This window comes from Hyla sarda, chromosome 4, assembly GCF_029499605.1.
Source record: "Hyla sarda isolate aHylSar1 chromosome 4, aHylSar1.hap1, whole genome shotgun sequence".
NCBI lineage: Eukaryota > Metazoa > Chordata > Amphibia > Anura > Hylidae > Hyla > Hyla sarda.
In genome coordinates, this window is record NC_079192.1 from 407,496,513 (window position 1) to 407,609,177 (window position 112,665).

Genomic DNA, 112,665 nt, shown 5'->3' on the forward strand with positions numbered 1-112,665 from the left:
GTTCGGAGAACAGTTTATTTGCCCTGTGGAGATCAGCTGGCCTTCAATCTGTTGGCCAACTACTGCACCCTACCGAACGTAGATATCTCTCGTTTGCCGAAGTGAGTGCCCAATATGGTCTTGGTCCAGGTCAGCATCTGTCATACCGACAGGTTCTGTCCTTTCTAACACCAAGATTGGCTGACCTTTCTCGAATAAGCACAACTACCTCTTTTGATAGTCTGGTGACCTCAGCCAATCCATCTCACTCTCTCTCTACACTATACCGACATCTGACCAGAAAGGGGAGTGGGATTGCTTCTGCCTCTCTATTCAGATACTGGGAAACCACACTCGGGATCTCTGACTCCTCTGTGCCAATACTGGAGGGATGGGCTAAGGTACGCAAGGCTGTAATTAACGAAAATTGGAGGGAAACGCAATTTAAAATATTACACCACGCTACCTACGGATTCACCATACCCCGGACACCTGACAGACCTGACAGACTGACTGACTGCCCTAACTGTAATGCCCCCTTTACTGATTTATTGCACGGCTTAGTTACCTGCCCTAAGACTCAGGATTTCTGGACTGCTCTCTTCACGCTGATAGATAGGAAACTAAAAGTCGCTTTACCTTTGACCCCTTTACTTATAGTCCTACACATACCGCCGGAGGATGTCTCTCTGACATTATTGCACCACACGATTCTACTGGGAGCCAAGCGGTGTCTCCTAACTCATTGGCTGTCGGCTTACATGCCCTCGCCTATGGAAGTTATAGTGCAAGTGAAAAAATATCTGATGCTAGATCGCCTTGAAATTTTAAGAACAAGAGAGAAATCGGCTAAATGGTTTTTTAAGAAATGGAAAACGTTCATGCTGGCCTTTTATTCGAATGAGGAATTGATTTCTTTGATGCAACCATTTACAGACACGACCTGGTATCTTACTAGATCCATTTCCGGCTCGTTGGGCCGGCTTCGAGTTCCTGTTTGACATTGATTCGTATTTCTTTATTGGTTTCTGGGTATCCGATGCGAGGGGATCTCACCTATAGTTTCATGATACTCTCCTGAATGACTTACGCCGGTTGGCGTTCTGATTACCGATTAGGATGGGGTGGGGGAGGGGTACGGGATACTAGATTGATTTGATAATGCTGTATCGTAATATGTATTGTTGTTATAGTTAATATTTCTATACTACACCTTATTTCACAGGAATGCCCTGTGTACTAGTTTATAAAATTTGGAAAATTTTGAATAAAAATATGTTTAAAAAAAAAAAAAACCCTGTGCCCCCTTAAAAAAAATCACTTTCCATCTGCACCAAATAGAAACAAATCCAAATTCCCATCAATAAAATGAACAAATCCTGCACCCCACTTGATTACACCCCCTCCGTTCACATAGAATTATTTACTTACATTTTGATGATGCCTCCATCCGACCGCTGGTGATGGATTCTTTTGCCCCTTTAAAAGATCCATGAAGGCGGCATCAGTGTCGTGTGCGGTAGAGAATGGTGTCACCCTATACCTACCCCCCCCCCCCGCAAGGTAAGTTTTAAGCCTGTTGTGACAGACGCCACTGGTGTAGCTTATTGTGAAAAATTCCAGTATAATAATCAAATATACCAATTGCCACAGAATGGGAAAGCACTTAAGAAGTGTTCACCATTTAAAGCTACAGCTACTTCACTGGAAAACATTTTCTTTTAAATAAACTGCTGCCAGAAAGTTAAACAGATTTGTAAATTACTTTTTAAAAATCTAAATCCTTCCTGTACTTATTAGCTGCTGTATGCTCCACAGGAAGTTCTTTTCTTTTTGAATTTCCTTTCTAGTCTGACCACAGTGCTCTCTACTGACACCTCTGTCTTTGTCAGGAACTGTCCAGAGCAGGAGAGGTTTGCTATGGGGATTTGCTCCTACTATGGACAGCTCCTAAAATGGACAGAGGTGTCAGAAGAGAGCACTATGGTCAGACAAAATAAATTCAAAAATAAAAGAACTTCCTGTGGAGCATACAGCAGCTGATAAGTACTGAAAGGATTAAGATTTTTATATCTGTCTAAAGGGGTACTACCTTGCTGACAACTTATCCCTTATCTACCCGAACATCGCTCTGGGTCTGATGACTGCCGATCACGGGGCTGGAGTATCATGACATCACGGCTCCGCCCCATGTGACATCACACCCCGCCCCCTCAATGTATGTCTATGGCAGCTGTCTCGCCCATGCCATAGACTTGCATTGAGGGTCGGAGCGTGACGTCACACGGGGGTGGACCTGTGACGTCACGATCACCGGCCCCGTCATCAGACCCGGAGTGGATGTTCGCTCAGGGGCCTGATGAATGCGGGGTGCCGCGTGCGAGATCGCGGGGGTCCCCAGCGGCGGGACCCCGCCCGATCAGGCAACTTATCCCCTATCTTTTAGATAGGGGATAAGTTGTCAGCACGGTAGTACCCCTTTAACTTTCTGGCACCAGTTGATTAAAACATTTTTTTTTTCCAGTGGAGCACCACTTTAAGCAGTGGTGAGGTTATGCTGGGAGTTGTAGTTTCACTCATCATAACTGCAGAACTTACAAGTGACTACAGCTCTGATAGGACATAGAGAGGAGAATACACAATATACAATGATATCAGTGACTACAGGTGACGTCTTCTCTATAGTCTTTCCTTATCTAATTCAGATGGAACATACCGCCTGGTCCAGCTAAATATTCTCTCTGCAGAATGTGACGCCCAGATGGCTCCTCACTATGTCAGCGGATTCTGATCCTCTATATGAAAACAATTATTATTATTATAAACCTGCCAGACACTGTATCCTCTAAATATACTACTATATACTGCATTCTTTGAATATAAACCTTCCACAAACTGTACCCTCTGAATATAAATCTGCCACATACTGTACCTTCTCAATATAAATCTGCCACATACTGTACCCTCTAAATATAATACTGTCACACACCATACCCACTGAATATAACACAATCACACACTGTACCCACTAAATATAATACTATCACACACCGTACATTCTGAATATAATACTACCACACACTGTACCCACTGAATATGATACTATGACACACTGTACCCTCTGAATACTATGACATACTGTACATTCTGAATATAATACTACCACATACTGTACCCTCTACATATAATAGTCAAACACTGTACCCTCTAAATATAATACTGTCACACACCGTACCCTATGAATATAATACTATGATACACTGTACCCTCTGAATATAATACTGTGACACACTGTACATTCTGAATATAATACTACCACACACTGTACATTCTGAAAATAATACCAACACACACTGCACTCTCTGAATATAAACCTGCCACACACCATACCATCTAAATACAATACTACTATACACTGCGCTCTCTGAATATAATACTACCCCACACTGTACCCTCTGAATAAACTACCACACACTGCGCCCTCTGAATATAACCTTGCCATACAGTGCACCCTCTAAATACCACAACAGCAGTAGCACCCCTCATCATCCGTTAGCTGATGCTATCACCATGGGAGGGGGGGGGATTGGTGGTGTTGCTGATGGATGATGGGGGTGCAACTGCTGGGGGGAGGTGTTGCTGGTAGATGATGAGGGTGCTACTGCCCCCCCATGGCAGTAGCACCCCCATCATCCATCGGCAGGATCATCCTCCTGGCAGTAGCACCCTCATCATCCACCAACAGGATCTGCTGATGAAGGTGCTACTGCTGGGCTGGGGGGGAGTGTTGCTGGTGGATGATTAGGATGCTAGTGCCGGGGGGGAGGGGGCATTAGGTAGGCAGCAGTTCCCCCACATTAGGTAGAAGTTTCCCCACATTAGGTAGCAGGTTCCCCCCATTAGGTAGCAGATTCCCTACTTTATTTAGCATAGTTTTCCCATATTAGGTAGCAGTTTTCCCACATTAGGTAGCATAGTTTCCCCGCATTAGGTAGCATAGTTTTCCACATTAGGTAGCATAGTTTTCCCACACTAGGTAGCAGTTTCCCCACATTAGGAAGCATAGCACCCCCCCCCCCGACACACACACAGACACACACACACATAGACACACACACATAGACACACACACACTCACTCACAGACTTACCTGGCAGTGGTTCTTCTCTCCGGCAGCGGCCTGACGAGTGACGTCACTGACATCCTCCTGCGCGGGTCTGCGGAGGGATGTCACTTGCACGACGTCCCTCATCAGACCCGGGCCGTCCCCCAGCGCAGCTGCAAACGGGGGTCAGAGGTGCCGCAGAGGTAATGGGGTGGGAGCGAGCGCAGCTGAAGACGGGTGGGGCACCCCAGTCACTACGCCACTGGCAGCGCGGATGCAGCTGGGTGCAGCAGAAGACCGGGGGGGGGCATGGTGTCACCACAGCTGAAGACCAGGGGGAGCGCTGAGCGGCATGGTGTTGCCTTGTGCTGTCCGCACCCCAGCCGCTATGCCACTGCACTTCCTGTGCCGGGTGGAAAAAGCATGTGGATGGGGGGGGAGTGGCTCCGTCATGGCACCCCCCTTGTGAGTGGAACCCGCGGGCGGGCCGCCCCCCCCCCGCTCCCCCCTTGGTACGCCACTGAGCGACAGACTGTTTTGCAATAAAACCCCCTTCCTCTGGTCTCAGGAGTTGTTTTCTGTTTCCCTGTCCATGAGCATTTTTTTGTATGGAAGAATAAAGGCTACGTTTTAATGGTCAGTGCCCATGTTTTTTCTACATTGGCTATCGTTTACGACACAAAAAAGTGCTTTTTACTGTAAAAAAAAAAGTAGTAAAACATTAAAAACTTTATATATATAATGTCAGTAAGAAATATAACTTATCTTATAACATTAATAGAAAAATGATATTGTTTTCAGAATACAGTAATGAAAAGCAACAACAAAGAATCACTGTGTCATTAAAGGAATAAAGGGGTTAAGGGAATAGGTGTGACTACTACTCTGCTGGTTATCTGGAGTCAGACAAGTTGAGTTTCGTTTCTTCCTTCCTGTGTCAGCCATGGCGTCTGCTGATCTGAGAGACGAGCTGCTCTGCTCCATCTGTTTATCTGTATTTAAGGATCCTGTAATGCTGAGATGTGGACACAACTTCTGCCGGGTCTGTATTGATCGTGTGCTGGATACACAGGACCAGTCTGGACTTTATTCCTGTCCTGAATGTAGAGAAGAGTTTCAGGAGCGGCCGACACTGATGAGGAACTTATATCTCCATAATGTAGCAGAACGTTTCCTGGTTACTCATCCAGAACAAGAGGAGATCTCCGGGATCTTCTGCACTTACTGTGTGGACTCTCCTGTCCCTGCTGTGAAGTCCTGTCTGCACTGTGAGGCTTCTCTGTGTGATAAACATCTGAGAACTCACAACAAGTCACCAGAACACGTCTTATCTGAGCCCGGAACTTCTCTGGAGAAGAGGAAATGTTCTGTCCATAAAGAATTATTAAAGTATTTCTGCGCTGAGGACGCTGCTTGTATCTGTGTGTCCTGCAGTTTGTTTGGAGAACATCGGGGACACCAGGTGGAGATGATGGATGAGGCCTCTGAGAAGAAGAAGAAGAAACTGAGAAATGTTCTCCAGAAACTGATCACAAAGAGAGAGGAGACTGAGGAAAGAGTCCGGAGTCTGGAGGAACGCAGGAGAAAAGCTCAAGAGAAATCATCTGGAGAAGCGGAGAGAGTCACTGCCCTGTTTATAGACATGAGGAGACGGCTGGACGACCTGGAGAAGAAGGTCCTGAGTGAGATCTCCAGGCAGGAGAAGGAAGAGTCACTGTCACTGTCTGCTCTGATCCATCAGCTGGAAATAAAGAAGGACGAGCTGTCCACGAAGATGAGACACATTGAGGAGCTGTGTAACATGGCGGATCCACTGACTGTCTTACAGGAACCAGACACAGGTGACTTGTGTGATCCTGAGGAGGGGGGAGGGGATGAGGACACAGGGGGACATGATAAACAGCTCCGTGATGTAGATGATCTGGATGTGACTGAGATCTCGGACACATTCCGCACATTATGTGACGTAATATCAGGTATAAGGATCTATGGGGAGGGTCCTGCAGACATATTACTGGATGTAAACACGGCTCAGAACAATCTCCTTATATCAGACGACCTGAAAACTGCAACCGGGACAGAAGAGAAGCAGAAGCGTCCAGAAACAGCAGAGAGATTCCAGAATTATCCTCAGGTGATGAGCAGCCGGAGATTCTCCTCAGGACGACATTACTGGGATGCGGAGATTGGTAGATCTGGGAGATGGAGGGTGGGGATGTGTTATCCCAGTATAGACAGGAGGGGAGATCAGTCATGTATTGGATATAATAACAAGTCCTGGGGTTTGAGGAGGTGCAATAATACGTATTTAGTGATACATGACAGGAAAGAGATCCAGTTACCTCACAATATCCCCAGTAATAGATTCAGGATCTGTCTGGATTATGAGGCCGGGCGGCTGTCCTTTTATGAGCTGTGTGACCCCATCAGACACTTACACACCTTCACCACCACCTTCACCGAGCCCCTTCATGCTGTGTTTGGTGTTTATCAGGTAACTGGTGGATGCTATGTAGATAGCTGGTTGAGGATTAGAAGTTAAATGAAATTTATCATTAGAAAAAGTTTTTATGTTAAACTTATTTTAAAAGTGTTGTCCAGGATTGAAATTTTTTTTTTTCATTTAACTCTAATCCCTAAAGTTAGAGAACATTGTCATTTACTCACATTAACCATCTTGAATGCAAAGATGGCTTCTGCTTCACATTCGGTCAAACTGGAAGTCAAAAAGTTCTTTGAGTAGTGAGTGTCGACTCTGGTTGGTTATTCTTGTAGCAGCGGCCATCTTGTGGTCAACGTGTCACACTCGCAGCAGTGTTCGATAGTTTTGCCGCCCATCCTGTGCACAGATTCTCCCCAGCCCATGTAATGAATAGGAATATTCATCCTGCTGGCATCTGCTCAGCAGTGATTGACTGAGCAGCCTTTACTCCTCTTCATCTCTTTTAACCAATCACGGCCACTTCTCCAGCCTCTGCGACTACACTACTGGGACTTCTGTTTACCAACAAGCACTGCTCACACATGTGCAGTGGCCACCTATTCTTAAGGGAGACGCACGCATGGTCAGTGTCATTTTTCTTTTATTATAGTGGCGCCGGACAGTTTGTTTATGAGGAGCGTCTGCCCATTGTAAGATTTGATCAAAATAATTTGGATAGGGTCATGTAAATGTAAATTATTCCATACTTATGTTTTAAAAGCTGTTGCACGTAGAATAAAATATCATTGTACCTACTAAAAAAGCGATCTGTGTTCGTCGTCCTTATTGCTGGTAAAACTACCTATAAAAGGTACATTTTTAAAAACTAATGAAAAATCCTTGCACCAATCTTACTTAATAAAATGTGTTATCTTGCTAATGAAATAATTCAGTGATACATAGCTATACCTTCTTAAATGAGCCGACTATAGTAATTATATATATATTTTTTATGTAATTCAAAAATGTTGCAGATATATATAACATTTTTTGTTGTTTTTTTTTGGAGGGGGGGGGGAGGCTACTATTGCTTATATGTCCAATATAAGTGCAAAAAGCTAACAACAGCGACTGAAGCATGGTCATGGTGCGCTGTCTTTAGTGTCAATTTGCCCCATTCTGCCTGGCCGTAGCTGGCACTTGTGGTGCAGTGGGTCCACACTCATTGGACGGTACAGTAATAGAGCTTTCTTAGAAAATTTTTGGGAAATACCTTCTCACCTAGATGGTCTTACCAAAAACAACCTTCATGCTGGACTTTTCAGAAGGTGGACATCTTGGGCAGTTATTTAATAAATGAACATTGGCATTGTTCTCTTCGTTCTGTCAGGAGAGCCATTGCGGCGCATGTTCAACACTCTGTGCATCTTAAACGCACACTCAGGGTTGAAAGTTGCGGCCACTCAGGGATTCAGGACAGGTATCCCAGATCCCCTGGCGGTCTCCTCTTCACCTGCTGGCCTGGTTGCAGGGGGTGCGATGGGGCCCACAGTTGAGGGGTCCGGTTACCCCACGGCAGGAACCATGCCACCATGGTTCCTAGCATGGGAGTTACCAGCAGGGTGCAGCCATAGGGCTCTGGGCACCCTGGGGGGCCCGTGCACTTTACTGGGGTACCGGCTGTACTCCCATGATTGCGGCCTTGGGTTGCCACTGTAGGGTGGAAGCAAAGTCAGCTGGACACCAGAACCACTAGGGTGTGAATATGATGTAAAGGAGTCACAGGAATTGCTGGGACCTAGTGCAGCTGGTGCATAAGAAACTAAATCATCCATGCAAGCAGAAATTATGTCTTCTGAATAAAGCAGTGTGCGAAACATATATTGGGATTAGTATAACATGTTCTGGGTTGTGCAATACTTACTTGCAGATTATACTTTTATATAGTATATTTACTATCAGGGGCGGACTGACACCACTCAGGGCCCCTGGACCAAATAAAGCAAGGGCCCCCAGCAAGACTCCACCCCTTGCCCCACCTCTGCCCTGCCCCTTTCCCACCCCTATTCCCACCCAGTATGTATATGAATATTTGCCATAGAAAGGAATAGGGGGTGCAGTGAGCTTGAGGCTATAAAAATTCTTAATCCTTCCAGTACCTATTAGCTGCTGTATTCTACAGAGGAAATTCTCTTCTATTTGGGATTTCTTTTCTGTCACAACCACCGTGCTCTCTGCTGACACCTCTGTCCATTTTGGGAAATGTCCAGAGCAGCATATGTTTGCTATGGGGATTTTCTCCTGCTCTGAACAGTTCCTAAAATGGACTGAGGTATCAGCAGGGAGCACTGTGGTCGTGACAGAAAATAAATCCCAAATAGAAAAGAATTTGTTCTGTAGTATACAGCCGCTAATAAGTACTGGAAGGATTATAATATTTTAATAGAAGTAATTTACATATCTGTTTATCTTTCTGGCACCAGTTGATTTAAAAAAAAAAAAGTTTTCCACCTGAGTATCTGCCTTTCACTGCTCACTACATGATGGCACAGTCAGATACTGTATATAACTCATATCTCTGACTGTGACATCATATAATGAGCAGTGAAAGGCAGGTCAAAAATAGCAACTAGTCCATTTATAAGCCACACACTTTACCTTTTTTGCCCCCTGCGTGGGTGAGGCTGAGGCCTCTTAGATTTATTACAGAAATAGCACAGCAGCACAGAGTAATTCTGGAGGGAACTGCAGTGAGTCAGACTGTCTGCTTCAGTAAAGTTCCTGCCAGAAATACTCTGTGCTGCTGGGAAGCATACTCCATCTTCTACCTGCCTTTCACCTCCCCCTACATGACGGCACAGTTAGAGATATAAGTTATATTTCACATATAACTTATATCTCAGACTGTACCATCATATAGGGAGCGGTGAAAGGCACGTAGAAGATACATACAATTATACAATTCATAAGCAACCCACCTGGCCAGGCTAGCCTGTTTTTGGGTCCATGCAGATGCCGACTGAGAAAGCCGGATGAGAGATGGGAGGGAGGGGGGGGGGGGGGCTTCGGGAGGGCTCTGTTCACCGAGGACAAGCAGGGCTCTGTACATTGAGGACCACCCAGGCTCTGTACACTGAGGACAAGCAGGGCTCTGTACACTGAGGACAAGCAGGGCTCTGTACACTGAGGACAAGCAGGGCTCTGTACACTGAGGACAAGCAGGGCTCTGTACACTGAGGACAAGCAGGGCTCTGTACACTGAGGAGAAGCAGGGCTATGTACACTGAGGACCACCCGGGCTCTGTACACTGAGGACAAGCAGGGCTCTTTACACTGAGGACAAGCAGGGCTCTGTACACTGAGGAAAAGCAGGGCTCTGTACACTGAGGACCACCCGGGCTCTGTATACTGAGGACAAGCAGGGCTCTGTACACTGAGGACAAGCAGGGCTCTGTACACTGAGGACAAGCAGGGCTCTGTACACTGAGGACAAGCAGGGCTCTGTACACTGAGGAGAAGCAGGGCTATGTTCACTGAGGACCACCCGGGCTCTGTACACTGAGGACAAGCAGGGCTCCTTACACTGAGGACAAGCAGGGCTCTGTACACTGAGGACCACCCGGGCTCTGTATACTGAGGACAAGCAGGGCTCTGTACACTGAGGACAAGCAGGGCTCTGTACACTGAGGACAAACGGGGCTCTGTACATTGAGGACAAGCAGGGCTCTGTGCACTGAGGACAAGCTGGGCTCTGTACACTCAGGACAAGAAGGGCTCTGTACATTGAGGACCACCCGGGCTCTGTACACTGAATACAAGCAGGGCTCTGTACATTGAGGACCACCCGGTCTCTGTACACTTAGGACAAGCAGGGCTCTGTACACTGAGGACAAGCAGGGCTCTGTACACTGAGGACAAGCAGGGCTCTGTACACTGAGGAAAAGCAGGGCTCTGTACACTGAGGACAAGCAGGGCTCTGTACATTGAGGACCACTCGGGCTCTGTACACTGAGGACAAGCAGGGCTCTGTACACTGAGGACAAGCAGGGCTCTGTACATTGAGGACAAGCAGGGCTCGGTGCACTGAGGACAAGCAGGGCTCTCTACATTGAGGACAAGCAGGGCTCTGTACACTGAGGACAAGCAGGGCTCTGTACACTGAGGACAAGCAGGGCTCTGTACACTGAGGACAAGCGGGGCTCTGTACACTGAGGACAAGCGGAGCTCTGTACACTGAGGATAAGCAGGGCTCTGTACACTGAAGACAAGCAGGGCTCTGTGCACTGAGGACAAGCAGGGCTCTGTACACTGAGGACAAGCAGGGTTCTATACACTGAGGACAAGCAGGGTTCTGTACGTTGAGGACAAGCAGGGCTCTGTACACTGAGGACAAGCAGGGCTCTATACACTGACAACAAGCAGGGTTCTTTACATTGAGGACAAGCAGGGCTCCGTACACTGACAACAAGCAGGGCTCTTTACATTGAGGACAAGCAGGGCTCCGTACACTGATGACAAGCGGGGCTCTTTACACTGAGGACAAGCAGGGCTCTGTACACTGAGGACAAGCAGGGCTCTGTACACTGTGGACAAGCAGGGCTCTGTACACTGAGGAGAAGCAGGGCTATGTACACTGAGGACCACCCGGGCTCTGTACACTGAGGAAAAGCAGGGCTCTGTACACTGAGGACCACCCGGGCTCTGTATACTGAGGACAAGCAGGGCTCTGTACACTGAGGACAAGCAGGGCTCTGTACAATGAGGACTAACGGGGCTCTGTACATTGAGGACAAGCAGGGCTCTGTACACTCAGGACAAGAAGGGCTCTGTACATTGAGGACCACCCGGGCTCTGTACACTGAATACAAGCAGGGCTCTGTACATTGAGGACCACACGGTCTCTGTACACTTAGGACAAGCAGGGCTCTGTACACTGAGGACAAGCAGGGCTCTGTACACTGAGGACAAGCAGGGCTCTGTACACTGAGGAAAAGCAGGGCTCTGTACACTGAGGACAAGCAGGGCTCTGCACATTGAGGACCACTCGGGCTCTGTACACTGAGGACAAGCAGGGCTCTGTACATTGAGGACAAGCAGGGCTCGGTGCACTGAGGACAAGCAGGGCTCTGTACATTGAGGACAAGCAGGGCTCTGTACACTGAGGACAAGCAGGGCTCTGTACACTGAGGACAAGCAGGGCTCTGTACACTGAGGACAAGCGGGGCTCTGTACACTGAGGACAAGCGGAGCTCTGTACACTGAGGATAAGCAGGGCTCTGTACACTGAAGACAAGCAGGGCTCTGTGCACTGAGGACAAGCAGGGCTCTGTACACTGAGGACAAGCAGGGTTCTATACACTGAGGACAAGCAGGGCTCTGTACGCTGAGGACAAGCAGGGCTCTGTACACTGAGGACAAGCAGGGCTCTATACACTGACAACAAGCAGGGCTCTTTACATTGAGGACAAGCAGGGCTCCGTACACTGACAACAAGCAGGGCTCTTTACATTGAGGACAAGCAGGGCTCCGTACACTGATGACAAGCAGGGTTCTTTACACTGAGGACAAGCAGGGCTCTGTACACTGAGGACAAGCAGGGCTCTGTACACTGAGGACCACCCGGGCTCTGTACACTGAGGACAAGCAGGGCTCTGTACACTGAGGAGAAGCAGGGCTATGTACACTGAGGACCACCCAGGCTCTGTACACTGAGGACAAGCAGGGCTCTTTACACTGAGGACAAGCAGGGCTCTGTACACTGAGGACAAGCAGGGCTCTGTACACTGAGGAAAAGCAGGGCTCTGTACACTGAGGACCACCCGGGCTCTGTATACTGAGGACAAGCAGGGCTCTGTACACTGAGGACAAGGAGGGCTCTGTACACTGAGGACAAACGGGGCTCTGTACATTGAGGACAAGCAGGGCTCTGTGCACTGAGGACAAGCTGGGCTCTGTACACTCAGGACAAGAAGGGCTCTGTACATTGAGGACCACCCGGGCTCTGTACACTGAATACAAGCAGGGCTCTGTACATTGAGGACCACCCGGTCTCTGTACACTTAGGACAAGCATGGCTCTGTACACTGAGGACAAGCAGGGCTCTGTACACTGAGGACAAGCAGGGCTCTGTACACTGAGGACAAGCAGGGCTCTGTACATTGAGGACCACTCGGGCTCTGTACACTGAGGACAAGCAGGGCTCTGTACACTGAGGACAAGCAGGGCTCTGTACATTGAGGACAAGCAGGGCTCGGTGCACTGAGGACAAGCAGGGCTCTGTACACTGAGGACAAGCAGGGCTCTGTACACTGAGGACAAGCAGGGCTCTGTACACTGAGGACAAGCAGGGCTCTGTACACTGAGGACAAGCGGGGCTCTGTACACTGAGGACAAGCGGAGCTCTGTACACTGAGGATAAGCAGGGCTCTGTACACTGAAGACAAGCAGGGCTCTGTGCACTGAGGACAAGCAGGGCTCTGTACACTGAGGACAAGCAGGGTTCTATACACTGAGGACAAGCAGGGCTCTGTACGCTGAGGATAAGCAGGGCTCTGTACATTGAGGACAAGCAGGGCTCTATACACTGACAACAAGCAGGGCTCTTTACATTGAGGACAAGCAGGGCTCCGTACACTGACAACAAGCAGGGCTCTTTACATTGAGGACAAGCAGGGCTCTGTACACTGATGACAAGCGGGGCTCTTTACACTGAGGACAAGCAGGGCTCTGTACACTGAGGACAAGCAGGGCTCTGTACACTGAGGACAAGCAGGGCTCTGTACACTGAGGACAAGCGGGGCTCTGTACACTGAGGACAAGCGGGGCTCTGTACACTGAGGACAAGCGGGGCTCTGTACACTGAGGACAAGCAGGGCTCTGTACACTGAGGACAAGCAGGGCTCTGTACACTGAGGACAAGCAGGGCTCTGTACACTGAGTGGGCTCCATACACTGACAACAAGCAGGGCTCTTTACATTGAGGGCTAGCGGGGCTCCTTACACTGAGGACAAGCAGGACTCCCGTACACTGATGACAAGCAGGACTCCTGTACACTGATGACAAGTGGGGCTCGGTACACAAAGGACAAGGACTGGTCTTTGGTGGCAGCAGTAGTAAACTCCGGCACTGCCGGACGTGAAGTCCACGTGACCTAAGCGCCGCTCCAAGGCAGCCAGTGCGGTTCTCTTAAAGGGCCACCGCTACAGTGGCTGTCTGGGAGCGGAATAACTGTAACAGCTCCGGGCCCTTTCCCTGTGCCGGGCCCGGATATTTAAAAAAAAAAAAAAAAAATTATTTTATTTTATATGACAGGCGGCGAACAGCGGGCCCTTTTCCCGACGGGACCTTAGGACCACGGCCGAAAGGACCAGACGGTCAGTCCGCCCCTGTTTACTATTCTTTTCTTTTGTATCTTTGTTCTACTTGGAGTGCACAGTATGTGGAGTTACACAAGTAGATTTTTCTTTCTTGCACTTCAGACTACACTGTACTTGTTTCTATGTTTCCCACTTCTATTTGAATTTCATTTTTTTGCATTAATAAAACATGATTCTTTTTAATAGATTTTGTATTCCGTGTATATTTTTTGGGAGGGTTGGTAGTTAGTCTAAGTAAAAAGTATTGTTATTTAAATAAGTTTTCTAATAGGTTTTTAATTTGACATGCTGGGTGGCCCACTTTTTCACCTTCAAGAGTGGCCCATTAATAACTTGCCTGGCAGTTCCCCTCTTTTTGTCATATTTCTTCGTAGTGGTATATTATCTAGAGGAAATAAGAACTTGAAAGGCCAAGTCAGCTCTCCCAAAGGAAAGCTTACTTAAAGGGAACCAATTATCAGATTTTATCCTATATAATGCTTGGCAAGCGTTATATAGGGTTAAATCTTTATCCTCACCATCCCCGGGGGACGTTCTTGCCCCCAGGGATGGTGAGGATATGAACTTAAACTAGTCACCGCCAAGGCCGTAAGTAGTCCTCTGGGTGGGGAGTTTCTCTCACCTACTCTCGTTCTTCGGCCGGCAGCAACACCCCCTCTGTTTCATTGACGGGCCGCGTCGTCGCTCTGCTCTGTCTGTTCAGTGAGCAGAGCGATGACGCGGCCCATCAATCCTCATATCCTCATTCCCCCTGGGATGGTGAAGATAAAGATTTTACCCTATATAACGCTTTGCCAAGCTATAGCAATATAGGGTAAAATCTAATGATTGGTTCCCTTTAAGGACAATTTCCACAAGGAAGTCCAGAAATGTAATAAAATAGTCCAATATGTTGATCTTCCTGCTTTTAATCTCCAGCTTCAAACTTGCGATACTACAACTTGATCATCATAGTAGATTGGTCTTGATATCATGATACTGTTATTTGCTTGATCCTGGGCGATTCTCTCCATCAGGCAGAAGTACCAGTGAATATATTTTTAGGATAGAAAGAAGAGCATAGATTGTATTGAGGGGGCGGAACGTCACGAGCGGGCGGAGCCGTGACGTCACGATGCTCCGGCCTCTGTATCGCCCATCATTACGCACAAAGCGAGTTTGCTCTGTGCAGTGATGACAGCGGAGTGCTGCAGCCAAGATTGTGGGGGTCCCCAGCGGCGGGACCCCCGCGATCAGACATCTTATCCCCTATCCTTTGGTAAGGGGATAAGATGTCTAGGGCTGGAATACCCCTTTAAGGAACAGGCCAATTTTATTTTAGTGATTTTGTTTTTTCCTCCTTGCTTTTTAAAATCCATACCCTTTTATATTTTTATCCACAGACCCATGTGAGACCAATTGCCCTTTGTAGTGACATCACTCACTCAGCAGAGAACACTGTGGTCAGATAGAAAGGAAATTCAAAAAGAAATGAACTTCCTGTGAAGCATACAGCAACCATAAGTACTGGAAGATTTCTTATTGCTCTTTCTTTAGTGCTTCATATTCATAGTACAAAAATAGATCAAAAGATCTCCGTAGTATAATTAATTAATGAATACAAAAATAAAACATCATCCATAGTGCTCACCAGACACTCTGAACAGTCCTCAGCAGCCAGAGTAGCTTCACCCTTTCTCGGGCATCCTGTTGCTGACGTTCCTTCCTCTCACGAAGGGGTAGACATGTGAGTGGTTGCCAGACACTTATGACGTTTCGGAGGACACACCCCCTTTCTTACCCAGTCTTCCAGGAACCCAGATAGGCTAAATAAGGAGAGACAGTAGCCAACACTAATACTTAGACTCATTGGGGGAGATTTATCATTATTTGTCTATTGTAGACACAGTTCTACCCCTTTACACTGCTCATCTAATTTACACACTTGTTCAGAATTTACTAAGGTTGTGCACGTCCTTTGATAAATCTTGCGCAAAAATAGAAATGCCCCCCCTCACTCTACCGTACACTCCTTCTCTACCTCACAGGAAAAGTGGATGTAGGGATTTTGTTCTATTGCTTTGAGGCCAGGATTCCATTGAGGTTTTTTGTCCATCAGCAAAAACGCCAGTAAAACTGTCCCAGCTTTTTCCTGCGTTGTGTCAGTTTTTCTTGCAGGTGAGTTTTTGCTTGTGTGTGGAAACAGAAAAATTTACTAAACTTTTAGGTTTTTTTTTCTTCGAAATTTAGATTCGTGAATGCGGAGGACTATGTCAGATTTGGTGGATTGCGACGATGAACAGCGTTTTTTTTAAATGTCAATAAAAGGGTTAACGAGGGCTGTGGGGGAGTGTTTTTTTTAAATAAAACTTTTTTTTAATGTGTCATGTTTTTTATAATTGATTTTTCAGGCTTAGTAGTGGAAGGCGTCTTGCAGACAGAATCCATTACTAAGCTGGGGCTTAGAGTTGGCCTCCAAAACAGCTAGTGCTAACCCCCAATTATTACTCCGGTACCCACCGCCACAGGGGTTCTGGGAAGAGCCGGTTCCAACAGGCCCAGAGCGTCAAAAATGGCGCTCCTGGGCCTAGGGGTTAACAGGCTGGTGTTATTTATACTGGGGAGGGCCAGTAACAATTGTCCTCGCCCACCCTGGTAACGTCAGGCTGTTGCTGCTTGGTTGGTATCTGGCTGATACTGAAAAAATGAGGGAACCACACACTTTTTTGAAATTGATTTATTTATAAAAAATAAAAAAAAATGCATAGGGTCCCTATTTTCGGTATCAGCCAGATACCAACCAAGCAGCAACAGCCTGACGTTACCAGGGTGGGCAAGAACCATTGTTACTGGCCCTCCCCAGCCTAAATAACACCAGCCTGTTACCGACTAGGCCCAGGAGCACCATTTTTTACGCTCCGGGCCTGTTGGTACCGGCTCTTCCCGGCACCCCTGTGGTGGTGGGTACTGGGGTAATAATTGGAGGTTAGCGCTAGCTGATTTTTGGGCTAACGCTAAGCCCCGGCTTAGTAATGGATTCCGTCTATAAGACGGCTTCCACTACTAACCCTGAAAATTCAATTATAAAAAAACGACACTGAAAAAAAAAAGTTATTTAAAAAAAACACTCCCCACAGCCCTCGTTAAGCATTTTATTGAAATAAGAAAAACCGCTGGTCATTTTCGCAGTCCACCGAATCTGACGTAGTCCGCATTCACGTATCTGAAATGAGAAGAAAAGAAAAACAAGAAATATGGGTTAGTACATTTTTTGCCCTCTCCCCTGGGATGCATGATGCAACATAATGCAGCATGTTCCTAAACAGGGAGCCTCCAATTGTTTTTAAACTACAACTCCCATCATGGGGGCTGTAGTTAAGCAACAGCTGGAGTCACCCTGGTTGGGAACACACTGCTCTTTTCCCATTATGCAAAACGCATAATGGGAACAGAGCAGTGTGTTCCCAACCAGGGTGACTCCATAATGTGAACAGAGATCTGCCCCTCTGCCCTTGGACTACTACTCCTATCATGGGACAGAGTCTGTCCCATGATGGGAGTAGTTGTAGTACTGCAGCACTGCTGAGGGATGGCACTTGCACATCCCCCGGCTGCGGGACTTTCAGGACTACTACTTCCATCATGGACAGACTCTGCCCATGATGGGAGTTGTAGTCCATGGGCTGAGGTGCAGATCGCACCGGGTAATTCTGCAGAGACCCACTGCGATCCGCATTTAAGTTAACAAGCCGGCGGTACATGCGGCTACACTGCGCTGCCGCCGGCTTCTATATACACTGTCATAATTCATAATCCCCGCCGGGACAGGGGAGCTCTGATTGGTCAATAATTGTTCACCAATCAGAACTTCTGTGTTCCGGCGACGGCGATTATGAATTATGACAGTGTATATAGAACCCAGCGGCAGCGCAGTGGAGCCGCATGTACTGCAGACTTGTATAATTAATAAATGGGGATCGCAGCAGATCTCCAGAGAATGATCTGCTGCGATCCGCATTTAAGTTAAAAAGCCGGTGGTACATGCGTGTACACTGCGCTGCCGTCGGCTCCTATATACACTGTCATAATTCATAATTCCCGCTGCCGGAACACAGGAGCTCTGATTGGTGAACAACTATTGACCAATCAGAGCTCCCCTCTCCCGGCGGTGGGGATTATGAATTATGACAGTGTATATAGAAGCCGCGGGCAGCGCGATGTAGACGCATGTACCGCCGGCTTGTTAACTCAAATGTGGATCGCAGGGTCTCTGCAGAATGACCAAGTGCGATCTGCACCTCAGCCCCTGGACTACAACTCTCATCATGGGCACAGTCTGTCCATGATGGGAGTAGTAGTCCTATAAAGTCCCACAGCCAGGGGATGTGCAATTGCCATCCCTCAGCAGCGCTGCGATACTACAACTACAGACTCTGTCCCATGATAGGAGTAGTAGTCCAGGGGCAGATCGCAGCAGATCATTCTCTGGAGATCCACTGTGATCCGCATTTATTATCTATACAAGCCGGCGGCACATGCGGCTACACTGCGCTGGCCGTCGGCTCCTATATACAGTTCTTATAATTCATAATCCCCACCGGGAGATGGGAGCTCTGATTGGTTAATAGCTATTCACCAATCAGAGCTCCCGTGTTCCGGCGGCGGGGATGATGAATTATGACAGTGTATACAGGAGCTGGCGGCAGCGCAGTGTAGCCGCATGTACCGCCAGCTTTTACAGTTAATAAATACAGATCGCAGCGGGTCTCTGGATAATGATCTGCTGCGATCTGCACCTCAGCCCCTGGACTACAACTCCCATTATGGGCAGAGTCTCTCCATGATGGGAGTAGCAGTCCTTATTGTCCCAAAATAGACACTTTGGTACGTGTCCTCCGAGGTGGTGTATAATTCGATTCTACAGTAGAAAGTGCTCTATGGTAAACTTAACCGTAGACATGGCCATGAAAAATTCTATCAGATTTTGCGCAAAATAAATGCGCAAAAAAACTCTTGTGCCAATTTTTTCGTTAAAAAATACACCAAAAAAAACAAAAACCTCTATATACAATGATAAATTCCCCTCAGTGTCCCTATTGATATACTTGTTCTAAAATTTCATTCAGACCTTGAGGAATCAAAGTGTTTAGCCTGTACTGTAGTGAGCGCTACCAGACACCAGTCAGTGCATACACTTCAGTAAAGGACAAAAAAAAATGAAAGACAGGACTGGACTTTTGCTCTTTTTGCACTGAACAGCCCCCAAAATGGGTCGCACAACTGACTCCACCGGGTCACCACCGGGTCCCGACAGATCCCATAGACTTGAATGGGGTCCGTCGGGGATCTGGTATTTTACCTGAGTTTAGCGGAGAAATAAAAGTGTATGCACTATTTTTTACTCTGCTAAACTTGCGTCGTTTTGGCGGAGTTGCAGACGGAGCTCCAAATAGCAGAGCCCGATAGCCATGTGAAAGAGGCCTTACTTACTCACACGCACGAGCAGCTAGAAGATACACACTGAGCAGAGCAGCAATCCCTTGGATGATGACAGAAGAGCAGCAACCTTATGTCTAATGGCAGGGCCAGAAGAGCATCAATTATATGGCTGATGTCAGAGGGAGGAGAGCAGCAATCCTATGGGTCGTAGCAGGAGACCATAAACCCTATGGCTGATAGCAGCAATCCTATGACTAATGGCAGGAGGGAAACAATACTATGACTGATGGCAGAGGCAGGAGAGCAGCAACCCTATGTCTGGTAGCAGAGACAGGAGGGCAGAATTTCTATGTCTGGTAGCAGAGGCAGCTCTATGTACACTGCATTGAGCCTGTAATGATAGTCCTGCCCCCACTTTCTGCTCAATCTCTATGTTAGTAGAAACAGATTGAGACTAACAACAGCCAGTGAACAGTGAACCAGTTGTGTGAAAAGTAAGGGTATGGTCCCATGGAGCAAAATCCACTGTGCACTATTCCTCTGGTAGCTGACACACAGCTACCAGCAGCAGCCATAGATGTTCAGTGAGGTTTGGAGGCGGCCCACATGTTACAGTCACGGCGGCGCGCTGCCCTGCCTCCAAACCTCACTGAATGCACAGGGCTGCTGCTGGGATCCCTGTGTGTTTGCTGACAGGAGAATACGCAGTGGATTTTGCGTAGCGTGAAATACGCGGCATATACGCTATGTGGGACCGTACCCTTAGTGAGCATTTATGGAACTACACTCTATAAACACCCCTGAAGGTCCTTCAGCCCACTCAGAGCATCTACAACAGAAAATGGTGGCTGTGGCCCCTCCACACATTTCCACTACTGTATCTGTGCCTTTGGGCAGTGGTCTCAAACTTTGGCCCTCCAGATGTTGCAAAACTTCAACTCCCAGCATGCCTGGACAGCCAAACACCTGTCTGCCTCCTCCAGAGGATCCACACTGATCATAAAAAGTAAATCAAGGCTTTTGCAAAACTTCAACTCCCAGCATGCCCAGACAACCAAACACCTGTCTGACTCCTCCAGAGGATCCACACTGATCATGAAAGGTAAATCAAGGCTTCCTTCCCTTTTGCAAAACTTCAACTCCCAGCATGCCCGCACAGCCAAACACCTGTCTGCCTCCTCCAGAGGATCCACACTGATCATAAAAAGTAAATCAAGGCTTTTGCAAAACTTCAACTCCCAGCATGCCCAGACAACCAAACACCTGTCTGACTCCTCCAGAGGATCCACACTGATCATGAAAGGTAAATCAAGGCTTCCTTCCCTTTTCCAAAACTTCAACTCCCAGCATGCCTGGACAGCCAAACACCTTTCTGCCTCCTCCAGAGGATCCACACTGATCATGAAAGGTAAATCAAGGCTTCCTTCCCTTTTGCAAAACTTCAACTCCCAGCATGCCTGGACAGCCAAACACCTTTCTGCCTCCTCCAGAGGATCCACACTGATCATGAAAGGTAAATCAAGGCTTCCTTCCCTTTTGCAAAACTTCAACTCCCAGAATGACCGCACAGCCAAACACCTGTCTGCCTCCTCCAGAGGATCCACACTGATCATAAAAAGTAAATCAAGGCTTTTGCAAAACTTCAACTCCCAGCATGCCCAGACAACCAAACACCTGTCTGACTCCTCCAGAGGATCCACACTGATCATGAAAGGTAAATCAAGGCTTCCTTCCCTTTTGCAAAACTTCAACTCCCAGCATGCCTGGACAGCCAAACACCTTTCTGCCTCCTCCAGAGGATCCACACTGATCATGAAAGGTAAATCAAGGCTTCCTTCCCTTTTGCAAAACTTCAACTCCCAGCATAACTGGACAGCCAAACACCTTTCTGCCTCCTCCAGAGGATCCACACTGATCATGAAAGGTAAATCAAGGCTTCCTTCCCTTTTGCAAAACTTCAACTCCCAGCATGCCCGGACAGCCGTTGGCTGTCCGGGCATGCTGGGAGTTGAAGTTTTGCAACATCTGGAGGGCCACAGTTTGAGACCATTGCCCTAGGGACACAAGTTGAAAGTAGTGTCTGAAACATCACCTGATCTAAGGTCCACTGGGTTTATATCACTGCCCTATGAATAACTCTAAATTGCAAGCCCCTGGGTACTTACTAGTGGGGCCTGAGGAGGGGAGACCTGTCCACTTATGCAGCAGCTGCCCTATACGTTTTTTTTGTTTCATTAAAAACTATTTAAGTAGATTTCTGGTCTCCTGCTTCGCTGATTCCTCTCGATCCGATGTTATAATCCGGAGAAGCATGAGATGATTGTGAAGGTTCCTGCTACAATGACCCTTGATATGGCCTAATGCAGCAGCTGTGTTACGCCGAGCGCTCCGGGTCCCTGCTCCTCCCCGGAGCGCTCACGGCGTCTCTCTCCCTGCAGCGCCCCGGTCAGACCCGCTGACCGGGAGCGCTGCACTGACATTGCCGGCGGGGATGCGATTTGCATAGCGAAACGCGCCCGCTCGCAAATCGCATCCCAAGTCACTTACCCGTCCCGGTCCCCGGCTGTCATGTGCTGGCGCGCGCGGCTCCGCTCTCTAGGGCGCGCACGCGCCAGCTCTCTGAGACTTAAAGGGCCAGTGCACCAATGATTGGTGCCTGGCCCAATTAGCTTAATTAGCTTCCACCTGCTCCCTGGCTATATTACCTCACTTCCCCTGCACTTCCTTGCCGGATCTTGTTGCCTTGTGCAAGTGAAAGTGTTTAGTGTTGTCCAAAGCCAGTGTTACCTGATCTCCTGCTATCCATCTTGACTACGAACCTTGCCGCCTGCCCCGACCTTCTGCTACGTCTGACCTTGCCTCTGCCTAGTCCTTCTGTCCCACGCCTTCTCAGCAGTCAGCGAGGTTGAGCCGTTGCCGGTGGATACGACCTGGTTGCTACCGCCGCAGCAAGACCATCCCGCTTTGCGGCGGGCTCTGGTGAAAACCAGTAGCCTCTTAGAACTGGTCCACCTGCACGGTCCACGCCAATCCCTCGCTGACACAGAGGATCCACAACCAGCTAGCCGAATCGTGACAAGCTGCCTGTCTAGAAGACGTTTCCTCCAGCAATAACAACTGATCATCTGGGGTTACAAATTCGGTACTCAGCTAAATTCTGTAATGTAGCAACTTCCATTTAGAGAGAGGTTGGCTTCTTCAGATTAAAGGGGTACTCCGGGGGAAAACTTTTTTTTTTTTTTTATGAATCAACTTGTGCCAGAAAGTTAAATAGATTTGTTAATTACTTCTATTAAAAAAATCTTAATCCTTCCAGTACTTATTAGCTGCTTAATACTACAGAGGAACTTCTTTTTTTTTTTGGAACACAGAGCTCTCTGCTGACATTACGAGCACAGTGCTCTCTGCTGACACCTCTGTCCATTTTAAGAACTGTCCAGAGTAGGAGAAAATCCCCATAGAAAACGTGCTGCTCTGGACAGTTCCTAAAATGGACAGAGATGTCAGCAGAGAGCACTGTGCTCGTGATGTCAGCAGAGAGCTCTGTGTTCCAAAAAGAAAATAATTTCCTCTGTAGTATTCAGCAGCTAATAAGTACTGGAAGGTTTTAGATTTTTTAATAGAAGTAATTTACAAATCTGTTTAACTTTCTGGCACCAGTTGATAAAAGAAACAAAAACAAAACAAAAACAAAAAAGTTTTCCACCGGAGTACCCCTTTAACTCTATTCAAGGACAGTTTCATATATAGCTGTTTTAATTTTGATTATGTTAAAGGAGTTCTCTAAGCTAAAACTTTTAACCCCCGCTGTGCCCGGGCTGTAAAACTATACATAATAAACTTTCACTTACCTGCCTACGATCCCCCGTTGTTCCGATATCGCCGTCCCGTTCTCCGTCCCGGTCTCTTCCACTTCCTGCGGGTCGGTGACTTCACTCTACGCTCAGCCTATCAGCAGCCGCAGTAATGTCCCGTCGCGGCCGCTTATAGGCTGAGCGCAGAGTGAAGTTACCGACCCGCGGGAAGTGGAAGAGACCGGGACGGCGATATCGGAACAACGGGGGATCGTAGGCAGGTAAGTGAAAGTTTATTATGTATAGTTTTACAGCCCGGGCACAGAGGGGGATAAAAGATTTCAGTTGGAGAACTCCTTTAATACAAATCTCCATTATCATTTACCTATTTGTTGTTATTATTTGCTGTTATGATTTGCTGCTGACGGCCCTTATTACTTTTATTAGTACTTTGAGCACACAAAGGTTGAGTTTTCTGTGCATGATTTTGGGTCTATATTCTAACTAGCTAATAGTGTTGAGTGCGAATATTCGAAATGCAAATTTTTACCGCGAATATCGGCACTTCGCAATTTTGTGAATATTTTGAATATAATGATATATATTCGTTATGACAAATAGTTGTTTTTTTGTTCGTTTTTTGGCGAATATTAGCGAATATGGGAATATCGGCACTTCCAGGAGAGGACAGTGATCCCTCTCTTCTTTTAGGTGAAAGATAAAATTGCGCAAGCGCACTATGCAAATTCAATTACAACTCAATTCTCATCACTACTAGCTAACACCAGTGTCTGAATAACCAGTGATATATACAGCCAAGGCCGACCCAAAACATTGTACTGCCTGGGTCCAACAGTGAAATGCTGCCCTGCATGCTCGAAAAACAAATACACTCACACATTCTCAAAGGCACACACATAAACTATAAACAAATAAACACTTATTATATCTAACTGCACACACACTTACTGATACATACACTAACCTACTGTGATACAGAGTCCTCACATGGCTTCTCCCTCCATCCTGGGCAGCTGTGGTGGGGGTCAGGAGTTAGGACCTCGGACCTTAGAAATCTTGGTGATGGTAACGTCAAGTAGCCTCCTGCACTTTATCTGCTTTTTCTTCTCTACAGGCGGCCGTGCTCTGAGACTTCTCCCTCTCCTTCGGGACCTGAAAGCAGAAGGGAGCTCCCCCAGTCTGCTTAGGGTCTATTCACATGGCAGAATTTCGGCTTGTGCAATTCCGCATCAAAATAAAGCCCATAGACTTCTATGGGATTCCGCACTCCCATTCACACTTTGGAAATTCTGCCATGTGAATAGACCCTTACCCCCAGGAAATCAGCACGTGCTCAGGGTCAGCGGAGGCTGCCACTGCTTCTGTTCACTGCTGGGGTCTGGGGATGTAGCAGCGTCTGAGGCAGGGTCAGGGGCTTGGAGCGGACGTGCGTGCCTACATGGTGCACGTTGGCTCTCAGCAGCCCCTGACCTCTCCGCTCCGGCCCTGCGCTGATTTTTTTAAAGGGCCTACCCCTGTCTGTTAAAAATCTTGTCAGGCGGCAATTTTCCGCCCCTGTGAAGGTGCCGCCTGGGTCCAATGGGCCCAGCGAAACCCATTGTAGGGCTGGCCCTGTAAACAGCTACTATGTGGTGGAGGGGTTACTGGACCTACTTCCCTGTTGCCATATCACTGTCATAGCAGCCATAACTATATCATCTGAGACGTATGTGCGGTGTACAGATATTCAGAGCAAGTCAAATGATCAGGAAGAAAGAAGATAAGAAAGAACCCCTAAAAGTTCTGATATGTTGCTATGGCAGATGGTATGGTTTCCAGGCGGTACCAGTCAGTAAAAGTTTCATTGCATCAAAATGTCAAAAAATGTGACAAACAGCTGATACTATGAGGGAGATTTATCAAAACCGGTCCAGAGGTAAAGTTGCTGAGTTGCCCATAGCAACCAATCAGCTCTCTAATGATTACTATCAATAAATTGCTCAAGGTGCCATGATCACATACCTTTTTACAGTTTCTTCATCCTCCCTTTTGTCTGATAATTCAGGCAATAGTCAGATGGGTGGGAACTTAATTTTAATAAAGGGAGTGAATATAAAGTGATGGGTGGAATTATATAGTGGGGGGGGGGGGGGGGGATTAGGCATACATGCTCCTCAGTACAAACCCACCCCCTGACTGTATAATCCCACCCATCAATTGATATTCATTCCCATTATTAAAATTAAGTTTACGCCCATCTGACTATTCCCTGAATTGTCAGACAAATTATAAACCTTTTTATCTCAGTAACAGGAGGGCGTATCAAGAAACTGTAAAAAAGGTGTGTGATCCGGACATCCTAAAATATTTGACTGTACGACGGTTGGGGCCCCCTGTGATCTCCGTAATGGAACGTGGCTCAGAGTGAGGAGTGCGTTCGGTAGACGGCACATGCTCCATTGATTTCTATGGGAGCTCGAAAAGACGCGAGTCTTTTCGGCACTCCCATAGAAATCAATGAAGCGTGTGCCATCTACAACGCACTCCTCACTCTGAGCCGCGTCCCGTTCAAGAGAACGGGGAGGTGCCACAGCGGTCGAAAAAGAAAAAAATCGCTAAATACGAGATACAATAGTAAATACCATGGGAAAATACCTGCTGGAAACAAAAACCACAAAGAAAACTACAAAAGACATAAAAGAAAACTAAATGAGGCCCATTAGCTTCAATGGGAATTCCGCTGTCCCATTCACCCAACAGAATGTCCACCGTGGAAATTTCACATTCCAGATTCTGCAAAATTGTAAGACATGTCTTTAAATTTTGTGCAACTCCGTTTAGAGCCCCATTGAAGTTAATGGGACTCTGAATTTTTTCTATTTTAACCAAGCTCCAGCAACATATAATTAAAATAATAATGCCAGAATACACCTTTAATATACAAGTAGAAAGTACAATTTAAAAAATTTGCATAATGTAATCAATAAACTTTATAAGCTGTAATTTGCTTCTAATATGACTGGACCTTCATGTGTGTTATCCTGTAAAGGGGTACTCCGATGGAACATTTTTTTCAAATCAACTGATTCCAGAGAGTTCTACAGATTTGCAAATTACTTTTATATAAAAATTTTAATCCTTCCAGTACTTATCAGCTGCTGTATACTACAGAGGAAGTTGTGTAGTTATTTCCAGTCCGACCACAGTGCTCTCTGCTGCCACCTCTGTCTGTCTCAGGAACTGTCCAGAGTAGGAGCAAATTCCCATAGCAAACCTCTTCTGCTTCAGACGGTTCCTAACACAGACAGAGGTGGCAGCAAAGAGCACTGTGGTCAGACAGAAAAAGAACTATACAATTTCCTGTGGAGCATACAGCAGCTGATAAGTACTTGAAGGATTAAGATTTTTTAACAGAAGTAATTTACAAATCTGTATAACTTTCTGGCACCAGTTAATTTACCCCTTTAAAACAATACAAGCAGATGTCCTCATAGTGCAGGCCTTAAAGAACCATGGCGGATCGAAGAGCCTGCAGATTGTGCTCCTTAAGATATTGCTGTAAATCCTTGTCCTTCTGAGACTCCTGCTCGGCCTGTTGGTAGAATTCCTCCAGTCTCCTGGAGACTCTTTGCTTGGATCTCTCCTGCAGTTGCTGGTGTGTCCTCCGCTCCTGGAGATCTGCCTCTTGTTGCCTTTGTTGTGTGATCATCTGGTTGTAGACCTGCTCCTGGAACCACAAAGATGTTGCAAAAATGTATAGGAGAACTCCTTAAAATACAATTGCATAAATTATAAATACTATAGAGCCGCAGAGGAAATGTCTAATTTGTGCAGACCCTCTGTCATCTACCAAGGTCTGTGGACTACAAATGGTCACACTGAACAGTTGAAAAAGGACACTCAGCCCCACCATGGGGAACTGATGAAAAGTTGTCCCATAGTCATAATATGTACACACTGTCACATAGGTCAGGGAAAGAGTGCAGCCCTGAACACGTCCACTCCCTCTGTCCCTGCCTACTTGCGTATCCGCCCTAGGCAGCGGGTCCACAACCATGGTGCCGGTTCCTTCCTATATAAGTGATGGGAGTCAGTAGTCAAAACAATAAACTACAAAAAACTGACAAAGGTTGGGAACAGCTGGAGGCACACAAACTAACAAAAATAAACCTAAACACGCACACACACACAAATACGCAGTCAACGAGCCGAGTCCTAGCTAGGAGGGAATGAAGTACAATAACACAGTGTCAAAGGGTAGTCAAAAGCCGAGCCAAGAGTAAAAAAAAAAAAATGAATAAACAATACAAGTACAGAGGATGCTGTCAGGATCCGGATAGGTATGCAGCGAGGACACTGGTGGTGGATCCTCTGTGTCAGTGGGGTGATGACGTGGGCCGTACCAGGGGAACGGAGTCTAAGAGGTTACTGGTTTTCACCAGAGCCCACCGCAAAGCCGGATGGACTTGCAGCGGCAGGTAACCCCCAGGTTGTTCCACCCGATAGCGACTCAACCCCAGCTGACAGCTGAGACAGGCGCGGTACAGAAGGACAAGGCAAGAGCAAGGTCGGACGTAGCAGAAGGTTAGGGCAGGCAGCAAGGGTCGTAGTCAGGGGCAACAGCAGAAGGTCTGGAACACAGGCTTGGGAACACAGAAAACGCTTTCACTGGGCACTAGGCAACAAGATCCGGCGATGACAGGAAGGGGAAGGGTTTTTTTATAAGGAGGGTACAGGTGCAGGTACTGATTGGGCCAGGCGCCAATCAATGGCGCACTGGCCCTTTAAATCTCAGAGAGCCAGCGCGCGTGCGCCCTAGGGAGCGAGGCCGCGTGCGCAGGGACTGAGCAGACGGAGGACAGGGCAGGTGAGGAGATTGGGATGCAAGCCACGGGCGGGCGCGTCCCGCTACGCGGATCGCATCCCCGCCGGTGACACTAGTGCAGCGCTCCCGGTCAGCGGGTCTGACCGGGGCGCTGCATGGAGGTGAACGCCGTGAGCACTCCAGGGAGGAGCAGGGACCCGGAGCGCTCGGCGTAACAGATGCTAGGTCAGTTACAAGAACTTTCACAGGCAAGGAATGACTGGGAAAGACCTCCTTATATATGCCTGTGCAACTAACAGGAGGACTCTAACTGGCCGCAAACTAAACCACACCCAAGGCACAGAGGCGTAGTCCCAGCAACCAAGGAAAACAAAAACTCTCAGGGCAAATTAACCCTACGGGTTCTGACACACACCTTATGTTTCTCTTCTTTCTCCTGCTGTCTTTGGATCTTCTCCAGATCTAGATTCTCTCGCTGCTGACGAAGATCACTCCAGAACTGAAGTTTCTGATCCTCTTTCCTCCATTCCTTCCTCAGGTCGTCATCTTTTTTGCGGCTCCTCTTTTCAGTTGCAGCTCTGCGAGATTCTGCCTGCTGGACCCCCAATCCCTCCTGATCTTGTTTCCTCTCCAAGTCGAACAAAATTCTTTGCTGTGACCGGAGTCTGCAACATGTGAACGATTATAGTAGTTCTTGTCAATAGGGGGCAGTATTATAGCAGTTATATTCTTGTATATAGGAGCAGTATTATAGTTGTTATATACTTATACATAGGAGGCAGTATTATAGTAGTTATATTCTTGTATATAGGAGAAGTATTATAGGAGTTATATTCTTGTATATAGGAGGCAGTATTATAGTAGTTATATTCTTGTATATAGGAGGCAGTATTATAGTAGTTATATTCTTGTATATAGGAGCAGTATTATAGCAGTTATATTCTTGTATATAGGAGCAGTATTATAGTTGTTATATACTTATACATAGGAGGCAGTATTATAGTAGTTATATTCTTGTATATAGGAGAAGTATTATAGTAGTTATATTCTTGTATATAGGAGGCAGTATTATGTTAGTTATATTCTTGTCAATAGGGGGCAGTATTATAGCAGTTATATTCTTGTATATAGGAGCAGTATTATAGTTGTTATATACTTATACATAGGAGGCAGTATTATAGTAGTTATATTCTTGTATATAGGAGGCAGTATTATAGTAGTTATATTCTTGTATGTAGGAGGCAGTATTATAGTAGTTATATTCTTGTATATAGGAGCAGTATTATAGTAGTTATATTCTTGTATATAGGGGCAGTATTATAGTAGTTATATTCTTGTATATAGGAGGCAGTATTATAGTAGTTATATTCTTGTATATAGGGAGCAGTATTATAGTAGTTATATTCTTGTATATAGGGGCAGTATTATAGTAGTTATATTCTTGTATATAGGAACAGTATTATAGTAGTTATATTCTTGTATATAGGAGCAGTATTATAGAAGTTATAATCTTGTACATAGGGGCAGTATTATAGTAGTTATATTATTGTATATAGAAGCAGTATTATAGAAGTTATATTCTGGTATATAGGAGGCAGTATTTTAGTTGTTATATTCTTGTATATAGGAGCAGTATAATAGTTGTTATATACTTGTTCATAGGAAGCAGTATTATAGTAGTTATATTCTTGTATATAGGTGGCAGTATTATAGTAGTTATATTCTAGTATATTGGAGCAGTATTATAGTAGTTATACTCTTGTATATAGGAGCAGTATTATAGTAGTTATATTCTTGTACATACAGTGGGGATCAAAAGTTTGGGCACCCCAGGTAAAAATTTGTATTAATGTACATAAAGATGCTAAGGAAAGATGGAAAAATCTCCAAAAGGCATCACATTACAGATTAGTTGTTCTTATAATATGTCAACAAAAGTTAGATTTTATTTCCATCATTTACACTTTCAAAATAACAGAAAACAAAAAAATGGCATCTGCAAAAGTTTGGGCACCCTGCAGACTTATTATCTTGTACTGCCCCCTTTGGCAAGTATCACAGCTTGTAAACTCTTTTTGTAGCCAGCAAAGAGTCTTTCACTTCTTGTTTGAGGTATCTTTGCCCATTCTTCCTTACAAAAGTCTTCCAGTTCTTTGAGATTTCCGGGCTGTCTGTCACGCTCTGCTCTTTTAAGGTCTATCCATAGATTTTCAATTATGTTGGGTTCAGGAGATTGTGAAGGCCATGGCAAAACCTTCAGTTTATGCTTCTTGATGTAATCCCCCATGTATTTCGAGGTGTGTTTAGGATCATTATCCATTTGTAGAAGCCATCCTCTCTTTAACTTCAGCTTTTTCACAGATGGCATCAAGTTAGCATCCAAAATTTGCTGAAATTTTATTGAATCAATTTTTGCTTCTACTCGTGAGACTTTCCCTGTGCCACTGGATGAAATACAACCTCAAAGCATGATCGATCCACCCCCCCATGCTTAACAGTTGGACAGAGGTTCTTTTCATTAAATTCTGTTCCCCTTCTTCTCCAAACGTACCTCTGCTCATTCCGGCCAAAAAGTTCAATTTTAACCTCATCGGTCCACAGAACTTGTTTCCAAAATGCATCAGGCTTGTCTATATGTTCATTTGCAAAGTTCAAATGCTGATTTTTGTGGTGAGGACGTAGAAGAGGTTTTCTTCTGATGACTCTTCCATGAAGACCATATTTGTACAGGTATCTCTTTATAGTGGAATGGTGTACCACAACTCCAGTGTCTGCCAGATCTTTCTGGAGGGATTGTGCAGTCAAACGTGGGTTTTGAATTGTTTTTCTCACAATCATGTGAGCTGTCCTGTCTGATAGTTTTCTTGGTCTTCCAGATCTTGCTTTAACTTCCACTGTTCCTGATGACTACCATTTCTTAATTACATACTGAACAGAGGATATTGACATCTGAAAACGTTTTGCTATCTTCTTATAGCCTTCTCCAGCTTTGTGAGCGTCAACTATTTTCAGTTTCAGATTTCTAGACAACTGCTTAGAAGAACCCATGGTGCTGATTGTTGGGGCAAGGTCAGATGAGTCTGGGCATTTAAAACCTTTGAGATTGACATCACCTGGTCTTCCCAGATGATGATTGAGAACAATCCATGACACTGGCAGGTCTCAGCTTTGCAAAGGGGGCAGTACAAGATATTAACTCTGCAGGGTGCCCAAACATTTGCAGACGTCAATATTTTGTTTTCTGTTATTTTGAAAGTGTAAATGATGGAAATAAAATCTAACTTTTGTTGACATATTATACGAATGTCTAATCTGTAATTTGATGCCTTTTGGAGATTTTTCCATCTTTCCTTGGCTTCTTTATGCACATTAATACAAATTTTTATCTGGGGTGCCCAAACTTTTGATCCCCACTGTAGGAGCAGTATTATAGTAGTTATATTCTTGTATATAGGAGCAGTATTATAGTAGTTATATTCTTGTATATAGGGGCAGTATTATAGTAGTTGTATTCTTGTATATAGGAGCAGTATTATAGTAGTTATATTCTTGTACACAGGGAGCAGTATTATAGTAGTTATATTCTTGTATATAGGAGCAGTATTATAGTAGTTATATTCTTGAAAATAGGAGCAGTATTATAGAAGTTATATTCTTGCATATAGGAGCAGTATTATAGTAGTTATATTCTTGTATATATGAGCAGTATTATAGTAGTTATATTCTTGTATATAGGAGCAGTATTATAGTAGTTATATTCTTGTATATAGGAGGCAGTATTATAGTAGTCATATTCTTGTGTATAGGAGCAGTATTATAGTAGTTATATTCTTGTATATAGGAGGCAGTATTATAGTAGTTATATTCTTGTATATAGGAGCAGTATTATAGTAGTTATATTCTTATATATAGGAGCAGTATTATCGTAGTTATATTCTTGTACATAGGAGCAGTATTATAATAGTTATATTCTTGTATATAGGAGCAGTATTATAGTAGTTATATTCTTGTTCATAGGAGGCAGTATTATAGTAGTTATATTCTTGTACATAGGAGCAGTATTATAGTAGTTATATTCTTGTATATAGGAGCAATATTATAGTAGTTATATTCTTGTACATAGGGGCAGTATTATAGTAGTTATATTCTTGTATATAGGAGCAGTATTATAATAGTTATATTCTTGTATATAGGAGCAGTATTATAGTAGTTATATTCTTGTATATAGGAGGCAGTATTATAGTAGTTATATTCTTGTATATAGGAGCAGTATTATAATAGTTATATTCTTGTATATAGGAGCAGTATTATAGTAGTTATATTCTTGTGTATAGGAGCAGTATTATAGTAGTTATATTCTTGTACATAGGGGCAGTATTATAGTAGTTATATTCTTGTATATAGGAGACATTATTATAGTAGTTATATTCTTGTATATAGGAGCAGTATTATAGAAGTTATATTCTTGTATATTGGAGCAGTATTATTGTAGTTATATTCTTGTATATAGGAGCAGTATTATAGTAGTTATATTCTTGTATATAGGAGCAGTATTATAGTAGTTATATTCTTGTACATAGGAGCAGTATTATAATAGTTATATTCTTGTATATAGGAGCAGTATTATAGTAGTTATATTCTTGTTCATAGGAGGCAGTATTATAGTAGTTATATTCTTGTACATAGGGGCAGTATTATAATATTCTATCATTCTGAAAATATGAACAATTGAGAGAATTGAGATTAACCATTTATAATAAATTATTGATACTATACATATCCTTTACCGTCTGTTATCCTGAAGCATCAGTTCCCTCTGGTCCAGTTCCCAGTTCTTCTCTTCCTTTCTCATCTGTCTCTCCTCTAGTCGCATCCTCTGCAGTTCTACCGCTGCCGCCTCCTTCTGTTCTCTCAGCTCCTGATTGCTTCTGATTTTAGCTTCATAATTCTGTTCAGAGGAAACATTTTCAGCGCTGACATTTAAAGGGCTGGGTGAATCCCAACCCCAATTTTTTCTCCTAGGCTATGTTCACACAATAGAATTTCTGTGTGGAATGCCACATTGGATGCCAAAAGAATGCAGAATTCTGCTAAAATGAATGCGGACGCGGAATTGATGAAGACATGCGGAAATTCTGCTGTGGTTCCGATCAGCTCTGATGAGCTGCCGGAACTATTTTTTTATTTTTATTTTAAACGTCTAAGGGGTTAATGCCGGGCATCACCGCGATCTGTGATCTCGGCCACGGCACCCCAGGCTCGTGACGTCATGGCCGCGCCCCGCTCGTGACGTCACGGCCATGCCCCCTCAATGCAGGTCTATGGGAGGGGGCGTGATGGCCGTCACGCCCCCTCCCATAGACTTGTATTGAGGGGGAGCGGCCGAGATGTCACGAGCAGGGAGCAGCCGGGACGTCACGAGCCTCCGGCGCTGCACCCGACGCTCTAAACAATCGCCGGGTACAGCAGGGAGATCGCGGGGGTCCCCAGCGGCGGGACCCCCATGATCCTACATCTTATCCCCTATCCTTTGGATAGGGGATAAGATGTCCAGGGGTGGAGTACCCCTTTAAGGTGTTAAAACATGTGATTAAAAATATTTATGTGTCTTCATGGCTACAGACTACAAACAAACCTGTGTAGGTAACGTGTGGGAAGAGAATGCAGAGGGGTAGCTGACGCCAGAACCCATTTTAGGCAACATGTACATGCGCTTTGCCTTCAGTGCATCTGTCAAAACTTACTAGTTTCAGTGGAGCAGAACGTGGCCTCCACTCCAGAATTATAGACTCCATAGCTGTGCGATCTTCTTTCATTGCCTTTTCTATGCGCTGCAAAGTTTTTTGTAGATGAGTCATGTTGCCAAGGCTTGAAGCTGAAGGTTTATCTGATGAAACCGTTGCATCACCTATGGCGTATAATAAAACTTTATATATTGGATAATATTTTTCTATTTTCCCTTTATTAGCATATTCTTAGATGGAAGTAATTTATCATTTGGTTCCTCCATAAGTTGCCTGAAGAAGCCAGCATGTCTACGCATTACATGGACAACCTATTGACTACAAAGTGCACCATGTAATGCTTTTTTTCCCCCTCTGGTGGCGCTGCTGGAAAAAGGAAAACTTACTCCAAAGTCCTTTCACACATCTGATCTCTACTGATCTTAGTGTCAAACACCCTGTGGTCGATTTATATTTAGGCTAACAAAATGGGGGGAAAAAAACCTGTAACCAACTGAGGTACAGGGCAATGAGAAGACATGCAGTTAGTTTATTTGAATTCTATGCATTACGGTGGTCACCACTTCTCTTTGTTATGTTTAATTTATCAGTATGATGCTTTGTTTTTGCGGGATAAATTGTACTTTATTCAGGTGCCCTGTTTTGGTACATAACAATTCTTTTTTTATTATTTTATTAAAGGAGATATGTCGTGCTGTAAAACTTATCCCCATTTCCTGCGCATAGGGGATACGTTTTAGATCATGGGGGTCCGACAGCTGGGACCCCCGCAATCTCCTGTAGGGGGCCCAAAAATGCAACACCACAACCCCTGAATGAAGTGGCAGCCAACACGCCCCTCCATATATCTCTATGGGAGAGCTGAAGATAGCAGAATGGCTCTCCATAGATATATATGGAGGGGTCGTGGCGGTCCCGAGGTCACTGCGTTCCCGGGGAGAGCTGAGGCCCCATACAGGAGCCCCCAGCTGTCGGACCCCCCCTCAAACTAAAACTTATCCCCTACCCCCTATCCTGCAAATGGGATACGTTTTTAGGCATGACACTTCTCCTTTAATAGGTAGTGTCGCAAAAAAAATACACTTTTAATATGTCATAGAGACATATCAAATGTTTTCACACCCAGAACGATTGGTGGAACGAGCCAAGAAAAACGCACTTAGCAGGTTCTCTCGTATCTCTGTGTTAAGTGACAGTGAAGGAAGCATAATGTAAGTCTATGGAACATTTTGGCAATTATTTGCTACTTTAAAAGTGACCAGGTGGGTATAAATTTTTTTTAAAAGCTCACCTGCCATACCATTCCAACAGTGTCTGGTCCCCGCTGCTCCTCACTTCCTGGTCCCTGTCTCGACACAAGGAAGTGCCTGCTGAGCCAATCACTGCCCGCGATGGTGACCCCCCTCAAGCAGTGACTGGCTGAGCGCTGGCACTTCCTTTTATCCATATAAGGAACAGGAAGTATGGAGCACTGGGGACCGGGCTTGGCTGGAATAGCAGCAGCAGGGTATCATGGCAGGTGAGTACTAATTCTTTTAAATTTTTTATTTTTTTTTACAAAAAAAAGAAAAATATTGGGCAAAGACTAAAGGTAGTAAAGTAGAAATTCAAGATTACCTTCTCCTTTGGTGAATTTTTCCGCCTGAGTTTCTCGACTACGGGTGAGAGGTTCTTTCTGAAACAAAGGGGAGAATTCATAGTCACAGCCAAAGCAAAAGGTTTGCTTTACTACTTTCTGCTAAATATTCTCGATTTTCAGACTCACCATAGTCATAGACCCTCCACGTCACAGAGTAACAAATCAATCCCCAAGAGCTCATCTGTGGGGGGGGGGGGGGGGGGGTTAAATTATAAAAGCAAGAATCTCCCTGAAAATTTTTATATAGATCCTCAATTGAAAATGGCTTCAGTCTACATGTACAGTACGTTGTTACCCTTGAGGTTGCCCATAGCAACCAATCAGATCTCTTCTTTCATTTTTGAAAGGCCTCTGAAAAATTAAAGAAGCCATCTTTGCTATGGGCAAGGAGTCAACTTTTCTTCTCCACAGGTTTTGATAAATCTACCCCAATATCTTCAACAGGGATTCCACAGTCCCATTCACACAGCGAAATTTTGCGGAATTCTGTTCTGAGCCCCACTGAGGTTAATGGGAATCTGTGTTTTCTAAAGCAAAAAAATTATGCTCAAATTTAGCAAAATTGCTAAAAATCTATAGTCTGCTTTTCTGAGTGGAATTTGAGCGAAATGGCAGAATTTTCTCATGTGGATTTCCATACAGATTTTGCATGCGGATTCCACCTCAAATTAAAGCCCAAAACACTTCTATGGGATTCCGCACTCCCATTCACACTTCTCAATTTCCTCATGCGGATTCCGCACCAAATCCGCACAAGCCAGAAACCACCCACATGAGTGCGGAAGCGGAATTGGTGCAGATTTACGGAAATTCTGCCTTGTGAATAGACCCTTGGGTGAGAATACATAGAACAGGAAGCATACTGGATACTAAAATATACAACTCAAATTACAATGACCTGCTCAGAGAAGCGTTTTTAGGTACCATGGAGCCCATGGCTCAATACAATATCTGAAATTGTCAATCTGAGGGATTAATGGTGGACATCAGAGTGACTGCTGATGTCTGCCATTACTGGCAGGTCCTTGGCTGCTCGCATCATGTATAGGACGTAAATGTACGTTCTGGTGCGCTAAGTCCCAGTGCGTCAGGATGTACATTTACGTCCTATGTCCTTAAGGGGCTAAAGGGGATATCAAGGAATCGAAAAACAGTGCTAATTTCTTTCAAGGACAGCTCCCCGTCTTTCTCCAGGTTGTGTGTGATAGTACAACTTGGCTATATTCACATCAATGGAACCAAGCTGCAGAGCCACACCCAACCTGGAAACAGACAGGGAGCGGTCTTTGAAGGAAATTAGCTCTGTTTTTCAATTCCTGGAAAACACCTTTAAAATTACCTTATTTTGACCATCTGTAACTTAAATTTTTTTCTGTATACGGCGTTGTAGGAGTGCACTTTTTCATTGTGATCTGCAATTTTTATCTGTACCACATTTGTGTATATGTAACCTTTTATTTATGTTTACTCCGTTCACCGTACAGGATAATTAACATTATATTTTGATAGTTTGGACCAGTGTTTCTCAAGTGTGGTCCTCAAGACCCCCTAAGAGGTCATGTTTTCTGGATTTCCATTGTCTTTTACTGGTGATATAATTATGGTCAGGCATCACCACAGTTATATAATCTGTGAAAGACTATGGAAATCCTGAAAACGACCTATTGGGGGGTCTTGAGGACCGTGCTTGAGAAAAACTGGTTTGGACATTTACGCACGCGGCAATACCAAATATGTTTATTAATTTAATTATTTTTTTCAAAATGTTTTGTGTAAAATGGAAAAAGGGGCCATTTAAATTGTTATTTTTAACTTTTTTTTTAAAGATTTGTTATGTCCCCATAGGAGACTATTTACAGAATATAATCATTAGACTGCTAATACTGTTCAGTTTTATGCATAGGCATAGCACGGATCAGTATTATCAGCGATCTTCTTCTCTGGTCTGATATAAGGCAGACCAGAGAAGATGACCCCGAGAGCAGCGGAGGCAGGTAGAGAGACCTCTGGCTGCCATCTTGGCTAATCCTATTCCCGCGGTTGTGCTGTGCGTGGCCGTTAAAAACGCCACATTGCCCCACATGACGTAATCAGTATTGATCACAGCATCTGGCAGACATCAGCGCGATCCCTAATGTCCGCCATTACCGGAGGGTCTCTGGCTGATGATAGCAGCCGGGACCTGCTGTGCATGATATGAGCCCAGTTCCTGTGCTCGCTTCATGTACAGGGCATAAATGTACGTCCTGGAGCGTTAAGTACCAGGGCACCAGGATGTACATATACGTCCTATGTCATTAAGGGGTTAATCCAATAAATTAAACATACATGTGTGCTAGTCTGGTGGTCTTCTTGGTCTCGTATGCTTCTCTTCTGAGGTTTGTGTTTCTCCTTGCCAGTTTCTACATCATTTCTTGGCGTCTTCTCCACCTTTTTGGAAGCTTTGTCTTCACTTGCTGTGATTCGGTTGATGTGGTTCAGTGAATTCCTCAGGGCCACCCATAACTCCTCGGGCACCCGACATTTTTGGCAGACACCAGTATTGGGTCCACAATATAAACACGTATGAGACTCAGGGGTATTACATTTTACTTCTTTCTGGTATTCTTGATTTCTATCGCTTATATCCATAAAGGGGAAACTGGTGCAGGATTCTATCAGCTTCTTCCGGGATTCTGGAGGAATATAGAGCTCCAAGGTGATGCGGTCACTTAAGCTGTGAGGGATCCATATGGCCAGTCCAGGAGGAACTTGTTTAGTCTTCCCATTCCAAAATGTTACCAGGACTCCAGTGCTGTCAAAAGCTAATAAAGGAGATATCAATATTTCATGTATAGATAAGCAAACAATGATAATAATTGATGAGATGCTACTAAAGACCTGCACCACATATCCGATATTACCCCACAAGATATGCAAGCACTGTCATGATCCTGCGTTATATCCTGTATTATACTCCAGAGCTGTACTCACTATTCTGCTGGTGCGGTCACTGTGTACATACATTACATTACTTATCCTGTACTGATCCTGAGTTATATCCTGTATTATACCCCAGAGCTGTACTCACTATTCTGCTGGTGGAGTCACTGTGTACATACATTACATTACTTATCCTGTACTGATCCTGAGTTATATCCTGTATTATACCCCAGAGCTGTACTCACTATTCTGCTGGTGGGGTCACTGTGTACATACATTACATTACTTATCCTGTACTGATCCTGAGTTATATCCTGTATTATACCCCAGAGCTGTACTCACTATTCTGCTGGTGGGATCATTGTGTACATACATTACATTACTTATCCTGTACTGATCCTGAGTTATATCCTGTATTATACTCCAGAGCTGTACTCACTATTCTGCTGGTGAGGTCACTGTGTACATACATTACATTACTTATCCTGTACTGATCCTGAGTTATATCCTGTATTAAACCCCAGAGCTGTACTCACTATTCTGCTGGTGAGGTCACTGTGTACATACATTACATTACTTATCTTGTACTGATCCTGAGTTATATCCTGTATTATACCCCAGAGCTGTACTCACTATTCTGCTGGTGGGATCATTGTGTACATACATTACATTACTTATCCTGTACTGATCCTGAGTTATATCCTGTATTATACTCCAGAGCTGTACTCACTATTCTGCTGGTGGGGTCACTGTGTACATACATTACATTACTTATCCTGTACTGATCCTGAGTTATATCCTGTATTATACTCCAGAGCTGTACTCACTATTCTGCTGGTGAGGTCACTGTGTACATACATTACATTACTTATCATGTAATGATCGTAAGTTATATTCTGTATGAATTTCATGTTACAGCCTATATAAGCAGAATAGCGAGTGCAGCTCTGGAATATAAAACAGGATGTATGTTAAAGGGGTACTCCGCTGGAAAACATATATATATATATATATTTTTTTTTTTAATCAACTGGTGCCAGAAAGTTAAACAGATTTGTAAATTACTTCTATTTAAACAACGTAATCCTTCCTGTACTTATCAGCTGCTGTATGTTCCAGAGGAAGGTCTTTTATTTTTGAATTTCCTTTCTGCTTGACCTCAGTGCTCTCTGCTGACACCTCTGTCCATTTTAGGAACTGTCCAGAGTAGAAACAAATCCTCATTGCAATCCTATCCTGCTCTGGACAGTTCCTGACACAGACAGGGGTGTCAGCAGAGAGCACTGTGGACAAGACAGAAAAGAAATTAAAAAAGAAAAGAAATTCCTCTGTAGTATACAGCAGCTGATAAGTACTGGAAGGATTAAGATTTTTAAATAGAAGTAATTTACAAATCTGTTTAACTCATGCCATAGCTCCACAGGCTTGTGAATACCTCCTTATACAACAACCACTAGTGATCTTCTAGCAACTATATGATTTACTAATACTGGCCCGTCGCAGCACGGAACCAAGGACTCTTCATACGGTGAGAAAACCATTCATTTGTGCAAAAGACTATGGGCAATATTTTTTAACCTCCGCAAAGACTTTAATACTCTTAAATTTCAATTGTCGGATTATCAGATCCCTCCGGATTACCGGCATTTTTTACAACAAACACAATTGCGGACTGTTGTAATATCGTCAGTACTACATATATGTATATTTTTTTACATTTTTTGCCATTAGGGCCCAATGGCATAAGAATTGTATTTTGGTTTATGCTCATGAATATGATATAATTTATGCTTTTTTTTTAGGTAATTTTTAATTTAATTTTAATAAATATTCCACATTTTTTCAAAAAACTGTTTCCATTTATCTTTCATTGTGTGTCCGGTAGGGCAGTATCCTGGAGGTGCGGTACCCCTTTCAGGCAGTATTTTCTGCTCCACCTCCCTGCTGTTGGCTGCTCTGCTCTTTCCTTCTCTACCCACTCTATTATTGTTTCCCCCATGGCCTCAGTTCCTGGTCTGTCCTCTAGGGGCTGCAAGAATCCATTGGCTGTATAAAGATGCTCAGACAGTCACCGATCACATGGGCGTTCTGTCTCAGTCTGTGATTGGCTGAGCGGGCCATCACTGGCAAGACACGTACCCTGTGTGGTATACAACACAGCGGGTCCACACCCACTGGATCAGTACAAGTAACTAATTATATGTAGATTAGATCTGTAAATAGGTGTTTATATATTATGGTCATATATTAGTAAGACTGTACCTAAGCCACGCGCTCGGTTTTCCGTTCCTTGCAGAACAGTACCAGGTCCATAGTGCTCCATCTTTGCATCTAATGGTGCTAAAACATGGTCTCCCGGAACTAGGGGTCTCCACCTCGCATCCTCATAGTGGATGATATCACAGACAGGTGTTTCCTGCATACGGAACTGACTTTTGCCTTTCAATGAGCGACATTTCTCGAATTCCACAAGGAAGCGTTCACTGGTACCCTGACGGAATGATACAGTAAGACACAATCACTGGATTAGTAGACAACCTAGAAATGGTTGTAAAGTGTGCACCATCTTCAAAGGGGTACTCTGCTGCTCAGCATTTAGAACAAAATGTTCCGAAAGCTTAGAGCCGGCGCCGGGAGCTTGTGATGTCATAGCCCCGCCCCTCATGTCATGCCCCGCCCCTCAATGCAAATCTATGGGAGGGGGCGTGACAGCTGTCACGCCTCCTCCCATAGACTTGTATTGAGGGGGCGGGCATGACATCATGAGGGGAGGGGTTATGAGGCCACGAGCTCCCGGGGCCGGTTATAAGCATTCGGAATATTTTGTTCCAAACGCTGAGCAGCGGAGTATCCCTTTAAGACACAGGGTCTAGCTGGAAGACCACCCTACTGCTACTTACCTCCACCTCACGGGCTATGTGCCCCATGTAGTAAAGTCCATCTGTATCTCTACGGGCCAGTACCCTTGCCCCTCTCAACAGACACAATGCTTCTGGTGCCAATTGCACAGGGCTTGCACTTAATGGAGGAGGTTCTTTTTGATGACCACAACATCTGATGGGTTCCAGCCTAAGAACGGAGAATCAAAGGGAAATCTGATGGTGATACATCTAAACTGGGCCACTAGCTGGACATATCGGGCCCAAACCCAACATTCCATCATGGGATCAATTCAATCAAGACATTACCTGCTATACACAAAATCTACTTCTTACGAATCATGAGAACTGTTACCATACAGGTCTATACATTAGTTAGTGGCTGTATACAGTATCGTAGTTTGTCCCATTTGCTTTCATGGGACAATTCATAATACCTGGTACAACAGCTACTAAATATATGGAGCTGTGTCTAATAGGGAGTGAACAGGCCACAGCTCTTACATAATCGCAGTGACCCTCCAGTCAAATGATGGGTGGGGGTACTAAACTGATAATTATGACCAATTCTAGGGATAAAACACCAACAAAAAGTATATGGCCACCTTTTGAAAGTGATGGTTGAGGGCTTATGTATTACATAGGATTGTAACATTGGTGCACATTGGTGCATTTCACGCTTTTAATACTTTTACATTGGTGCATTTCACGCTTTTACTACATAGTACCCTATGTTACCCATATCCCTAACTGCAGACTCTCTGTAAACGTACACAAACCATCTCAGTTATAAAACATCCATATAGACTATTACAGTAAATGAGGGAGGAGGGGGATGTAGCTGCAGTTTCTCTCCGTGACACAGCATGATGTGATAGGAAAGGGGGAGCAGTGTTATCAGTTATATCAGCCAAAGAATTAATATAAATGTACAAAAGTACAGTAGATGTTTGGAATTCCTAGACACAGTCGCTGGTCATCTGTGTTTGCCATTGCTCCATTTTTTAAGGTAAATGTGGTGAACTCTAATTCAGTGCACATATAACTAGAAAAACATACATAGGATAATACTGCTATAGGAGTGATACTTACTGAGGCTCAGAGGAGACTACTGTAGAAAATGTGCAGGATGAGGATGATGATGATGGATAATAATAACTAGGTCTCTGATAACCATTAACCATGGTCTACAAAAAGAAAATGTATAGAATTCAAAATATTGCATATTACAGAGGATATGTCGTCTCTACTGTGTGGTGTAGTATAGAGGATCTCTCCTGTGTGGTGTAGTATAGAGGATCTGTCCTGTGTGGTGTAGTATAGAGGATCTCTCCTGTGTGGTGTAGTATAGAGGATCTCTCCTGTGTGGTGTAGTATAGAGGATCTCTCCTGTGTGGTGTAGTATAGAGGATCTCTCCTGTGTGGTGTAGTATAGAGGATCTCTCCTGTGTGGTGTAGTATAGAGGATCTCTCCTGTGTGGTGTAGTATAGAGGATCTCTCCTGTGTGGTGTAGTATAGAGGATCTCTCCTGTGTGGTGTAGTATAGAGGATCTCTCCTGTGTGGTGTAGTATAGAGGATCTCTCCTGTGTGGTGTAGTATAGAGGATTTGTCCTGTGTGGTGTAGTATAGAGGGATCTCTCCTGTGTGGTGTAGTATAGAGTATCTCTCCTGTGTGGTGCAGTATAGAGGATCTGTCCTGTGTGGTGTAGTATAGAGGTTCTCTCCTGTGCGGTGTAGTATAGAGGATCTGTCCTGTGCGGTGTAGTATAGAGGATCTCTCCTGTGTGGTGTAGTATAGAGGATCTGTCCTGTGCGGTGTAGTATAGAGGATCTGTCCTGTGCGGTGTAGTATAGAGGATCTGTCCTGTGTGGTGTAGTATAGAGGATCTGTCCTGTGTGGTGTAATATAGAGGATCTCTCCTGTGTGGTGTAGTATAGAGGATCTGTCCTGTGTGGTGTAGTATAGAGGATCTGTCCTGTGTGATGTAGTATAGAGGATCAATCCTGTGTGGTGTAGTATAGAGGATCTCTTCTGTGTGGTGTAGTATAGAGGATCTCTCCTGTGTGGTGTAGTATAGAGGATCTCTCCCGTGTGGTGTAGTATAGAGGATCTCTCCCGTGTGGTGTAGTATAGAGGATCTCTCCCGTGTGGTGTAGTATAGAGGATCTCTCCCGTGTGGTGTAGTATAGAGGATCTCTCCCGTGTGGTGTAGTATAGAGGATCTCTCCCGTGTGGTGTAGTATAGAGGATCTGTCCTGTGTGGTGTAGTATAGAGGATCTGTCCTGTGTGGTGTAGTATAGAGGATCTCTCCTGTGTGGTGTAGTATAGAGGATCTCTCCTGTGTGGTGTAGTATAGAGGATCTGTCCTGTGTGGTGTAGTATAGGGGATCTCTCCTGTGTGGTGCAGTATAGAGGATCTCTCCTGTGTGGTGTAGTATAGAGGATCTCTCCTGTGTGGTGTAGTATAGAGGATGTGTCCTGTGTGGTGTAGTATATAGGATCTGTCCTGTGTGGTGTAGTATAGAGGATCTCTCCTGTGTGGTGTAGTATAGAGGATCTCTCCTGTGTGGTGTAGTATAGAGGATCTGTCCTGTGTGGTGTAGTATAGAGGATCTGTCCTGTGTGGTGTAGTATAGAGGATCTCTCCTGTTTGGTGTAGTATAGAGGATCTCTCCTGTGTGGTGTAGTATAGAGGATCTGTCCTGTGTGGTGTAGTATAGAGGATTTGTCCTGTGTGGTGTAGTATGGAGGATCTCTCCTGTGTGGTGTAGTATAGAGGATCTCTCCTGTGTGGTGTAGTATAGAGGATCTCTCCTGTGTGGTGTAGTATAGAGGATCTCTCCTGTGTGGTGTAGTATAGAGGATCTCTCCTGTGTGGTGTAGTATAGAGGATCTCTCCTGTGTGGTGTAGTATAGAGGATCTCTCCTGTGTGGTGTAGTATAGAGGATCTCTCCTGTGTGGTGTAGTATAGAGGATCTCTCCTGTGTGGTGTAGTATAGAGGATCTCTGCTGTGTGGTGTAGTATAGAGGATCTGTCCTGTGTGGTGTAGTATAGAGGATCTCTCCTGTGTGGTGTAGTATAGAGGATCTCTCCTGTGTGGTGTAGTATAGAGGATCTCTGCTGTGTGGTGTAGTATAGAGGATCTGTCCTGTGTGGTGTAGTATAGAGGATCTCTCCTGTGTGGTGTAGTATAGAGGATCTCTCCTGTGTGGTGTAGTATAGAGGATCTGTCCTGTGTGGTGTAGTATAGAGGATCTCTCCTGTGTGGAGTAGTATAGAGGATCTCTCCTGTGTGGTGTAGTATAGAGGATCTGTCCTGTGTGGTGTAGTATATAGGATCTCTCCTGTGTGGTGTAGTATAGAGGATCTCTCCTGTGTGGTGTAGTATAGAGGATCTGTCCTGTGTGGTGTAGTATAAAGGATCTCTCCTGTGTGGTGTAGTATAGAGGATCTCTCCTGTGTGGTGTAGTATAGAGGATCTGTCCTGTGTGGTGTAGTATAGAGGATCTGTCCTGTGTGGTGCAGTATAGAGGATCTGTCCTGTGTGGTGTAGTATAGAGGATCTCTCCTGTGTGGTGTAGTATAGAGGATCTCTCCTGTGTGGTGTAGTATAGAGGATCTGTCCTGTGTGGTGTAGTATAGAGGATCTGTCCTGTGTGGTGTAGTATAGAGGATCTCTCCTGTGTGGTATAGTATAGAGGATCTCTCCTGTGTGGTGTAGTATAGAGGATCTGTCCTGTGTGGTGTAGTATAGAGGATCTCTCCTGTGTGGTGTAGTATAGAGGATCTCTCCTGTGTGGTGTAGTATAGAGGATCTCTCCTGTGCGGTGTAGTATAGAGGATCTCTCCTGTGCGGTGTAGTATAGAGGATCTGTCCTGTGCGGTGTAGTATAGAGGATCTGTCCTGTGTGGTGTAGTATAGAGGATCTCTCCTGTGTGGTGCAGTATAGAGGATCTCTCCTGTGTGGTGTAGTATAGAGGATCTCTCCTGTGTGGTGTAGTATAGAGGATCTGTCCTGTGTGGTGTAGTATATAGGATCTCTCCTGTGTGGTGTAGTATATAGGATCTGTCCTGTGTGGTGTAGTATAGAGGATCTCTCCTGTGTGGTGTAGTATAGAGGATCTCTCCTGTGTGGTGTAGTATAGAGGATCTCTCCTGTGTGGTGTAGTATAGAGGATCTGTCCTGTGTGGTGTAGTATAGAGGATCTGTCCTGTGTGGTGTAGTATAGAGGATCTGTCCTGTGTGGTGTAGTATAGAGGATCTGTCCTGTGTGGTGTAGTATAGAGGATCTGTCCTGTGTGGTGTAGTATAGAGGATCTGTCCTGTGTGGTGTAGTATAGAGGATCTCTCCTGTGTGGTGTAGTATAGAGGATCTCTCCTGTGTGGTGTAGTATAGAGGATCTCTCCTGTGTGGTGTAGTATAGAGGATCTCTCCTGTGTGGTGTAGTATAGAGGATCTGTCCTGTGTGGTGTAGTATAGAGGATGTGTCCTGTGTGGTGTAGTATAGAGGATCTCTCCTGTGTGGTGTAGTATAGAGGATCTGTCCTGTGTGATGTAGTATAGAGGATCTCTCCTGTGTGGTGTAGTATAGAGGATCTCTCCTGTGTGGTGTAGTATAGAGGATCTCTCCTGTGTGGTGTAGTATAGAGGATGTGTCCTGTGTGGTATAGTATAGAGGATGTGTCCTGTGTGGTGTAGTATAGAGGATCTGTCCTGTGTGGTGTAGTATAGAGGATCTGTCCTGTGTGGTGGAGTATAGAGGATCTGTCCTGTGTGGTGTAGTATAGAGGATCTGTCCTGTGTGGTGTAGTATAGAGGATCTGTCCTGTGTGGTGTAGTATAGAGGATCTGTCCTGTGTGGTGTAGTATAGAGGATCTCTGCTGTGTGGTGTAGTATAGAGGATCTCTCCTGTGTGGTGTAGTATAGAGGATCTCTCCTGTGTGGTGTAGTATAGAGGATCTCGCCTGTGTGGTGTAGTATAGAATATCTCTCCTGTGTGGTGTAGTATAGAGGATCTGTCCTGTGTGGTGTAGTATAGAGGATCTGTCCTGTGTGGTGTAGTATAGAGGATCTCTCCTGTGTGGTGTAGTATAGAGGATCTCTCCTGTGTGGTGTAGTATAGAGGATCTCTCCTGTGTGATGTAGTATAGAGGATCTGTCCTGTGTGGTGTAGTATAGAGGATCTGTCCTGTGTGGTGTAGTATAGAGGATCTCTCCTGTGTGGTGTAGTATAGAGGATCTCTCCTGTGTGGTGTAGTATAGAGGATCTCTCCTGTGTGGTGTAGTATAGAGGATCTGTCCTGTGTGATGTAGTATAGAGGATCTGTCCTGTGTGGTGTAGTATAGAGGATCTGTCCTGTGTGGTGTAGTATAGAGGATCTGTCCTGTGTGGTGTAGTATAGAGGATCTCTCCTGTGTCGTGTAGTATAGAGGATCTCTCCTGTGTCGTGTAGTATAGAGGATCTCTCCTGTGTGGTGTAGTATAGAGGATCTCTCCTGTGTGGTGTAGTATAGAGGATCTGTCCTGTGTGGTGTAGTATAGAGGATCTGTCCTGTGTGGTGTAGTATAGAGGATCTGTCCTGTGTGGTGTAGTATAGAGGATCTCTCCTGTGTGGTGTAGTATAGAGGATCTGTCCTGTGTGGTGTAGTATAGAGGATCTGTCCTGTGTGGTGTAGTATAGAGGATCTGTCCTGTGTGGTGTAGTATAGAGGATCTCTCCTGTGTGGTGTAGTATAGAGGATCTCTCCTGTGTGGTGTAGTATAGAGGATCTGTCCTGTGTGGTGTAGTATAGAGGATCTGTCCTGTGTGGTGTAGTATAGAGGATCTGTCCTGTGTGGTGTAGTATAGAGGATCTGTCCTGTGTGGTGTAGTATAGAGGATCTGTCCTGTGTGGTGTAGTATAGAGGATCTGTCCTGTGTGGTGTAGTATAGAGGATCTGTCCTGTGTGGTGTAGTATAGAGGATCTGTCCTGTGTGGTGTAGTATAGAGGATCTGTCCTGTGTGGTGTAGTATAGAGGATCTCTCCTGTGTGGTGTAGTATAGAGGATCTCTCCTGTGTGGTGTAGTATAGAGGATCTCTCCTGTGTGGTGTAGTATAGAGGATCTGTCCTGTGTGGTGTAGTATAGAGGATCTCTCCTGTGTGGTGTAGTATAGAGGATCTGTCCTGTGTGGTGTAGTATAGAGGATCTGTCCTGTGTGGTGTAGTATAGAGGATCTGTCCTGTGTGGTGTAGTATAGAGGATCTGTCCTGTATATAGTACTCACCTTATGTGAAGATCTGAGGGGCTTTAGATTGATGGTCCTGAATGTCCCCTCTCTCCTCCGATCCTGCGGCCCCTCCAGTAGGTACACCACATTCACAGAGCAGGGGTTCTCATCTCTGGACAGGAAGTCGTATATATCCTGTAGAGTCCGGGGTGGCAGAGCGTCCATCACCAAGTACACGGCCCCACATGACGGGTCCTCGAAGGCCGCAGCCAAGGCTTTAGTAGGGTCGGCACCAGCATCACAGCCAAGTGTCCGTATCCAGGATATGGCCTGACTGGCGGTCTCTGGGGTCCACGTCACCGAGCGGTCACACCACTTAGAAATCTATAAATCACAGTTTAGATAGGTTTAGACACTCACCTGGATTCTATCGGCCATGACGGCTGCATTGACCATCACCAAAAAACTGATATAACCAAATAATTGCCGAAGGGAGGTGACAGAATGATGAAAGGAGAAGACAACCCAAGGAAGGATTTACTGCTTGATGTCTCTCGTACCTCCTCAGAGAAGCAGATGACATTGAACGATGACGCTCTGAAGCTGTGGACCAAGTTGTATAGAGCGTCTGAGACGTAATCCTTCAGGAGGTTTAATTTCACCGGATCTCCATCCAATGTGCCCACCACGAATGCCACAGCGCCAGGATGGTTACCAGGACAACGAGAGCAGAAACAGCTGGGGTGGTGGAGACTGGACATGGTTGAGTCCGGAGGAGATCACATAGGAGAAGGTCCTGTATCTCCGGGCACAGCCGATAATGTCACCTACATGTAACCAAGACGGTGATGAAAACAGCAACACACAACGAGCGGCTAATGAATGGGGCCATGATACTAGTGTAGATATTTACATTCAGTATCCTGGACACGATATGACAGGACCAATGCGTCTGCACTGATCTACGTCGCCCTATAGTGTTGGGAAATGAAACTGCAAGACTAAAAGGGGTTGTCCCGGAATAGAAAGACAGAGCTAATTTCTTTCAAAAGCAGCACTACCCCTGTCCTCAGGTCAATGCTTCCCAACCAGGTGTTGCAAAACTACAACTCCCAGCAACGGCTGTCCGGGAATGCTAGGAGTTGTAGTTTTGCAACAGCTGGAGGCATTCTGGTTGGGAAGCACGGCCTCAGGTTGTGTGCGGTATTACAACTTACATTTACTTTAATGGATCTGAGCTGCAATACCACACACAACCTGAAGACGGGTGGTGCTGATTATTATAAAAAATTTTTTTTTTTGAAGAAATCAGTTCTTTAGGATAGGTTCCTACTTGTTTTTACTTTGCAAAAATACACCAAAAAACACCACACATTTTTCAATTGAAAATTTTTTAAATAAATGTTGCAGTCAGATGTTAGCTGAAGGTCAGTGGAGAATTATGAAACACCAAAACCTTTGCCGTTTTCATCTTGTGCGTTTCATTTATGTATATTTCTATGTTTCTCTGTTTACTATTGTTTATTTCTATGTTTACTATTGTATATTTCTATGTTTATGTATATTTCTATGTTTCTATGCTTACTTATGTATATTTCTATATTTATATTTCTATGTTTATGTATATTTCTATGTTTATGTATATTTCTATGTTTCTATGTATACTATTGTATATTTCTATGTTTATGTATATTTCTATGTTTCTATGTATACTATTGTATATTTCTATGTTTATGTATATTTCTATGTTTCTATGTTTACTTATGTATATTTCTATGTTTATTTATATTTCTATTTTTCTATGTTTACTTATGTATATTTCTATGTTTTTTGGGGAGGGGGGGGGGGGGGGGGGGGGTGGAATGCCACGAAAACTTTATGTATTTTGTGTCTTTAAAGAAAACGAAAAAAAACACTAAAAAAACAAAAACAAAAAAAATAAGGTGTAAACCTAGTTCACATGGCGGAATATTTGCGGAAGATTTCCAGCAGACATTCCACAAATAGCGGGCGTCAGCAGATCATGCCGGTGCTAGGACCGCTCAGAAATGTGCCGTCTTCATGGACCGTAGTGCATTTCTGACCGGATTTCACAGAAATCCGGATTTTCACTGTGGAAATATCTCTGTGCAGCAGAATCCCATTCAAAACAAGGGATTTCCACTGTGGAAATATCTCTATGCAGCAGAATCCCATTAAAAACAAGGGAGAGGGTGAAGGATATATATACATAAGGCCTATGGCAGTGTTTCCCAACTATGGTGCCTCAAGCTGTTGCAAAACTACAACTCCTAGCATGCCCGGACAGCCTTCGGCTGTCCGGGCATGCTGGGAGTTATAGTTTTCCAACAGCTATAGGCCCCCTGGTTCGGAAATACTGTTAGAAAACATGGAGCAAAGACGGAGACCCTAATCAGAGGTGTCTCCCATATATATATATATATATATATATATATATATATATATATATATAATCTAGCTCCATAGAGTATAACACTTACCGGATCAGATGTAGTGACAAACGGGCGCTAGGACCCTGGACATGCGCTCTGTGTACTAGTTGTGTTTACAGAGACACCATGCCAACGGGATCTACCATTCAAATTAACAGGGGTGCCCTACAGCTCCGACAGCACCGTCTAATATAGATTTCGAAGGTAGAAACCAGACTTAAAAATCCACAGTAGTTATCCCATAATTCAGTTATGATTATCCGTCAGCGGTTTTGACGAAGAAATAATTATGAACCACCCCAATCCTCCTTTCGCTCGTGGACGCGTCCACTCGCGGAGGAATTCTCGCGAGATTTAGTAACAGCGGCTGCAGCCAATTATCGGTGGCCGGGCTGTCCTGGCGGAAGGTGACATTGCTCCGGTGTCATGGCGTCGCTCGTGCGGTTTGGGGGAGCCCTGAGGGCTGGAAGCCGTCTTTTTAGCGGCGTGGTGAAGAGGAGAACCGGGGTTCGCAAGTGAGTGAGGCTGGAGAAGAGGAGGAGGGGGGGGGGACATAGTTATTGGGGACCTTTATAGAGGGAGGGTGAAATGGATTCTGGGTAGTGGTAGATTATTTTTATTATTATTTATTTATTTTTTTAATAATAACGTGTGACCTTGTACCTTTCTTTTTTTCTTCTGCTAGCTGTCATTGAATGGAAACCTTACAGAAGTTATTAAAACATAACTGATTTCTTCCAGAAACAGCGCCACTCTTGTCTTCAGGTTGTGTGCGGTATTGCAGCTCGCTTGCATTGAGGTTAATGGAGCTAAGCTGTAATTTCCCTCACAACCTGAGGACAAGAGTGGCGCTGTTTCTGGACGAAAACTGCTGTTTTTGTTACTATACACGAGTGTTTTCCAAACAGTGTGACTCCAGCTGTTTCAAAACTACAACTCCCAGCATGCCTGGACAGCCTTCAGCTTTGATATGGGGAGGGGAAGTTTTTGGATCTGACAGTGCCCATTTAAAGGGAATCTCTCAAAAGTATCGCCCGCGCTAACCCGTTGGTATAGGCTTGTAGTGCGGGTGATATTGATGACGATGAGAATTACCACCGCCAGGTCCGTAGATCCGTACGTCTGGTATACTTTATTTTCGGTATATGCAAATCACCAGATTTGGTGCGCAGGGGGCGTTCCCAAGCCCCCCCCCCCAATGCATGATGACATCACCACTGCTTCGTCCTCTGTCTGCCCAGCTAATGAATACAGTGGTCCCTCAAGTTACAATATTAATTGGTTCTGGGACGACCATTGTATGTTGAAACCATTGTATGTTGAGACCAGAACTCTATGGAAACCTTGTAATTGGTTCTAAAGGCACCAAAATATCATCCAAAAATAGGAAAAAGTGAGGATTAAAGAAAAATAAGTAGATAACTAATACAGATAAAGCAAATCCTTACATATAAAAGTAATAAAGATCTGCTGGGAGCTGTAATCACTGTCTTTCAGTGTTTCTTAAGCAGGGAGCCTCCAGCTGTTGCAAAACTACAACTCCCAGCATGCCTGGACAGCCGTTGGCTGTCCGGGCATGCTGGGAGTTGTAGTTTTGCAACAGCTGGGGCCACCCTGCTTGGGAAACACTGGTCTATGTAGAAGACAGGAGCTTCTTCAGGGTCCTGTACAGAACCCGCAATGTCCTAAAAAAGTAACATGGAGTCGCCCTCACCTGGTGTCCAAAGGAGCAGCTAACCCTGGTACAGGTAAAGAGTACATAACACGTAATACTTCCCTGTACTGTAGAGGGCGCTACCAGACACCAGTCGGTGCATACGCTTCAGTAATACAGGGGTCTGTACATTGTATGTTGAGTCTGGTTTCAACTTACGATGGTTCAGAAAAGACCATTGTGTGTTGAAACTATTGTATGTTGAAGCCATTGTAAGTTGAGGGATGACTGTATCCGTAAAGATCTGCCTGCCTGCTTGCCCCTAGCCGCAGCTACTGCGCCGCTTCCACAGTCTAAGATGGGTGTGGCTGTGAAAAAGTGGCGCACACCGCATTTGGGTGTACCCTGAAAGCAGCTCATATGCAGTAGCCGCAGGCGTATTAAACTGCGGAAGCGGCGCATACGCAATGGCCGTGAATCAGTGCGAGCACTGTTATCGCTAACGGTTTGCTGAGCTGCACTGTGAGACATTGAACTCAGAAAAGCAGCCACATGTTCAGACTACGCAGTTGATTTGTAGTCTGTAACCATGGAGACACGTAGGGGTTGTATGCATTAAATGGTAGGATATTTATAATCAAGTGTTTTTGTATTTTAGATGTATTTTTGAAGCCATTGATGATTTAATTGTAAAATACTTAGGATTGATTTATTTACTTTTTTTCTCGTGTCCTTTAGTGCCGGGGGAGAGGTTCATATAGCGCCACGTTACAGACAGATGATGGAAGTGACCAAGTCCCAGAAGTTTCAGGCCGAGCTGCTCATGGGCTTCATGTGGTTTTGGATTCTCTGGCATTTTTGGCATGAGCCTGATGCAGTTTTTGTAAGTATCTGCTGGGTTATTCTTTTGGAGATTTGGTTCCTCATTCCGTGGTGATTATTGTCTTTTTAAGGGGTTATTCTGAGGTTGGAAAGTATTCTGTATCAGGATACGTGATTAATATCTTCAGGGGGTCGGGGGTCTGACTGCTGGGACCCCCACTGATGACAATAGGGGTCCCTTGTCTGCTGAATGAATAGAATTGAAGAATGCATGCTGGACCACCACTCTCTAGGGAAATGTTTCCCAACCAGGGTGCCTCCAGCTGTTACAAAACTACAACTCCCAGCATGCGGAGAGTTGTAGTTTTGCAACAACTGGAGACACCCTGCTTAGGAAACACAATTCTATGGGACTTCTGAAGGTAGCAAAGTACAGTGATCTGTGGATAGGTGTTAGGTTCTCTTCTTCAAATAACCCCTTTATTATATCTTAACAGTTTTTTTTTTTTTCTTCCTGATACAAAGTTCCAAATCCCCTGTACAGACATAGACATCATTAAAGGGGTACTCCGCTGCTCAGCGTTTGGAACAAACTGTTCAGAACAGTTTTTTCCAAATGCTGAGCAGCGGAGTACCCCTTTAAACTATAGGAGCAGTGTGAAATAATTTCTGACAACCTCTAACCTGTCCCAAATTAAATTATAATTTTCCATCATACAGAAAGCTAATTTTGCTAACCACTATGAAGGAGATTTATCAAGCTGCACGTGCAACTTTTCTATACATGCTGCGACTTTTTGATTTTTGCTTACCGTATATACTCGAGTATAAGCCTAGTTTTTCAGCACGATTTTTCGTGCTGAAAACGACCCCCTCGGCTTATACTCGAGTGAACTCTCCGCCTGTCAATCCCGTCTTCAGTGGTCTTCAACCTGCGGACCTCCCGATGAAAACTACAACTCCCAGCACGCTGCGAGTTGTAGTTTTGAAACATCTGGAGGTCCGCAGGTTGAAGACCACTGCGGCCTTCGTCATCATCCAGACCCCCCTTTAAGTTTTCTACTCCCCTCCCCTCGGCGGGAAGGAAGGGTGAGCTGGTCCGGGCCATCTATGCTGCAGGGACCGTCCGGTGGGGAGGGTTAGTCGTTCAGGGCTGTCCATCTTCACCGGGAGGCCCTTTTCTCTGCTCCGGGCCGGCCCGGACTAGTGACGTTGCCTTGACGATGACGCACAGGGATGTCCGTTCACAGCAGACGTACCTGCGCATGAACATCCCCGTGCGTCGTCGTCAATGCAACGTCACTAGTCCGGGGCCGGCCCGGAGAAGAGGGCCTCTCGGTGAAGATGGACAGCCCGGAATGACTAACCCTCCCCAACGGACGGTCCCTGCAGCATAGATGGCCCGGACAAGCTCACCCTGGTGATGGGGGTCTGGATGATGACGGGGGGGGGGGGGGCGGATGATGTATTTCCCACCCTAGGCTTATAGTCGAGTCTAACTTTTCCTGGGTTTTTGGGGTGAAATTAGGGGCCTCGGCTTATATTCGGGTCGGCTTATACTCGAGTATATACGATATCTGCTCACGTAGTAATTTTTATTTTTATTTTTTTACTTTGCAATGGTCATGTGTTTATCAAATGCGATCGTCGCTATTTATGAAGAAAAAAGTTGCATCTCCATTTAACTTGCATATGTATTCCAAATTAAACAAAAAAGCCTCCAGAATACAGATATTCATGGTGCGGCATAGTATGTTTTTAATATATTTTTTTTTATTTCTGAGGAGGGTGGAGGGGTTGTTGCGGGATAGTTGGAGTGCAGCTATTTAGTCGCAGTCAGGGTGTCACCCGATGCGGTACGCCCCTCCTCCCCGTCACTCTCTAGCAACGCTACTGGTAATAAAGGGTAAATGAAGAACTTCGGCTATTAACATAAGGGAAAACTTTTCTGCTTTAACCTGTTAAGGACCCAGGGCGTACCTGTACGCCCTGAGTCTGCTTCCGATCTATAACGCGGAGCCACTGCTAATAGCGCGCGGCATTGATCGCGCTGCCGTGCGCTATTAACCCTTTAGACGCGGCGTTCTAAAATGAAAGTGAAACCATGCCGGTTAGCTCAGTGGTGAAATCGCGGTATCCCGAACAGCTTACAGGACAGCGGGAGGGCCCCTACCTGCCTCCTCGCTGTCCGATCGCCGAATGCAATTCCCGAGACAAGCAGAGATGTCAGCAGAGAGCACTGTTGCCAGACAGAAAAGAACAACTCTACTTCAGCAGCTGATAATTATTGGAAGGGTTAAGATTTGTTAATAGAAGTAATTTACAAATCTGTTAAACTTTTTGGATTATTATTATTTTTTTATATAAAATATATCTCTATATCTCAATTGGCTACAGAAAGCTAAACATATTTGTAAATTGCTTCTATTAAAAAAATCTTAATCCTTCCAATAATTATTAGCTGCTGAAGTCGAGTTGTTTTTTTTTTTTTTCCTGTCTGGCAACAGTGCTCTCTGCTGACATCTCTGCTTGTCTCGGGAACGGCACAGAGTAGAAGAGGTTTGCTATGGGGACAGTTCCGGAGACAGGTGTCATCAGAGAGCGCTTAGACAGAAAAGAACAACTCAACTTCAGCAGCTCATAAGTACTGGAAGGATGAGGATTTTTTAATTTAAGTCATTTACAGATCTGTTTAACTTTCTGGAGCCAGTTGATTGATTTATTTATATATATATATATATATATATATATATAATATATATATATAAATATAATATATATATAAATATAATATATATAATAATATAATATATATATAATATAATATATATATAATATAATATATATATAATATAATATATATATAATATAATATATATATAATATAATATATATATAATATATATATAATATATATATATATATATATAATATGTGTTATAAAAAAAAAGTGTTTTTCCTGGAATACCCCTTTAAGAAAATGTGATGTTTTCTTGGATTATTTCTATGCAATGGCCCAGGAGACGCCACTACCTCATATGTTATTTAATAACCTACAAATGACCGCGATGACATCAGACATAATGTTGAGAATTGGTGAGAATCCACAAGGGTTTTCTTTTTATAATGTTACTTTTCTTTTTTAGGGTCACTTTCCATATCCAGACCCCTCACAGTGGACTGACGAGGAGCTGGGAATACTCCCCGAAGACGAAGAGTGACGCTCTTTACAGTAAGAATAAGATGTAACAGTCTTACAAATCTGCAATGTAGTTACCTCATCTGGTGTGTACCTGGCACCTTACACAACATTAGAGATGAGCGAACTTACAGTAAACTCAATTCGTCACGTACTTCTCGGCTCGGCAGTTGATGACGTATCCTGCGTAAATTAGTTCAGCCTTCAGGTGCTCCGGTGGGCTGGAAAAGGTGGATACAGTCCTAGGAGACTCTTTCCTAGGACTGTATCCACCTTTTCCAGCCCACCGGAGCACCTGAAAGCTGAACTAATTTATGCAGGATACGTCCTCAACTGCCGAGCCGAGAAGTTTGTGACGAATCGAATTTACTGTAAGTTCGCTCATCTCTATACAACATCCATTGAAATCAATGGCCTGTTTGGTGTAATGCATATATAAAGGGGGTTTCCACAGGGAGAGAGGGGAGGATATACATAAGGCCTATGGCAATGTTTCCCAACCAGGGTGCCTCCAGCTGTTGCAAAACTACAACTCACAGCAGCTGTCCGGGCATGACTCTTAAGCCCATTTTGGCCTTAAGGACTCAGACAATTTAATTTTTACGTTTTCATTTTTTCCTCCTCGCCTTCTAAAAATCATAACTCTTTTATATTTTCATCCACAGACTAGTATGAGGGCTTGTTTTTTGCGCGACCAGTTGTCCTTTGTAATGACATAACTCATTATATCATTAAATGTATGGCGCAACCAAAAAACACTATTTTTGTGGGGAAATTAAAACGAAAAACGCAATTTTGCTAATTTTGGAAGGTTTCGTTTTCACGCCGTACAATTTATGGTAAAAATGACGTGTGTTCTTTATTCTGAGGGTCAATACGATTAAAATGATACCCATTATTATATACTTTTATATTATTGTTGCGCTTAAAAAAAATCACAAACTTTTTAACCAAATTAGTACGTTTATAATCCCTTTATTTTGATGACCTATAACTTTTTTATTTTTCCGTATAAGCGGCGGTATGGGGGCTCATTTTTTGCGCCATGATCTGTACTTTTTTTTGGTACCACATTTGCATATAAAAAACTTTTTAATTCATTTTTTATAATTTTTTTTTTTAAATAAAATGTATTAAAAAAGTAGGAATTTTGGACTTATTTTTTTTTTTCGTTCACGCCGTTAACCGTACGGGATCATTAACATTTTATTTTCATAGTTCGGACATTTACGCACGCGGCGATACCAAATATGTCTATAAAAAATTTTTTGGGCGCTTTTTGGGGGTAAAATAGGAAAAAGCGGACGTTTTATTTTTTTATTGGGGGAGGGGATTTTTCACTTTTTTTTTACTTTTACTTTTACATTTTTTTTACTTTTTTTTTTACACTTGAATAGTCCCCATAGGGGACTATTCATAGCAATACCATGATTGCTAATACTGATCTGTTCTATGTATAGGACATAGAACAGATCAGTATTATCGGTCATCTCCTGCTCTGGTCTGCTCGATCACAGACCAGAGCAGGAGCCGCACGGAGGAAGGAGAGGGGACCTCCGTGCGGCGTTATGAATGATCGGATCCCAGCAGCAGCGCTGCGGGCGCTCCGATCATTCATTCAAATCGCGCACTGCCGCAGATGCCGGGATCTGTATTGATCCCGGCACCTGAGGGGTTAATGGCGGACGCCCGCGAGATCGCGGGCGTCGGCCATTGCCGGTGGGTCCCTGGCTGCGATCAGCAGCCGGGATCAGCCGCGCATGACACGGGCATCGCTCCGATGCCCGCGGTTATGCTTAGGACGTAAATGTACGTCCTGGTGCGTTAAGTACCACCGCACCAGGACGTACATTTACGTCCTGCGTCCTTAAGGGGTTAATAAAGTCCTGTTTCTGATTGTAGGGTCTCGTTACTGGAAGCCCCTTTAGTTACCATTACCAGAATAGGGGGTCACAGTGAATAGCATTGTTGTCCTTTGGGGGTCTAGATATTTTCTGAATATGACAATTGGGGGGGGGGGGGGGGTTGGGAGTATCAGTCTACACTTGTATATGTATTTTAATACTGTTTTCTTTCCTCTGCAGGTGTATTGGGTCTTCCCGTTAATGCGACGGTCGAGAGGCTTGTAAATAAACGTGAATTCTATTTATGTATCTTGTTGGCTTATTCATTCCATAATGAAGCATTCCTGACGTACTTGGAGGATCTTGTCGTAGTAATAGCCACAGCCAGGTTCAGAGAGCTGTAATGTGGACGCATTTTAACCTATAAATTGTAGATCAACCACCCCCCTCTTTCCTTTGTTTTCCTCAGCCTACCCTAGATCACGATTGAACCTTATGACGATCTTTGTTTGGTTCAAGGTAGTTGCCGATAATGTCCAAAATCGTGAATATCGGCCGATAATATCGGCCAAACCGATAATCGGTCGATCCTTAGAAGGAACATGTCCATTCTTTCTGCGGACTCCGTACAGAACGCATTCCCATGCGGTCCTAGCACCAGCATGTTATGCAGGCATCTGCAGACTGTCCGCATGGATATTTTTTTTTTTTGTGTGGACATTCCGACTTGTGAACAAAGCCTTAAAGGGGTACTCCAGTGGGAAACGTTTTTTCCATTCAACTGGTGTCAGAAAGTTAAACAGATTTGTAAATTACTTCTATTAAAAAATCTTAATCCTTCCAGTACTTATCAGCTGCGTATACTACAGAGAAAATTGTGCAGTTCTTTCCAGTTTGACCACAGTGCTCTCTGCTGACACCTATGTCCGTGTCAGGAACTGTCCAGAGCAGGATAGGTTTGCTATGTGGATTTGCTTCTAATCTGGACAGTACCTAAAATGGACAGAGGTTTCAACAGAGAGCACTGTGGTCAGACTGGAAAGACCTGCACAACTATCTCAGTAGCATACAGCAGCTGATAAGTACTGGAAGGCTTCAGATTTTTTAATAGAAGTAATTTACAAATATGTTTAACTATCTGGCACCAGTTGATTTGAAAACATTTGTTTTCCACTTGTTTCCACCGGAGTTCCCCTTTAACCTGTTAACGACGCAGGTACGCCCTGAATCCAGACTCCTTAAGGAGGCAGGGTGTACCTGTATGCCCTGATCCCATTAACGGGGTTTAAACCGTTCTCACCAGTTCTCACTACATCTACATTATATACAGGCGGTAGTTATATCTGTAACTACATCTACATTATATACAGGGTGGCAGTACTGTCTGTAACTACATCTACATTATATACAGGGCGGCAGTACTGTCTGTAACTACATCTACATTATATACAGGATGGCAGTACTGTCTGTAACTACATCTACATTATATACAGGGCGGCAGTACTGTCTGTATTTACATTGTATACAGGGAGGCAGTACTGTCTGTATTTACATTATATACAGGGCGGCAGTCCTGTCTGTATTTACATTATATACAGGGCGGCAGTCCTGTCTGTATTTACATTGTATACAGGGAGGCAGTCCTGTCTGTATTTACATTGTATACAGGGAGGCAGTCCTGTCTGTATTTACATTGTATACAGGGCGGCAGTCCTGTCTGTATTTACATTATATACAGGGCGGCAGTACTGTCTGTATTTACATTATATACAGGGCGGCAGTACTGTATGTATTTACATTATATACAGGGTGGCAGTACTGTCTGTATTTACATTATATACAGGGCGGCAGTACTGTCTGTATTTACATTATATACAGGGCGGCAGTCCTGTCTGTATTTACATTATATACAGGGCGGCAGTACAGTCTGTATTTACATTAGATACAGGGCGGCAGTACAGTCTGTATTTACATTAGATACAGGGCGGCAGTACTGTCTGTATTTACATTATATACAGGACGGCAGTACTGTCTGTATTTACATTATATACAGGGCGGCAGTACTGTCTGTATTTACATTATATACAGGGCGGCAGTACTGTCTGTATTTACATTATATACAGGGCGGCAGTCCTGTCTGTATTTACATTATATACAGGGAGGCAGTACTGTCTGTATTTGCATTATATACAGGGCGGCAGTACTGTCTGTATTTACATTATATACAGGGCGGCAGTACTGTCTGTATTTACATTATATACAGGGCGGCAGTACTGTCTGTATTTACATTATATACAGGGCGGCAGTACTGTCTGTATTTACATTATATACAGGGCGGCAGTACTGTCTGTATTTACATTATATACAGGGCGGCAGTACTGTCTGTATTTACATTATATACAGGGCGGCAGTACTGTATGTATTTACATTATATACAGGGCGGCAGTACTGTATGTATTTGCATTATATACAGGGCGGCAGTACTGTCTGTATTTGCATTATATACAGGGCGGCAGTACTGTCTGTATTTACAATATATACAGGGCGGCAGTACTGTCTGTATTTACATTATATACAGGGCGGCAGTCCTGTCTGTATTTACATTATATACAGGGCGGCAGTACTGTCTGTATTTACATTATATACAGGGCGGCAGTACTGTCTGTATTTACATTATATACAGGGCGGCAGTACTGTCTGTATTTACATTATATACAGGGCGGAGATATAGGGATGAGGTCTGGTGTGAGGAACAATTGATCATTTTAGTGAGCAAGAATGTGTTTCGTCTTTTTTCTTAATCATTTATTTCAAGACTTTGTTGTTACAATCTATAACATAGATGGGATTGTTACAGAATACAGGCCCAACTATGATTATGACCTGCTCAGCAGAGCAGTTTTTCAACAGCTGGAGGCACCCAGGTTGGGAATCACTGATCTACGGTCTCTTTGTGCTCAGTAGCTCCACCTGGAGGACAGCAGCTCATCACTTTTCACATGTGGCAAATGTCCAGCTTCGGTCTCTGCAAAATAAAGCAGAAGCTTCAGTTTTCACTAATAGGTTGTATGAAGTCACAAAGTAATATTGAGTTTGGCTTTTAATTCTAACGGAGACGATCAGCCTCATGGACGCAGTCGCAGCGCTGCTCTGAAAGTTATTATTGGCAATGGGCTTTGTCCCGGAATGAAACGGTGCCCTGTAAAAGATTGTCAAAGGGTTGTCCATAGCAACACTATGGGGCTCATAGGGGGAGATTTATCAAAACCTGTGGAGAGGCAAAGTTGCCCATAGGAACCAATCAGATCGCTTTATTTTTTTATCAAGGCCTGTGAAGAATGAAAGAAGCGATCTGATTGGTTGCTATGGGCAACTTTGCCTCTCCACCGGTTTTGATAAATCTCCCCCATAGAGATGGCCGAATCGGATTGTGCCCATACATACTATAAAGCAGTGGTCGCCAACCTGTCGGCGCATCCGCAGCATGAAATACGCTGTGGGTGCACCCCGTGTGACCCAAGCCTTGGTGCATAAAATCTCCAGCGGGTCCATATGAAGAGCTTAGTACCCTGCAGGTCCTCTTCTCCTCACAGATGGCACTGAGCTCTATTAGTGAAAATAGTGGTGGTGGATTTGCCTTAGGGGCAATGGAAAAGGTTTATAAGGGGAATCAAAACAGCTATGTCCTGGGTGGCAAAGCCTGCTGCCATAATGGGGGCCTGTTTCATACTTTTTCTGTGTATGCACCTTCCCTTTATCATGGGCACTGGTGGTTTGATGCCAACAAGAAAAAGCCTAGGATGGGTAGAGGTTGTTTGCATATACAGTGGTCCCTCAACATACGATGGTAATCCGCTCCAAATGGACCATCGTTTGTTGAAACCATCGTATGTTGAGGGATCCGTGCAATGTAAAGTATAGGACAGTGGTCTACAACCTGCGGACCTCCAGATGTTGCAAAACTACAACACCCAGAATGCCCGGACAGCCAACGGCTTTCTGGGCATGCTGGGAGTTGTAGTTTTGCAACATCTGGAGGTCCGCAGGTTGAAGACCACTGGTATAGGAAGTTGTACTCACCTGTCCCCGCCGCTCCGGACCATCAACGCTGCCCTGGATGTCGCTCTCCATCGCTGTCGCCGCGTCCCCGGGGTGTCCCTGACGCTCCACAAGGCCTCTGCTTCCCAGGCATCCTCGCTCTCCGTCGCTGCCATCACGTCGCTACGCATGCCGCTCCTATTGGACGACAGGACGGCGTGTGCGCAACGTTATGGCGACGATGGAGAGCGCCGACGATGCAGGGGATCCCGAAGAGAATGCGACGGAGCCCCGAGGACAGGTAAGTGATCGTCAGCGGACCACACGGGGAACCGTAAATGGCTATCCGGTGGCAGCTGAAGCAGTCTGCGCTGCCGGATAGCCGTTTATGCGATGGCCCAAACATCCAAAAGCATCGTATGTTGATGCTGCCTCTGAGAGGCCATCGTATGTTGAAATGATCGTATGTCGGGGGGTCACTGTACCAGTGTTTTCCAACCAGGGTGTCTCCAGCTGTTGCCAAAACTACAACTCCCAGCATTCCCAGACAGCCAAAGGCTGCTGAGATGAGAGGGAAGCCTTAATTTACCTTTTGGGGAAAGTATAGATCCTCTGAAGGAGGCAGACAGGTCTTTGCCTCTCTGGGCTTGCTGGGAGTTGTACTTTTGTAACAGCTGGAGGCACCCTGGTTGGAAAGCACTGGCATACACCTTATGCTTCTTTCGAGCAGGATTCTGTCATACTATAATAAGTAATTCCAATATGCTGCAACGTCCCGCTCTCCCTGTGCAGCCCCGAGCGTCTCAGACCACTTCCAGGTAGTATAAAAACAAACAAGATGGTCCAGCGCTTGTATCGGTGAAATGACGAGGATTTATTGCACAGACTAAGGTACAGGTACAAACAAGGTGACGCGTTTCGGCTGCTAGCAGCCGAAACGCGTCACCTTGTTTGTACCTGTACCCTATTCTGTGCAATAAATCCTCGTAATTTCACCGATACAAGCGCTGGACCATTTTGTTTGTTTTTATAATAAGTAATGGACAACTGTGCATGTGATTTAAAGACATAGGTTTTCTGTCCTATTGTTTACAAGGTAAACAGCTGAATGTGGGTGGAGCTTTAGTGTGATTGACAGCAGTCTTGGCACCATTTTTTTTTTTTTATAACTATACCACTATAATGTACGTACTTGTGTTCATTGTCATAGTAACTGGAAATCCCAACCAGGTAGCGACTTGAAGAAGCTTTCCATGTAAATTCCTGCTCAAAGTCATTCACGTAGCTGCTCCATTGACAGTTTCGCCTTTGTACCTTTCCCCGACAGCAAAAGAAACTCCACCTGTGCAGGTAAAATCATGTTCGATCTGGTCATTTTATATTCGACTACCTCCTGACAATTGAATTATAAATTGCTGGACATTTTATGACCTGCCCTGTCCCGATTTGGAGTTCCCCAAGAGTGACGAGAAAATGAGATGTCCCTTTAACCCCTTAAGGACTCAGCCCATTTTGGCCTTAAGGACTCAGACAATTTAATTTTTACGTTTTCATTTTTTCCTCCTCGCCTTCTAAAAATCATAACTCTTTTATATTTTCATCCACAGACTAGTATGAGGGCTTGTTTTTTGCGCGACCAGTTGTCCTTTGTAATGACATCACTCATTATATCATAAAATGTATGGCGCAACCAAAAAACACTATTTTTGTGGGGAAATTAAAACGAAAAACGCAATTTTGCTAATTTTGGAAGGTTTCGTTTTCACGCCGTACAATTTATGGTAAAAATGACGTGTGTTCTTTATTCTGAGGGTCAATACGATTAAAATGATACCCATTATTATATACTTTTATATTATTGTTGCGCTTAAAAAAAATCACAAACTTTTTAACCAAATTAGTACGTTTATAATCCCTTTATTTTGATGACCTATAACTTTTTTATTTTTCCGTATAAGCGGCGGTATGGGGGCTCATTTTTTGCGCCATGATCTGTACTTTTTTTTGATACCACATTTGCATATAAAAAACTTTTAATACATTTTTTATAATTTTTTTTTAAATAAAATGTATTAAAAAAGTAGGAATTTTGGACTTTTAAAATTTTTTTTCGTTCACGCCGTTCACCGTACGGGATCATTAACATTTTATTTTAATAGTTCGGACATTTACGCACGCGGCGATACCAAATATGTCTATAAAAAATGTTTTTTACGCTTTTTGGGGGTAAAATAGGAAAAAACGGACGTTTTACTTTTTTATTGGGGGAGGGGATTTTTCACTTTTTTTTTACTTTTACTTTTACATTTTTTTACATTTTTTTTTACACTTGAATAGTCCCCATAGGGGACTATTCATAGCAATACCATGATTGCTAATACTGATCTGTTCTATGTATAGGACATAGAACAGATCAGTATTATCGGTCATCTTCTGCTCTGGTCTGCTCGATCACAGACCAGAGCAGGAGACGCCGGGAGCCGCATGGAGGAAGGTGAGGGGACCTCCGTGCGGCGTTATGAATGATCGGATCCCCGCAGCAGCGCTGCGGGCGATCCGATCGTTCATTTTAATCGCGAACTCCCGCAGATGCCGGGATCTGTATTGATCCCGGCACCTGAGGGGTTAATGGCGGACGCCCGCGAGATCGCGGGCGTCGGCCATTGCCGGCGGGTCCCTGGCTGCGATCAGCAGCCGGGATCAGCCGCGCATGACACGGGCATCGCTCCGATGCCCGCGGTTATGCTTAGGACGTAAATGTACGTCCTGGTGCGTTAAGTACCACCTCACCAGGACGTACATTTACGTCCTGCGTCCTTAAGGGGTTAAAGGGGTACTCCACTGGAAAACTGTTTTTTTTTATCAACTGAAAAGATTTGTAAACTACTTCTATAAAAAAAAAATCTACATCCTTCCAGTACTTATCAGCTACTGTATGCTCCACAGGAAGTTCTTTTCTTTTTGAATGTCTTTTCTGTCTGACCACAGTTCTCTCTGCTGACACCTCTGTCCATTTTAGGTACTGTCCAGAGCAGGATAGGTTTGCTATGGGGATTTGCTCCTACTCTGGACAGTTCCTGACATGGACAGTGGTGTCAGCAGAGAGCACTGTGGTCAGACAGAATAGGAAATTCAAAAAAAGAACTTTCTCTGGAGCATACAACAGCTGATAAGTACTGGAAGGATTAAGATTTTTTAAATAGAAGTAATTTACAAACCGGTTTAACTTTCTGACACCAGTTGATCTAAAAACAAATGTTTTCCAGCGGAGTATCCCGTTAGTGGCAGGGGTCGTGACGTCACGACCACGCCCCCTCAATGCAAGTCTATGGGAGGGGGAGTGACGGTTGTCACGCCACCTCCCATAGACTTGCATTGAGGGGGCGTGATGTCGCGAGGGGCTTGGCTGTGATGTCACGACCCCCGTCGCCCGCTCCAAACGTTCTAAATGAAAGCTGGGTGCTGCACAGAGATAGCTGCAATCAGGAATCTTATCCTTTGGATAGAGGATAAGATGTTTATGGTCAGAGTACCCCTTTAAGACAGCAGAATTTCTGCAGCAGGCATATACAATCAGTCTTATATTTTGCGGAATTCCGCGGCGGGATCCCATTGAAATCAATAGGGCTTGAATTTCGGCTGAATTCTATGTTCCGAGAACACAGAAATTCTGCCCGACTTCCGGCAGAATTCCAGCAGAATTCCGCAATTCCGTTCAGCAAGCTTTGCTGAACGGAATTTTCTGTGGAATTTCAGAAAATCTGCAGTATGAACATACCCTTATATAGATCTGCATAGGTTGTGGAAGAGCACTGAGAAAACCAGGACTGTAGAGACGTATCTACCAGGGCTGAGGAATCGGAGTCGAGGAGTTGGACAAAATTTTGGGTACCTGGAGTCGGAGTTGGCAAACAATGCACCGACTCTGACTCCTACTAAATTTAGATTGGAATCAAAAAATAAAAAAAGCTTAAATGTTCCAATTCACAAAAAGTTATAATTAAAGACTTCTCTACTTTAAGAATAAGGACCAATGCATGCAGTGCCTCACGTAACCGCAAAATGAACACGTTAAGTGACCGTGTAGAAGCTTTTCATGTGCTTTACTATATGGCACGCAACGCACAATTAGGAGCGGCAATACTTATACTTTCCATAGTGTTGTGTTCTGCTGTTACAGGGAACCCATGGGTAACCTAGCCTCTCACTGATAAGGGATTAAAAAAATATGTTTTTTGCAGGACTGGAGACACTTGTAGAAGTGAAGGGAATGGAGGGTCAATAGTTCAAGACTGAAGCTGTAAACCATTGGAAAAACTGCTGCCATTCAGCTAAGGCTATAAAAACTTATAGACTCGGTTGTTAGCTTAAAGGGGTACTCCGCCACTAGACATCTTGTCCCCTATCCAAAGGATAGGGGATAAGATGTCAAATCACCATGATCCCGCTGCTGGGGACCCCCGGGATCGCAGCTGCGGTACCGCGCTATCATTACTGCACAGAGCGAGTTCGTTCTGCGCGTAATGACTGGCAATACAGGGGACGTCATGGCTCTGCCCCTCGTGACGTCACTGCCCACCCCCTCAATACAAGTCTATGGGTGGGGGCGTGGCGGTCGTCACACCCCCTGTCATAGACTTGCATTAAAGGGGCGTGATGTCACGAGGGGCGGAGCCATGATGTCACACTGCTCCGTCCCCTGTATCGCCCGTCATTATGCACAGAGCGAACTCACTCTGTGTAGTAATGATAGTGGGGTGCCGCAGCTGCAATCCCGGGGGTCCCCAGCAGCGGGACCCTGGTGATCTGACATCTTATCCCCTATTCTTTGGATAGGGGATAAGATGTCTAAAGTTTAAAGGGGTACTCCGCCCCTAAACATGACTATGGGATTCTACTAGGGAAATCATGTTTTATAATAAATGCCCTATCTTCAGCAGCAGATCAGCACACAAACTGTTCAATACAGTAGACTGTTGGCTTCCCAGCCAGTAGTCCTGTGGTAATGACAGGTATGTTGCCTTTCTTTCCTTCAAGGAATGTATAAAATACATTTGCATATTAATACAGTGGAGTCGGAAGTACAAAAAACTGCGGAGTCGGAACATTTATCTACCAACTCCACAGCCCTGGTATCTACATATAAGTTCTAGATCTCGTGTAGTGACTACCCTGTGATTTACCTTCTGTCTTCTTGGCCGTCGTCATGGTAGCTGCTCATACCGCTTAGCACTGAGCCAATTGGACATGCGTATTCTATCCGTTGCTTAAAATCATTGACATAGCTGGACCAGTAGCAGGAACTAGGTTTCCTGAAGGTGCTCTTGCAGCTGAAGTCCCAGACACGGTCCTTACGATCAGCACGATAAGAGCTGTAAATATCATACAGGAGGCCGAAAATTAGTCTATTTTTATTTTTTTTTTTTTTTTTTTTTTTATTAATTAATTATTTTTGAACACATTAATAGTTAACCACATGTCTATCATGAGGGTCATAATCATTGGGGGTCCAGGCGCTCCTGCTTGATAGCCAGAGTGAGCTAGTGAGAAAATATCATTCCCTTCTCTGTTGTTTTAGAAATGGGAGTTGTTATATGGGCCTGAAGTATAGGAGTGATGCCTCATTGATCCCATAGGCCGGGTTCACACGGCAGAACATCTGCACTTAAAGGGGTACTCCGCTGCTCAGCGTTTGGAACAAACTGTTCCAAACGCTGGAGCCAGCAGCTCGTAATGTCATAGCCCCACCCCATCAATGCATGTCTATGGGAGGGGGCGTGACAGCCACCACGCCCCTCCCCTAGACTTTCATTGATGGGGCAGGGTGTGACATCATGAGAGGGCGGGGGTATGACGTCACGAGCTTCCGGTGCCGGCTCCTGCGTTCGGGACAGTTTGTTCCAAACACTTTGAAGGAGTACTCCGCCCCCTAGACATCTTATTCCCTATCCCTGTACACACTCAATAATAATTATTGGAGATTGCCTGTACTCTACCACCAAAGACAATATGGTGAGTGTATAACTTACATCTTCCTAAATGAGTGCAAAGGTGTAGTAGTTTTTTATGCATACATTTTTTTTTGTGTACACTTGTAATGCTAGGAAAACCTTTTACATGTCCCTAGTAAAGTTTTTGTTAAATGACAGGTACACTTTAATAAAGCAATTAAAAAGATTTAGGTGTGTGTGTGTTTGGGGGGGACATTCCAGTTTATCTGCCACATGACACATTTCCAGGTGTGGTAAAATACATTTGTAGAACATAGACCTGTGTAGGACATTTCCTTTAAATTCAGTTTTCCTTCATAAAGGGCATACATCGACAATTATTAATTTTTTTTGGGCTCAGTATCCAGCTGACGAAATTGGGACTGTTAGCGATTGCCACCCCAAACTATATTTTCATTAAAGAACACCTGTCATATAACAGAAAAAAAATTATCATCTACATGTTAATCACTAGGTCATACAGATGCTTTACATGTCTTTATGTGTCTAGCTTCTGTATTTGGCTCACAAAGCCCTCTGTTCTGCTGCTAACTCATTCTGACATCCACTGCTCAGAAAGGGGGGTGTCCCAGTTAAGCACTGAGCCCGCCCTCACCATGCGTTCTCTTCCTCCCTGAGTCTGCTGTGCTGTGTCTCTTCATCCAATCACTGCAGGCTGCTCTGTAACCCCCTCCTCTCTGTTTTCAGTCAGAATATGATAAACAGGACAGGAGTGAGCACAAAAGGAGTGCTAGCTCCACCTTCACTTCCTGGACTTTGTCCCAACCTGCGCTTCAGCTGGGAAAAAGATGACGCTGCATCCAGACAGGATTATGACACTAGTGGTCTTTTTTTTCATAATTTTTCCTTATTTCTATACAAAGGAAATCATTTTTTTCTTATGAAGTATATTAGAAAGCGCCCATTTAACTTACCTTTCAATGCTTCCGATGCTTTGAAAACTTTTGCATTGAAAGTTTAAAGGTTTACCATATCTATTAGCCCATCGTGCTAAAAAAACAAAAAGGTGAAAAGTCTATCAAACAGCTTGTTTGCTAGTAGAAATGGCCCACATTACCACAAGGTGTTTTTTCTCTTTTCAGGATTAAATGGAGCGAAAATGTCAGTGTAGCATGTGGTATTGTGTATAGTTTAGGGAACTTGTGCTGTGTATTGTACTGTCATGCTTTGTGTGATTGTAATTTATTGTATGATTTGTAATGAATGAATGAACATTAAAGCTCTTTCAATAATCCTCATCCCTTCTGCTATTATTATCACTGTTGCCAGGCTTGTACAAGCCGAGCCTGGCAAACTTCTGAGCAAGAGCGGTACCCGGCCAGGCTTTGCTCTCTCTCCTCTCTAACATTTAAAGGGGTATTCCGAGCAAAAACATTTTATCCCCTATCCAAAGGATAGGGGAAAAGATGTCTGATCGCAGGGGGCCCGCTGCTGAGACCCCCGCAATCTCCCATAGAATGCGGGTGCTGAATCTCATGCCACGCCCCCTCCATTCATGTCTATTGGAGGGGGCGTGACAGCCGTCACGCCCCCTCCCATAGACATGAATGGAGCTATAGAACACTAGCAACCAAGAACCCAGCTTACATATACTGTAGCTTTAGCTACAAGTAAGCGGGCCTATATATATGACACAATTTTCATAGAAAAGTATATAACATTAGCTATAACACAAACTACCTAGTATTGGGTTTTAGATAGCAGTAGCCACCAGAGCTAGGACAGGGCATAGTACCCACTAAAGTGTTTCTATCTTACCTACACGTGCCCCAATGGCCGAGGTGGTGAGGCACATCAGCAGAACAAGTACGAACTTCATGTCTGAAGCAAAGTGTGGTGACGGAAGATGTGAAGTGTCCTAAAGGTTCTGGGATCTCTGGTGATTCTGCCAGTCCCACAAGTTTATATAGAGTGTAAAGTGCCAGGTTCAGAATAACATCTCTCTGATCAGTCTTTGATAATTTTTGTTTGCGTTTCTTCTTACATACAATGATGTCTTTGTCATACTCTCGTCCAGAAAAAAGAAAATGATGGCTAGTAACTTTGAAAGTCAGCATGACTAGTAATGTCAGCCAAACCAGAAACGCCCATCTGTACACATCAGTTCCAAGGACAACAATAAATACGAATGATGCGGTTTATCGCAAGTTCTTTCCATAGGAAGAAGTAGACAATTTTGCTACTTGATTTGCCTAGGCTGCCAACCCAGAATGCACCAGGAGCCCTAAGGTCAATGGGATGTGTGTCTATATAAAATGAGTGTTGTCTCTAATTTTTCCCAGATTGCTGTGTGGCCCGAGAAAATACATCACAAGTCTGGTGCCTAAAGGGGGCTTGGCTGCTTTATCTATAGTGTATTAAGCTAGACATCTGATGATGTTACCAGCGCACACGTGCATGCGTTTATCTTTACATAGATCCACAGCTTCTGTGTCGGGATGTCGGACACGTCATGTGATCAAAGGGAGTGTAGCCAGGGGTCAAGTGCTGGGAAAAAAAAGTGAAGGAACTCGCCCATGATTTCCACTCAAGGGCTGGTCCTGCTAATAGGAATGGTGTTCCTGCTGTGGAAAAAGTGCAGGAACTCAATTCCCACACGTTCCTGCAGGACTTGACCCCTGAGCGTAGCTGTGCTGCAATGGAAGGGGGTGACTGATGTGTGAGAGGGAAATAAGTCACCTCCCACCTTGAAACAAAGGATCCTGGGGATTGTAGTCTGAGGTAGGCCACGGAAACCAAAAAGAGCCATTTGCTAAAAACAAGCCAGCAACGTGATGGGGAACACAGGACATGGCCATTTACCACCAACACAAGCACAGATCCTTGGTAAGCATGTTCATTACTGTATTACAATAAATTACTAAAGTCAACTTATGTTTGATGAACCATTTAACTAAGTAATGGGAGTTTTTCCCAAAAATCCAGTATAAAAGGCATAAATATAGGACTGCTTTCACACTATAAAAATGCTTCCGTTAGATATGCCCGTCATAAAAATCTTGAAAAGCGGCCGATAGAAAATCCCTAATGGCCGTTAGAAAATCCCATTATAGTCTATGGGATTTTTCTTTTCAATAAGGTTTTTTATTGAATTTTAACATATAAAGGAACAAATTATATATCATATTCTATTGAAATCATAGACTGTGTGAATAAGAACATCAGGGTAGATATGTAAAGTACATTAGTTGCAACTATCTTCATAGGAATATCGCTGACAGGATAAAATAAAATTGTGGTATTTGAGGTAACACATCTGGCCAAAACATATTCGAAACAAAAATTACATAAGACAAATATTTTTGGTAGAAGCTTATGTGATGAAGAAGAAAATTGTATACCGTGTTTCTCCGAAAATAAGACCGGGTCTTATATTAATTTTAGTCACAAAAAACACACTAGGGCTTATTTTCAGGGTAGGGCTTATTTATTTACGGTATGTACATTGAGCAACATTTAACGATATTTACCCCCCCCCCCCCCCACAACATCATCAAGTGATGGGTGCAGCTCTGCCCCCCCCCCCAACGTCCCCCGCCACCGGTTTATCAGCCCAGCGCTGCACCCAACATCGGGAGACTAATCGTATGTCATCCGCGAGCACAGCTTATCCCCCCCCCCCCCCCCCCCCCCGCCAAATAATTATCACTACTTGTACTTTGTATTCCTGTGCCCGGGCTGCAAATATTAAAAAACTAATTTTAACTCTACCTTCGTCCTCCGTTCCCCCGTTGCTAAGGAACCGGCCTCATGGTCCCTCCGCTGTTCTTGCTGCTTCCTGGGGATGGGAACGTCACAGAGCCTTCAGCCTATCACCGGCCGCAGCGATGTCCCGCCTTGGCCGATGATAGGCTGAGCCCACTGTCATGTAAGAAGCCGTCCGGCTCCTCACATGACAATGCGCTCAGCCTATCATCGGCCGAGGTGGGACATTGCTGCGGCCGGTGATAGGCTGAAGGCTCTGAGACGTCCCAACGGGGGAACGGAGGACGAAGGTACAGTAAGTTAAAGTTTGTTTTTTAATATTTGCAGCCCGGGCATTGCCTAGGTCAGTGGTCTTCAACCTGCGGACCTCCAGATGTTGCAAAACTACAACTCCCAGCATGCCCGGACAGCCAACGGCTGTCCGGGCATGCTGGGAGTTGTAGTTTTGCAACATCTGGAGGTCCGCAGGTTGAAGACCACCGGCCTAGGTCTTATTTTCGGGGTAGGGCTTATATTGCAGCCCACCCCGATAATCCAGCTAGGGCTTTGCCATAGATCCGTCTGGTTTTATCTATGAGAAGGTTGAATGGGTTTCATTATACAGGTTTCAGGTGGTGGAGTTTATTTTGGCACAATGGGAATCTCCTTGTATCGACGCTTCCTTCTGTATTTAATAACATCTTTGTTGTTTCTTTGTTGATTTATTCTCAAACATAATGTTAGATAAAAGGACACGATGTACAAATGTCAAGACGTGCCCTATGGCGCCACAAACATCTACAGTTCACATAAAGTTAAACTTAAGAGAATAAAGCATCTCCAGACCTCAGGGTGGGGTCATGAATGTCTGGTTGGCTGAGTTGTTGGATCTTCGTGGTTTAATTCAACAAGAACGTTTCATGTGTCCCAGGGCAGTGTTTCCCAACCAGGGTGCCTCCAGCTATTGCAAAACTACTACTTTCCTCAGCTCTCCTGGTGCAGCTGGAATTTATCTCCTGTCCTCCAGCTCCAGTTTTCATCCTGCTTTAGGTGGCCAACACTTAACACTGCTGTTCAGCCTATCACCAGCCAAGGAGGGACATCACTGTGACCCTCAAATAGCAGATCGACCCCTCCAGCCCTCCAGGGATTAGGGGAAACTTGTAGGAACTTCTCTATCCTGTACCCAGGACAAGGCTGTGGCATCACAAGGTCCAGCCTGCCTAGAGATACTGCAAAGTGGCTCTTCATCTGGACTGTGCCAGCGGGCCTGAACTGTACACTGTGACCCCACCAGCAGAATAGTGAGTACAGCTCTGGAGTATAATACAGGATATAACTCAGGATCAGTACAGGATAAGTAATGTATGTACACAGTGATCCCACCAGCAGAATAGTGAGTACAGCTCTGGAGTATAATACAGGATATAACTCAGGATCAGTACAGGATAAGTAATGTAATGTATGTACACTGTGACCCCACCAGCAGAATAGTGAGTACAGCTCTAGAGTATAATACAGGATATAACTCAGGATCAGTACAGGATAAGTAATGTATGTACACTGTGACCCCACCAGCAGAATAGTGAGTACAGCTCTGGAGTATAATACAGGATATAACTCAGGATCAGTACAGGATAAGTAATGTATGTACACTGTGACCCCACCAGCAGAATAGTGAGTACAGCTCTGGAGTATAATACAGGATATAACTCAGAATCAGTACAGGATAAGTAATGTATGTACACAGTGATCCCACCAGCAGAATAGTGAGTACAGCTCTGGAGTATAATACAGGATATAACTCAGGATCAGTACAGGATAAGTAATGTATGTACACTGTGACCCCACCAGCAGAATAGTGAGTACAGCTCTGGAGTATAATACAGGATATAACTCAGGATCAGTACAGGATAAGTAATGTATGTACACTGTGACCCCACCAGCAGAATAGTGAGTACAGCTCTGGGGTATAATACAGGATATAACTCAGGATCAGTACAGGATAAGTAATGTAATGTATGTACACAGTGACCTCACCAGCAGAATAGTGAGTGCACCTCTGAAGTATAATACAGGATATAACTCGGGATCAGTACAGCATAAATAATGTAATGTATGTACACAGTGACCTCACCAGCAGAACAGTGAATACAGCTCTGGGGTATAATACAAGATATAACTCAGGATCAGTACAGGATAAGTAATGTAATGTATGTACACAGTGACCTCACCAGCAGAATAGTGAGTGCAGCTCTGGAGTATAATACAGGATATACCTCAGGATCAGTACAGGATAAGTAATGTATGTACACAGTGACCTCACCAGCAGAATAGTGAGTACAGCTCTGGGGTATAATACAGGATATAACTCAGGATCAGTACAGGATAAGTAATGTAATGTATGTACACAGTGACCTCACCAGCAGAATAGTGAGTGCACCTCTGAAGTATAATACAGGATATAACTCGGGATCAGTACAGCATAAATAATGTAATGTATGTACACAGTGACCTCACCAGCAGAACAGTGAGTACAGCTCTGGGGTATAATACAAGATATAACTCAGGATCAGTACAGGATAAGTAATGTAATGTATGTACACAGTGACCTCACCAGCAGAATAGTGAGTGCAGCTCTGGAGTATAATACAGGATATACCTCAGGATCAGTACAGGATAAGTAATGTATGTACACAGTGACCTCACCAGCAGAATAGTGAGTACAGCTCTGGGGTATAATACTTAATATAACTCCGGATCAGTACATGATAAGTAATGTAATGTATGTACACAGTGACCTCACCAGCAGAATAGTGAGTACAGCTCTGAAGTATAATACAGAATATAACTCAGGATCAGTACAGGATAAGTAATGTAATGTATGTACACAGTGACCTCACCAGCAGAATAGTGAGTACAGCTCTGGAGTATAATACAGGATATAACTCAGGATCAGTACAGGATAAGTAATGTATGTACACAGTGACCCCACCAGCAGAATAGTGAGTATGATACAGGATATAACTCAGGATCAGTACAGGATAAGTAATGTAATGTATATACACAGTGACCCCACCAGCAGAATAGTGAGTGCAGCTCTGGAGTATAATACAGGATATACCTCAGGATCAGTACAGGATAAGTAATGTATGTACACAGTGACCTCACCAGCAGAATAGTGAGTACAGCTCTGGGGTATAATACTTAATATAACTCCGGATCAGTACATGATAAGTAATGTAATGTATGTACACAGTGACCTCACCAGCAGAATAGTGAGTACAGCTCTGGAGTATAATACAGGATATAACTCAGGATCAGTACAGGATAAGTAATGTAATGTATGTACACAGTGACCTCACCAGCAGAATAGTGAGTACAGCTCTGGAGAATAATACAGGATATAACCCAGGATCAGTACAGGATAAGTAATGTAATGTATATACATAGTGACCTCACCAGCAGAATAGAGAGTGCAGCTCTGGAGTATAATACAGGATATAACTCAGGATCAGTACAGGATAAGTAATGTAATGTATGTACACAGTGACCCCACCAGCAGAATAGTGAGTACAGCTCTGGAGTATAATACAGGATTTAACCAAGGGTTATTACAAATTAAGTATTATACTCCACTGCTGCACCCACTATCCTGCACACGTTGTACATACATCCCACTACCTATCTTGTTGTGACCCTGAATTATATCCGGCATTAAGTGCTTATAATTGCACTTAATGCAGGATATAATTGTATTATAATCTGGTGGTCTTATTCTCGGCATATGCATTGAAGTCTTGTATTTACAGAACAGGTACAATAGCCACTACTGTCATTTGGTTATGTTATATTGTTTTACATATATATATATATATATATATATATATATATATACTAGCTGAGTACCCGGCGTTGCCCGGTTTTTCCTTCCTAATCCTTGTTGGGGAGGAAAATAAACAAAGGAGGAAGCTTTTGAGTTCATATCCGTCCTCATATATTGTTGTCATATCCCGTCCTCCTATCCTGTCCTCCTATCCCGTCCTCCTATCCCGACCCGTAATATGTATACCAGTTATTGAAATATCTCCAGCCGTATGGAAGTTATGTGGGAGCATACATTTCCCATTGATTTGCATTGGACTTTAACCCCTTAAGGACCGGGGTTTTTTTCCGTTTTTGCATTTTCGTTTTTTGCTCCTTGCCTTTAAAAAATCATAACTCTTTCAATTTTGCACCTAAAAATCCATATGATGGCTTATTTTTTGCAACACCAATTCTACTTTGTAATGACATCAGTCATTGTGCCCAAAAATCTACGGTGAAACGGAAAAAAAAATCATTATGAGACAAAATTGAAAAAACCCCCCGCCATTTTGTAACTTTTGGAGGCTTCCGTTTCTATGTAGTACATTTTTCTGTAAAAATGACACCTGATATTTATTCTGTATGTCCATACGGTTAAAATGATCCCCTACTTATATAGATTTGATTTTGTCGGACTTCTGGAAAAATTCATAACTTCATGCAGGAAAATTAATACGTTTAAAATTGTCATTTTTCCGTGTATGGGGCGGTATGAAGGCTCATTTTGTGCGCCGTGATCTGAAGTTTTTAACGGTACCATTTTTGCATTGATAGGACTTATTGATTGCTTTTTATTCATTTTTTCATGATATAAAAAGTGACCAAAAATGCACTATTTTGGACTTTGGAATTTTTTTGCGCGCACGCCATTGACTGTGCGGTTTAATTAACGATATATTTTTATAATTTGGACATTTCCGCACGCGGCGATACCATATATGTTTATTTTTATTTTTATTTACACTGTGTTTTTTTTATGAGAAAAGGGGGGTGATTCAAACTTTTAATAGGGAAGGGGTTAAATGTAGTGTTGAGCGGCATAGGCCATATTCGAATTCGCGAATATTCGCGAATATATGGATGAATATTCGTCATATTCGCGAATATTCGCATATTCGTAATAGGCTCGTTTTATTTTCGCATATGCGAATATTCACGCATGCGAAAATTAACATATACGAAAATTTGTATATACAAAAATTTACATATGCGGCAATTCGCATATGCGAAAATTAGCATATGCAAATATTCGCATATGCGAAAATACGCACACCAGTCTTACACAGTATTATTAGAGCCTTCTTACACCACATAAGCTGGAAGCAGAGATGGGGGGGATCATTGTGATGTGTACTGTGGGAAGAAAAAAAAAAGAATATTCGTAATTACGAATATATAGCGCGATATTCGCGAATAACATTCGAGTTGCGAATATTCGCGAGCAACACTAGTTAAATGGTATTTATTCACTTTTTTTTCACTTTTTTTTGCAGTGTTATAGCTCCCATAGGGACCTATTACACTGCACACACTGATATCTTATACTGATCATTGGTATTCCATAGGGACCTATAACACTGCACACACTGATCTCTTATACTGATCATTGTTATCCCATAGGGACCTATAACACTGCACACACTGATCATTGTTATCCCATAGGGACCTATAACACTGCACACACTGATATCTTATACTGATCATTGTTATTCCATAGGGACCTATAACACTGCACACACTGATCTTTATCATTGATCACTGGTTTCTCATAAGAAACCAGTGATCAACGATTCTGCCGCATGACTGCTCATGCCTGGATCTCAGGCACTGAGCAGTCATTCGGCGATCGGACAGTGAGGAGGCAGGTAAGGGCCCTCCCGCTGTCCTGTAAGCTGTTGGGGTCGCCGCGGCTATCCCGAACAGCCCACTGAGCTAACCGGCATGGTTTCAGTTTCACTTTAGACGCAGTGTTTAACTTTGAACGCCGCGTCTAAAGGGTTAATAGCGCGCGGCACAGCGATCAATGCCGCGCACTATTAGCCACGGGTCCTGGCCGTTGTTAGAGGCTGGGCCCGACCCGCTATGATGCGGGGCCACGCCGTTATAGATCGGGAGCGGACTCATGACGTTCCAGTACGTCATGTGTCCTTAAGGGGTTAAACAAAACCCCCGACCCTCACAAATGGGGGTAGTTAAGGGTTAAATTAACTATCCTATATTTTAAGTGGATATATAAGTAACATATGACCAAGTATTATCGAAATATCTCCAGCCGTTTGGAAGTTATATTTCGCATTGACTTGTATGGGACTTTAAACATAAACCCCGCCCCTGGCAAATGAGGGTGAGTAAGGGTTAAATTACCTACCTATGTTTGTTGTTGACATATAAGTAACATGTGGCCAAGTTTCATGTTAATATCTTTAGCAGTTTGAAAGTTTTTGTGGAACATACACACATACATACATACATACATACATCTATACATACATACATACATACACACATACACACGTTGAGTTTTATATATATATTTATACATATATATATATATATATATATTTTTTTATTTTTTATTTATTTTTTTCTAGGACAAGCAAAAACATTCTTCTTTACATCTTTTATTTCAAGATGTTTTCATCTACAACACCATAGCTAACTAAAGTCTCTGTGTTCTGGAGCGCCCCCTGGAGGACAGCAGCTCATCACTTTTCACATGTGTAGTATCTCCAGCGTCGGTCTCTAAAAAATAAATAAATAAATAAATAAAGCAGAAGCTTCAGTTTTCACAATTATGTTGTATAAAGTCATAAAGTAATGATAAGTTTGGCTTTAGTCCGGGCATAGAACATCATCCTCATGACTCTGACTGCCCCTGAGGCTCTAGTCGCAGCACTGCGCAAAATCTAGCAAATGTTCACTGAGCAGGAAGGCATAGAATATGTGCCTCTCTTCTTAGTATGCAGTATGTGCCTCTCTGCTTAGTATGCAGTATGTGCCTCTCTGCTTAGTATGCAGTATGTGTCTCTCTGCTTAGTATGCAGTATGTGCCTCTCTGCTTAGTATGCAGTATGTGCCTCTCTGCTTAGTATGCAGTATGTGCCTCTCTGCTTAGTATGCAGTATGTGCCTCTCTGCTTAGTGTGCAGTATGTGCCTCTCTGCTTAGTGTGCAGTATGTGCCTCTCTGCTTAGTGTGCAGTATGTGCCTCTCTGCTTAGTAAGCAGTATGTGCCTCTCTGCTTAGTATGCAGTATGTGCCTCTCTGCTTAGTATGCAGTATGTGCCTCTCTGCTTAGTATGCAGTATGTGCCTCTCTGCTTAGTATGCAGTATGTGCCTCTCTGCTTAGTATGCAGTATGTGCCTCTCTGCTTAGTATGCAGTATGTGCCTCTCTGCTTAGTATGCAGTATGTGCCTCTCTGCTTAGTATGCAGTATGTGCCTCTCTGCTTAGTATGCAGTATGTGCCTCTCTGCTTAGTATGCAGTATGTGCCTCTCTGCTTAGTATGCAGTATGTGCCTCTCTGCTTAGTATGCAGTATGTGCCTCTCTGCTTAGTATGCAGTATGTGCCTCTCTGCTTAGTATGCAGTATGCTTAGTATGCTTGATCATTGCTATGGTGCACTCTTTTTCAGTATGTCTGTGTTCTTTAACTTAAGTGCTGTAATTCTATGAGATAAGATGCCAAAAGTGTTCTGTCGTAATATAAAAGGGGACAATTGTGCATCTGTATCTTTCCTGGCCACATCTGCAGGGGCCCTATTGTTTACAATGTAAGCAGCTAAATGTGGGTGTGGCTACAGTGTGATTGACAGCAGGCAGAACATAGCCGTTCCTGTTCTTTTTTTTTTTAGCACTTTGTGTGAATTTAACATTATAATGTACGTACTTCTTTTTAGCACTTTGTGTGAATTTAACATTATAATGTACGTACTTCTGTTGTCATGGTAACTGGAAGCACCAGCCAGAAAACGACCTGAAGACGCCCTCCATGTTAAATATTCATCAAAATTCTTAACATATCCAGTCCATTGACAGTTGCGCCCAATGTTCATGTTTCCTCGACAGCACAAGAATCGCCACCTGTATATGTAAATTCTTGTTAGATCTGGTCGACTTATATTCGATTACCTCTCAACAATTTAATACTAATTTGGTGGATATTTTGAGCCCCACCTACCTTGTAATTCACCAAAAATATCTTTATGCAAATCTCCATAGGTGCTTGCTGTGAGTGCGTACATGATACATTGTAGGAAGCCCTCATGTACATTGTCTACCCTGTGATTTACCTTCTGTCTTCTCTTTTGTTGTCATGGTAACTGCTCATCCCACTTAGCACCAATCCAGATGGACATGTGTATTCTAACAGTTCGTCAAAAAAGTTTACATAGCCCGACCAGACACAGGATGCAGGTCTGCTGAAGGTATTCTTGCAGTTGAAGTCCCAGACACGGTCCTCATAACGATCATCATGTCAACTGGAGATACAATAAAAGAGACAGAACTTATCGGGAGAAGGGCATTTTTTATGTAATTTTTTTTACAAATAAAATGTTTTAACTACACTTCAATCACTGATCTGGTCAAAAGTGTTGTGTGTGAAAGACACTAACACTATAACAATACTACGTATACATATAAGACCTTTCAACCAAGGAAGTGGTCGGCACAATCACCATAGGCTCCCGCACTCCGTCTACTGCACCTGGGAGTTGCTTGGTCACATGGACATCAGAAGACAAGTGTTAGGTTCAGGTGGGGCTCTATCCTTATAGCAATAACAAACATTCAGAATACTTTGGAGGCACTCACCAAGAACGTAGAACACTCTTCCTTTATTCAATGATTAGCGTAACATCAAAAAAGCTGGATAAAAACTCGAATGGCACAAATGAGTTTACAGCCGTTTCACACACCTTCCGAAACTTTGTCTGACAAAGCGCTGGAAGGTGCATGAAATGGTTGTAACCTTGTTTGTGGCAAGTTTATATCTAGGTTTTAGGCCATGTCACGAGAACCCTGAACAGAGCCCTGAAATGCTCAAATGGGCTGTGTTTACATAGGTCCCGCTCCATTTTAAGCTTGATCACTAGGCTTGACCTGGTGTAGTGCCATATTTTGTGAGTTGCCATGGAAAGTGTTACATGACTCAGCACTTACCAGTGCTGGACTAAGGCTGCTTTATTGGCTTACAAGCACATACCCGCCCTCTACCATTGGTTCTTAGGGGGCATTGGAGGGGGGGGGGGGGTGCGCGTGTCACATGACCACCTGTACTGTGTGTGTAACACCATTCTCTTCAGTGTGTGTTTGTCTCCCACAGCCTTCATTCCCCGTTATGGTGATCGCACTTGCGGGGGAGAAGCAGAACTGATGTCCCCACACCGGGGAATAGTTGATATGTGACCCGTGGGCGTAGCTCTGCTTCTCCCCCTCCCCCCCAATGCACGATCCCCATAGCAGGGAATGAATGCTGTTGGAGCCAAACACACACTGAAGAGAACGGTGTTGCACACACAGTATAGGTGGTCACGTGACATGCGCACCCCTCCCCCCCAAGAACCAATGGTAGAGGTCGGGTGTGCACGTGTCAGCCAATAAAGCAGCCTTAGTCCAGCACTGGAAAGTGCTAAGTCCTGTAACACATTCCATGGCAAAACACAAAATATGGCACTACACCGGAAATATCAGGACTATTGGCAAGTGTGACATAAATGAAGACGAATGAAATTTCACAATTGTCACCTCAACATACGTTTTTTTATCTACTTACCTTGTAATACCCCCGATGCTCTGATGACTTCTGCATTGAAAATGTAGAGGTCCATCATATTTGTTAACCCATCGTGCTAAAAAAACAAGATAAATGTTAATAGTATATTAATCGGCCTGTGTGGGGCATTAAATCTAGTTTGCTTTGTCACCATGGTAAACGTCCATGTGCTGAATAGACTGGAGATATATCCTTGTAGCCTCCCGGGATTGGGTCTAGGTTAGATTCATAAAACGCTACTTACTTGGGCCAACTTTGAGGCCATGTTCACAGGGTAAAAAATATTTATTTATTTATTTATTTTTAATGTGAAACTGCTGTAAAAACAGTTTTTAGAACTGTAGAAAACATTTTCTTATAATAATGCGCTTTATAGTTTTTAATGGGAAAATTGCCTGTTAGTGCAAATATAATGTAAAAATAATAGCCATAATTCCAACAGACGTTATATGTTTCAGCTTCTTTATTTCCTGACAATTTTAGGTAGAAAAATAAAATAAAAACAGGCAAAATAAAAAACAAATTTGGCTATAAAATTATAAAAACCCTCCAATCTATTTATTATATATTATTTATGGCTACGAAAACTGCCAAAATTGTGTGTGAACAAAGCCTTATATATAATGAGAGTGATAATGAACTGGTATTAAATGTTCTATTAGGATATAATATTAGACATATAACACATATAACATTAACTTCCAAGGAATAAGCTTACACATTACATTATCTACAAGGAAGCAGACCAATATACAGTACAGACCAAACGCTTGGACACATTAGAGTTTTCTTTATTTTCATGACTATGAATATTGTAGATTCTCACTGAAGGCATCAAAACTATGAATTATCACATGTGGAATTATAGACATAACAAAAAAGTGTGAAAATCTGTCATATTCCAGGTTCTAGCTCCTTTTGCTTTGATTACTGCTTTGCACACTCTTGGATTCTCTTGTTGAGCTGTAGTCACCTGAAATGGTCTTCCAACAGTCTTGAAGGAGTTCCCATGATGCTTAGCACTTGTTGGCCCTTTTTGCCTTCACTCTGTGGTCCAGCTCACCCCAAACCATCTCAATTGGGTTCAGGTCCGGTGACTGTGGAGGTCAGGTCATCTGGCGCAGCACCCATCACTCTCCTTCTTGGTCACATAGCCCTTACACAGCCTGGAGGTGTTTGGGGTCATTGTCCTGTTGAAAAATAAATGAATGTCCAACTAAACGCAAACCGGATGGAATAGCAGCCGCTGCAAGATGCTGTGGTAGCCATGCTGGGTCAGTATGCCATTAGAATAAATCCCCAACAGTGTCACCAGCAAAGCAGCCCCCCCCCACACCATCACACCTCCTCCTCCACACCAGCACACCTCCTCCCCCACACCATCACACCTCCTCCTCCACACCATCACACCTCCTCCCCCACACCATCACACCTCCTCCCCCACACCAGCACACCTCCTCCCCCACACCAGCACACCTCCTCCCCCACACCATCACACCTCCTCCCTCACACCATCACACCTCCTCCCCCACATCATCACACCTCCTCCTCCACACCAGCACACCTCCTCCTCCACACCAGCACACCTCCTCCTCCTCACATCACACCTCCTCCCCCACACCATCACACCTCCTCCTCCACACCATCACACCTCCTCCCCCACACCATCACACCTCCTCCTCCACACCATCACACCTCCTCCCCCACATCATCACACCTCCTCCTCCACACCAGCACACCTCCTCCTCCTCACCATCACACCTCCTCCTCCACACCATCACACCTCCTCCTCCACACCAGCACACCTCCTCCTCCTCACCATCACACCTCCTCCTCCACACCAGCACACCTCCTCCTCCACACCAGCCACCCCCTAAAACTGACTCTGTGTCCGTAACCCATTTGTACCCTCTAATAACAGTAGGTAGAAATGAAAATGTTAGATTTTTTAATGGTTACAAAGTTATTCCCATCTTAGTCGTTGATCGTATATACACAGGATATGTGTCTTTTACCTTTAGGACCCGTGCATTTACTAGTATAGGGTTCCCTGTGTTCTCAGCTGTTATTAGAATGACAGTAGAAGTGAATGGAGAGACACATGGACAGGGATCTCAGAGGGCCTAATTCCGGGAGGTAGGTGTGGGTTCCCGAGGTGGGTCTTGCATCTATGCCATAAACATTTACAATCCTGTAGCGTGTAAGGGAGGTAGGAATCCCGGCAGGGGTCTCCTAACCTTCCCGTGGGAACAATATCGGCGCTGCAGCGCTACACCGGCTGCATGAATGCGGACCTGATGAAGGAGGGAGCCCCTCCGAAACGCGTTGTCCATTCGACACTGATTCTTTTTATGACTATACAATAAAAAGTTATCACCATCTTCTGCACCATCTCCGATTGCTAATTTCACCCCGCCGGTGTAGCGCTGCAGCGCCGATATTGTTACCCACGGGAAGGTTAGGAGACCCCTGCCGGGATTCCTACCTCCCTTACATGCTACAGGATCGCACCAACCATCTCCGACTGGACCGACGGCCAGCTGCTCCCAGCGCACCTACAGAAAAGATACCTGCTTAAGGCTTTCAATCAGCGTTGCGCCAAAGGTGAGCAGGCTCTTATCTACCTTTCTACCTACCATCCGTTATCCACGGATAACCGGCACTATTAGCGCCGCATCTGTCTGTCTTTTTTCTCCCCTACATATTACATAAACATCTACAAGATACCATTTTAATTGAGCGGATTTTCTCAGTGGTGAGTTACAATTTCAGGAAACTAAACAGCTTTAAAGGGGTACTCCGGTGAAAACCTTTTTTCTTTTAAATCAACTGGTGGCAGAAAGTTAAACATATTTGTAAATTACTTCTATTAAAAAATCTTAATCCTTCCTGTACTTATTAGCTGCTGAATACTATAGAGGAAATTCTTTTCTTTTTGGAATGCTCTCTGATGACATCACGAGCACAGTTCTCTCTGCTGACATTATTATTATAATAATAATAAAAACGCTTTATTTATTGTTGTCCTTAGTGGGATTTGAACCCAAGTCCGCAGCACTGCAAGGCAGCAGTACTAACCACTGAGCCACCATGCTGCCCTTAGCATACATCTGTTATGCACGATTGCTAAAATGGACAGAGATGTCAGCAGAGAGCACTGTGCTCGTGATGTCATCAGTGTTCCAAAAAGAAAGTAATTTCCTCTGTAGCATTCAGCAGCTAATAAGTACTGGAAGGATTAAAATTTTTTTATAGAAGTAATTTACAAATATGTTTAACTTTCTGCCACCAGTTGATTTAAAAGAAAAAAGGTTTTCACCGGAGTACCCCTTTAACCCTGCACCCAGCACTTGTTCACATTTTCTACCAAAAGTAGAACATTTTGGTAGAAGTACAAATGCTAAAGAGGAAAATAACAATTTTCTCAGGAAATGACGCTACGGTACCTTACCGACACGTGCCGCAAAGGCTGAGGTAACGCAGATCAGCAGAACAAGCACTAACTTCATGTCTGCAGCAGAATAGTGTAAGGGAAGGTGTGAAGTGTCCTCAAGGTCCTGGGATCTCTGACTGTTCCTCCAGTCCCATAAGTGTTATATAGAGTGTACCGTATTTTTCGCCCTATAGGACGCACCGGCATATAAGACGCACCCAATTTTTAGGGGCAAAATCTAAAAAAAATAAAGATTTTGAACCCAATAGTGGTCTTCAACCTGCGGACCTCCAGATGTTGCAAAACTACAACTTCCAGCATGTCCGGACAGCCGTTGGCTGTCCGGGCATGCTGGGAGTTGTAGTTTTACAACATCTGGAGGTCCGCAGATTGAAGACCACTGCAGGAGGAGGTAATACTCACGTGTCCCCGCCGCTCCGGACCCGTCACCGCTGCCCTGGATGTCGCTCCATCGCTGTCGCCGTGTCCCCGTCGCTCCGGAACGTCTCTGCTGCCGGCCGGGTATCCTCGCTCTCCGTCATCACGTTGTTACGCACGCCGACGCACATACGTGATGACGAGGAAGGAGAGCGCCGGCCATACAGGGGATCCCTGAACGGAGAAGACACCGAGGAGTCAGGTAAGGTCCCTCCCGGTGTCCTGTAAGCACTAACCCGGCTATTCAGTCAGGCTGTTCCGGGACCGCCGCGGTGAAATCGTGGCGGTCCCGAACAGCTGGGTTAGTGTCACTTTCCCTTCAGACGCGGTGGTCAGCTTTGATCGCCGCGTCTGAAGGGTTAATACAGGGCATCACCGCGATCGGGGATGTCCTGTATTAGCCGCGGCTCCCGGCCGTTGATGGCCGCAGGGACCGCCGCGATAGGGGTGTAGTCGCCGTATAAGACGCACCGACTTTTCCCCCCCAGTTTTGGGGAAGAAAAAGTGCGTCTTATACGGCGAAAAATACGGTAAATTATCAGGGATCAGAATAACATCTCTCTGATAAGGCGTTAATAATGTTTATGTTTGTGTTTCTTCTTAAATACAATGAAGTCTTTGTCATCCAAGGATATGAAATTCAGCTCTTCTCCAGAAGCAACAAAACAATCGATAGTACTTATAGGTAACTACTAGTGTTGCTCGCGAATATTCGCAAAGCGAATTTTATTCGCGAATATCGCATATTCGCGAATATTCGCCAATATACCACTATATATTCGTAATTACGAATATTCTTTTTTTTTTCTTTCCCCACAGTAGTGTTGCTCACGAATATTCGCAATTCGAATATTATTCGCGAATATCGCATATTCGCGAATTCGCGAATTTCGCGAATATAGCGCTATATATTCGTAATTACGAATATTCGTTTTTTTTTTTTTTTTTTTCTTCACAGTACACATCACAGTGATCACCCCTCTCTGCTTCCAGCTTGTGTGGTGTAAAGAAGGCTGTAATACTACTGTGGGAGACTGGCGCGTGAACATTTCGCGTATGCGAAAATTAACATATGTGAATTTTCGCGTATGCTGTTTGTATATGCTAATATTCATATATGTTAATTTTCGCATACGCAAATGTTCACATATGAGAAAATAATACAACGGATATGCGAATATTCGCGAATATATGACGAATATTCGTCCATATATTCGCGAATATTCGTGAATTCGAATATGGCCTATGCCGCTCAACACTACCCCACAGTACACATCACAGTGATCATGCCTCTCTGCTTTCAGCTTGTTTGGTGTAAAGAAGGCTCTAATAGTACTGTGTGAAACTGACTTGAGAATTTTCGCATATGCTAATGTTCGCATATACGAATTTTGTGTTATGTTAAATTTTGAGCAAATCTTCGCATACACGATTTTCTGCGCATGTCCAGAAAAACAAAACGAGAATATTGAACGTACGAATATGCGAATATATGGCGAATATTGGTCCATATATTCGCAAATATTCGCGAATTCGAATATGGCCTATGCTGCTCAACACTAGTAACTACCTTGTGAGTCAATGTTGAACCCATCAAAGTGCTTTGATACTTGATTGGTGATATCAGCTCCTGAAGTTTGGCCTGGGCTTCCAACCCAGTGTGCACCAGGATCCATAATAAAAGGTTTGGCTGACATGGAAGGGGAAGATGGGATTGCAGAATGGTAAGGACCTGATGATCAAACATACAGCATCTATTTTGAACCTCAGGGAGCATGATAAGGGGCCTCACATATAGAGGGTCTGCACATCCACAAGGAATCCACATATATTCGCGAATATGCGCATATTAGGTAGTTTTATTTTCGCGTATGCGAAAATACGCGTATGCGGAAATTGGCATATGCGAAAAGTAGCATATCCAAAATTAGTACAAGCAAATATTTGCATATGCGAAACTTAGCATATGCTACTTTTCGCATATACAAACTTTCGCATATGCGAAAATACGCACACCAGTCTCACACAGTAGTATTACAGCCTTCTTTACACCACACAAGCTGGAAGCAGAGAGGGATGATCACTGTGATGTGTACTGTGAAAAAAAAAAAAAAAAAAAACGAATATTCGTAATTACGAATATATAGCGCTATATTCGCGAATATTCGCGAATATTCGCGAGCAACACTAGTCAGGAACTGTCCAGAACAGGAGAGGTTTGCTATGGGGATTTGCTCCTACTCTGGGCAGTTCCTGACATGGACAGAGGTGTCAGCAGAGAACTTTCTGTCACCAGTTGATTTAAAATAAATAAATAAAAATGTTTTCCACCCTTTTAAGGCCTTGAATGACAGGTCGCTGTTTTGCTCGATTGTGGGGTTTAACCCTTAGGCTATGTTCACATGGGCAATGTCCACACAGAAAATTTCCCCAACAGCGGAGTGGAACATGTATCAATGGGAGTCTGCTGCTGCGGAATGTCTGTGCAGAATTCTATCAGAAATTCCATTGTGTGAATAACGCTTTAGTGCAGGAGTGACACTGGTCTTCCTTTACCACCTTCCTGTTCATCACAAACCAAACATCATGAAAGTCCTGGGAAAGTCTTGTTTGGAAAGGAAGGTGCTAAAGTACTTGGAAGAACACTTAGCCAAAGGACATGAACAGATTGGACTGTGGAGCCTCAGACAACTCAATGTGAAGACAAAGAACTCATCCTGTGCCGCAGTACACCACTGAGATACCGTCATTATTGTTACTATTGTACTATTTTAGGGCTCTAAAATGTGCAGAAAATAGAGGACTGTTAGAGAGCCCACAAAGGTGGTGAAGGGATTTTAATATTCCCACCTTCCTTAACCCTTTAAGGACACAGCCCAATTTGGCCTTAAGCACCAGGCCAATGTTATTTTTGTGTTTTATGCATTTTATAAGGCAAGGAGGAAAGAACGTACTCTTTTATATTTCCATTAAGACCCATATGAGGGCTTGTTTTCTGCGCGACCAATTGTACTTTGTAATGACATCACTCATTTTACCCTAAAATGTAGGGTAAACCCAAAATGCATAGCATTGATAAGTGCTATGTACACTGCGCTCGCTTTCTAGCCGCGCCGTAAATGCATGGCGCTGTATGTAAAGTTACTTGCTACAGCACTGTACATTTACGGTGCATGTCCTTAAGAGGTTAAAGGGGTACTCTGCCCCTAGACATCTTATCCCCTATCCAAAGGATAGGGATAAGATGTCTGATCACGGGGGCTGCGGCACCGCAGACATCCGGTGCACAGAGCAAACTTTGTTCTAGTTGATACATGGTTCTGTCTTAGATGAAAATTCAGGGGACTCTGCTTCTGAGGTCATTCCAGCCTGTAATCTGTGTAGGAGCTAGTGTTGAGTGGCATAGGCCATATTCGAATTCGCGAATATTCGCGAATATATGGTCGAATATTCGTCATATTCGCGAATATTTGCATATTCGTAACAGCCTCGTTTTATTTTCGCATATGCGAATATTCGCACGTGCGAAAATTAACATATGCGAAATTCGCATATAAAAAAATCAGCATAAGTGAAAATTCGTATATACGAAAATTAGCATATGTAAATATTCGCATATGCGAACATTTTGCGCAGCCTTCTTACACCACATAAGCTGGAAGCAGAGAGGGATGATCACTGTGATGTGTACTGTGAAAAAAAAAAAATAACGAATATTCGTAATTACGAATATATAGCGCTATATTCGCGAATATGCGCAAATACGCGCGAATATGCGATATTCGCGAATAAAATTCGAATTGCGAATATTCGCGAGCAACACTACTCAATAAAAGGGGTACTCCGGAGGAAAGTAAATGTTTTCAAATCAACTGGTGCCAGAAAGTTATACAGATTTGTAAATTACTTCTATTTAAAAATGTTAATCCTTCCAATACTTATCAGCTGCTGTATGCTCCAGAGGAAGTTGTGTAGTCAGTCTGACCACAGTGCTCTCTGCGGCCACCTCTGTCCATGTCAGGAACTGTCCAGAGCAGGAGAGGTTTGCTATGGGGGTTTTGCTTCTACTCTGGACAGTTCCGGACATGGACAGAGGTGTCAGCAGAGAGCACTGTTGTCAGACTGGAAAGAACTACACAACTACCTCTGGAGCATACAGCAGCTTAGAATAACAGGTTAAAAATGAAAAATATTAAAATAAACAGGGCTTATTTTAAGTGTTTTTAAATATGCACATACTGTTATTGTTATTCACTATTTGTTTTCCTTGTGTACCTGTGACGTGTTATGTGAAGGTGTGTATTTAAATGACCCACCTGCTTAGGGAAGGCGTACACCTGCAACCGGAAGAAGTGTCGACATGACGTGAAACTAGTTGTTGCTCCGTGGTGTGCCCCCACTTCTGACCGTGTCTGCGGTCTTTTTCCTCCCCGCTTAAATACTTTCTTTTCCCTGTAATTGTACACTGCTACCTGGAATAAAGCCTTGTTCCTGTGTTCACAAAAGTCATTCTTGGGGTGAGTGCCACTTTTTTCTTGCTTCTCCTGCATATGAGAAAAATAAACAGTTTTGCAGTAAATTAATAAGGTGTAATAAAAAAATAAATAAAACAAATGTCCCTTTCCCAATAAAACCCTGTATTAACCCCCCCCCCAAAAAAAATAAAAATAAATAAAAAATAAATAAATAAAAAGCCTAAACCTAGGAGGTATTGCCATGTTTGGAAAGATTTGTACAATAAAATAATAATGTTTCATGTTTATCCGCAGAACATCGTAAAAATAAATAAAATAAATGGGGCCAATAAAAAGTACAGCTTGTCCCGCAAAAATAATCCCTCACACAAAATGATTGGATGAAAAATAAAAAATAACGTTATGTCTGTGAGAACATGGCAACGCAAAAAAGGGGGAAAAAAAGAATTGTATTGTGAAAAGGAAAAATAACATCAAAAGCTATATAAATTGGGTATCGCCATAATCGTAATGACCCACAGAATAAAAATACCATCATTTGTACCGCACAGGGAATGCCATAAAAAGGCATGAATCCAAAAAGATTTACCACTAATATAAAGTACAATATGTCAGGAAAAAAAATAATAATTAGAATTGCAATTAGAAAAGCATGTGAGTGGCATTATAACTTAAAGAGGCACATGCCAGATTAAAAAAAAAGAATAAAAATTAGGCTTGGTATATCACTATTTCTGATTCACGCTCTTCCTCCTTAAGAGGCAAAGCAGCTTTTTAATAAGATTACAGTGTCCCGATACCAATGTCCCACCTACATAAAGGGGTACTCCACTGGAAAACATTTTCTTTTAAATCAACTGGTACCAGAAAGTTGAACAGATTTGGAAATTACTTCTATTACAAAATCTTAATCCTTCCAGTACTTGTCAGCTGCTATATGCACCACAGGAAGTTCTTTTCTGTTTTAATTTCCTTTCTGTCTGTCCACAGTGCTCTCTGCTGACACCACTGTCCATTTTAGGAACAGTCCAGAGCAGGAGCAAATGGGGATTTTCTCCTACTATGGAGAGCTCCTAAAATGGACAGAGGTGTCAGCAGAGAGCACTGTGGTCAGACAGAAAAGAAATTAAAAAAGAAAATAACTTCCTGTGGAGCATACAGCAGCCGATAAGTACTGGAAGGTTTAAGATTTTTAAAAAGAAGTAATTTACAAATCTGTTTAACTTGCTGGCACCAGTTGATTTAAAAGAAAATGTTTTCCAGCGTAGTACCCCTTTAAGTATAAAGTTATGTGACTGAGGAATTCTTTTCCAAAATTCCAAAAACTGTCTTTGGGGTATTTTGGTGACCCCAGGACTTGGATGCAACTTTACAGCCATATTTATGTCCCCTGGTTTTATCTATGAGCAGGTAGTGTTGCTCGCGAATATTCGCAATGCGAATTTTATTCACGAATATTCGCAAATTCGCGAATATTCTCGAATATAGCACTATATATTCGTAATTACGTTTTTCTTCACAGTACACATCACAGTGATCATCCCTCTATGCTTCCAGCTTGTGTGGTGTAAAGAAGGCTGTAACACTACTGTGTGAGACTGGTGTGCGAATTTTCACATATGCAAATTTTCACTTATGCTAATTTTTGTGTACGCAAATTTTCGCATATGTGAAAATAAAATGAGAATATTACGAATATGCAAATTTAACGAATATATGACTAATATTCGTCCATATATTCGCAAATTCGAATATGGCCTATGCCTCTCATCACTATGAGCAGGTTGAATGGGTTTCATTATGCAGTTTCCGGTGGTGGAGTTTACCTTGGCCCGATGGGGATCTCCTTGTATCCACGTTTCCTTCTGTATTTAATAACAAATAATCTTTGTTATTTGTTGATTTATTCTTAAACATAATGTTAGATAAAAGGACACAATGTACAAATGTCAAGACGTGCCCTATGGCGCAACAAACATCTACAGTTCACATAAAGTTACATTTTACTAGATAAAGCATCTCCAGAGTCCAATGTTTTGGTGAGATATTAGATCTTCATGGTTTAATGCAACAAGAAGAAGAAGATAAGTGGCTGCCTGGCACCCCCCTTATCATTTATTTCCACTGGAAAGAAGAGATTGGACACATATTTTAAGTAAATGTATTGCCTAGATTATTTTTTTTTACTGATTAGAAACAGATACTGCAGCCAGAGGCGGCTCCACCACTTGGCGAGTTAGGCGGCTGCCTATGGCCTCATGCTTGAGGGGGCCTCATAGCCTCTAAACTTGCTCCCTCCCTAAGTATATATGTAAAGTGAGTGACAATGCATACAGTGCAGTGCTGTCGCTAGTTGTGGGCTACTAGCTTGGCCTCCATAGCCCTGAATCTTTGGTGCAGGATGGCACCTTAGGAAGGCCTAAAGTCTAAAATGTTTTGACAGGCTTATCCCTCTAGGCAGCAAAATGATATGACATGATAATGCCTGCCCGGGGGACCCACCAGCGTGTTTCGTAGACACAAGCCTGAAGAAACTACTAAGACATTCCCTCCTATGCACATTATGATCATAAGATATATTAGTTTTGTATATATGATGAGAAGCGCAGGGGCCTCATGTTCTCACAAAGATCTCACAAAGTCTAGAGCCGCTGAAGTTATAAAAAACTGTGACCCGTACCCAAATGTGACCTGAGCTTCTGAGCTCAGTACTCTAAGCCCTTCTCAGTGCTGATCACTGTTAGTGGTTAGGTTGGGGGGTTAGGGTTTGGGGTTAGGTTGACGGGTTAGGATTTGGGGTTAGGGTTTAGGATTAGGTGTTAGGAATAGTGTTAGGGATTAAGATTACAGTTTAGGATTAGGGGTTAGGATTAGGGGTTAAGATTAGGGGTAAGAATAAGGATTAAGGATAGGTTAGGGATAGGAGTTAGGATTAGGGATAAGAGTTAAGATTAGAGGTTATGGAGTGAGAGACGGCTGTACAGCAGAAAAGTGTGTCCCTGTGCAGAGGGTCACATTCCACTACAGACACACAGTTTTCTTCATTACATTACCTTATATGACCACAGTGGTTATCAATGTATGGGATAATGATCAATGTGATCTGCTTTATAGTAGATGGGTACTTCACATAATGGAGGAAATTATTTATATGACTAATATGGTCTATATGATCAATATGATGTACTTGACTATACCATGAAGAAGGATCCATATCCTGAATACAGGATTGTATATAATACCTATTATTTACACCTCTATATGACCTATGTCAGTGATGGCGAACCTATGGGACGCATGCCATAGGTGGCACGCCAAGCTCCCTCTGTGGGCACGCAGACATAGTTTGCCAGGTGGGGCAAACTGGGAAACCCCTGTGTCCCGAAAGATCTTTTGAGACACAAAGATGCTCCTCCGGTCCCAGGACCTACTGCTTAAGGACCGGAGGTTTTTCCGTTTTTGCATTTTCGTTTTTTGCTCCTTGCCTTTAAAAAATCATAACTCTTTTAAATTTACACCTAAAAATCCATATGATGGCTTATTTTTTGCGCCACCAATTCTACTTTGTAATGACGTCAGTCATTTTGCCCAAAAATCTATGGTGAAGCGGGAAAAAAAATCATTGTGCGACAAAATTGAAAAAAACCCGCTGTTTTGTAAATTTTGGGGGCTTCCGTTTCTACGTAGTACATTTTTCGGTAAAAATGACACCTGATATGTATTCTGTAGGTCCATACGATTAAAATGATACCCTACTTATATAGGTTTGATTTTGTCGGACTTCTGGAAAAAATCATAACTACATGCAGGAAAATTAATACGTTTAAAATTGTCATCTTCTGACCCCTATAACTTTTTTATTTTTCTGTGTATGGGGCGGTATGAGGGCTCATTTTTTGCGCCGTGATCTGAAGTTTTTAACGGTACCATTTTTGCATTGATAGGACTTATTGATCACTTTTTATTCATTTTTAAATGATATAAAAAGTGACCAAAAATGCACTATTTTGGACTTTGGAATTTTTTTGCGCGCACGCCATTGACCGAGCGGTTTAATTAATGATATATTTTTATAATTCGGACATTTCCGCACGTGGTGATACCACATATGTTTATTTTTATTTTTATTTACACTGTGTTTTTTTTTTTATTGGAAAAGGGGGGTGATTCAAACTTTTAATAGGGGAGGAGTTAAATGATCTTTATTCACTTTTTTTTTCCACTTTTTTTTTGCAGTGTTATAGGTCCCATAGGGACCTATAACGCTGCACACACTGATCTTCTATGCTGATCACTGGTTTCTCATAAGAAACCAGTGATCAATGATTCTGCCGCATGACTGCTCATGCCTGGATCTCAGGCACTGAGCAGTCATTCGGCGATCGGACAGCGAGGAGGCAGGAAGGGGCCCTCCCACTGTCCTGTCAGCTGTTCGGGATGCCGCGATTAGCCGCGGCTATCCCGAACAGCTCGACTGAGCTAGCCGGGAACTTTCACTTTTAGCCGCTCGGCTCAGCTCTGAGCGCGCGGCTAAAGGGTTAATAGCGCGCGGCGCCGCGATCGGCGCTGCGCGCTATTAGAGGCGGGTCCCGGCTTCACTATGACGCCGGGCCCGCCATGATATGACGCGGGGTTACTGTGTAACCCCGCGTTATATCAGAAGAGCAGGACCAAGGACGTACCGGTACGTCCTTGGTCCTTAAGGGGTTAAGATTAGGTCGTGACTAGTGTTGCTCGCGAATATTCGCAATTCGAATTTTATTCGCGAATATCACATATTCGCAAATATTCGCGAATATAGCGCTATATATTCGTAATTACGAATATTCGTGTTTTTTTTTCCTCACAGTACACATAACAGTGATCATCCCTCTCTGCTTCCAGCTTATGTGGTGTAAGAAGGCTCTAATACTACTGTGTGAGACTGGTGTGCGAAATTTCGTATATGCGAATATCAGCATATGCGAATTTTCGCTTATACTAATTCTTGCATATGCAAATTTTCGCATATGCTAATGTTCGCACGTGTGAAATATTCGCATATATGAAAATAAAACAATATTACGAATATGCGAATATTCCCGAATATGACGAATATTCGCGAATTCGAATACGGCCTATGCGGCTTAGGCCATATTCGAATTCGCGAATATATGGACGAATATTCGTAATATAATCGCGGATATTCGCATATTCGTAATATTCTCGGTTTATTGTCGCATATGCGACAATTCGCGTATGCGGAAATTAGCATATACAAAAATTAGTGTAAGCGAAAATTCGCTAATGCGAAAATCAGTATATGCGAATGTTCGCACATGCACATTTTCGCATATACGAAACTTCGCATATGCAAATTTACGCATATGCGCAATTCGCATTGCGAATATTCGCGAGCAACACTACTAAGTAAGCCTGGACCACACTTTGGTAACTATTGCACAAATAAAATATCTTCCAGTAACTCCTTTTTTCTAACACCTTGCACCAAAAAACACTACAGAAAAATCAGTCTACACAAATAACTTTCCTAAACACGAATTGATTAATATCCCCCATGATATCAATCTTTTACATGGATCATATGAATTAATATTTACAACCATAATTATTAATTAATGTATTAATGATTATCAATAACTAGTGGATGCATCAATAGTGAACAATTAAATAATTTTATTCATAATTAGATTTTATGGGTATTAATGTAATTATGGATTTAATTAAAAAACTAAACAAAACACTATAAATCCACAGCTCCTGCCCCACAACTCCAACAAGGAGATCACATAATTCAGGTTCTGGGAGATGGAAAATCTGTAACTTCACATCCTAATATACAAAGCAGCTGAAAATATTGTGCTGTGTTATTATAAATCTTAGATACAACTATAGATGGTGACTATTTGTATCTCTGTAACTTGTATCAGCACCTGGGAAATAGAAATACTTGTTACTATTTGGTAACATGTAAAGATTAGAATACAAAGCTCTAACCACCAGGTGTCGCTATTGTAACACAATGTATCTGATCTGTATAAACTGTAACTGGAAGGATTTATACTGCTGTGATAAAGAGACGATCTCTATGGATAGATGTAAATTAAGGAAGTTATTGATTTACCCAAATTTGGGGGTACATTTAACTCTTTCAATAGCTGGTTTTGCACATGATGTTATCCATCCTGAGAATTATTGGGCTTATTTGTTACCAATGCAGCCCCGAATGGAGTCTGATTATAGGGGGCGCTGTACTGCACAGTAAAGATTTAGGGGTTGTGACCGCTGACCGTGATTGGGATATGAAGGGGGAAAGCAAAGAGCAGACATAAGGAGGACACTGAAGGGTTAACTGTGTGGGCGGAGGTATTAGCCCCGATACTGGAGGTTCATTGGCTGATCCCCGGAGATCATGTGATTGTGATATTCCCGATCTTCGGCTGATCTATTATTCCGATCTCTCCCCTTCTATCATAGAATAACACTTGGGGTCAGGATCTCGGACGATTATTCTCGGTCACTCTCATTGCACATATCGGGGCTCCATATAATGTCGTACAATGTGTGCAGAGTCTTGGTGCCCGGGGGTGAGCAGTCCTGTAGACCTGGTAATGCTGCCCGAGTGATCGATCCATTCACAAGAATCGTTTTGCCATCTGCTGCTCCCCGCACACACATTATACACCTGACAGATTATTGTGCTGCTATTGATCCTCTCCCATGTGTGTAACATACAGCTCACACACCTGCCCGATCACCATTCCCGCTCGGTACAATGACGACTGCTCTTCTCTAGAATGTTGGGGAGAATCGCGGTAAGAAAAAAAAAACTGATTATTTAGAATCGGAAAATGCAGCAAACGTTTCGGAATGGGCGGGAAATTCAAAACCTTCTTGTCTCGTGTTCAGCCAATCAATGGAAAGGGGAGGGGCCAGGAATGTAAATGTAGTTAAAAGAAACGCCCCCAGATGATGTCATCTTTTTCCAGTTCTCTGTCTGGTCCGCTCCTGTGCTATATAAGCCGGACTCGGCCGCACTCGGTATCTTGCAGTCTACTCGCTACATAGAGAAGATGTCTGGACGCGGTAAAGGAGGGAAAGGTCTCGGTAAGGGCGGAGCCAAGCGGCACAGGAAGGTGCTCCGGGATAACATCCAGGGCATCACCAAGCCTGCCATCCGCCGTCTAGCTCGCAGGGGAGGTGTGAAGCGCATCTCCGGCCTCATCTATGAAGAGACTCGCGGTGTCCTGAAAGTCTTCCTGGAGAACGTCATCCGTGACGCCGTCACCTACACCGAGCACGCCAAGAGGAAGACCGTCACCGCTATGGACGTGGTGTACGCCCTCAAGCGCCAGGGCCGCACTCTCTACGGCTTCGGAGGTTAATTCTTCTCCTGAAATCATCTCCTCCCCCAAAGGCTCTTCTCAGAGCCGCCCACATGTTCTATAGAAAGGCTACAATTCCTTGTGTCCTCGCCGCTGTGTGTGATCGGAGATCTGCTGGAATGGATTGTCTCCATCTCTACAGTAATTGTGGTTGGGGATGAAGGGACCCGGGATATAGAAACTGCCCATAGATGAGGGTGAACCCGCCGCTGGGACTTGTAGTGATTTCATGTCACTTGGGAAATCGAAGAAATACTAATTCTATATAGCATTTGTTTGATTACATTGGTTGATCTCTATGCTGGATAACACCCAGGTTACATTATGCATGAGACCCCCCCCTTTATTTTTGAATGCTCTGGGGGGCGCTGGAGCCCCGATATTTATTGCCCAGGTTCCTATTTGTAATTTGTATCTCACATAATATCTCCATTATATGAGCCGCTTGTACATCACCCGTATGACAGGGGATTTATATATACTATTGGGGTCATATAGTCCTCAGTCTAGAGATGTATTAGATGCCGGAGAGGACTATGCTGGCGGGACTGATGCTTCTATGCTGCTTAGTCCCGATCATTATTCAGTGACAACCTGTTTATTAATGACTGCTGACAGTTGCTGTGAATAAAAGGCGGCCGCCTGCAGATTCTGCACATCGGGCCCCCAGGACACAGAGGGAACAGCTGCGTCATTGATTTTATTCATAAAGATATAATCTATTATACTATATTATTACATTCTTATTTACATTACACAGAGGTGCTATAAAAGGGAGGCGGCGGCACAGTCGGGCAGGGAACTAGAGATCAGCCGGAATCCTTCCATTCACCATTGTTCTGCCGTAATCAACTCGGGGAGATCTTCATTTATTCCACACTGAACGGGGATTGGCCGATAACGTCACATGATCTGTTCTGGTTAATAGACTGACAGTTAGGGGAAAGTATCTATCTCAATTAGAATGTTTCTCTATAATTGAGCAGATAACGTTCTAATTGCTTATTAAGATTGACAGGGTAAAATATCTGTCTATTGGCCAGAACAGATCATGTGACTTAATCAGCCAATTCCCATTCAGTGCGGGATATTAAACCTCTGCTAGTTATTAATGGCAGAACAATATTGTGTATAGGAAGGAATTCTGCTGCTCGATGTTCTTGTCTGATAAGTCTTAGTCACCATCCATAGTTGTATCTATTTGGATCTCTGTAACTTGTATCAGCACCTGGGAAATACAAATACTTGTTACTATTTAGTAACATGTAAAGATTAGAATACAAAGCTCTCACCACCAGGTGTCGCTATTGTAACACAATGTATCTGATCTGTATAAACTGTAACTGTAAGGATTTATACCGCTGTGATAGATGTGATTTAAGGAAGTTATTGATTTACCACAGATTTGGGGGTTAATGAAACTTTAGTTAATAGGTTTTGCATATGATGTTTTATCCATCCTGAGAATTATTGGGATTATTTCTTAAGATGCTATAAAGCAAATAGAGACCCTAATAGAGTAATTATGGGGGCGCTTTACTATAGTGCACCGTGTGTGTGTGTGTGTGTGTGTGTGTGTATATATATATATATATATATATATATATATATATATATATATATATAGGGATTGGGACTAGTGAAGTAAAGAGAGAGACCCGGGGACTGCAGTGTAATGTGACCGGGGGCTCCGGGGACTGCAGTGTAATGTGACCGGGGGCTCCGGGGACTGCAGTGTAATGTGACCGGGGGCTCCGGGGACCGCAGTGTAATGTGACCGGGGGCTCCGGGGACCGCAGTGTAATGTGACCGGGGCTCCGGGGACCGCAGTGTAATGTACAGTGTCAGCCAGGGGCGGACACAGACAACAGAGGGCCCCTGTGCAAAGAATGTGCCTGGGCCCCCCCCCCCCCCCAAAAAAAAGTAATATGCCATAAAATTGCACTGCAACTCACATTAATCTGCATTAGGTAGGCAGCAGTTCCCCCACATTAGGTAGCATAGTTTCCTCACATTATGTAGCATATATTCCCCACATTAGGTAGCATTGCATAATTTCCCCACATTAGGTAGCGTAGCATATATTCCCCACATTAGGTAGCATAGCATATATTCCCCACATTAGGTAGCATAGCATATATTCCCCACATTAGGTAGCGTAGCATATATTCCCCACATTAGGTAGCATAGCATATATTCCCCACATTAGGTAGCGTAGCATATATTCCCCACATTAGGTAGCGTAGCATATATTCCCCACATTAGGTAGCGTAGCATATATTCCCCACATAAGGTAGCATAGCATATATTCCCCACATTAGGTAGCATAGCATATATTCCCCACATTAGGTAGCATAGCATATATTCCCCACATTAGGTAGCATAGCATATATTCCCCACATTAGGTAGCATAGATTCCCCACATAAGGTAGTGTAGGATAACCCCAACAAACAAACACACACACACACTCTCACTCACCCACACACTCTTACCTTGCCTGCACTACTTACATCTGCCTGAGAGGACCTCCTGGCAGAGGTGCGCGCTATAAGTGACGTTATCGAACGCTCTGCGCTGGACGTCAGCGTCCAGGTGCTTGCGATGACGTCACTCACCGCACGCACCTCAGCCAGGAAGTCCCCATGGGCAGATGTAAGTAGCAGTTTAGTGACTGGGCAAGACTGGTTTCCCTGTCATATGTGCACTGGCAGGGCTGCCATCAGAAATTTCGGGGCCCCTTACACAACTCATGGCCTGAGACCCCCACCGATCACCTTGGTTGAAGTGGTTCTCCAACTGTTGGAAAGCTAAAACTCCCATCATGTCTGAAGAGCCTCTGGCAATGGGAGTTGTAGTTTTGTAACAGCTGAAGAGACACAGATTGGACACAGTTTTACCCATCATCACTGCAGAACTTACAAGTGACTACAGCTCTGATGGGACAGTCATAAGAACACACAATGATGTCAGTGACCTGAGTGACGTCTTCTGACTTAAGTGACATCTTCTCTGTAATCTTTTCTTCTTCATCTCGTCCAGAGACCAGCTCTTCCTCCAGCTTCATCTTCTCTGCAGAGTCTGACATCCGGACATCATTGGCTCCTCACTTTGTCAGCAGATCCTCATCCTCTGCATGAAGACAATAATCATTATAACCTTGCCAGAAAGTGTAACCTAAATAAAATACTGCCCCACACTGTACCCTGAATATAATCCTGCCACACACTGTACCCTGAATATAATCCTGCCACACACTGTACCCTGAATATAATACTGCCACACACTGTACCCTGAATATAATACTGCCACACACTGTACCATGAATAGAATACTGCCATACACTGTACCCACTAAATATAATACTGCTATTCACTGTACCTACTAAATATAATACTGCCCCACACTGTACCCTAAATATAATACTGCCAGACACTGTAACCTGAATATAATACTGCTGTACACTGTACCCACTAAATATAATACTGCTATACACGGTATCCACTAAATATAATCCTGCCACACACTGTAACCTGAATATAATACTGCCACACACTGTACCCTGAATACTGCTATACACTGTACCCTGAATATAATAATGCTATACACTGTACCCTGAATATAATAATGCTATACACTGTACCCTGAATATAATACTGCTATACACTGTGCCCACTAAATATAATCCTGCCACACACCGTACCCTGAATATAATACTGCTATACACTGTACCCTGAATATAATACTGCTATACACTGTGCCCACTAAATATAATCCTGCCACACACCGTACTCTGAATATAATACTGCTATACACTGTACCCTGAATATAATACTGCTATACACTGTACTCACTAAATATAATCCTGCCACACACTGTACCCTGAATACTGCTATACACTGTACCCACTAAATATAATCCTGCCACACACTATACCCACTAAATATAATACCTCATCCTCTGTGTCCTCATCATTCCTCATCACCCCCATAACCCCTGCCAAACCTCTCCTCAACACTACTATAACCACCCCCGCACCTCTCCTCATCACTACTATAACCCCCCCACACCTCTCCTCATCGCTACTATAACCCCCTGCACCTCTCCTCATCACTACTATAACCCCCCACACCTCTCCTCATCACTACTATAACCCCCCCGCACCTCTCCTCATCACTACTATAACCACCCCAGGCACCTCTCATCACTACTATAACCCCCCCAGGCACCTCTCATCACTACTATAACCCCCCCAGGCACCTCTCCTCATCACTACTATAACCCCCCCGCACCTCTCCTCATCACTACTATAACCCCCCCGCACCTCTCCTCATCGCTATTATAACCCCCCGCACCTCTCCTTATCACTACTATAACCCCCGCACCTCTCCTCATCACTACTATAACCCCCCACACCTCTCCTCATCACTACTATAACCCCCCCACACCTCTCCTCATCACTACTATAATCCCCCTGCACCTCTCCTCATCACTACTATAACTCCCCCTGCATCTCTCACCACCCCCATAACACCCCCCTGCACCTCTCTTCACCCCCATAACATCCTCTTGCACCTCTTATCACCCCATAACACCCCCTGCACCTCTCATCACCCCATAACACCCCCCCTCTCATCACCCCCATAACACCCCCTGCACCTCTCATCACTCCCATAACCCCCCTGCATCTCTCATCACCCCCATAACACCCCCTGCACCTCTCATCACTCCCATAACCCCCCTGCATCTCTCATCACCCCCATAACCCCCCTGCATCTCACATCACTCCCATAACCCCCCCTGCATCTCTCATCACCCCCATAACCCCCCTCTCATCACCCCCATAACCCCCCTGCATCTCTCATCACCCCCATAACCCCCCTGCATCTCTCATCACCCCCATAACCCCCCTGCATCTCTCATCACCCCCATAACCCCCCCTGCATCTCTCATCACCCCCATAACCCCCCTGCATCTCTCATCACCCATATAACCCCCCTGCATCTCTCATCACCCATATAACCCCCCTGCATCTCTCATCACCCATATAACCCCCCTGCATCTCTCATCACCCCCATAACCCCCCTGCATCTCTCATCACCCATATAACCCCCCTGCATCTCTCATCACCCATATAACCCCCCTGCATCTCTCATCACCCCCATAACCCCCCTGCATCTCTCATCACCCCCATAACCCCCCTGCATCTCTCATCACCCCCATAACCCCCCCTCTCATCACCCCTATAACACCCCCCTGCATCTCTCATCACCCCCATAACCCCCCTCTCATCACCCCTATAACACCCCCTGCACCTCTCATTACCCCCCTCTCATCACCCCTATAACACCCCCCTGCACCTCTCATCACCCCCATAACCCCCCTCTCATCACCCCTATAACACCCCCCTGCACCTCTCATTACCCCCCTCTCATCACCCCTATAACACCCCCCTGCACCTCTCATCACCCCCATAACCCCCCCTCTCATCACCCCTATAACACCCCCCTGCACCTCTCATCACCCCCATAACCCCCCTCTCATCACCCCTATAACACCCCCCTGCACCTCTCATTACCCCCCTCTCATCACCCCTATAACACCCCCCTGCACCTCTCATCACCCCCATAACCCCCCCTCTCATCACCCCTATAACAACCCCCTGCACCTCTCATTACCCCCCTCTCATCACCCCTATAACACCCCAAGCACCTGTTCCCCTGCACCTCTCATCACCATTGTAGTCTGCAAACAACATAGCCCCCATCCAACCCCCCCCCCCGTTCACTTACCCTGCCGGGGTTCGGTGCAGCTGCTGCTCCTGTCACAGTGTTCCACTGCACAGGGAGGATCCGTCGGGAGGCTGCTGGACTGGAGATCGCGCCGGGACAGGTCAGGTGACTGGAGTAGACGTGCGTGCCTGCGCGGGGCACGTCGACTCCCATCAGCCCCTGGCCTGTCCGGCCCTGCCGTACTTCTTAAGGGGCCCGCGCCCGAGAAAGAGCGGGCCTCATAGTCCTGCGGGCCCCCCAGACTATGAGGCCCGGTCATAGTTCTGACAGGTACCCAGCCAGGAGTCAGTGAGTGACAGTCACAGTCACTCACTGACTAGCCGGAAAAAAAAAGTACAGGGACGTCCGGGCCTCCCTGAAGCTCCGGGCCCCATACAAGTGTATGTGTTTACCCCCTGATGGTGGCCCTGTGCACTGGGTCCGATGGTAGGACCGGCCCAGCGTGTGAGGGCGGGCCCCCTCACACGCTGGGCCCCTGTGCAGCTGAACCTGCTGCACAGGCGATATGTCCGCCCCTGGTGTCAGCTATTGTCCACTGGTTTCAGCCACAGAATCTAGTGGTCTCTTTATCTGGGGACAGGTTTAATCTTCACAACAGAACATCCCAATATGAAGGCTCACCGGGCAGGGTTTGTGTTCATAATATCTTCTCATTAAAACAATTAGGAATAAAAAAAAAAATTTAAATTAACCCATCACTTCTCTCATCCATAATCTCTATAGTTGTGTTTATACCTAATGGGTAATAGGATTCCAGTAATATTATGTATAGAAACAGAAGCGCAGGTGTCCAACCCCCTCACCCATCTTATTAGTGTCAGAGAAGCCAAGTTCTGTTATATCCCCTGTAAGAAACCAGATCCCTATCACACCCGAGATGAGCGGCGCCAGCTCTGTAGGAGACAATGTGGTGGCTCTTAGAAGAGCCTTTGGTGTTCGGGATGATCTGGGATAAGCGGTGATCACTTGCTCTTGGCCGCTTTGCTGCTCTCGGTCTTCTTGGGCAGCAGCACGGCCTGGATGTTGGGCAGGACGCCTCCCTGGGCGATGGTCACCCCACCCAGCAGCTTGTTCAGCTCCTCGTCATTGCGCACGGCCAGCTGCAGGTGACGGGGGATGATGCGGGTCTTCTTGTTGTCCCGGGCGGCGTTACCGGCCAATTCCAGGATCTCAGCGGTTAAATACTCCAGCACAGCGGCCAGGTAGACCGGAGCACCGGCGCCCACCCTCTCGGCGTAGTTCCCTTTGCGGAGAAGCCTGTGCACACGACCGACAGGGAACTGGAGTCCTGCCCGGGATGAGCGGGTCTTTGCCTTAGCCCGAACCTTCCCTCCTTGTTTGCCGCGTCCAGACATAATGATAAGTTAAACCTAAACCGCTCGAAAGAAGCCTTTCTGTGATGTAACCGTAATTTCCTTTCTGCTGCTTTTTATAGGTTTCTGCTCCGCCCTCCGGCTCCTGTGATTGGGTAGATTTTAATCCAGCCAATGGTGATGAGAATTAAAGAGACACCAATAAACTGCACTGGGCGGGGCTTATGACGCTCCCACAGGTCACATGATTTGCTCCTCCAGTAGAACAGCGAGCAGACAGCATTTCTCATTTGCATGGGCTGCCTATAAATACGGCTGCGGTGGGAGGAGGAGGCATCATTATTCTCTCTGTTCTAGTGAAGGATTATTGTGATTGATCATAATGCCTGATCCCGCCAAGTCTGCACCAGCGCCTAAGAAAGGCTCCAAGAAAGCCGTGACCAAGACTCAGAAGAAGGACGGCAAGAAGCGGAGGAAGACCAGGAAGGAAAGCTATGCCATCTACGTGTACAAGGTGCTCAAGCAGGTCCACCCTGACACCGGCATCTCCTCCAAGGCCATGGGCATCATGAACTCCTTTGTCAACGATATCTTCGAGCGCATCGCAGGGGAAGCCTCCCGCCTGGCTCACTACAACAAGCGCTCCACCATCACCTCCCGGGAGATCCAGACCGCCGTGCGCCTGCTGCTGCCTGGAGAGCTGGCCAAGCACGCCGTGTCCGAGGGCACCAAGGCCGTCACCAAGTACACCAGCGCCAAGTAACCTGCTCCGCCTCCTGCTGTCACCCCAAAGGCTCTTCTAAGAGCCACCCACATTGTCTATAATAGAGCTGGGGCTTCTCCTGTCTGTATTCCCCGTATTCTCTTCTGTATATGTGGCCGCTATTGTCAGTACAGTCTATTGATACTATATATATTCTGCTCCGAGATCGGGTGAGATCAGAGCGGCGGCTGCGGTTCTCACTGACTGCAGGGTGTATGTTCTCCTGTGGTGGAGCGGGGGGCGCTGTAGATCAGTTCTCTAGTTTCCCTTTTGACATTTGGTCAGTGTAACTAAATCTCATCAACCCGAAGTCCCCGATTATCCCTCCTATACTCGTCATGGTCTGTACATAACCGGTGTAATGAATAACTGTTTCTGTAGAGGAATGTGATCCTCTGCACAGGGCCGGTTTTCTGCTTTATAGCCCTCACTTCATCCCCGCTCCCTCTCAGATCAGGACCGCGGAACAGACTTCCCGTCCTCCTATCTCTTGCAGCAGAGTGACATAATATCGGAATTTATTACATTAAATAACAATGTATAAAATACAGGATAGCTTTCCCCGCCGCATTCTCAGCAGTGTCAGGCTGCAGGGTGTGATCGGTATCAGGTCTGGAATAGGACAGGGACGCCCCCGAATTCACCCACCATTGTGATGTCAGCCCCGGACATAGTGTCCCCTCTCCTACCGCATCAGCCTCACTAGAATCCCCCTGATCGGCCCCAACAGTTTCCCCTCCGCCGCCTTTTTCTTCCTATTTACAGAAACCAGAGGAATGTAGTCACGTGTACAGGGAAGAGGACGAGACAAAGGGAGAAAAGACCAGAAGAGCGGGAATTCCAAGTTAACTGCGTTGATCATCCAATGAGCGAACATTCGTGTCTATAACTCCACCTAGAGTTAACCCTTTAGTGTCCGCTCGTTTCCCCTCTATGCACCAATTACGATCCCAAGTGTCGGGAGACTGAAGCCAGCAGCACCGATCACACACAGGCGCATTACACTGCGGGGGACACGATCTACATCACTATAGTAACTGAACATAACTCAGCACTGAGGGTTAACTGCAGAGGACAATCCCGGGATCCTGCTTATGAGGACAGGCGGAGTATAGGAGCAGAACAATGGAGAGGATCAGGAATCAGCTCGTTCTATAGATAATTTGGTGGCTCTGAAAAGAGCCTTTGTGTTGTATGCGGGTCCCGATTAGATCTAAGCTCTCTCCCCACGGATCCTGCGGGCCAGCTGGATGTCTTTGGGCATGATGGTGACCCTCTTGGCGTGGATGGCGCACAGATTGGTGTCCTCAAAGAGTCCCACCAGGTAAGCCTCGCTGGCCTCCTGCAGGGCCATGACCGCCGAGCTCTGGAAGCGAAGATCGGTCTTGAAGTCCTGGGCGATCTCTCTTACCAGGCGCTGGAAGGGGAGCTTCCGGATCAGCAGCTCGGTGGACTTCTGGTAGCGGCGGATCTCACGGAGAGCCACTGTACCTGGACGGTAGCGGTGAGGCTTCTTCACCCCACCAGTGGCGGGAGCGCTCTTCCTGGCGGCCTTAGTAGCCAGCTGCTTGCGGGGAGCTTTCCCTCCGGTGGATTTACGAGCGGTCTGCTTGGTCCTGGCCATAATTCTCTGTACACGTACACAGCGGAGAAGTGATGAGAAGAGAGGAAAGAGCGGAACATTTATACTCCTGGTCTCATCCCCATTGGCTCATGTAAACCCCACCCCTGCATCCCATTGGCTGATTCTTACAACCAATGAGCCCGCCAAAATACATGTGACGTCAGCAATTGTTCTTTGTTAGAAAGAGGCAGGACCCATCCTCGCCCTATTCGGCCCTTCCCTGTGGATGGACGTAACTCCCGATAATAACGCCCTCCCCCGTGTCCCCTCAGACATGATGCGGTACCGCATTTCGGGTGTTCACACTGATTGCCTGCCGCTCCCCTATATTCAGACTCTATTCGGGACTGCATGACTTTATATAGTAATAAAACTAAGCAGCAAACTAACCCTCAGGATGGGGGAAATAATATGTGCACAACCTATTACCCAAAGGGTTACATTTATCCCCCAATATCTGGCAAGTCAATAATTTCCATAATCCCGTTTATCCTTAGGGCGTCTATCACAGCAGTGTAAATCCTTATAGTTTATACATAGGATCTACAATGTGTTACAATAGTGACACCTGGTGGAGAGATTTATAATCTTTTTGTTGCCGATTTGTAACAATATTTATACTTCCCCCAAGCGCTGACCCTACAAGTGTTACAGCGGCAGAAAGATACAATGGTTGGTTACAGATCAGACTCAGCTGAGTGTTCATAAGGGGATCTAGAATTAGTAAAGGCAGATGTATTGGGATTGATAAAATATAATAAAGTGATGATAATATAGAAGGGATTTATATCACTGTATTATATCCTTTATGTATCCCGGGGGTGACACGGGCATTGATCGTACAGCTCTGTCTGGAGGAGGTGGTGGCTCTGAAAAGAGCCTTTGTGGGATAAGTACAGGACGAGGCTCCCGATTATTTCTTAGCCGCGCTCTTCTTGGCTTTAGTCACCTTCTTAGCCGGGCTCTTGGCAGCTTTGGGTTTGGCCGCCTTCTTAGCCGGGCTCTTGGCCACCTTCTTAGGAGCAGCCTTCGGCTTCTTGGGGCTCTTGGCCGCTGCAGGCTTCTTGGCTTTCTTCGGGCTCTTGGCCGCTGCAGGCTTCTTGGCTTTCTTCGGGCTCTTGGCCGCGCTCGGAGCCTTCTTTGGCTTCTTAGGAGATTTGGTCGCTTTCTTAGCTGCTGCAGGTCTCTTGGCCGCAGCCGCCGGCTTCTTCTTGGCCGCCTTGTCCTTAGTCTCCTGCTGGTTCTTGTTGATCTTGAAGGATCCGGAGGCGCCGCTGCCTTTCACCTGGAGCAGGGTTCCCTTGGTCACCAGCCCCTTGATGGCCAGCTTCAGGCGGCTGTTGTTCTTGTCTACATCGTATCCTCCGGCAGCCAGAGCCTTCTTCAGGGCGGCCAGAGACACCCCACTGCGCTCCTTAGAGGCGGACACGGCTTTAACGAGCAGCTCGGACACGCTGGGACCGGAGGGTTTGTGGCTTTTCTTGGCGGCCCCTGCGGCTGATTTCTTCGGCTGCTTCTTGGATTTTGCGGCCGGTTCGGCGGGAGGAGCAGCGGCTGGTGCGGTTTCTGCCATCTTAGAAATCAAAACTACAGAAATATCGTGAACGATAAATGCTGAGACCGGAGCTGCTGGCGCCTCTTATATGTACAGCGGCTGCGCAATGATTGGCTGCTGAGATGTCACCGTCCGGAGCTGCTATTGGCTGACACAGAGAACAGGCCCCGCCCCATCCCGTCTGGACCCGGCCAAAGTTCCGCTACAACCTTGTGCTTCCCTACCCGGGATAAAAGATCTTTACCGGCTAGAACCGGACAGGAGAGATCCCCTTCTCCATGTCTTCCTCCTCCCCAACATCCCCCCTAACAGTTTATACCCGTCACTGGCGGAGGTGCCGGGGAGGAGCCGGGAGGAGGCCCCGGGATCTCCGTCACAGTCTTCCCGATCTGCACATCACTGTGTATCCGGGAAGATAAATCTGCTGCTGGGGATCGTTCCTTCTATTCCCGGCACCGGTCACCATCACACGGATCTTTACTACAACATCTACCGTCCAGGAAGCTGATTGTACGATGCGGAGACGGCCTGGAGCTGCTGAGAGCCCCGGAGGGTAACACAGGCGGCGCCTCCGCTCACTGCCGGCTCCCTGTTCTGATATATAGATATAATACGGACAACGTGTCCATTTACTGACCCGGAGATGATGGGGGGAGTTGTCTACAAGTAGATGTGATGACTGTTCTCTCCTTCATCTTCCTTACAGCTTCCCGACCCATAACACCCGCAGATGTCTCCTCATGTCTGCAGAGAGCACTTGGCCCGGGTGCGGGGGGGAGGAGGAGGATTTGGACCTAGAGCTGGGGCTCCTACCCCTGGGGATATTCTCTCACATCCCGGCTGTGCAGGAGGTCAGGGGGAAGGGGATACAGATTCTCCATGATGGGGAATTATGTGATCTCCCTGTTGTTATTCTTTGTAATCTCCAACGTGTTTTGAAGCCACCGGGCAGGAGCTGTCACAGCTGATCCGGCTTCGGGGAGTGTTCGGGCCGGGAACTGAGGAAGGAGATGCCGCAGTTATAAGATCTGATCCGGTCCCCGACTGAAGCTCTGGAAGTAGAAGTGGTCGGGTCGGAGGATCGTGTCCGGGCTGCTCAGCGGTGAGAAAGGAGACAGTGATAGCGGGAACCGGCAAGGACAGAGCGGAGGGAGCGGAGAGCAGTGACGGGGGTCAGAGGGGCTGAAGATGGAAGGAGAAGTGAAGAGAACAAAGAAGTCAGAATCCTGATCCAGATACAAGAGACTCCGTATTCTCTGTAGGATCCTTCCACCTCACAGAATGTCTTCTATCCCCAGATCCCTCGTCTGTTAAGTGATGACGCCGAGGATCCTATTGTGATTTCTCTCACAGATTATCTCCATTACAGGACCTGCTTGTATATTACCAGGATGACATCGGGGATTCTTATATTGGTTGTATATATGGTCCTGATAACAGAGAACATTATACCTGGGAGAGAAAGCCCCATCCCGGCCGCTGCACTGATACTTCCATGTCATATTTGTATTCCACACAACAATTGTATGAAGCCAGTCCGCCTGCTGAATCCCAGCTCCTGTGCTCGGGAAAGGTGGAGAGCCGCACAGCAAGCATCAGACTGCCGACATCCAAGAGGAACTCCAGCCCGGGCGGACAATAAAACTCTTCTTTATTATCTTCTAATTAATAATGTAATAAAATATTATGTTTACCTTATACAATGCACGGAATTATAATGCATCATATTAATATAAATGGTTTATATAGATAACAATGTGAATTCATACAGATGTAACAGGTAAGTCCACAAACTAGACTCCACCCTACAGGTTCGGAACGGGATATAACACGGTATAACTCTCTATAACCATAAATCCTCCTGTCTCTGATAGAATGATGTCATTTATACTTCCATTGTAAATGTGCAGAGAGAACGATGACGTCACGGCCCATGTACATTAGGGACATGTCACCTACTGTGTTACAGAATGTCCATGTCATGTATTATATAGATGACACCAGACCACAGCCCATCCACAACGGGGCAACATTATAAAGTAATAAATTCTTTGTTTTGTGCAGTCTCTCCAGGACCAACACATCTTATTCACTCTTTATGATGGACTCCTGTCTGTTAGTTTCCACGTTGATACATTAGTTATTTATTCATTTGTTTATTCTTATTAATACATTGTTGTTACATTGTATACTTTTGTAACTCCCCTTCCTGCTCTCAACGAGACTTCTCAGGAGAATTAGGGGTTAATGAGCAGAGACTGTAATAGAGTAATGGGCAGTATAGAGCTTTACCTCCAAGACGTGTATGACGTCACTATAATGTTATATCGTCTATACATAATAATAGAGAGGAATCCTCAATTCTGTAATAGATCCCAGAGATCATCACTGAATAGACGAGGGATCTGCGGATACAATTCAGTCTGTGAAGGATCCTACAGAAAGTCCGGATCGTCTTGTATCTGGATCAGGATTATTACTTTCCTTCTCAGAATCTTCTCCTTTGTTCTCTTCCCTTATTCTTCATCTTCAGCCCCTCTGACCCCCTCACTGCTCTCCGCTCCCTCCGCTGTCCTCGCCGGTTCCCGCTATCCCTGTCTCCTTTCTCCCGCTCTCTTCTCACCGCTGAGCAGCCCGGAGATCACCCGCCGACCCCACCATTTCCACATCCAGAGCTTCAGTCGGATCATATCTTATACCTGCGGCATCTTCCTCCTCTCTTACCGACCTAACACTCCCCGGAGCCCGTGTATTTTCCTCCAGACAGCAGAGATCCTGAAGAGAAGGAAGCGCCATCATAGTCTGGTGTATTTGGGGAATCCTGTTGGGGTTTACTGGGGCAGAACAGGACAGGAGCGCAGATATACTGAGGGATTAGAGCCCAGGATGTAAGGGGAGGAGGCCGAGGGTTTACAGAAGTCCTGGGGCGCATTGCCAATCATGCATATCATCAGGAGACACTTTGACCTCTTAATTTTACCCCAAAACCTTTGAACCGATTATTAAAATTTAGCTTTTAAATACTCATTACATACACTGTAGTATAACCTGCGTTTTATATAAAACAAATTAGAGTGGGTGAGAAATGTGTATGTGTGTGTGTGTGTGTGTGTGTGTGTGTGTGTGTGTGTATATATATATATATATATATATATATATATATATATATATATACACACATACACATTACAATGCATATGCCTTTGTCCTAGATCCTCAAGAAGAGACACAAGCTCCCGGCTTGACTATATTCTCCATATTAGAGAGCCTGGTATTGTGGTGTTCATATAACATCTAGTTGTATCTATTTGCGCCTCTGTAACAATTTTAGTGTCAGTTCTTGAGGAAATGTAAAGACTTGTTACAATCTGGCAACATGCAAAGGTTAGAATACAAAGCTCTCACCACCAGGTGTCGCTATTGTAACACTCACTGTAACTGATTTGTCTATCCTGAAACTGTAAGAATTTCGTGCAGTGACTGATAGAAAATATTTATTGGAAATTATTAATATTGATTAACCAGAAACATTGTGCTGATTTTAACCCTCTACTCTACTTAATAGGTTGTGCACATATGAAGTTACTAACCCATTCTGAGAATTACTGGGCATTTTGTTCGATCATGGGGTCACTCTACTGTACTGCCCCATGTATATAGAGATTGGAAATAGTGAAGCAGATAGAGCTCCGAGGAATTGTAGGCATAAAGGAGTCTGTATCCGAGGAGCGGGGAATCAGTGTGAACGCCCGGGACCCGGCATCGTGTCATACATGGGGGGCGCTATCATCGCTGAGGATGGGCCCCCGCCGCTTCAGAACAAAGATCCAGTACAGATGTCTCATGTGTTTTGGCGGGCTCTATTTTGTATGAATCAGCCAATGGGAAGAAGGGGTGTGGTTTACATGAGCCAATAAAGATGAGACTAGGAGTATAAATATTCTGCTCTTTCCTCTCTTCCCATCACTTCTCCGCTGTGTACCTGCTTGGCCAGGACCAAGCAGACCGCTCTCGTATCCCATCCCACCCCTGCCCCCCGTACCCCACCCCGGCCCACCCCTGCCCCGTCCTCCCCTGCCCGGGCACTCTCTCCTGCCCCCCGCCCCACCCAGCCTCCTTTCTCCCCTGGCTCAGCAGCACCTAACCCCCCTCCAGCTGCTGGTGCCCGCTCTTTGGAGGATTTTCCTTTGCTTCCTCCCCCAGGTACCATACAGAGGAAGAGGAAAGGAAGGGACAATACATCAGATGAGTGGGGTGCGGAGTCTGGCCGCGGACTGGTATGGTTGTGCGAGTCTGAGCGCTCCTGCCTCGCACCTCCTGAGCACCCTTTTATTCCCACTTTATCTCACCAGGAATGGTGAAAATTGGTCGCTATATACCTGGTGACCCACCTGCGATGCCCAAACAGAAAAGCCAAGCAGCCGTTACGACTTTCTTTGCTAAACGCTCCGACCAGTCTCATGCACGAGCGCTCAAGATGGCGCCTGATCCCACCACACGCTGTAACCCTGAAGAAGAAGGAGGCCAGGACAGCGATTCGGAGGGTGGCGGAGTGGCGGCTATTACGCCAGCCTTCTTCGAATCATTCATGAAGAAGGCTCTAACACAAGCCCTGAAGCCAGTGAGAGCGGACCTGGCGGAAATCAAATCGGAGGTTCGGGCCATCAGCTTTCGCACGGAGGCCCTCGAGTCGGCATGCACGGAGCTCGCCACACACTCTGCTGCACTTGCCACCAGAACCGAAGCCATGGAGACGCATGTCAATAATGCCCTTGTTACGCCTAGCGCTCCGGGTCCCCGCTCCTCCCAGGAGCGCTTACGGCGTCTCTCTCTCCGCAGCGCCCCGGTCGGTCCCGCTGACCGGGAGCGCTGCACTGTCATGGCCGTCGGGGATGCGATTCGCACAGCGGGACGCGCCCGCTCGCGAATCGCATCCCAGGTCACTTACCCGTCCCGGTCCCCTGCTGTCATGTGCTGGCGCGCGCGGCTCCGCTCTCTAGGGCGCGCGCGCGCCAGCTCCCTGAGACTTAAAGGGCCAGTGCACCAATGATTGGTGCCTGGCCCAATTAGCTTAATTGGCTTCCACCTGCTCCCAGACTATATCTGATCACTGCCCCTGCACTCCCCTGCCGGATCTTGTTGCCTTCGAGCCTAGTGAAAGCGTTACTGTGTTTGTCCATACTGTGTACTTGACCTCCTGCTATTGCCTTATTGA

General features: G+C 44.7%; 8 protein-coding genes and 1 pseudogene across 8 annotated transcripts; 3 read left to right on the top strand and 6 right to left on the bottom strand.

The window, feature by feature from the left end:
- The first annotated feature begins 4,885 nt into the window (after positions 1-4,885).
- Positions 4,886-7,309, top strand: LOC130267581 (E3 ubiquitin-protein ligase TRIM39-like). Its single transcript, XM_056517585.1, has one exon. It carries the CDS (start codon positions 5,028-5,030, stop codon positions 6,624-6,626), a length of 1,599 nt encoding a protein of 532 aa, XP_056373560.1. The 5' UTR covers positions 4,886-5,027; the 3' UTR covers positions 6,627-7,309.
- Positions 7,310-26,500: 19,191 nt separating this feature from the next.
- Positions 26,501-50,058, bottom strand: LOC130267582 (golgin subfamily A member 6-like protein 7). The gene is made up of 12 exons (XM_056517587.1): positions 49,828-50,058; positions 47,887-48,153; positions 47,384-47,710; positions 42,197-42,291; positions 41,126-41,294; positions 40,488-40,716; positions 37,632-38,107; positions 35,282-35,339; positions 33,665-33,828; positions 32,708-32,868; positions 28,336-28,585; positions 26,501-26,822 (listed from the first exon to the last, which is right to left on the bottom strand). Exons 2-12 carry the CDS (start codon positions 48,085-48,087, stop codon positions 26,598-26,600), a joined length of 2,355 nt encoding a protein of 784 aa, XP_056373562.1. The 5' UTR covers positions 48,088-48,153; positions 49,828-50,058; the 3' UTR covers positions 26,501-26,597.
- A 77-nt stretch (positions 50,059-50,135) lies between these two features.
- On the top strand, positions 50,136-57,742 carry NDUFB2 (NADH:ubiquinone oxidoreductase subunit B2). Its single transcript, XM_056517588.1, has 4 exons — positions 50,136-50,294; positions 52,172-52,316; positions 55,402-55,487; positions 57,539-57,742. The coding sequence occupies exons 1-3, from the start codon at positions 50,206-50,208 to the stop codon at positions 55,474-55,476; spliced, it is 309 nt and encodes a 102-aa protein (XP_056373563.1). The 5' UTR covers positions 50,136-50,205; the 3' UTR covers positions 55,477-55,487; positions 57,539-57,742.
- Positions 57,743-60,006: 2,264 nt separating this feature from the next.
- LOC130267584 (hemagglutinin/amebocyte aggregation factor-like) lies at positions 60,007-68,561 on the bottom strand. Its single transcript, XM_056517589.1, has 3 exons — positions 66,520-68,561; positions 62,529-62,678; positions 60,007-60,323 (listed from the first exon to the last, which is right to left on the bottom strand). Exons 1-3 carry the CDS (start codon positions 66,555-66,557, stop codon positions 60,287-60,289), a joined length of 225 nt encoding a protein of 74 aa, XP_056373564.1. The 5' UTR covers positions 66,558-68,561; the 3' UTR covers positions 60,007-60,286.
- An 8,996-nt stretch (positions 68,562-77,557) lies between these two features.
- On the bottom strand, positions 77,558-80,841 carry LOC130367502 (hemagglutinin/amebocyte aggregation factor-like; annotated as a pseudogene).
- A 22,316-nt stretch (positions 80,842-103,157) lies between these two features.
- On the bottom strand, positions 103,158-103,550 carry LOC130367503 (histone H2A type 1). Its single transcript, XM_056569925.1, has one exon. It carries the CDS (start codon positions 103,548-103,550, stop codon positions 103,158-103,160), a length of 393 nt encoding a protein of 130 aa, XP_056425900.1.
- Positions 103,551-103,890: 340 nt separating this feature from the next.
- On the top strand, positions 103,891-105,160 carry LOC130367504 (histone H2B 1.1-like). Its single transcript, XM_056569926.1, has 2 exons — positions 103,891-104,177; positions 105,037-105,160. The coding sequence occupies exons 1-2, from the start codon at positions 103,891-103,893 to the stop codon at positions 105,158-105,160; spliced, it is 411 nt and encodes a 136-aa protein (XP_056425901.1).
- A 324-nt stretch (positions 105,161-105,484) lies between these two features.
- Positions 105,485-105,895, bottom strand: LOC130367506 (histone H3). The gene has a single exon (XM_056569927.1). The coding sequence runs from the start codon at positions 105,893-105,895 to the stop codon at positions 105,485-105,487; it is 411 nt and encodes a 136-aa protein (XP_056425902.1).
- An 893-nt stretch (positions 105,896-106,788) lies between these two features.
- LOC130367130 (histone H1B-like) lies at positions 106,789-107,471 on the bottom strand. Its single transcript, XM_056569529.1, has one exon. It carries the CDS (start codon positions 107,466-107,468, stop codon positions 106,809-106,811), a length of 660 nt encoding a protein of 219 aa, XP_056425504.1. The 5' UTR covers positions 107,469-107,471; the 3' UTR covers positions 106,789-106,808.
- Between the last annotated feature and the right edge of the window lie 5,194 nt (positions 107,472-112,665).

Bases quoted from the DNA above. Each gene is read 5' to 3' on its own strand.
- LOC130267581 (XM_056517585.1), top strand. From the start codon at position 5,028: ATGGCGTCTGCTGATCTGAGAGACGAGCTGCTCTGCTCCATCTGTTTA.
- LOC130267582 (XM_056517587.1), bottom strand. From the start codon at position 48,087: ATGTCCAGTCTCCACCACCCCAGCTGTTTCTGCTCTCGTTGTCCTGGT. The intron at 33,829-35,281 runs GTAATCTTGAAT...TATACGCCATAG, and splicing joins AAAATTCACCAAAGGAGAAG to GTGATGCAACGGTTTCATCA. The intron at 28,586-32,707 runs GTAAAGGATATG...CACATGTTGCAG, and splicing joins ATGCTTCAGGATAACAGACG to ACTCCGGTCACAGCAAAGAA.
- NDUFB2 (XM_056517588.1), top strand. From the start codon at position 50,206: ATGGCGTCGCTCGTGCGGTTTGGGGGAGCCCTGAGGGCTGGAAGCCGT. The intron at 50,295-52,171 runs GTGAGTGAGGCT...CGTGTCCTTTAG, and splicing joins AGGAGAACCGGGGTTCGCAA to TGCCGGGGGAGAGGTTCATA. The intron at 52,317-55,401 runs GTAAGTATCTGC...TTTCTTTTTTAG, and splicing joins ATGAGCCTGATGCAGTTTTT to GGTCACTTTCCATATCCAGA.
- LOC130267584 (XM_056517589.1), bottom strand. From the start codon at position 66,557: ATGAGCAGCTACCATGACGACGGCCAAGAAGACAGAAG. The intron at 62,679-66,519 runs GTAAATCACAGG...TTACCTGCACAG, and splicing joins GACGGCCAAGAAGACAGAAG to GTGGAGTTTCTTTTGCTGTC. The intron at 60,324-62,528 runs GTACGTACATTA...TTTATTTTGCAG, and splicing joins TACTATGACAATGAACACAA to AGACCGAAGCTGGACATTTG.
- LOC130367503 (XM_056569925.1), bottom strand. From the start codon at position 103,550: ATGTCTGGACGCGGCAAACAAGGAGGGAAGGTTCGGGCTAAGGCAAAG.
- LOC130367504 (XM_056569926.1), top strand. From the start codon at position 103,891: ATGCCTGATCCCGCCAAGTCTGCACCAGCGCCTAAGAAAGGCTCCAAG. The intron at 104,178-105,036 runs GACCGCCGTGCG...TCCTATTTACAG, and splicing joins ATCACCTCCCGGGAGATCCA to AAACCAGAGGAATGTAGTCA.
- LOC130367506 (XM_056569927.1), bottom strand. From the start codon at position 105,895: ATGGCCAGGACCAAGCAGACCGCTCGTAAATCCACCGGAGGGAAAGCT.
- LOC130367130 (XM_056569529.1), bottom strand. From the start codon at position 107,468: ATGGCAGAAACCGCACCAGCCGCTGCTCCTCCCGCCGAACCGGCCGCA.